Consider the following 144,179-nt stretch of genomic DNA (forward strand, 5'->3'; position numbering starts at 1 on the left):
AGCACCTTCTGAAATTTTATGTCCTTGGCACTCTGCTGGCTTCACCCTTGTCTTGGCTCTGTGTGGCACTCTGGGCTATTAGGTAATAAGCTGTGGCAAAGAGATTCACAGTTACAGGAGTTTAGTGGCAGAATATGGAAAGATTCAGCAAGTTAAAGATGAGAGCAGATGCTCAGAATTCTGACCTCTGAGGGGAGGGGATCAGAACAGGACAATCCCAAATACATCACTTTTGCATATTGATTATTTTTGAGCTGAAGGCACCAGAGAAAAGGCAGATTCAGGAAGGGCTCTCTGACCTCCCTCCTTCCTACCCAAAAGCAGATTATGAAATTTCCCTTTAGAAAGGAACTCTAGGGGCACCTGGGTGGCTTGATAGGTTAAGCCTCTGCCTTAGGCTCAGGTCATGATCTCTGGGTCCTGGGATCTAGTCCTGCATTGGGCTCCCTGCTCTGCAGGAGGCCTGTTTACCCCTCTCTCTCTGCCTACTAGTGATTTCTTGTTCTCTGTTTTCTTAAAAAAGAAAGAAAGAGAGAGAGAGAGAGAGAGAGAAAGAAAGAAAGAAAGAAAGAAAAGAACGAACTCTACTGGGAAGAGGAGTATCATCATCAGAGATAAGGATCAAGGACAAAATGGATCTGTACAAACCAGCCCACTAAAGTAACCTTTAGCTTCTATTAGTTCTTTCATATATCCTGGTCACTTCCTCACAATTTACCACTCATAAAAGCTTAAACTCTCTTTGCCTTGTCACTTCATAAATTTATCATTCTTTTATTGTTTGTTTTTAAAAATATATAAGGTCTTGGTCCTAAAACTGCTTCTTTGGGTATTTAGTTTTCCTATAAAGGCTCCAAGAGCACGTAAAAATACTTTTTTTTAAACTTTTCTCCTATTAATCTATCTTATGTCAGTTTAATTCTCAGATCCAGATAAACAGCCTAAGAGGATGAATGAAAGGATCTTCTTTCCCTAGTAGGGGCCATGAGTATGTTGAAGAGAAAAATGAAAGTTTGAGTAAACAGGAAACACAAGCTGGAAAAAAGAGAAAGGGTGAGGAGGTCAATGGGTAGTAGAGATAGAAATAGATGCATGGCATAGTCAGTGATGTCACATTGTACAGATAACTCTTGAATTTCTACTGCTGAGGATCCTAGAGCTGTTTTGGATTGTGCATGAGCACCTAGTCCCAAGAAACCCCCCCTACCATGGCTTCTGCCATTCATGAGTGAATCTTTCTATGGCAAGCTGCAGAAAAGGCTCTAATTTAGGCATAAGGGAATTTATTCAAGAGGCATTAGGGATATCACCAAACTGACAGGAGGTGGCAGATTCATGCCTGAGAAGAGGTGGGAACTCAGAAGCCTTGGAGACAACAGTGTCTCAGTGACAGGAAAGTTCTGGTTAGGATGTGTAATACCCAGTCAAATTTGATCACTGATATTTAGTCTGCTTTCCCCTGTGCTAGAGATTCAAATTCCAGGGTGGAGGAGAAAATGAAAAGCCCTAGCTTTGCTGAGGTCAAGGGCCTGCCCTCTACCCTTCTAGTTTATATCACAAGCCAAAATTGTCCTATCAAATTAGATGGAAGAGGCAATTGGGGGAAAAGGAAATTGGGGCATATAGAAGGTGAAAAGATGACTATTGGGACACCAAAACAAGAACTGTCCACTGCCCAGCAACATGGCTTTTGTCCTTTCAGGAGCTCCCATAGACCTTCCCACATGCCTGAGATTCGTGTCTTTATTCCTGTGAATACCATTCTCTCGGGCATCCCATAACTGTTACTCGACTGATCTTTAGTCCTTTGCAATCAAAACAGCTCAGACCTATTGCTGAGGAAGACGGTGCTATTCTGTTTCTTGTCTGCCTCTTACAGCAATTATATTAAAACCTCTCAAAAGACTCTAAACTTCCTTCTGGGGGTGTTTGGTTCTGCTAGACGCTTTGGTAATTTCTGTCAGCTTTCTCTTGGGGCATTGTCCACATGGGAAGGTGTGATTTGTTTTTCTAAGTTGTTACCTAGACATTCTGGAGTAGGATAACCTTACTCACATTGAGTCTGAACATTTAGATAAGGACCCGAGTTTAGGATTCCCACCATAAATTCCCATTTGGTTGTTCCCAGGGTATTCTTTAAGAGAACTGCTTGGAAAAAAATCAAATCAAATAACTACTTAGAATTCAGGTTGTGAAAAGTTAGTGACCTCTGCCCCAGCCACACTGAAGAATAGGTGCATGCTATCCTGTTCTCTGCTTCCTGATTCTTCATGACCTGGCCCAGAGGACTGCTCTTCCTCCAGCTCACTGCACACTCACTCCTCTTTCCAGGATTTGTAAATAATGCATTTTAAGACCTCGTTAACGAGAGTGTACGGAAACTGCCCCTTCAATGAAAACTTCCTAGTTTTTACTTTCTCAAACTAGAAGCTGTAATGCTTGCAGGAGGTACATGCAGGCTTAACATGGGTGGATGGTGCTCCCTCATTCAGCAGATCACTATCAACACATTCTTTATTCCATACGCCAGCTCCAGTTTCCCAACACAGCAGGGAAAAGGGTCATAATGTGACAGCTTTCTCCTTTCTCAATTAATGCTTTACCCTGGTACAACTCAGAGATCAGCCCAAACAGGGGCAATACATGCACCCTCACACTCCGTTATTCTTTTTTAAAATTGAGATACACATTCACATGTCATAAAAGTCACCCTTTGGGGCACCTGGGTGGCTTAGGCGTTAAGCATCTGCCTTCTCGTCTGCCTTTGGTTCAGGTCATGATCCCAGGGTCCTGGGATCAAGCCCCGCATTAGACTGCCTGCTCAGCTGACAGCCTGCTTCTCCCTCTCCCACTCCCCCTGCTTGTGTTTCTTCTCTAGCTGTCTCTCTGTGTCAAATAAATAAATAAAATCTTAAAAAAAAAAAAAAAGTCACCCTTTCAAGGAATATAGTTCTGTGGTTGTTTTATATTCACAAACTTGTGCAACTATCACTATTACATAATTCCAGAATATTTTCACCAGTTACTTCTCATTATCCCCTGGTCTCAACCCTTGGTATTTACTAATCTAACTTTCTATCTCTATGAATTTGCTTATTCTAGACATTTCATACAAATGGGACCATAGAATATGTGACATGGTGCGCCTGGCTTCTTTCACTTAGTATATATCTTTTTGAGGTTCATCCATGTTGTAACAGGTATCAATACCTGTTTCTTTTTATGGTTAAATAATGTATCATCATATGGATACATCACAGTTTGTCCATTCATAATTGATAGATATTTGCACTGTTTCCACTTTTTGACTTATGAATATTGCTGCTATACAAATCATGTACTGGGACACCTGTCTGGCTCAGCTGGTAGATGTGCTACTCTAGATCTCAGGGTTGTGAGTTCAAGCCCCACAATGGGTGTGGAACCTACCTAAAAGAAAAGAAAAGAAAAGGAAAGAAAAAATCATGTACAAATTTTTGCATCAGCATATTTTCAATTCCATTCTGTATCTAAGGCATATAATTACTGGGTCAAACAGTAATTCTATGGATAACATTTTGAGAAACTGACACAGTGTTTTCCAGAGTGGCTGTACCATCTGCAAAATATGAGGGTTCCATTCCACATTCTCAACAACACTTGTCCATTATTTTTATTTTAACCATTCTAGTGAGTGTGAAATGGTATCTCATTGTCATTGCTGCATTTCCCTAATGGATGATGATGTTGAAATTCTTTTCATGTGCTTACTGGCCATTTGTGTAACTTCTCAGAAGAAATGTCTGTTCAAATCATTTGCCTGCATCTAATTGGATTATCTGTTTTTTGTTCAGTTGAAAGTCTTCTTTATGTATTTTCAGCTTTTACATTTATGTCTTTGATCCATTTTGAATTAAATTTTGTATGTGGTGTGAGGTGGAGGTCAAAATTCACTCTTTTTCATGAAGATATTTAGTTGTCCCAGCAATATTGTAAAAAAGATTATTTTTTCTTCATTGCCTTGTTTTGGTAGCCTTGTTAAAAATCAAATAACACGGAGGACATGGGGAGGTGGAGAGGAGAAGGGAGTTGGGGGAAATTGGAGGAGGAGAAAAACCATGAAAGACTGTGGACTCTGAGGAACTAACTGAGAGTTTTGGAGAGGAGGGGTGTGGGAGGTTGGGTGAGCCTGGTGGATATGGTGGAGGGCACATACTGTGTAGAGCACTGGGTGTGGTGCATAAACAGTGAATTCTGGAACACTTAAATTAAAAAAATAAATAAAAATTTTAAAAATCAAATGACTAAATATAATGGTTTACTTTTGAGAAATTCAATTTCATTAACACATATTGCTACCTTTATGCCAGATTTGTAGTGTTTGTCCTCCAACTTTGGCCTTTTTCAAAGTTGATTTTGCTGTTCTGGGTCTCTTGCCATTCACGTGCTATTCCATGCGAATTATAGGTTAAGTTGTCAAGTTCTACAAAAGAAAAGCTGCTGGGATTTTGATAGGGATTGCATTGAATCTGTAGATCAATTTGAGGAGTACTGTCATCTTAACAATATTAAATTTTCCAATCTGTGAACACATCTTTGCATTTATCAAGTCTTCTCTAGGTTCTTTCAAAAATTTAATAATTAACAAATTATTTCTAAGTATTTTTGATGCTATTGTAAACAAATTTTTCCTTAATTTTATTTTATTTTCTGACTATACTGATGTATAGAGTAGATTTGATATTTGTGCATTGATCAAATATTATGTAACTTTAGTGAACTAATTCATTTATTAGTTTTAATGGATTCCTTAGGATTTTCTATATATAGGATTATGTTCCCTGAAAATATAAGTAGTATTACTTCTTCCTTTCCAATCTGGATGCCTTTTTTAATTTTTATTTTTTTGCTTAATTGCCCTGACTAGATAGACTCTCCAGCACAATGTTGAGTAGAAGTGGCAAGAGCAAACAGCTTTGTCTTGTTCCTAATCTCAGGAGAAAGCTTTAAGTCTTTCACTATTAAGTACAATCTTGGTCTTATCGAATTGAGAAAATTTCCTTCTATTCTTAGTTTGTTGAATGTGTTATCAGAAATATAGAAATGATCATATTTTCTTTAACTTTATTCTATTAATGTGTTATATCACATGGATTTTTTTTTTTTTAAGATTTTATTTATTTGTCAGAGAGAGGGAGAGAGAGTGAACACAGGCAGACGCAGAGGGAGAAGCAGACTCCCTGCCGAGCAAGGAGCCCGATGTGGGACTCGATCCCAGAACGCTGGGATCATGACCTGCGCCAAAGGCAGCTGCTCAACCAACTGAGCCACCCAGGCGTCCCTCACATGGATTTTTATATGTTAAACCAACCTTGAATTTTTGAGATAAGTCCACTTGCTCATGGTATATAATCCTCTTTATATGCTACTGGATTTGCTTGCAAATGCACAAATATGTAGTTAATATTTTACTGAGGATTTTTGTGACTATATCCATGGGCTATTAGTCTGTTCTTTTTTTTTTTTTCCCCCTTGTGATGTGTTTGGTTTTGGTATTAGAGCAATATTGGTCTCATAGAGTGAGTGGGGAAGTGTTCCTTCCTCTTCTATTTCTTCAAAGAGTTTGGAAAAACCCTAGTGATACAACGAAGGCCAAGAAAATGAAAGACTTCTTTGTGCTAAATAATTCTACCTTTCTGTGATGATAATATAAGATAATATGTACAAAGATGGACTCTAATGGATAAAGTAATAAATATTTAAAAGACAAAAATCAAGCCAACAAGTTTAGTCCCAGATGAAGTTTACCTACACATAAATTTTTTTTTTAGAAATAATTTACTCGGGCGCCTGGGTGGCTCAGTGGGTTAAGCCGCTGCCTTCGGCTCAGGTCATAATCTTGGGGTCCTGGGATCGAGTCCCGCATCGGGCTCTCTGCTCAGCGGGGAGCCTGCTTCCTCCTCTCTCTGTCTGCCTGCCTCTCTGCCTACTTGTAATCTTTCTCTGTCAAATAAATAAATAAAATCTTTAAAAAAAAAAAAAAGAAATAATTTACTCAAGCTATATCACAAATTTATTTTGGACTAGTGATTATCATGTTTCTAAAATGGAAATATAGCACATTCTTTGAAAAGCATTTAAGAAACAAAGCAACATTAATAAGGTAAAAAAATAAAATCCTATCACCTAGAAATAATCATTAGGATATTTTGTGAACACCATTTTAGATTATGTTAGATATCACAGCCATTTAATTCTGTATTTAAATATACTCATTGTTTACCTCCAGTCTCTTTATGTTACCTTTGCTAAAATTTAATGGATATATGAATTGTATTGAAAGTCATTTTGTTCTAGGATTCCTGGGTACTGTGCTTCCTAAGTTGTTTTATGCTTAAGAATATAAATGTGCTTCCTTATATGCAAACAACTTTACTGTGTAGTATTTATTTTTTATTTCAATTTTCTAGATAGGGTTCTATCATCTAGCATTGAATATTGCTGTGAAGGAATGAGAGCACAATTCAATTTTACCCTGTTACAGGTGATCTTCTTTTTCTGTGTGGAGGCCTAAAGAACATTCTCTAATCCTTGAAATTGAACTTAATTTGACAAGTTTCATCTCAGGTCAATTACTCATATCACTTTTTCAAAAACAAGATGGCCCTTTAATTTGCAGATTCATTTTCTTTAAATCTTTTTTTTTTTTTTTCCCTGCTGCATTTTTAGGCTCACTGTTTTAGGAATATAAATTAGTCTTCTGGTGGACAATATCCTATACAATGACTAACCTCGCTCTAACCGCTTTAACATTTGTTTTCTTTTCCTCTAACATTGTAGTGATTAATTAGGCATTCTTTTGTGTTATAAATCTCATTTTTGTGTGTCTGTTCGGTTTCTTGCTATTTCATATTAATTTGTTAGATGAAAGTTGGTGTTATTTCAGCCCTTGAGTTGCTTTCTTAACTCTGCAATCTTCTTTTCCATCTCCTATTGTCATTTAATCTGGTGTTCAAGCTCTTGTTTTATTAAGTTAATTTTCTTATTAAATTTTTTCTTTTCTGTCTTTTTTCTTCTTTTATTTTCTTTTTAAAGATCTTGTTCATTCATTTGACAGAGAAAGAGAGAGAGCACAAGCACGGGGAGCAGCAGGCAGAGAGAGAAGGAGAAGCAGGCTCTTCAGGTAGGGAGCCTGACATGGGGCTCGATCCCAGGACTCTGGGATCGTGACCTGGGCCTAAGGTAGACACTTAACCAGCTGAGCCACCCAGGCATCCCTCTTACTAAGTTTTCTTTAGGTGCAGAGTATCATGAACATTTTTATTGTTCCTTAGTACTGAATATGCATAGTATTTTAAATAGTCATGGATGTTTCTTCTTAAACATTCCCCCTTCCCTCTAAACTTTTTGCTGGGACCAATGAAAGCAGGTGGCCTCTCAAAACCAGAAAAGGCAAGGAAATAGATTCTCCCCCAGAGCCTTCAGAAGTATCATAGTTCTTGTGACACCCACTTTAGACTTAATCTCCAGAACTATAAAATAATAAATGTGTGTTTATTTATTATTAATGCCACTAAGTTTGTCATTATTTGTTACGGTACCAATAGAACACCCAAGTGCAGATGGACATAAAATAAGAACATCATGAGACACTGCAAAGAAAATCTACAGGTTTTAGCAAATGCAAAAACAAGAGGAATCAGAACGGGATCAAAACAAGCAATAGTAACTAAATACTAAGTAAGTGGGGCGCCTGGGTGGCTCAGTGGGTTAAAGCCTCTGCCTTTGGCTCAGGTCATGATCCCAGGGTCCTGGGATGGAGCCCCGCATTGGACTCTCTGCTCAGTGGGAAGCCTGCTTCTCCCTCTCTCTGCCTGCCTCTCTGCCTACTTGTGATCCCTGTCTGTCAAATAAATAAACAAATCTTTTAAACAAAATTACTAAATAAGAGTTTTAATCATTTCTCATAGTAAGAAGGGAACTGGACATGTCTATGGAAATTCACTGTGTATTTGTTATACACTCGACTTTAAAGAAATGGGGAGGGTAGCTTTTTTTCAAAAGATTTTATTTATTTGAGAGAGAGAGAGAAATCATAAGGGATCAGTGTAAAGGCAGAGGGAGAGGGAGAGAGAATCTCAAGCAGACTCTGCCCTGAGTGCAAGCCTGATGCAGGCTCCGTCTTACAACCTTGAGATCATGACCCTGAGATCATGACCCTGGGATCATGAACTGAGACAAAATCAAGAATCAGATGCTTAACTGATTAAGCCACCCAGATGCGGCACCTGGGTGGCTTAGTCTTTAAGTGTCTGCCTTCCTCTCAGGTCATGATCCCAGAAGCCTGGGATTGAGTCCCCCATTGGGCTCCTTGCTCAGCAGGGAGCCTACTTCTCCCTCTCCCACTCCCAGTGTTCCCTCTCTCACTTTGTCTCTGTCAAAAAAATAAGTAAAATCTTAAAAAAAAAAAAAAAAGCTACCCAGGTGTCCCTAAAATTTTACTTATTTGAGAGAGAGTGTGTGCAGGGTGGGGGCGAGGCAGTAAGAAGGAAAGGGAGAGAGTGCCTTAAGGAGACTCCATGCTAAGTGGAGAACCCATCTCAGGACTTGACCTTACAACCCCAAGATCACGACCTAAGCTGAAACCAAGAGTCGGTGCTTAATCGACTGCACTACCCAGGCATCCTGGGAATGGTAATTTTTGACTGACAGAATTTTTGTCTTATTACTACAGATGATCCTGGATTTAGAAATGGCTCACTGTGTGTATTCTTTCCCAGGATCAGGTAGAGAGTGGGAACTATCCCTTTACACTGTGGATGAGCAGTTAACCTCTCCTTGTTCTCCTCTTCTCTGGAAGCTGATCCTAGTGAGAGTTTCAAGGCCTCAACTCCTTTCCCTTTCCATTCGGTCCTCATTTCTGTGCTGTACCCATAGTAGTGAGAGAATATTGGCTTGAATTTTGTTATTTGCAAAATTCATACTCTTTGCATCCTTTCAATATAATCATATATTTCCACCCAAAGACACTCAGTAGACAAAGTTCAGGGGAGAAGATGAACCTGAATGTTTAAATTTGGGAGTTGTCAGCATACATATGACATCTGATATACACACTAAATGAAGGCGCCAGCTTCAATCCTTATACTAAATCAAAATGAGTAAAGCTCAATTTCTTTTTCATTTCTGTATAAATACATTAAAAAAATACATGTAATTAGAAGCTCGCCTAGAGTGCTCTAATTTGCTTTATAAAGCACTGTGCAGGAACACAGAAATCCAAAGGCTGAGTTCTATGAAATATATATTTTCAATTTGATTATAACTGCCAATTGCTTTTCAAAATGCAATGTACTAATTTATGAGCAGCTGATGAAAGAGTTCCTGTTTCTTCACATCCTTTCCTAAACTTTATTATTATCAGACTTCATACCTGTCACTCAGTGAGCTGGCCTCTCCCTTCAGGGATCAGATTCCTGCTCTAACTGGCTAGATGAGAAAACCCTTACTCTCACTTTAGCATAAGACTTCCGACTGTTTTAAGGTCACTGAGAATAAGATATAGTTCCAGAGAAATAAAATTCATTAGTGCGGCAATACACATATGCGAGTTTAGTAAGTTATTCTTTTCTGATCCCTAGCAAATGTTTTAAACATAATCACATTGTAAGGACCTATATAGAAACTGTCCCTGCTCCCCTTCCCCAAGGGGATTTACTTGAAGACAAGTCCCGGAAACCAGCTTCAGGTAACAAAGCCCAGATACAAAGGTGGGTCAGGACAAGTGGAGACATCAATCAGTGGGGGGATGGGGGTGGGGATGCATACTATCTCCCTAGTTACCAAGGAGTATGGGCCCCACCCTTTGGGAGCCTTTTTGGCGCCAATCCCGATCAAGGTGTAATAGGCTGGTTCAGATGTCTACTAGGGTGAATTGTAACTCAATTGGTCACCTGCAACACCTTGGAGTTTCCTGTGGATGTTATAATCTCATTGGCCACCTGTGTCTGGCCAGGCCTGGCCGCACGGCGTTTGCTCTTAAAAGCTAGTCTGTGGAAAAGGGGCCGCTTTCTCTTGTAAGAGGTGCGGCTTCTAAGGTTCGGTTAGATTCTTGATGCTTGGCGCGAAATAAAGCTTTGATTGACCTTCGCTTTGTATCAGTCTCGCTCCTTTAATCACGGACCCATTATAGGGGCATAACATATGGGGGCTCTGTCCGGGATTAAATGACGAGAACTGAGCCAGCATCTGAATTTCTGGGAAAAGCCTCAAGGTAAGATCTCCAGGTGCTCTGTGAGATCGGTTGGTCTGTCTGGGTGGAGCTCCAGGTATAGCCCACCGGGGTGAAGCCGAACGCGGCCATGCTCCCCAGGGCTGGAGAGGATGCGGGGATGCCCCTTCCCTCCACTGGTAGATGGCCAGGGGGTTCGAGTCCCCTGGACGGCCAGAAGATCAAAAAGTCCCCACCGGTGGCAGGTTCTGGGTAAGATCTGCTGGGCCTGCGGTTCTCTTTGTCTTGTCTTTTTGTTGTCTGCTGTGCTGTTTGTTGTGTTAGAAGGAATGGGGCAAACAGAGTAAGGGAACTCTTTCAAATGGCTATAACTGGAGCCAACTGGGGTTAGTCTAACTCGAGACAGAGACTTTAAAGAATGTTCCCAAGCAGCTGCTGAAACAACTTTGTTTCAGGGACATTCCTTGCCCTCTCTGGCCCGACGGAGACTGCCTAGCCCCTCCCCCTTGCTGGCGGGAAAGCATTTTGTGTGCTCCTCTCGGAGCTGATAAGCCCTAGTCTGTGAACCCTTTCTCTGCCTTCTGGTGGTACTTTGTTCTGTTCTTCACTGTCGGGGAAACAAGAGCGCCCCTGGACCTAACACCCCCACTCCGGATCTTCCCACCCGGGTCTCAGGTAAACGATCGAAGTGGAGTGGGCCCAGGTGGAATGTAAATCGGGATTTGAACTAAGTTAAGTTTGTTGAGTTAATTAGGATAAACATGTCTTTTGAGTTAACAGTAGTAAATGTGAAACTTCAGAGTTTTTACTTAAGGTCAAAAAATCTGTGTTAAAATCTGTGTTGAAATCTTATAGCAAAAAGATGACTAAACTGATGGTTGTCTGTCTCAGAGTTTCAATGGGTAATTATTAAAGTAGCTTTCAAAGTCTTTGCTAACCTGAAACTTCAACCAAATGTTATAAAATGCTAGAGCGCCGGTTGCTGGAACTAGGTTTGTGCTTTTGAAATCTGTTGGTAAGCATGTTTTGTTCTTTAACTAATTGATAAATTTGCCATTTAAAGAATTCTGTTGTAACAGTTAACAATTGGTTTATATTTAATCTTCAGTAGAGGTTAAGGTATTTCTAAGAGTACAAAATTCTGCTAAGTGTAATTAAGACTGATAAGGGAAACAACTGTAGAAAAGTAGGAAATAGGTAAAAAAGAGAGAAAAATACCAGATGCCTGAACCTATTTGAGTAAGAAAGGAAAACAGGCCTGGGGCCACCGTTTGACCTAGATCCATTCCTACAGAATGGATGGGGAGACCTGGTGGGGGGAGGTATCCAACCTGTTTCAATCTAAAGAGTGCCTGACTGTGTAAATGTGTGTGGCTCCACCACTTCGGCTACGGAGTCTGAGTGGGCTGCACCCTGAGTCTCGCGGGGCGTCATACGGCATAACGGTCATCTACTCCACGGAGTAGCCTGGTCCGGGGTTTCCACAGACAGACCTTAGCTAAGACGCTCCTAAGTTCCCGAGAGGGATGCGAGCAGGACAGCATCTGAAAAATCCCCCTCCCTTTGTCTGCAGCAACATTCATAATGGAAGAGAAACCCAGAAAACTCATATCTTAAGGATGCGCACTTAAAAAAAAAAAAAAAAAGGAAAGACACTGGCATAGAAAAGCTGGTTTTCTCTCTGCTTAAAAAGGCAAAGTTTTCTTCAGTTAATTGAAACGTAAATGGTTTTCCCTTTGCCTGCCCAGAGTTGTAAATGAGATCTCTTTGGCTCAGAAGGCTTCCTTGATATGCTAAGTTATTGTTAAACCTTGGGTTGCTTTTGGGTAAATGCTGTAATTATTCTAAAGGTTCTATACATTTCCTAAAATTTTAATGTTTTGATAAGGGTCATCACTTGATATTTAACTATATCTGTTCTGAGTTTTTTAATTTGTAATTGTTTTAGTTCTCTTGTAAGATGAGTTCCGCCTTAAAGGAAATTCATACTTGAAGACTCTCGGGACAAACACAGGTCTTTGATATGTTAAAATCCTGGGAACCGAAAGGGTTAAAGATTTACTGAAGTAAGGGCTACATTCAGACTAAACCAGAATTAGTAACATGAACTAGATAAACTGAAAGGTGGTAATGTTGTGTCTCTTCATGTTTTAGAAACCTTACTAGTTCTGTAATGTTTGCTCCTCTAGACCAGGAAAACTTTTTCTTTTTTTTTTTTTTTAAAGATTTTATTTATTTATTTGACAGAGATCACAAGTAGGCAGAGAGGCAAGCAGAAAGAGAGAGAGGAGGAAGCAGGCTCCCAGCAGGGAGCCTGATGCGGGACTCGATCCCAGGACCCTGAGATCACGACCTGGACCTGAGCCGAAGGCAGCGGCTTAACCCACTGAGCCACCCAGGCGCCCAGGAAAACTTTTTCTTAAGTTACCTGTAACTTAAAGAGATGTAAACGTGTTCATTTGTAAATGAATCAAGGCATTCAACTTTTCTCTATCTGAACCCTCTGAAAACAAAAGGGCTCAATAAGTTCCTCCTTGGCAGTCAGTCATTTGCATAAGTTCAGTAAGAATCTGTTCTAGTAACAGGACAGCTTTGGACATTGGTTATTTTACCAAGGCTTTGACTGGAACGTCATATTTGAAAAGACTCAGATATGGCCAGCTTAAAGGAACTAAGGTTAACTTTGTAAAACCTGGAGCTGTAAAGCCCTTTGGAACTGTTGGCCTGATACCTTCCTTAGAGAGTTCCCAGCAGCCTCACCAGGTGAGTAAATGTCACTCCCTGGTAGGAGCAGGGCCCTCAAGATACCTTGGGTACCTCAGGTGTTTGCTCAAGTTGACAGGTATTGCAGGCATGTCTGATGGCAAGTACGTCATGGCTTGGCTTCTGGCCCGGAGAGGCTACTAAAAGTTCAACCTAGAGATTCTTCATAAAAAGTTCCAGCAAAGCAGATTCTGAAAGATCTATGTGATTACTTGTTCTTGCTGAGCTTATGTAAACAATTAGGCCAAGTTTGTTAAAACTGGACTTGTTTTTCAAACGAGTTAGTCCTGATTTGGCTATCTCTGGAAATGGTTATTTTAGAAAGAAAAATTATATTTTAATAACATGGCTTTATGGGTGTTAAGTTCTAGATTAGATTGTTAATAAATGTTTGCTTACCCGAGCTAGACAACTTAAGGTAAACTTCAGAGAAGTTGGATGATATTCGTGTAGGCGATCTTGCCTTTGCCAGTTAGTCAGCCCCAGCTATAAGGGAGAAACTTCAGAAAATTGAGGAATTTGAAAAGAAGAATCTGACTTGAGTTAGTGGGAATAGTAGAAATAGCTGCTGAGGACTATGGGTCTTGCTTGCAGGGGATGAGAGCTCTCTTACAGATTCTGCAGGTAAAAGGTATTGGGTGTCAGCAATGAAAACACAGCTTTGTAAGAGCCACACCACTTACTTAGGCTTTGGTCTCCATGAGGGAGTTTCTTGGGACGTTGGGCTGTGGATACCGTGGTTGGTGGAGATGGCGCGACCTCTATGAACTGACTAAGGGAGGACTCACTATGGTAGATGGACTAAATTAGACTATAAAGTAGATGGGACTAAGACTAGAAGAAAATTAGTGGGGCACCTGGGTGGCTCGGTGGGTTAAAGCCTCTGCCTTCGGCTCAGGTCATGATCTCAGGGTCCTTGGATCGAGTCCCGCATCGGGCTCTCTGCTCTGCGGGGAGCCTGCTTCCTCCTCTCTCTCTCTGCCTGCCTCTCTGCCTGCTTGTGATCTGTCTCTGTCAAATAAATAAATAAAATATTTTAAAAAAAAAAGAAAATTAGTAAGCCAAATACATCAGGGCATGCATTTGGGGACACGCAAGTTTAAAGAGTTTATGGGCAAGCAGTTATAGGTTTCTAAATTAGGGCATATGGCTCAAGATCATGGTTGATAGATGTGTTCAATGTCAGGCGGTAAATGCGGAAAGAACTAGAATGGGAAGAGGGAAAAGAGAAAGAGGTTGCTATAGCAGAAATGACTGCTCAGTCTGTACTCCAGTCACTTGCAGGCATTACACTCTGTCTCAAAAGAGCCCATACAGGGATCTGGACTGCCCACACTGGGACAGAATCGGAGGTGGAGCCACATCCTCACCAACGCAGGGACTTAGTTTGGATGCGCTGCTGCCAAGCGGGAGGCTTGGAGCCTCGCTGGAAGGGACCGCTGGAAGGGACCGTTTACTGTCATCCTGACCACACCCCCATGCAATAAAAGTAGATGACGTCAGGACCTGGATTCATGTGGGTCACGTCAAACGAGAACACTGCCCAGAGGTGGATGCCGCTGCCAATGGACCCTGCCAATCATGGACTAAAACTAAGACTCAGAAAAACCAATGAGTTCATTAAATTCATTGTTGGCCCTGTTGTTAAGATATAGGCGGGAGGTATAAGCAATTATGAATAAAAAAGGGGGGCTTAACCTACTGTTTCTGATAAAAGGAGGAGGGGGGCTCTGCATAACCTTAGTAGAGAAATACTGCTTTTGGGTAAATCACACTGGAGTCATTAAAACAGTCAAGCAGCTCTTAAAAGGAGGGTATAGAACTAGCTAAAAAGTTTTGATTTGACTAGTCTCCAAAGAAAAGGGGGGAATGTAAGGACCTATTTAGAAACTGTTCTTGTTCCCCTTCCCCCAGAGGATTTACTTGGAGACAAGTCCTGGAAACCAGCTTCAGGTAACAAAGCCCAGATACAAAGGTAGGTCAGGACAAGTGGAGACATCAGTGGGGTGGCGGGGGGGGGGGGGGGGGATGCATACTGTCTCCCTGGTAACCAAGGAGTATGGGCCCCGCCCTTTGGGAGCCTTTTTGGTGCCAATCCCGATCAAGGTGTAATAGGCTGGTTCAGATGTCTACTAGGGTGAATTGTAACTCAATTGGTCACCTAGCATCACTGTGGAGTTTCCTGTGTGTGTTAACAATCTCATTGGCCACCTGTGCGTGGCCAGGCCTGACCGCATGGCCTTTGCTCTTAAAACCTAGTCTGTGAAACAGAGACGGGTCGCTCTCTTGTAAGAGGTGCAGCCCCGAACGTTTGGTTAGATTCTTGATGCTTGGGGCGAAATAAAGCTTTGTTTGACCTTTGCTTTGTATCAGTCTCTCTCCTTTAATCACGGACCCATTATTGGGGCATAACACACACAAAAGTTCAGACATTGTCACCAGGAACCCATTAAGCTCTACTACCTATTATTTGGCACATAAGTAGCATTTCAATTATTTGTTGAATGAGCAGAAGGAAATGCCATTCTATAGCCATGAACAAACACAACTGGGTGCCTCTCATGATCCCTATTTTCTTTGCTTCCCTGACGTATTAGGTCTCATCAGTTCTGAGATGGCCCTGTCCACCTTTTGCGACCCTGCTCTACTTGAAATTCCTACTACCATTGCTCAGATTATCACCACCAAAATCTATTTTTCATTTCCTATGTTCCCTATTTCAAGTGGTTTTCCTACTTTGGGCCAACTTCCATGTGGCCATGAGAGTTCTCTTTCTACGCTCAAATAAAATCCTATCAGTCGTCTTCATCAAAAATTTCAATAGTGGGGGCAACAGGGTCCTGGGATCAAGCCCTGCATCAGGCTCCCTGCTCTTCAGGGAACCTGCTTCTACCTTCCTTCTGCCTGCCACTCCTCCTGCCTGTGTGTTCTGTGTGTGTGTCAAATAAGTAAAATATTTTTAAGAAATTTCAGTAGTGTATGGCATGCAAGGCTTTTCATAATCTTTCTTTAATCTATCTTCCGACTGCATCTCCTACTACTTCTCATCAAGCACTCCTACCCTCAATCCCACACTTGAGAAAAGTCAAGCTGTTTATCATATTTCAACTTGTTGGTTACTCTGACCTGTTTATGCGACATTCTGCATGCTCATCTTCTTCCTGGAAAACACTCATCTGGCAGTAATCCTTACTCACCCTTTGGAATTCAAGCCAAATGTTACCTCCTCTGTAAAGCTGCCTTTGAATCCCTAAGCCAGGTTCTCCTCTGTGCTCTCATAGAATATTTTGTTGACTCTTCTCATAGCATTTATATTTTATCGTGTTTATCTTTTTTGTCATCTTGACCAACGCTGTTCAGTTAAAACCTAACACAAACCACATGTAATTTTAACTTTTCTAGTAGCCACATTAAAAAGCGTAAAAATAGTGATGCCTGGGCAGCTCAGTTGGTTAAGTGTCTGCCTTTGGCTTAGGTCATGATCCCAGGGTCCTGGGATGGAATCCTGTGTTGGGCTCCTTGCTCAGCAGGGAGCCTGCTTTGCTCTCTGCCTGCCGGTCCCCCTGCTTGTGCACACTCTCTGACAAATAAATGAATAAAATCTTTAAAACGTAAAGTGTGAACAAAAAAAATGACCAGAGAAGACACTTTGCATATTTTTATTATACCCAGTATATCCCAGATACTTTCATTTCAACATGTAACTGATATAAAATTTATTGAGATGTTTTAGCTTATTTTTTGGTACTAAATCTTCAAAATCCTGTATGTTTTTTTAACTTAACAGCATATTGCAATCCAGACTGGCCACATTTGAAATGCTCCATAGCCATATATATCTAGTGGCTCCCAGATGGGACAGCTAGTGTGAACTTCAAAAAGGATCTGATCTTGTTCATTTTTTTCACTCCAAGGTGCTTGATTTGTAAGAAATGCCTAATAAATACTTGTTAAAGGAATGAATGAATAGATGGACAATGGTAAAAATAGCTAAGGTCGACTGCTTACCATGTGAAAAGGCACCGCCATAAGCAATGTACATCACTCTCATCAGCAAATGTTTGGTTGGCGTTTGGTTGGCATTTGATGGCTATTTTACAGCCATTAAATAATTACAGTCTTGCGAAGGCACTTAACTTCTTAGTCTCAATTTACCTATTTGTGAAAGGACAGAGTATGGGCAAAGTGACTCAGGAGACCAGATAGGATATAAACATGTAGGGAATGGGTAAGAAGTTGTAAAGAACAATGCTGCACCATAGAAGGGCAAATGATTTGGAGTTAGACACACTGGGTTAGAATTCCCAGCTCCACTGCCCTTAATCTTTTCCTTACCTGTAAAATGGAGACAGTAACACCCACCTTGTTTTTTTTTTTTTTTTAATTTTTTTTTAAAGATTTTATTTATTTACTTGAGAGAGAGACCGTGAGAGAGAGCATGAACGAGGAGAAGGTCAGAGAGAGAAGCAGACTCCCCATGGAGCTGGGAGTCCGATGCGGGACTCGATCCCGGGACTCCAGGATCATGACCTGAGCCGAAGGCAGTCGTCCAACCAACTGAGCCACCCAGGCGTCCCTAACACCCACCTTGTTAACGAGGTTTGCAAATAGCATCTTCAAAATGTTGGACTAGAAGATAGGCATCATTATTGGTTCTAGGAGGTCTTTGACACTTTATTCCCCCCCATCCCCCCCGCCTTTTTTTTTTTTTAAGAGACTGAGCAGTTTTGGCCGGCGGGCCGCTGGGGTCTTGAGTCGCTGCATCTGTTGTGCCTCCGTCCGCGGGAGCCAGTGGCAGATCCGGGTCTCGTGGCTTAGAGCGACCGGGTCAGTGGAATCAAAACCGAGGATGGGAGGAAGCCAGCGGCCAGGAGCCACTGCGGCCGTGCGCCCGAAGCGCCAGAAGCGCCAGACGGTCTTTCTTCCGAGCCTTGCTCCCGGCCCCCATCCTCTCCGCCTGGTCTGTTGTCTGGACGGCTTCAAACAGTCCAGTTAAATCAAGCTGGGCAATCATGGCAGAAGGAGGATTCGATCCCTGGGAATGTGTTTCCTCTCATGAACATGCAGTGAGAAGGCTGATCAATCTGTTGAGACAGTCCCAGTCCTACTGCACAGACACAGAATGTCTTCAGGAATTACCAGGCCTCTCTGGTGATAATGGTATCAGTATCATCTTGATCTTCATGGCCTGGATGATTATTGCAGTGATCTCGGGTTCCTACTGAGACCTACTCACCTAAGAGGATCCAACCTAACTGGCAAGCCAACCAGTCCTCATAATGGACAAGATCCACCAGCCCCTCCTGTGGACTAACTTTGTGATATGGGAAGTGAAAATAGTTAACACCTTGCACGACCAGAGCACTCTTAACCCCATTAGACTGTTTCTCCTTTTGAATCTGCAATCTGGGATGGTATTGTTTTCATGAGCTTCTGGAAATTTCACTCGCGAGCTTATTTTTGCTTCCTGTGTTATCATCATTCCTTTTTACAGTATATTTGAGTAAATGATTATATTGAAAAAGTTACATGGGCTTTTTTGGTTGTCCTAAGCTTAAACATTCCACTCATTCTATTTGTAACTGTGATCAGAATTTTTTTGTGATGATTTCTGGCCTGATGGAAGGTAATTTGAGATCCTGCCTTTAAGTATTTTTTAAAGTTTTGATAGGTTTTTAAAATGGCCTTTTTCCCCCGTAAGGTATTTATAAAGTTACCTGGTGTTCTCCAAGATTGTATGAAAAAGAATTAGAACCACACTGTATTTACATTTACCTTAATAGTTTATTTGTGGGTGGCAGTTTTTTCTAGTTCTTGGGACTGTGGCAGCCTTTGGAATATTTTCCAGATCTGTGCCCTCCACTGCAACTGGCTTATGTGGCTAGAAAAAGAGGGGAGAAGAAATGAAATTGTTGTTTACTAAGTTTTTCATTCCTACAAAAATGTCTATCTAATATTATGAGAACTTTAAATAAGCATTATTTAATATGGTGGGTGATTTACAGTCCATTATAGCCTTATAAGACTCATGAAAGGAGGAAAAAGATTAACGCTTTCTGCCTTTGCCAGGTCTATTCTATACAGTAATAATTAAAGCTATAATTTATTTGTTAAATGGGTGCCTCTCAGGAACCTTTCCGGTTCTAACACTTCCCTGTTAATGGAACTCTCTTAAAGCTGTATTGGGGGCCTATTTGGTTACCGACATTTGAATGTTGTTTACTTATTTAGCCTATTTTTTTCTGTGAAGAAAAAATTGAGTCTTTTGTTTGCCATCTGACTTCAGAAATACTTGATGGTTTACTCCAAGGGAAAAAGAGGAAAATGAAAAATCAATCAAAGATCTTTTTCTCATCCCTTATTTCATTCTTTTTTAGTGATAAGATGGATTGGGGTGGGGAGGAACATTATTATTATAAGTAGAATTTTGAAATGTATGAAAAGTAAAAGCTTGCATTGTTTTGCTCAGTTTGAAAGAAAAAAAAGAATACAAATGGCACAAAAACAAGTCTGCATGACCTATGTGGTTATGGAATTTTTTTCTTAGCAAGTGATTACAGATGGCTTATGGGGGTTAGAAGATATTTTGCTATCGATGTAAGGACTGTATCGATCTGAGAAATTACTTGTATGAATTAATAAACTTCTATATTATTGTACTGTTTAATAGAGTCTCTGATACAATTGTGTGACGCTCCTAGGGTATTTTTCCCCCCTTTATTATGATTACATTTTAGGCCATAAACTTTTTTTTTTTTTTTAATTTATTTGACAGAGATCACAAGTAGGCAGAGAGGCAGGCAGAGAGAGAGGAAGGAAAGCAGGATGCGGGACTCGATTCCAGGACCCTGGGATCATGACCTGAGCCGAAAACAGAGGCTTTAACCCACTAAGCCACCTGGGCGCCCCTAGGCCATAAACTTTTTAAGGGCTTCATTTCATTGTATAATCCAATATTGACTGCTTGCATTCCTTCTGTGGATCTTAGCTTTGAGCTCAACTTCTTGACATAGTTTCATCTACTCTTAATTACTTGTGCTAATTGAGGGGCATCATAACAGGTTAAGTCAAATCTTGCATAAGTGAGCACCATAGATTTCAATCTTCCTCTTGCTGTGGCCTACTGGAAGCATTCCCAGCTTTACAGCTGTTAAAGTATTCATTGTAGAAAGGGCAGGGGTGGCATAGAATGGAGTTAAATCTCTATAAACATTCCTTTTTCTGCCCTTGGCCCCTGGACTTTGAAGGCTTGCACATACATCCTAGCAGTCTGTTCTCTAAGCTGCTGGAAAGCCAACCTCTGGCAGAGATGCTGATGCATTCACTCAATCTGTGGCTCACAAATAATTGAGAATTGGCTTTGGTTGAAGCCAGTTGGCCTTGATGTGGAAATAGAATGTCCAGTGTTAGTTAGCTAGAGACCTACAAATCTAGATTCTTATTCCTGGTTCTTCATTTCTGTCCCATACATTTAACTTGACAGTACATCTAGTATATTACACTTTTCTATATGGACCGTCTATTTAATTAGCAACAAAAGTTCTTAGAGAAATACTTAAGGTTTTGTTGTTGTTGTTGTTTTTTCTTGTAAAATTTCTCTGCATTCCTGAGAAGGGCCACATACCCTGCTTATACTTATAAAGTATTCCTGTTAACCTAACTAGCAATTTACATTACGCTATTTAATCTTTTTTTTTTTTTTTAAAGATTTTATTTATTTATTTGTCAGAGAGAGCGAGCGAGCACAGGCAGAGTCAGAGGGAGAAGCAGGCTCCTTGCGGAGCAAGGAGCCTGATGTGGGATTTGATCCCAGGACGCCGGGACCATGACCTGAGCAGCTGCTTAACCAACAGAGCCACCCAGGCATCCCTACTCTATTTAATCTTGAAGTTTCTACATGTGGCCTTTATATTGAGTACAATCTTACTCATTACTTGGCTTACAAACATTCACTGGAACGGTGGCTTCATTCATTTTTAAATAATCCAGAAAAAGGAAAGATAGAGGTTCATATTTTAATCACTTTTGGCTCTTAAATATTCCACAAATAACATTAAGTTTATTTTATTTTAGAGTCATGTAATGTCCCTTAAGCAAAATAATGTTTTCTTGCTTTCCCTATGGAAAATGTTAATATTGGAACTGTGTATAGTAAAAGATTTTGTCATGTATCCATCCAAGCACTATCCCTTGACCAGCAAGTCACATTTTAAATAAACTTGCAGAGATTTTCTAAGGTAACTATTAGGTTCAGTTATTCCATGGTTACTTTTAGTGTCACTGTGGTATGTGATGTGATAGTGTTTGTAGAATGACTGAATTCTTTTATTTTTCAAGGAACCTTGGAAGTGTATCACTCTGAATTAAAGCCTCTCACTCTAAATAAACCTGCTAAAATTTGACCGGCTCATCAGCTTAAGACCCAAAACAGCAACGTGAAGGAGAAACGAAGAGTTTACACATAAATTTTTGTTGTTGCAATAGTAGAGTTAGTCTTAACATAATATTTCTAAATAAAAAAGCATATGTATTTGTTACCATGTCTGATGATTACTTCGTTAAAGCAAAAGTGGTCATGTGATGTACTAAACATGAACTACTGTTTTTCAATGTTTAAATCATGCCAAAGAAATCATGTCTGTGCCATCCAGGGTTTAATGTAATCTTTTACTGAGTACTTGGACTGGGATAAAGGGCTTGTACTATACACTTTTTAATTAACAAATAAATTGAAAACAGTAAAAAAAAAAAAAGGCTTAACAATTTTAAAGATTGTACTTAATCATTTTAGAAAGAGAGAGAACTTGTGTGCAAGTGGGGGTGGGGAGGATTAGAGGGGAAGGGAGAGGGAGGGGGAAAATCTCCAGCAGACCCCACACTGAGCACATAGTCCAATGCAGGACTCGATCTCACTACCCTGAGGTCATAACCTCAGCCAAAACCAACAGGCGCTTAATGGACTGAGCCACCCAGGTGTCCCAAGTTTTAACAATTTTAAAGGTAAGCATTTAGATAAGGCTTACCATGTGTCAGAAACTGTGCTAAGTGCTTTAAAGTATTAACGCATTCAGCTTCATAACACCCCCAATGAGACAGATGCTATTATTGTCATTTCCACTTTACCCCTGGGAAACTGAGGCACAGAGGGGCAATCATTTACCCAAGGTCACTTAATAAGTGGTGACACTAGGATTCTACACCTAGAAGTTCAGTTCTGGTTTCAGGACTCTTAATCACTATGGTTTCTTATTCTCAAGCCCACCATTGCCTAATTCATGAGAGACACACACACACACACACACATACACATACACCCCTGCAATTGTCTGCTCTAACAAAGTGGTTTTGTTCATAGAGAAACTAATCTGTGCACTCTGCTCTGGAGAATAAGAGATTAGAGACTATGTCAAATGTAAGTCTTATTTTCTTAAGAGGCACACCTTTGTATTTATTGACAAATTTTTACACATAGGTGTGGTTTGCTGCATGAGGTTCTTCCCAGCTTGGAGCTTTTGTTTGCAAGTATTTCTGGGAATAGGCCCCTCCCTAGAAGCTCAAAGATGTACAAGTACTGATCTTAGAGACTTTATGCAGAGTTCTCAAAAAACACCACCCACAAAGCAGGAAATAGGTGAGTCAGAGTCTATAGCTTTCCCCTTGGACACACAGTGATGTTTGAACACAGATGATGATCTAGTGATCCCCATTTCTAGGCAGCTGTAGCAGCTCTGCTCTGGTGTACGTACAAAGGGAAGTAAATCTCCAAAAATGAAAGAAAAAGGTTAAAAGAGAGAGGGGGTAGAAAAAGTAAAGAGTAGTCTTCAGGTCTCAGAGTTCTATTGATTTACTACTGCCCCAAAATAAGGTCTAAACATTGACAATGCCACTGACCAAAAAAAGGGCAAAATGACCACCTAATCAGATGAGAGGAAAGAAACTGGCCAGCAAGATGGTTTCTTTTCTTTTTTTTCCCCCACAATGATGCTTAGAAAACAGACAAGATGATATTTAAAGAAATATTACAAATACTGTTTCTCTTCTTCCCAACACTTGTGAGCCAGGACCCTTTTAATCAATAGGGGAGATAGTGAGAATGTAGGGGAGGCAAAATATTACCTCTACTTTCTTAGGGTTTTTGAGCCAGGCCTGAGAATCAAACTGCTATAAAACAGATTAATAGGAGAAAAGTATACAAACCTTTCAGTTTTTTGTTTTTTTTTTAAAGATTTTATTTATTTATTTGACAGAGAGAAATCACAAGTAGTCGGAGAGGCAGGCAGAGAGAGAGAGGGAAGCAGGCTCCCTGCTGAGCAGAGAGCCCGATGTGGGACTCGATCCCAGGACCCTGGGATCATGACCTGAGCCGAAGGCAGCGGCCCAACCCACTGAGCCACCCAGGCGCCCTACCTTTCAGTTTTATATGACATGGGAGCTCTCACAACAAAAGAAAGATCCAAAGAAATGGTAAACCTACCAGCTTTTACATTAGGTTGGACAAAAAGGCAATTGTCGAAAAGTAAATGAGCTATATGGGGAAGCTACAGGAAGATAAGTATTATTTTAACATGGTCTATTTATACAGGATTCTCTTGGCTTTCATTCCCCATTGAAGAATGTTCTTTTCCCCCTGATACAGGGAGGGCATCATTCACAAGGGAGTGTTCATTGCCTGTTTTCAGGAAGAACAGGGAGATTAGAATGCCCTTCTATGCATCTGCTGTTTAAGTGCCTCTTGCTCAAAATAGAACTTATGTCAAAGTGGCGTATTATACATCCTTTCATTCTTCCTCTTCGAAGATTCCCCCAAAAGATCCATGGTCCAGAATCTGAGTTGGCAGATTATTCTGTTTCTCAGTGATTTACTCTCTTAGTCTTGAGAACAGGTCCATTCATTTAAATAGCTCTGTCTCAGCTCAGGATATGGTGATGGAGGTGAGGGTAGTTCTAAGTTAGGCCACCAAATGATATGAGCAATGAGGCATTTACTGACGAGTACTTTTTATAGAGGTTAAAGAGAAATGAATATTAATAGTTGGAAACTTGATTTCTGAGTTCAGAGGATAGCCAGTTGAGAAGAGGTCTAGATTTTTCAAAAAGATTTCTTTATTTTTAGAGGGAGAGAGAGAGCACACATGTGCATGTGCCTGAATAGGGGGGTGGGGAAGAAGGAGAGGGAAACAAATCCTCAAGCCGACTCCACGCTGAGCACAGGGCACACACGGGGCTTGATTCCAGAACCATGAGGTCATGACCTCAGTCAAAACCAAGAGTGTGATACTTAAGAGACTGACCCACCCAGGCGCCCCACGATTTCTAGATTTAAGAAGAAGCTTCATCATGTGGTAGAGTAAGGATGGAAGTTGTAATCTGACAAATTTCCTTGTTTGTAGTTTGAAGGTCTCTCATTGCACCGGGTGTTCCAAGTGAATTTTCTGAGTGGCCTACACAAGCAGCCATGAAGTTCATTTATCTCTGATCCGTTGTGGTGATTTTCTGGTTTATCTCAGGTCGTCCAATCATCACATATAGGACCTCAGGAAAATGAGAGTTTTGATTCTTTGTGAGTGAAGGTTGGGAGGAAAATAGGAGATGTTAGTTTGGAGAGTTGTGGCCATATACTGGAGGAAACTAGAAGAATTCAGGATCTAGACTAGTTTCTAGGTAGATAACAAAACCTCAAAGACAATGAAAAGGGCTGGAATCTTAATTATAAACCCCTGTTACAGGTTTTCACTGAAATGCAATTTTCTCTCCCCATATTTCTTAAATATAATTATAGTAAGACTATTTAAAAAAACATATCTTATTTACTTATTTGAGAAAGAGAGAAACAGAGAGATAGCAAGGGACGGTACAAGCTGGGAGCAAAGGGAGAAGCAGGCTCCTGCTGAGCGAGGAGCCAGACATGGGGCTCCATCCCAGAACCCTGGGATCATGACCTGAGCCAAAGGCAGATGCTTAACCAACTGAGCCACCCAGGTGCCCTTACAGTAAGACTATTTTGTTTGTAAAATAAGTTTAGTCTCATTAAACTTGACCTGATTATTTACATAAGTGAGCAACAATAGAGATGTAACACATGGGCTCTTTGTAAGTCTGTTTTGTTGGAACTTTTAATAAGGAATCCTAGCTTGAACCTTTTTTTTTTTTTAAGATTTTATTTATTTATCTGACAGAAAGATCACAAGTAGGCAGAGGCAGGCAGAGAGAGAGGGGTAAGCAGGCTCCCTGCCAAGCAGAGAGCCTAATGTGGGGCTAGATTCCAGGACCCTGAGATCAAGACCTGAGCCGAAGGCAGAGGCTTAACCCACTGAGCCACCCAGGCACCCCCTAGATTGAACCTTGAAAGCCATTTGAGGCTAAGAAATCAAGCCAAGAATTTGCCATCAAACTTTGCCTGTAGCATCCATATATTTGAGTGAATTCCTCTATTTTCAAGGTCAAGACTTGAGCCTGCTGGGGCGCCTGGATGGCTCAGTGGGTTAAAGCCTCTGCCTTTGGTCATGATCCCAGGGTCTTGGGATCGAGCCCCGCATCGGGCTGTCTGCTCCGCAGAAAAGCCTGCTTCCTCCTCTCTCTCTTTCTGCCTGCCTCTCTGCCTACTTGTGATCTCTGTCTGTCAAATAAATAAATAAATAAAATCTTTAAAAAAAAAAAAAAAAGACTTGAGCCTGCTAAGAAGTAATCTTGCTTAGTCACCTGTAGGGCTGGGAATCCTGTAAGCAAAATTAATTGGACTGGTATTTCAAGAAGTGTTAGAAATATTGGCTCCGTATAGTCAAACTTAGTTCCTTAAATGCATCTGGTCACATTATTTTTTAAAGATTTTATTTATTTACTTATTTATTTGAGAGAGAAAGAAAGAGAGAGAGAAAAGGAGGAGGTGCAGTGGGGGAAAGAATCCCAAGCGGACTCTGCACTGAGTGTGGAGCCCAACTCCAGCTCGATCCCATGACCCCAAGACCATGACCTGAGCAAAAACCCAGAGCTGGATGTCCAAACAACAGAGCCACCCAGGTATCCCTCCGTCTGGTCACATTTAAGTCTATGTACTGCATTGTCAAATATGACATTACAGTCAAAGTCTTGATAATATACCCAATGTTTCCAATTGTAAAGAGAACAGAGTCTTACTGAACCTATGTAAACAACTATATTATCATGAATAAGAATGTTTATTAAGAACTTCCAAATTCGGGGCGGGGTGGGGGGAACTTGGATGGTTCAGGCAGTTAAGCGCCTGCCTTCAGCTCAGGTCATGATCCCCAGGGTCCTGGAATCAAGCGCCGTGTCAGGTTCCCTCCTCAGCAGAGTAGTCTGCATCTCACCCCTCCTCTGCCCCTGTTGTGTGCTTTCTCTCTCTCTTGCTCTCTCTCTCTCTTTCAAATAAATACATAAAATCTTTAAAAAAAAAAGTTTGCAAATTCTGGAGGCATCAGGTAGGAAGAAAAAGATAAATATTTTAATTTTTTAAAAAAGATTTTATTTATTTGAGAAAGAGAGAGAGAGAAGGAGAACATAGAGGTAGAAGCAGATTCACCATTGAGCCCAGGACCCGAGATCACGACCTAAGCTGAAGGCAGCAGACATCCAACTGACTGAGACAGCACCCCGATAAATATTTTAATTTTTGCTTACAAAGTATAGTCTATCAAATCAAGATAATTTATAGATAGCTTAAGAAAAAGAGAAAAAGGGCTTTCTTTCTTTAAAAAGATTTTGTTTATTTATTTACAGAAAACCTGTGCCAGCAGGGGAGGAGCGGGGCGGGTGGGGGGTAGAATCCCAAGCAGACTGACTCCATGCTGAACATGGAGCCTGATGCGGGGCTCGATCCTACAATCCCAACATCATGACCTGAGCTGAAATCAAGAGTTGGATGCTTGACCAACTGAGCCCCCCAAGCACCCCACAAAAAGGGTTTTCTCAAATCTCAAAAATAAAACATTAAAGATCTAACAATGTTTTAAACAAAAAGCCATAAAATTATAACCATCCTTATCAATTCATTCAATCTCATGTACTTGCTTTTTCTTTGCTTGAGCTTGGGTTAGCAGTTTTATGAATCAATCAGTTTTTCCATTAGAATTCTAGGAATTCTTAAAGTTTTTTTCTTTTTTTAAGATTCTATTTATTTATTTGAAAAAGAGAGTGAGCACAGGGTGGGGGGTGGCAGGGCAGAGGGAGGAGAAACAGACTCCCTGCTGAGCACAGAGCCTAATGTGGGGCTCAATCCCAGGACACTGAGATCAAAACTTGAACCAAAGGCAGTCACTCTACCAACCGAGGTATCCAGGTGCCCCCCCCTTTTTTTTGAGAAAGAGAGAGGGAATGTGGCACACCAGAGGGGATGAGAGAAGGAATCTTAAGCAGGCTCCAGGCTTAGCATAGAGCTCAACCTGGACTCTATCTCACAACCCTGAGATCACGACCTGAGCTGAGATCAAAAGTCGGACACAGGGGCGCCTGGGTGGCTCAGTGGGTTGGGGCCTCTGCCTTCGGCTCAGGTCATGATCTCATGGTCCTGGGATTGAGCCCTACATCGGGCTCTCTGCTAAGCAGGAAGTCTGCTTCCCCCTGCCTCTCTGCCTACTTGTGATCTCTCTCTCTCTGTCAAATAAATAAATAAAATCTTAAAAAAAAAAAAAAAAAAAAAGTCGGACACAACTGACTGAGCCACCTAGGTGCCCCAGAATTCTAGAAATTCTTATCTAGCTTAATATTATGATCTGCAGTTATCAGAAACCTGTATTCTAGAGTGCTTGTCAGGGTCTTTTCAACAGATCTCCTTAGAGATGAAGCATATTTGCCTGCAGTTGATGGAAAATGCTCTCAGAGAATAATTAAGAGTAAGAAAATGGTTTATGAGTGACAAAAAAAACCCCTTAAAAATAGCCATGGTTACAGATCTGGTGAGAGGTCACTATTAAAAATATGATACAATTTATAAGAACATTTGGTTATTTTTGTAAAATGAAATGTTTTCAAGTAATAATTGGAATTCTGACTGATTATATAGGTGGTAAGGGCAGTGACAGATTTCTAGGAATTCTGTACAATTTTAAAAATTGGTAACATCTAGTCATACAAATATGACCTAAAGAAAGTTAATTATCACTTTTATTTGACAACGTTTCCCATGTAATTTCACATCTCAAACAAGCTATTAGTGTAATCTTTTTGTAAGGACAGAGAACAAATCTTTAAGATCATTTAGGGACTCTCTGAGAAATTCCAAAGTTAGCTGAAGGTCAAGAGACTCATTTTGAATTTGATTTTGGGAAATTTGTCAAAAATGTCTAAAGGTTTGGATCTCCCCTTGACATGGCACTGAGGTGGCAGCCAGCGCTCTGGGTCTGTGGCCAGTTCTTGAGCTCTGTGCTCGGCCGCCCTACTTCTTCCTGTTACTGCTTTCCAGGGATAAGAAAACTAAGACCTAAGTCAAATCTCCTTTCCAAGATTGCATTCCAAATTTATTTGTTTATTTTTATTTCTTTTTTCTTTTTTTTCTATTGTGTTATGTTAGTCACCATATAGTACACCATTACTTTTTGATGTAGTGTTCCATGATTCATTGTTCACCTATAACACCCAGTGCTCCAAGGAATCCATGCCCTTCTTAATACCCATTACCAGGCTCACCCATCCCTCAACCCCCTTCCCTCTAAAACCCTCAGTTTGTTTCCCGGAGTGCATAGTCTCTCATGGTTGGTCTCCCACTCTGATTTCCTCCCCTTCATTTTTACCTTTCTTAATGTCCTCCATGTATTTCTTTATGTTCCACAAATAAGTGAAACCATATGATAATTGTCTTTCTCTGTTTGACTTGTTTCACTCAGCATCATCTCCTCTAGTCCCACCCATGTTGATATAAAAGTTGGGTATTCATCTTTTCTGATGGCTGAGTAATATTCAATTGTGTATATGGACCACATCTTCTTTATCCAGTCTGCTGAAGGGCATTTTGGCTCTTTCCACATTTTGGCTATTGTGGACATTGGTGCTATGAACACTGGGGTGCATATGGCCCTTCTTTTCACTGTATCTGCATCTGTTTATTTTTAGAGACAAAGTGCAAGTCGGGGAGGGGTGAGGGAGAAGTAGTGGAAGAGAATCTCAAGTAGGCTCCCCGCTGAGTGCAGAGTCCAAGGTGGGACTCAATCTCTCCACACTGAGATCATGACCTGGGCTGAAATCAAGAGTCAGAGGCATAACTGACTGAGCCACCCAGATGCCCTGAAGGAAAGTCTTAGTTACCATTGTTATTTTTATAGACAATATTACAAATTTAGGGCGCCTGGGTGGCTCAGTTGGTTGAGCAACTGCCTTCAGCTCAGGTCACGGTCCTGGAGTCCCGGGATTGAGTCCCGCATCGGGCTCCCAGCTCCATGGGGAGTCTGCTTCTCCCTCTGACCTTCTCGCCTCTCATGTTCTCTTTCACTGTCTCTCTCAAATAAATAAATAAAATCTTTAAAAAAAAATATTACAAATTTATTGGCATATAATGAGGTCATCCAAAACCCTAAGATGCAGGAATAATTGTAAAGTACTAAGGAGTTAATGAAAATTTTGTTATATGTTTAGATTTTGTGATATTTATGTGGCCATCTTTTAAAATTTATAATTTTTTTGTGATTTTTATTCTCATTTTTAATAAATAGTCACTTATTACCTAAAAAAACAAAAAGCCTAAAGGTTTAATATATTTGATTAAGAACTATCCCAGTGACAAAATACTTAGTTATCCATCTAATTAAAGTGACCATTAAAAGGTTTTAAAGGTAAATATAGAAAGTCACATAACTGTAAACAAACAAACAAACAAACAAAAACTCCTCAGCTTCTTTAAGATTGAAGACTCAGTTTTCCTAAGTAATCAAAGATCTAATAAAGACAATGTGAAGCACAGGAAATTACTTTGATAAGACATAGAATCTTTATCTCCTTGGCAGATGATATAAAAGGTAAAGAAAAACCTTTTATAATCTCTTATTAAAAGCAGACCAATAATCTAAGAAATTTTCATTTTAATGGAGAGAAAATTAAACTTATTTTGTATTAGTATATTATTGAGCTCACTTTTTAAAACTCTGATAAATTATCCATTTAATTTTGGCCAGCTTTGACCTTGCAACATAAAATTTCTTTTCCACAAACCTGCAATTTTCTACACCCGTTTGATTTCGTATTATTCCTTTCCTCTTTCTTATTCTGGAACATTTAATCATTTTGCTGAAGGACAAAATTACTTCCTTTTTGCTTAACAAAAACACATCATCGTATACTCTTTATATAATAACACATCCCATTCTTCTTTTATACTTCGTACACAGTTTCTTTTTCTAGACCATTTTTAAGTTATTTTCATACATAGATTGTAAATATTATTATTATTCTAAATATTTTATTTATTTATTTGACAGACAGAGATCACGAGTAGGCAGAGAGGCAGGCAGAGAGAAGGGAAGCAGGCTCCCTACTGAGCAGAGAGCCCCATGCAGGGCTTGATGTGGGACTTGATCCTGGGACCCTGGGATCATGACCTGAGCCTGACCTGAGCCAAAGGCAGAGAGGCTTAACCCATTGAGCCACTCAGGTGTCCCTGTTATTGATTATAAATTTTAACCACTTAGTAATCTCTATTTTCTAGTGAAAATTAGGAAGCAGGCAATTGTGAACTATTATATATGTTAGCATCTTCTACTAGGTTAGTGAATTTCTGACTACATAATTATAAATGTTTATAATTTTTGAAGACTTAGACTTTTTCATAGTACAGTTTCTTCTTCCTCTTTTTTTTTTTTTTTTTTAAAGATTTTATTTATTTATTCGACAGGCAGAGATCACAAGTAGGTAGAGAGGCAGGCAGAGAGAGAGAGAGGAGGAAGCAGGCTCCCCGCCGAGCAGAGATTCGGGGCTCGATCCCAGGACCCTGGGATCATGTCCTGAGCCGAAGGCAGAGGCCCCAACCCACTGAGCCACCCAGGCGCCCCCATAGTACAGTTTCTTAATGTGGTAAAAGATATGCTTACTAACAGAACCAAATATCTTTTTTCTCTCTATAAGAATTGAAAGTCCAAAAGCAGATAAATTTATAGTTAGCAATTAATGTTTTAGTGTATTATCTTATTTAAATATTCAGTGAATATCCATCATTTAATTTAACTTAATATAACTTTAAGGTTTCAAGTTTCCTAAAAGATTTTGGAAACTATTTTTAAGTAGACATAATACTTTGTTTAATGAAACAAAGGTAGCATAATCTTAAGTTACTCTTCTTTAGATAATCACAGGGGGGAAAACATATGGCTCTCTCCAACTTTTATTTTTATATTGCTGTATTTTACATACATGAGGCAATTTATTTTTATTGTACATCTTGTTTTTAAACTGAATTTTATTTAAACTCAGTAATAGTCTTAAGCATCTAGTTGAGATAAACTCATTTAATTAGTAAACCTAAGAAGAAAAAGTTGTATCTCTTCATTATGTTTAATGTTTACAACTCTGAAGACATGATTGTTTTTATTAAACCAACAAACTTTAAGCTAGCTTTAATTTATCAAAGATTGTCCTAGATCTTGTGAACTTGAAAAACATTTAGGTTAACTTCTACACTTCTGAGAGTTTTAGGAATACTTAATTTATGTAAGTGCTTATTTTTTTAAACTGGTTAAATAGAGCTCTTTTGCAAAGTAATTATGGCAATATCATATGAAAGTAGAAAGATAACACATTACAAAATATGTATACCTAGATGTATACAGACATACAAAAAGGGAACTTAGAGTTTTCATTTTAAATCTCATTTATGAGTTAGATATAAATTCAGAAACACAAAATTTACTAACTTATGTAAGAATGATCTTTGCCTTATTATTTTTCATTATAATTTGATCTTCTTACAGGTAACGATAGGACATTTAAGATGAGAACTCTCTAAAAAAATCCTTTTAAATAGGGGTGCCTGGGTGGTTCAGTTGGTTAAGCATCCAACTCTTCATTTCAGCTTAGGTCATGATCTCAGGGTCCTGGGATCAAGCTCTGCAAGTGAGGCTCTGCTGGGCATGGAGCCTCCTTGGGATTCTGTTTCCCTCTCCCTCCAGCCACCCACCCCCACAGCTTGCACATGCAAGCACTCTCTCTCTCTCAAAAAGAAATCCTTTTAATTATAAAGTCCAAATATTCAAAAGTATACCTTCTTTTTAAAATGAAAATGAACATATAATGTTATATTAGTTACATTGATTCAACAATTCTACACATTATGCAGTACTCCCCATGATATATGTAGTTACCATCTGTCATATAATGTTATTACAAAATCCCCTATGCTGAGCAGAGAGCCCGATGCGGGACTCGATCCCAGCATCCCGAGATCATGACCTGAGCTGAAGGCAGCGGCTCAACCCACTGAGCCACCCAGGCGCCCCATAGGAGTTATTTTAACATGGTCTACTTATACAGGATTCTCTTGGTTTTGATTCCCCATTGAAGAATGTTCCTTTTCCCCTGGTACAGGAGGGGCATCTTTCACAAGGGAGTGTTTGTTTCCTGTTTTCAGTAAGATTAAGGGAGATTAGAATACCTTTTTTTTTTTTTTTTTAAGATTTTATTTATTTATTTGACAGGCAGAGAGGCAGGCAGAGGGTTGGGGGGAGCAGGTTCCCCGCCGAGCAGAGAGCTGGATGCGGGGCCCGATCCAAAGACCCTGAGATCACGACCTGAGCCGAAAGCAGAGGCTTTAACCCACTGAGCCACCCAGGCGCCCCTAAAATACCCTTTTTTTGCATCGGCGGTTTTTTAAGTGCTTTTCACTCAAAAATAGTCCTAATGACAAAGTGGCATGTTTGGGGCTGGCGTATCCTGTCGCCCTTCAAGAATCAAAAAGTCAAGAGTAGGATACGGGAATGATTTAGAAGGGCCATGAACATATCAGCTACATTTTTGTTTCACCTAGATTGAAGTTGTTGAATAACTGAGAGTAGGATGATTCACTTCCATGTAAAAACCAAACTTATCTCACAGATTTCTTAAAGACTCAGAACAAACACTTAGCATTGTTTCAACCACCTTTTATAGATGGGGAAATGAAGCTACAAGGACCTGTGTGTACTTGCTCAGACTGGCAATAGAGGAATAGTGGAAATGTTAGAAAACCTGGTAAAATTGTCCCTCCCCCCTTAATAACAGGCTTTAAAAATATGTTTAAAGTAGACGGATTCTGGATGTCATAATGGAGTACAGGCCAAGGTAGAGATGACCAAATGATTTGCAGAGAATAACTGCCCTCACTAGAAAATTTGTCTCTCTTGAGAACAGGGGCCTAAAACTCTTTCCAGGCTATGCAAGTGAGCATCTCTGATGCATTCTAGATGGCTGTGATGGGTTCTCCACCTTAAATAGAAAGGAAGTTGTGTTCAACTTTAGTTTTGTCAACATCAGTATTTTTAATGCGAAAGAGTTACTACTCTTAAATAGTTCACATTCTCCCTTGTCATGAAATCTGTAAAGATAAAGCATGGTAAAAATAATTACTAATTCTAGGAGTCCCATGAGAGATGTATGTAAGATTCCATGCTACTCATTGTGGGGGACACAAAGATGATTAAGGACAAGGTAGAATGACTTGATCTTATTTTGGAGATGGCAAATGTTGGCTTGGTAAAAAGACTATAAGGTTTGCCATCAAACAGATTTAGATTTCTATCCCACTTTTGTCACCTAACAGCTGTGTGAAATATATACTTGTCTCACAGAGCTTCAATTTTCCCATCTATGAAATTCAGATGAATAGATGAATACTTGCACAGCGTTGTTGGGAAGATGAGAGTGAAGAATGTCATCAGAACCATTTAATAATGGGATGCCTGCTTGGCTCAGTTGGTTAAGCATCTGCCTTTGGTTCAGGTCATGATCCCAGGCTCCTGGGATCGAGTACCACATCAGGCTCCTTGCTTGGCAGAAGGCTGTTTCTCCCTCTGCCTGCTGCTCCCCTGCTTATGCCCCCGACCCCATAAATAAATAAATAAAACCGTAAAAAAAAAAAAAACAACAAAAACCTGTTTATTTAGTAAGACATTGGCAGAAAAGCATGTAAGTTAAAAAATGACACGCGCCTTAATATAAACGTTTCCTCAGAGCAGGAAGAAGGAGTGTGTACATAAAAAAATTGATGCTTGACCTTGTTTTTTGTTTTTAAAATAGTTACAAAATTCCATGGGGTTCATAATAGCTATAACAACATTATGTATAGCCTATGTGTTTCTGGTATTTATTCCTATATATGTTTTCTTAGAAATATGTGGTATTTCTCTAAGTTGTCAACTATCTATGAATAGATGCAAATTATTTTTGCTTGGTGGAGTTTACCTTCATTTACAGAACTGTGTTCTATAGCAAGGATCAAAAGCACATGCAGGTATATCATATTTGATTACAATGCAGTTGATATGCAGCCCAATTTTCAGGGCTCTTGCTGCAAGATGTAGAAAGCATTTGAATGAATGCTTTCTTTGGTATTGTAACACTACTACGTATAGGTTTTTTAGACTCTGGGCAAAATCCTTCATTGCCTTTTAAGGAGACTATTATTCACTTTTTGTAGATATAGGAATTCTTTGAATTCACTTAAGAATGATGGTACACTAAGCCTGGGTGGCTCAGTGGATTAAGCCTCTGCCTTGGGCTCAGGTCATGGTCTCAGGGTCCTGCGATTGAGCCCCTGCATTGGGCTCTGCTCAGCAGGGAGCCTTCTTCCCCCTCTCTCTCTGCCTGCCTCTCTGACTACTTGTGATCTCTCTCTCTCTCTCTGTCAAATAAATAAGATCTTAAAAAAAAAAAAAAAAAAAGAATGATGGTACACTGAGGGACACTGGTCAATAAAACAACATGCCTTCCCCATGAGTTTTTACCATCTTGGAGAGTGAACCACTGTTTTAATTTTAGGTCCTCCTCCAGAAAGCCCATCTTAGTCGGAGCAGGGGGCAGGGGGTAGGGGGTGGGTTATGGAGAGGTGTCTCTGCTGGAGGTGCATGTTACATACACATTGACTTAAATCAAATGAGATGTCTTTATGCTCTCAATCCTAACGTTGTTTTAGAAAATCATAACATACTCATTAAGCAATTACTTAATTTTTTCATGTGGTTTCCTAAGAACTAAGTAATAGTATATTTTTTATGTAACTATTTGAAAAAAATAATGTTTGCACAAAAATGTAAAAATCTGCAATGGAAGTATTCTCCAGAAATAATGTCTAATTGTGCATGCTGATAAATTTCAGCAGTGGTTTACTTAGTTCTGGTCTCCTGAGAATATGCCTCTAAATTACCTAAGCATTTAGGTCATTATATAGCTGGCATTTAAATCATTATTGTTTTTATATGTATTTCCTCATCCTGAATTACATTGGAATGATCCATTTATGTTTGTCTTCCTATTACACCTTATGCTCTTTGGAAAAAATACTCTTACCTAGTTATATGCCTCGTTCAGGACAAGTACTTTAAACAAAGGCATTTATCTGAACTGAACAACTTAATGACTAAATTAACAAATATGAATCATGTAGTCTACATTTTTATGAAATTTTTTTATTTTTTAAAGATTTTATTTATTTGACAGAGAGAGCACAAGTAGGCAAATCGGCAGACAGAGGGAGAGGGAGAAGCAAGCTCTTCACTGAGCAGGAAGCCCCATGCAGGGCTGGATCCCAGGATCCTGGGATCATGACCTGAGTCAAAGGCTTAAGGGACTGAGCCACCCAGATGCCCCTGAATTATGTAATTGTCAATTCTTTTGCTGCTGGTGCTCTTTCACAGGCTAGAATTTGACGCAGAGTTCTTATGTTTGTTTTGCAAAGGTTACGACTGACCCATTAATAACAAGTGTTTCACCTGGCCTTGGCTATTTCAGAATTCTGCTTTTGGACTGGATTCCAAGCAGGAATGACTGTGCATGGTGCTGGACTGTCAGCTCCACCAGGGCAGAAGCTATGATATATCTATATATATCTCTCTATTTATCTTTATCTATATATTTATTATTTATATATTATTATTTTATGCTATTATATCACATTTATATTTTATTATATTTATATGTATTATTTATTTATTTATTATTTTTAGAAGCTATGGTATTTAAATTAAAGTTTCCTGGGTTCAGAACTTAGGAGAACTTAGGTCAGCCACGAGGTAGGCAGCTCACTAGATTTCTGTAGTTTCCAACTGGGTGCAGTGCCACTAAGAGGGCCAGGCACTGAAACAAGCTCTAAATCCTCAAAAAAAAAAAAAAAAAAAAAATCGGTCTGAATTATCTTAGCTGGTCTTTGAATATCAACCCCTGTGCGCTAATCAGTGTGCCAAGAGCTTTCACTGGGTTCAATTCTCACAATCCTTTTCTTTTTCTTCCTATGCTTTGCAGTTTTTGAATGACAGGTAGCTAAATCCTAGTGAGAGTGTTTGTACCACGGGAGTCTCACAGAGCCTAAGGTTACAGTAATGTTATTACAAAGTTATTCTTACAATCCTTTTAGTTTAAAAACTGAGATACTATTCAATATCATATATTAAAGTGCCTTGAGTGCACTAATTTTGACTGTATGCTTGATAAATTTTTACAGATGGATACCAACCAGATCAAGAGACAGAGCTTTTCCAGCTCCCAGTAGGTTCCCTCGTGCCCCTTCTTGCATCCCCGAGGTAACCATTATTCTAACTTTTGTCACCATCGGTAAGTTTTGTTCGAAATTATTGTGGCACGACTGGTCCGCGGCGGTGTACGAGGCGCACGCTCGGCTTCCTTCCTAAAAAGCATCCCGCCGCGGTCCTGGAGTACAGAGCCTGGGATCCCCTCTCACCGACCCAGCGCCGGACTCCACGTAGGCGCTGCAGGAGCACGCCACAATGGCTGCCCGCGCTCGCCAGCGCCGCCTCGCCGCATTCTCCCACCTTTCCAGTGGGTACCCCTCCCGCGCGACGAGCCAGCCGGGTGTGGCCCTGGGCGCCACCCGCCGGAACCCCAATGGCCAAGCCGGCGCTCCTGAGCCCGGGATGTGGGGCGCGCGCCCATTGGTTGAACTTGCCCCCGTGTACCGGCCGGCCGCAGAGCCCGCCTCCCAGCCCTCTCGGCGCTCCCATTGGCAGTTCGCGTTCCCCGCTCCCGCCCCCTGCGCCTGCTCCCGCCCCCAGCCAGCCGCGATGGAAACGGGGTTGTGGAGGGTGGGAGGCCGAAGCGAGGAGGAGGGGGTGAGCTTTCCTCCCGGTAAGGGGGCGCGAGAGACAAGACAGGCCAATCAGGACAGGACGTGGAAAAGAGGCGCCGCGCCAGCCAGTCACATCGCGAGGTCCGGGTCGGGAAGGCTGACGCGAGTGGCACAGCCAATGGGCGTGCCACTACCCGTCCGCTCTTCAGCAGCCGGTCGGGGGTGGTGGAGGAGCGAGTGAGGAGAGCGCGACGGCGGCGGCGGAGCCATCGCTGGACGGCCAGGGGGAAAGCGAGGCCCGAGCCTCTGCGTCTCGGTGAGAGGCGGCGACTGCCGGGCGAAGGGAGGCCGGGATGCGGGCCGCTTCTCGCCTGGTCCCGGCCGCGGCTGCTGGAGCTGGGGCGGCAGGCCGCCCGAGGCAGAGGCGACACCCGCCGCCCCGCCCCCGCCCCCACCCTGGGCCGCCCGGACCCGGGGGCGCCTGCCTCTGCCCGGGTGGTCTGTGCGCCGCTGGGCTCGGGCCGCCGCCCTCCGGAGTGCCGGGCTGGCGAGCGGGGACGCAGGGAGGGGCCTGGTTTGCAGCCGCGGAGCCTTGGGGGCTCCGCCTGGTGTGGGGAGGCCGCGGAGAGGTGGTGAAGGTGGGGCGGGGTACTTAACGGAGGAGCGGGCTCGTGTGCCCCGGGGCGGCTGTCGGAGGGGGCGTGTGATTGAAAGAATTTCTGGTCTTTCTGAGGGAGAAGAAAGTGATGGGGGAAAGGGTGATGCTCAGAAAAGGGTGCCCGGGGTGAAGGTGCGGAGCCGGGGAATGTGGCTGGCCTTTGGGAAGTAGGCACTGAGGGAGTGGAGGGGGAGATCAGCCGGGAGGGTTTTGAAGGTTAAGATCCCTGGACGAATGAGGACGAGTGGATTTGGAGTGAGAGGGACCTACTCCCGGAAGGTGACTGAGAGAAGATTTTAGATGAGGTGTGGCTGGAAGCTGGCTGACTAGAAGGCGTTAGGAGACCAGTTAGGAGAAAGTGTGCAAGTTGCTGACCGTCGGCTGCAGAAGGGTGTGGATCTTTTATGACTAAGTGAGCAAGAATAACTGTTCTTTTTGGGAGAGGCTGGAGAGCCGAGTGTTGCAGGTAGGAAGGACTCAGTCAGCCAGGTTCATAGGTTCGTACACTACTCATGAGGGCCAAGCCCTCAAAGTTAACTCTCTCTACTGAGGCTGGCTGTGTCTCCCTTCTCCACCCCGTTAGTTCATCTCATTGTTTTGCCACAGCAGCACGCACACCCTCTCAAAAAGCAGATATTGTTTGTTTTTTCATGGATGGCAATGAGGAATCCCTTAATTCTTTGTCTTAAAAAAATTAGAATCTGTTGGTTTAAAGGCAGCATCAGAAGGTAGGTTCAGAAAATCTGCGCTGTAGGGGAATGTCTCACCTATTTTGTTGGACATAGCATAAAAATGATGCAAGATCTCTGAGAGTAACACAGTGAAAATTAACGTGGAAGTACAGTTCTGTTACTGTAAGATCGAACACTTTGATGCAGTGGAATTTGATTATGTATCCTATTGTTGGGAAGTTTTTTAGCCTTGGGAAGAGCGTTATAGCTAAATAGGTTCAAGGTTCTTTTCACTTAGAGGAATCAAAGACAATGTGTGTATTATCTCTGCTGTTACTTCTCTGTTTAAATCTTTAGGAGTTCTTAGGAAGGAGGAGAGGGTCTGGACTGGGAGTGTGTGGCGTAAGGAGGAACTGTTTGTGGAGACCATTGCAAAAGATGCAAAAAAAAAAAGTTTTTATTTGTGGGGTGTGGGCAGAGGTTGAGAACAGAGAAGTAGTAGTAGAAACAAAAGTGGCCCACTATACATTTTCAGTGGATTTAAATTGGAGGTGCTGATAGGCGTCGAGATGTAATTTTTGCTTGACTGTAGTACAAAAGGCTTGTGAAGAGTTAAACACTTCTTGACAAATATAAAGTGTCAAAGACAGAAAGCAAAGAGGGCATATGTTGTATAGGATATTTCCTTACCCAGATCACAAAGCATTGTAGTTAATGGACCATTCTTTTCTAGGAGGTAGAAATAATTTCGTGGAAGTAATTTCTTGGCACTGCTATTCACTGATCACATTTTACCCTTAGTATAACAGTACCCAAGTGCTGCGGTGACTCAGAGCAGAGAACAACTAATCCAAGTGGTGTGGAGTTAATCAGGGAAGGTTTCCAGGAAGAGGTTAGTTTTGAGACATCTTTAGAACTAGGAGTTTGGGTATGTGTTATTGGAAGACATGAAGATGACATTCCAGTAGTTTGGACATGCTATCAGCAACTTTGGATAAGAATGACACATTAAAAATGGTTTTAAGGAGGATGGAATATTTGAATGAAGATATAAGAGTGTGGAGATCAATTGAGTCTGTGGTTGTAGTTTAGTTGAAAAACAATGGTTCTGTCTTGTGGCTAGGAGAGAAGAATTAGAATAGTTAATGATGGATTGGAGACAGTAAGGGAAAGAGTACAAAAATATTTTTTGATATTTGTGATAAGAAAATATGTTGACAATAAGTTGGGTTATTGAGAGGTAGATTTGGTGTTCAACCATAAAACAATCAGAAACATTTTTGAGTCCTGTACTAGATTATATTGATAACAGTAGCAAAATTTATTGGGTTTCACTTTGTGCCAGACACAGTTTTGAGCTATTCTAGCCTCATCTTTCTTTGATTATCGCTATTTTATAGATGAGGGAACTGAGATTCAGAGAGATTATTTTGCCCAACATCACACAACTAATAGGTGGCAGGTCAGGATTGACAAAGTCAGTAAATACTAATTGACCCTAAGCTTCCTACCAGGCACTGTGTTAAATGCTGGAGGTTCAAAGTGGACAAGCAAATCCAAAGGTCAGGTTGGAGCCATTTTTTTTGGAGGTTGTCAGGAATTAATAGAATAGAGCCAGTGAAGGAAGAGAAAAAGATGAGCTGGAGAGACTCTTGTAGATACTGAGGAATATATTGTTTTGGAAAACTTAGAATAGAAATAGTTTTAAGAAAGAGGAAGTAGTTAGCAACAAAATACGTAGCTGAGAGACTCGGAAGAACAGATTGAGAAGAATGAGTTAAGTCAGGAAAAAAACTTGTGTGAATTTAGTCTCAAAAACCAGAATTAAGATAATAAGGTATAGGCAGATAGTTACTCATGTTTAGTGGCAAGTGCTCTATACATAGTTAAAATATGATGGCAGTTGCGGTCAAATTCATAGGAAAGAGTTGGTATGTCCCTTTCTAAAATTTTAATCTTTGGCTGCTGAGATCGTGGGTGTTTTAAAAATGCTCATGCACTTTGTATTTTCCAAGTTCAATAAAACAAGCATTACTTTTATAGTTAGTTGGGGAGAAAATCATTCTACTGAAACGAGCTAATAGGGAATATGTGGGTGGGCTTCTCTGCATTATGTTTGGGGAAGGGGAAAAGATGGTCTTATTTCAGTGTATATTGCTACCTATGAGATACTTGGGTAGGTACATTCCTGTCTTAGAAATGACCAGACACATCCTGAAACTGTATATACTGAAAGATGGCATTTGCTTAATCTGAGGGATGAGATTACTAACTCACCTTGAAGCATGGAGATATTATGGTCTTGATTTTTCTGAACGTTGTTTTTTTAGGGTTTAATAAATGAATTTAAGGTTAAACAAATGCATACTTCTCATTCAATTGAGTCATTTTAACTGTGTCTTTTGGATTTTATACCCTTCTTTCTTCCTACACATTTGTTCTGTAGTTCCTCTCTTACTGGGTTTGTAATGGGCTTACAGTTTCAGTTCAGTAAGACAATATGAAAGTGCTGAATTTACATATAACTAATTTAACTTAAAATTTGTCATTGTTTTCAGTTCCCAATTTGAAGAAGAAAAGAGACAAATTTCAAGACAATGAAATAAGCTTCTCTAATCAAATAATTATTCAAGAGCTAACTAGTAGGATTTGCCTCAGGATCAGTACAGTTTAATTTCAGTCTCTAAAATGGAGATGGCCATCTTGTAAGTCAAGAATAGGATCTAATTTTTAGTTTAATTTGGCCCATAGGGATTGTGGGAGGAAGCTTAATGTTTCATCTAGGTACTGTACTATGTTCCTTAAATAAATTATTACATTTAGTTCTCATACAATTCTCCAAGGTGGAGAACCTCTTATAGATGAGAGAATGAGGCTCAGAGAAATTAGTAACTTTCCAAATGTTGGAGAGGTAGAACAGAGCTGAGATTGAAACCTTGCTTAAGCCAGAATTCATGCATATGAGATAAAAGGCAAGAAAGAGTTGTTTATGTTAATATTTGCAATTTAAAAAAAATGCCACATAGCCTTAGGTGTTTAGTAACTTTGTTACCTTAGAAGATGGCACTGTTGCTCTGTGTATTTGCTTTATGACACTGGCTCTTAAATGATGGTGATTATTATGTGTCTTTTAAGGGTGCATTATATTACCTTTAGAGGGGTATGTTTTCACATTTTAGTATTTTTTAAAATGAAGATGTAATTTACAGTGTCTTTTTGAAAATGCTTATGAAATGGGTACTTTGTCTTTTTTTTTTTTAATTTGAAGATCTAATTCTCTTTATTAAATGATTCATGAATTGGACAACACCCCATCTAGTAAGTAGAGAGGCACTCCCAAATGGCTACTATGTCTTAAAGTCAAATGTGTGTCTCAGAGTTGAGAAGTGTGGTATATGCATATAGTCTGCATGTACAGTGCCTTAGGAGTTTGTTGTGTGCATTTTCTTCCCAGCTCCTTTCTTTACTTAGTCTATTACATTTTGTGTGTGTGTGTGTGTGTGTGTGTGTGTGGTATAATATAGAACTGAAGCATATATTAATAATAAAATACTCATTCTCTTTAGTTAGTGAATATTACAGTGTAGAAGAAAGTACTTTGATGTGGAAAATTAACATTGCACTGTGAATCAGCAGATCTGAGTTTTAATTTTGGTTTTGCTAGTAACTTGATGTGTAGCTTGAGGCGAGTCACTTCCCCTCTCTGAGCTTTAGTTTTCTCATTTCTAAAGTGGAGTTGGGAGAGGAACTTAGAGACTTGTCCAGCTTGAACAAACTATGCTCTCTCTTTAAAAATGTAGATGCCTTAAATCCTTCTTAAAAACTGGATTTAGGGGTGCCTGGGTGGCTCAGTGGGTTAAGCCGCTGCCTTCGGCTCAGGTCATGATCCCAGGGATCGAGCCCCGCATCGGGCTCTCTGCTCAGCAGGGAGTCTGCTTCCTCCTCTCTCTCTGCCTGCCTCTCTGCCTGCTTGTCATCTCTCTCTGTCAAATAAATAAATAAAATCTTTAAAAAAAAAACCTGGATTTATTAGCTTTCTGCTATTTTTTTTTGTCTTCATGTCTTTGCCTTCTCTCCTTGCCTTTTTTCTGTGGATGCTTGAGATACTATCAGATCCAATGTATTAGAGAGGATGTTTTATTTTTGATAGCCTGCATTTACTAAGATAGGATATTTGAGAAAGTAGGTACTTAGTAAATAGTTAACAAATGAATATATGTTTTATTTGAGTTTTATAAAAGGACCATTTAAATAATATACCATACAGAAGCTGTTAAAGTATTTTTGAAAGGTAGTCCTGCCTAAATAATGAAATGTGTTTAGTGAAGTAAATTTATCTGCTCTCTATGGGGCAGGTTTCTACAGAAGAAGACTATTGGACCTGTCTTTTGAGAAATTCTCTCTGTTCTAGTAGGAGAAGGAATCTTCTTTGAACTTTGTATTATGGAAAGTTGCTGACATAAAATGACACACTAACTTTAGCAATTACAAACCTGTGGTTAATCTTGTTTCATCTCTACTTCCACCCACTTGCCCCTTTTTTATTTTGAAGCAAATCCCTAAACAGTTTTACCAGGTACTACCATACAGAATGATGAATGTGACAATAGACACTAAGCTAAGTGAAGTAGAAATCGTTCATTTAAATATTTTTGAGACATGTGTTATACTGTGCTAGGCAAGAGAAATTAGATATAATAATCTACTGTTGGATGGGTTTAATGTAATTGGATATACTTTTTTTTTTTTTTAAAGATTTTGTTTATTTATTTATTTGACAGACAGAGATCACAAGTAGGCAGAGAGGCAGGCAGAGAGAGGGGAGGAAGCAGGCTCCCTGCCGAGCAGAGAGCCCGATGTGGGGCTCGATCCCAGGACTCTGGGATCATGACCCGAGCCGAAGGCAGAGGCTTTAACCCACTGAGCCACCCAGGCGCCCCAGTAATTGGATATACTTAATATACATATATAAAACAATATAGCAACATGAGATTATATACCAAAACAATATAGCAACATGAGATTATATACCAAAGTATTTTAAATGAGAGATGACATTATTTCTGAATGAAAGGATTTAGATGGGGAAAAAGAATATTAAAGGGTGCAATGAGGTTGATCATATGGAGAAAACATATAGTTAGAAAAAATCTAACTTAAGGGGCACCTGGGTGGCTCAGTTGTTAAGCGGCTGCCTTTGGCTCAGGTAATGATCCCGGGGTCCTGGGATTGAGCCCTGCATCAGGCTCCCTGCTCATGGGAAGCCTGCTTCTCCCTTTCCCACTCCCCCTGCTTGTGTTCCCTCTCTGTCACTGTCTTTCTCTCTCTCTGTCAAATAAATAAGTAATCTTTAAAAAAAGAAAAATCTGGGGCACCTGGGTGGTTCACTGGGTTAAGCCTCTGCCTTCCACACAGGTCATGGTCTCACGGTCCTGGAATCCAGTGAGCCCTGCATCATCAGGCTCTCTGCTCAGCAGGATGCCTGCCCGCCCCCTCCCGCCCCCCCCCCCCCCCCCCCGTCTGTCTGCCTACTTGTAATCTCTTTCTGTCAAATAAATAAATCAAAATCTTAAAAAAAAAAAAAAGAGAGAGAAAGAAAAATCTAACTTTAGCTTCATAGAAAGTTTTATCTAAATCTGTTATCTCTGTCTTTTAGACCCGTACAGCATATTATTGACATACTTTGATCTTAAATCAATATTTGAAAAAAGCCAGTTTCTGTGTTACAAGTTAAGACACACTTCTTTATGACTGTCACTGTCTCTGGTGAATTATTTGGCACATTTCATTAAAAAGCCTTCTAAATATCTTAGTACCACATGTATTAATGGATCCATTTTGTCTAGAATGTTTGTGTGTGTGCCACCAGTTTTCAAATATAAATCATTTTGAGATCTTAAATGGTGGTGCGTATGTGTTAGTTTAAATGTTAACTGTTAGAAAATTAAAAAAAATTTTTTTTTGATTTTATTTATTTATTTAACAGAGAGAGAGAGAGATCACAAGTAGACAGAGAGGCAGGCAGAGAGAGAGAGGGAAGCAGGCTCCCCGCTGAGCAGAGAGCCCGATGTGGGGCTCGATCCCAGGACCATGGAATCATGACCTGAGCCGAAGGCAGAGGCCCAACCCACTGAGCCAGTCAGGCGCCCCACTGTTAGACAATTTTAAGATTACTTTGAAATACCTAGATTAGGGGTGCCTGGGTGGCTCAGTGGGTTGAGCCGCTGCCTTCAGCTCGGGTCATGATCTCAGGGTCCTGGGATCGAGCCCTGCATCGGGCTCTCTGCTCAGCAGGGAGCCTGCTTCCTCCTCTCTCTCTGTCAAATAAATAAATAAAATCTTAAAAAAAAAAAAAAAAAAAAAAGAAATACCTAGTTTACATCAATCTTGTCTTTTATGGAAATCTTGCCAGAAACGTTGGCTTGACTTAAGTTTTCTCACATGAGAAATCCTTGTTGAATTTAAGGAATTCTTAAAATTATATATTATTATTTTGGAGTATTAAATACTTTGAATTATTAATTGAGAGTAAAATCTTAATATATGTTCCATAATGCAGAGATTTTTAGTCAAGGGTCATGATCTCTTTTGAGCATCTCCCCAAAGCTTTGTGCTATCTCCTTAGAAAAATAAACAGGAATCCCTCCTTGTTTGTAGTTTTGCTTTATGTGTTTTTAGTTACCCATGGTCAGTCTGGGTCTGGAAGTAGGTGATCCTTCTTCTGACATGTTAGAAAGTTGTAGTAGACTAATAGTAAGTCACAATTCCTACATCATTTACCCTCCTTCATCTCATCTCGTAGGTATTTTATCATCTCACATCATTATCAGAAGAAGGGTGAGTACAGTATAATTAAGATACTTTGGGAGGGAGAAAGACCACATTCACATAACTTTTGTTACAGTATATTGTTATAATTGTTCTATTTTATTATTATTATTATTAATCTCTTACCATGCCAAATTTATAAATTAAACTTACCATAGGTATGTACATATAGGAAAAATCAGTATGTATAGGGTTTGGTACTATTTGCAGTCTCAGGCATCCATTGGGGGTCTAGGAATGTATCCACTGTAGGTTAGGGGGAATTATTGTACTTGCACACTTTGTTTTTCATATAATTTAAGGGGGTTAATAAGGTTGAAAGAACCCAGGGTGCCTGGGTGGCTCAGTCTGTTACGCATATGCCTTCGACTTAGGTCATGATCCCAGCGTCCTGGAATGGAGACTGCATTGGGCTCCCTGCTCAGTGGAGAATCTACTTCTCCTTTTCCCTCTGCCCCTCCCCCGCTTGTGCTCTTTCTCTCTCTCTCTCTCTCTCAAATAAATAAATAAAATATTAAAGATAAAGAGACTCTCAGAACCCATTGTGGGTCTATGGATTCTAGTTAAATAAACCAATCTTTAGTATATGGGCAGAAAACATACTGCTAAAACTAAACTCAAATTTATTTTGTTGTGTACTGCTCACCTTTTATAAACAAGTGTTTCATTATTGAGTAATTAAAAATTATAAAACTCATTATGCATATACCTTACTTAAAAAAATAAACCAATTCTTTTTAAAGATTTATTTTATTTTTATTTATTTATTTTTTAACCATCTATTTTAGAGAGAGAGAGAATAAGAGAGTATGAGCAGAGGGAGGGTGACAGGAAGAGGAAGAGACAGAATCCTCAAGCTGACTTCCTGCCAAGCGCAGAGCCCGACATGGGGCTCTATCCAGGACACTGAGATCATGACCTGAGTCAAAATCAAGAGTTGGCTGCACAACTGACTGAGTCACCCAGGCGCCCCTTACACATTTTATTTATTTATTTATAAATAAAAAGGTTTTATTTAATTATTTGTCAGAGAGCTCACATAAGCAGGGGAGAGGCAGAAGGAGAAGCAGGCTCCCTGCTGAGCAAGCCCCCCCCATGCAGGACTCGATATCAGGACCCTGGGATCATGACCTGAGCTTAAGGCAGATGCTTAACCGACTGCGCCACCCAGGGACTCATACTTATGATCCTGAGATCAAGAGTAGCATGCTCTATCAACTGAGCCAGCCAGGCACCCCCAAACAATAGAACAATTCTTAATTGGATTCTTAGGAAAAAATAAGCTATAGCTAGCTTAATAAATATATTGAATGATTTTTTTTTTTTTAAAGATTTTATTTATTTATTTGTCAGAGAGAGAGCGAGCGAGAGCGAGCATAGGCAGACAGAGTGAAAGGCAGAGTCGGAGAAGCAGGCTCCCTGCGGAGCAAGGAGCCCGATGTGGGACTCGATCCCAGGACGCTGGGATCATGACCTGAGCTGAAGGCAGCTGCTTAACCAACTGAGCCACCCAGGCGTCCCTATATTGAATGATTTTATCAAAGATTTCGGAGTGTCTGATCTTTCATATAATGACTGCTATCCATCCTGAATTAAGAGGAAGTAAATATAACTAAGAATGAGTAAAATGTATACATACCATTTTTTTTCCAAAGGTAAAGGAAAAAGCTACTTTGGCCTTAGCTGCCCTTATATAGTTGAGACCTGTGGAGAAAAGGGTCTGTTAAAGTATTTAGAGTTGTACATTTGTGTTAAAATCATTCCTGTATGTGATAACAGGGCTTAGAAATGTGTTTGGACTGAAAGGATTGATTCTCTTTAGAGCCCTGAAATTGTGTTTATCATCCATCTAGTTCGAAGGATGGTCCTAAATAAGTTTCTTAGAAATATGTGGTTTTAAAAGGTTGTGGGTTACACCTAAAATGTAATAATAATAGTAGTTTTTAGCATAAGCAGAATCTGCAGGAGATAGGAACAGTTGAATTAGCTGCTATTGAGACATTTGACTGTTTGAAGATCAGTGAATTTTAGGTGTATTGCTTTAATGTGATAACCTTCATGACCTGTTAGAGTTAATAATTCTCTGAGTAATGTTCTACTAGGAAATAGCTTATTCTAATACACAGTATTGACATATAGACTTTGAGAGCTAGGAGAAGGAGGATTTCACCATCAGTGATTTGGGCTCCTTTTCAATGAATTCTGTGAATGATGAGAGCATTTAATTGACTGGCCCAAGGTCAGGTGGTTACTGGCAGTCCCAACAGTATAGTTATTCATTACTGATTTTTAAAAAAAGTTTTTAACTTATTTAAATTCAGTTAGTTGACATATAGTGTATCATTAGTTTCAGATGTAGAGTTCAGTAATTCATCAGTTGCATATAATACCCAGTGTTCATTACCTCACATGCCCTCCTTATTGCCCATCACCCAGTTACCCCATCCGTCCACCCACCTCCCCTTCCTCAGTTTGTTTCCTATAGTTAAGAGTCTCTTGTGGTTTGTCTACTTCTTTGATTTCATCTTATTTTATTTTTCCCTCCCTTTCTCCATGATCCTCTGTTTTGTTTCTTAAATTCCACGTATGGGTGAAACTGTATAATAATTTTCTTTCTCTAATTGACTTATTACGCTCAGCCTGATACCTCCAGTTCCTTCCATGTCAATGTAAATGGTGAAATCTCATCCTTTTTGATGTAATGATGAGTAATATATGTTGTGTATATATGTATATATATCACATCTTTTTTTTTTTTTTAAAGATTTTATTTATTTATTTGACAGAGAGAGATCACAAGTAGGCAGAGAGGCAGGAAGAGAGAGAGAGAGAGGAGGAAACAGGCTCCCCGCTGAGCAGAGAGCCCAGTGCGGGACTCGATCTCAGGACCCTGAGATCATGACCTGAGCCGAAGGCAGCTGCTTAACCCACTGAGCCACCCAGGCGCCCACATCTTTTTTTTTTAAATAAAGATTTTATTTGGCAGAGAGAGTGATCACAAGTAGGCAGAGAGGCAGGCAGAGAGAGAGAGGGGGAAGCAGGCTCCCTGCTGAGCAGAGAACCCGATGTGGGGCTCTATCCCAGGACCCTGAGATCAGGCTCGATCAGGACCCTTGAGCCCAAGGCAGGGCTTAACTGACTGAGCCACCCAGGTGCCCCTATATATCACATCTTTATCCATTCATTTGTCGATGGACATTTGGGCTCTTTTTGTAGTGTATCTATTGTGGATATTGCTGCTATAAACATTGGGGTGCAGGCACCCCTTCAGATCATAGTGTTTGTATCCTTTGGGGTAAATACCTAGTAGTGCAATTGCTGGGTCATATATAGCTCTGTTTTTAACTTCCTGAGATTTCTCTTTAAGGTTCTTGAGGAGCCTCCATACTGTTTTCCAGAGTGGCTGTACCAGCCTAGGCATTCCCACCAGCAGTGTAGAGGGTTCCCCTTTCTCTGCATCCTCACCATTTATTTTTTCCTGACTTGTTAATTTTAGCGGTTCTGACTCAGGTAAGGTGGTGTCTTATTATAGTTTTTTTTTTTAAAGATTTTATTTATTTATTTGACAGAGAGAAATCACAAGCAGGCAAAGAGGCAGGCAGAGAGAGAGAGAGGAGGAAGCAGGCTCCCTGCTGAGCAGAGAGCCCGATGTGGGACTCGATCCCAGGACCCTGAGATCATGACCTGAGCCGAAGGCAGCGGCTTAACCACTGAGCCACCCAGGCGCCCTTATTATAGTTTTATGTTTATATTTTCCTGATGCTGAGTGATGTTGGGCATTTTTCCATGTGTCTCTTGGCCTTTGTACGTCTTTGGAGAAATGTTTATTCATGTCTTCTGCCCATTTCTTGACTGGATTACTCATTACTGATGTTTGATAGGTCTGTTGTGCTTACTGATTTTGGGCTATCTTCTTTCTGATCTGTTTCTGGAGAAGGAAGTATCTTTACACTAGCGTTTTTGTGGCTTTGATTCTCAGTTGATAAATTGACTAAGAATTACCTGGATTTTTATTCTCTTTACTGTTTTTACTTTGCTGTATATGTTCTTAACCCATTTTTAGCACAATAACCGGTAGTTACAATGCTTATTCAGGTAAGGTTCTTAGGAGCTTAAATACAGTTTCACATCTGGAAACAGATACTAAGAATCCATGAAGTCATTAAGCACTCCCCTTATGCTTTCTATACCTTTCTGGACTGATCCCTGCTTGACGGTATTTAATTGCAAGCTTTATCTATGAACCTGGGAAAGTTTTAAAGGTAAACCAGGAAAGGATTTCTGAGAACAGGGTTTGATATGGAATTTAGCCCTTTTTAAGGCATTTCTAGATGGTTCCCAGAACTAGATACTAGAGGGATCGTTCACATTCAAGTTCAGAGAAGTTATTATTACTTCTTAGAAGGGCCTGATTCCAAGTCCTTATGTCATTTGGTTGGTATGGACCTACTGGGCAGGGAGAAGACCTGCCCCCATTTTGGTGACCCTATATCGAGGGCAAGGACACTTTAAACAGTGACTCTCAAAGCTGTTTTAATCCCAGCCTTTAGCTGGGCCATTCTTTAGCTCAATAAATTCCTGCTTTCTGGTGGAAAAATAATTATAAATGTAAAGGTACAAGCATTTGGGGGGGTGGGGGATTTTTTTTCAGCAGTTAGAGGTATCGTTCTTTCCTAACTGAATCATGAAAAAACATACTTGTCTTTAAGTCTAGACTTGCTAGAAAACTGTAGGTCTCAAATCCAAGTGATGCATTTGTATAATACATTCTGTAGGTTTAATAAAACAACTAAAATGATATGTATGAAGCTCAACTAATGCTAATTTTTAATTAAGTAAAAATAATGATTGTTGAAAACCATGGTCAGCTTAAGACAACACAACCTCACTGACAGTGAGTGCTTGTCTTGAAAATTTCAGAATTCCAGCTTTTGAGTGCGCATGTGTGGTAGGAGCTTTGTAGCATTGGGAGTTGTAGCAGCCAGAGGTATTAACTGTATACAGATTGCAGTCTTTGGTACATTCTAATAACATGTTCATTTTTGCAGCTCTTAATTAATGGCTTAATAGCTTATTCATAAGTAGTCTTATGCATCAAAGGAAGACCATGCTTTCTAAATCATTTGTAGTCCATGGGAGGTTTGGTCCATTTTTGGATAATCATTAACCTTAGAAGGTAATCTGTGAGCTTTTCCGGGGCATTGTTTCTCTAGCTGTGTTGGGAAATTTGTGAAAGCCTAAGTTGAACTAGAGTTCAGTGGGCTTCTTCACCTCAGGACCTTGTTAGTCTTGATATGCTAATATACTTTGTTGTTCACTGGTTGTGGGTAAAGTGTACAGTTTCCTAGCCTCATTTACCATGATTTGGAAAATGCTGTCTTGGAGGACGTACCAGTTTTTAGGTTCAGCCTTGAGAACAGATTCAAAAGGTATGTAAGAAGGTGACGCAAAAGAAACAGGAAGCGCAGTGTACAACATAAAGCAGGAACTTCAAAGCACTTTTCTGCTGTTATGGGTTGGCATTTGCTGTAATAATGGGAACTGAGTCTGAACTGCTTCTAAACTGAATCTAAACTGCTTCTATAAGCAGTGAAATACCTGAATTCTACCAGCTTGTTCTGAATGATCTTAATCTTCGTGAGTAGACTTTGGTAGTTTTAAATTACACCACATAAGATACATAATTAGTAATCTGCCTGAGTCAGTTTTTGGGTAAACCTGTAGGTAGTCATCTACATGTAATGTTCATGGTAAACATGATACATTTTCCTGTTAACATCAGTTTTGGTTAACTTGAAATATTTTTACATTAACCCTTAGCTATATTACAGAGTCAGATGTACAACTTCCATGAATTCCTAAGCCAAATGGGGTATTTCCCTTTCTTTAGTTGTGTTCAAGAACCCTGATTTTTGGTAATACACTTAAAGTATTAGTATAGTGATGTATATTGGAATCTTGTATCTCACTTTCTGAGTCTAAAAGTATTAGTATGAAAATTTCATGTCTTGGGGCACCTGAGTGGCTCAGTGGGTTGAGCCTCTGCCTTTGGCTTGGGTCATGGTCTCAGGGTCCTGGGATTGAGCCCTGCATTGGGCTCTCAGCTCAGCGGGGAGCCTGCTTCCTCCTCTCTCTCTCTGCCTGCCTCTCTGCCTACTTGTGATCTCTCTATCTAATAAATAAAATATTTAAAAAATTTTCTTGTCTTAATATGAAAATAATTTTATTATATATATATATATATATTTAAAGATTTTATTTATTTATTTGTCAGAGAGAGAGCGAGTGCGAGCGAGCACAGGCAGACAGAGTGGCAGGCAGAGTCAGAGGGAGAAGCAGGCTCCGTGCGGAGCAAAGAGCCCAATGTGGGACTCGATCCCATGACGCTGGGATCATGACCTGAGCTGAAGGCAGCTGCTTAACCAACTGAGCCACCCAGGCGTCCCTGAAAATAATTTTATTAAGGTGAGGAGAGAATATAGAATAACAGAATGGAATTGGACACATGCTTTTACAAGCAATGGAACCATATATTACCAAACCGAGTTAATAGGAGCTCAACCCTTCTTTGGTAGACTTTACAGTAGAGAAGTTACCCCACTGGTACAGGCCTTGAGAGCAAAAAGAGAAACAAAGGAGAATGGATATTGATGAAAAATTGAAGTTTTCTTGTCAGCAGATAATTTTAATGCTGTAGAATTGGTATTTACTTTCTGTTGGAAGAAAACTTGACTTTTTAAAGATGCCTTTGTGTTTTTTATATCACTCAAAGGAATTTGGAGTCTGATTTTTGTTAATGTCTAATATTTTCCAGGGTAATGAAACCTAAGAGACATTTAATGCTGGCCAGAGTACCATGCTTATGGAGCAACCACAGTGTATAAAATAGTCGTATAGTGCCCCTGAGAGAACTAATGAACCTATTGGGATTCCTAACCAGCAAGAAGTATCTTAGACAGGGGCGCCTGGGTGGCTCAGTGGGTTAAGCCTCTGCCTTCAGGTCAGGTCATGATCTTGGGGTCCTGGGATTGAGTCCCGCATCAGGCTCTCTGCTCAGCAGGGAGCCTGCTTCCTCCTCTCTCTCTGCCTGCCTCTCTGCCTACTTGTGATCTATCTCTCTGTGTCAAATGAATAAATAAAATATTAAAAAAAAAAGTATCTTAGACATTGAGGAAGATAGGATTCAGAGAGTTCAGTATTCTTATGCCAGTGTCTGTGTAGGCAAACAGAGTGCCCATTATATCTACTTCAATGGGTGCTTACAACAGGGTTAGACACTAGCATCTTTTATTGAAAAAAGAAATGTTAACCAAGATGCTACAGCTATTCTTTTGTTTGTGGAAAAATGCCTTATAAGCCTTAATTTTTGAAAAAGGAAAAAGGAACCCACTATCCTTATCAGCTTGAGTACAGAAAATAGTTTGTCCATTTTGAATTTGCATTTTGGCCCTTTATTTGTTGCTTACAGCTTACTTTCAGAGATGGTTTTCTTTTATGTTGAGTCTTAAAACATTAAACAATGATTGCAGTTATTAAAATATAGTAGAAAAGACACACGATCAGTGGTTCCCAATATGCCCCCCAATGGAAGACGATCAAAAATCTTGAAGTATATATACCATGTACAAGGTGAAGCCTCTTCATAATTGAACTAAAATGAGTTGGCTTGCTTTTGGCTAGAAGTGTGTCAACTCCAAGTGGTAACTTATTGGCTAGTGTGGTTCACAATTAAGTGAATAGTAATATTTTTGGTAGGCAAAATAATTTGAAGTATGAGGCCCATGGGGCCATATTTTTATTTTTATTTATTTATTTTTAAATATTTAATTTATTTATTTGACAGAGATCACAAGCAGGCAGAGAGAGGAGGAAGCAGGCCCCCTGCTGAGCAGAGCGCCAGATGTGGGGCTGGATCCCAGGACCCTGGGATCATGACCCGAGCCAAAGGCAGAGGCTTTAATCCACTGAGCCACCCAGGCGCCCCAGGGCCATATTTTTTTTTTTTAAAGATTTTATTTATTTATTTATTTGATAGAGAGAAATCACAAGTAAGCAGAGAGGCAGGCAGAGAGAGGAGGAAGCAGGCTCCTGGATGAGCAGAGCGCCAGATGTGGGGCTGGATCCCAGGACGCTGGGATCATGACCTGAGCCAAAGGCAGAGGCATTAACCCACTGAGCCACCCAGGCGCCCCCCAGGGCCATATTTTTAAAAGCAGTTTGGGTGACTAAAAATATGTAACAAGGAACAATTCTTTATTGTTCCCTCGCCCAAGAAATAGGTCCAACATGGATTAAATAGTTGATAGTCTCAAAAGTATTAGCAGTTATCTCTCCATGCTTTTGGTGGCAGATGGTATTTCCTAAAGATGGTTTTAACGATATCTCCCATCTCACATATTCTTTAAGCATGATCTTGACTCCTCTTTTCCTGAGTTGGGGTTTATGTCCCCTCCCGTTGAATTTGGGGTTCTTGTGAATCATTTGTAAGCAACAGAGTGCAAGAGAAGTTAAACTGTGATTCCAAGGCGAAGTTAGAAAAGCTGAGAGAGCTTCTACCTAACTTACTAGAATTCTGGTCTTGAAGACCTTAATCAGCTTTATAAGCAATCTAGCCTGAGATTGCCATGCTGCAAAGAAGCCCAGACTTCTTTATGTGGAGAGATACGAAGGATTTAAGATCAGAAGCTAAAACTTTTCAGCTAGAACTGTTTAGTTTAACCCTTTCCAAATTCCTAACTTAACAGATAATTGTGAGAGAGATGAAAATGATTATTGCTGTTTTTTTCTTTAAAGATTTTATTTATTTATTTGACAGAGAGATCACAAGTAGATAGAGACAAGAGGCAGGCAGAGAGAGAGAGAGAGAGAGGGAAGCAGGCTCCCTGCTGAGCAGAGAGCCCGATGCAGGACTCGATCCCAGGACCCTGAGATCTTGACCTGAGCCGAAGGCAGCGGCTCAACCCACTGAGCCACCCGGGCGCCCCCAGTCTCTGGTTTTGTTTTCACCTGGAGTTCTCCCTCTTGTGTCTTCACAGGGCCCTCTTATAAGAACAGTGATAATTGGATTTGCAATCTACTCTCCTCCAGTGTGATATCATTTACCTTAAATAATTACATCTCCAACTGTCCCATTTCCAAATAAGGTCACATTCTGAGGTACTGAGGGTTAGGAATTCAGCATAATCTCTTTTGAAGGAACACAGCTCAAACTAAACAAGGCCTCAAGGCAGATTGGTATAATTATGTTTTAACCATTTATAAATTTTTATTCCAGAGTAGATGTGAATGAGGTTTTTCATCAGTACCCATGAAGTCTGTTCTCTGTGTATTAAGACCCCTTTCCTTCCACATGCATAGATAACACACATAGATAATAAAATTTGAGGGTAGTTTTTAACTGTTTAGGCTCATTGACCCCCCCCCCCCCCCCTTGAGAATCTGATAAAAAAGGAGTGGATTCTTTCCCTAGAAAAATGTGCAGATGTATGTGTGGGACTGTGTATGTGTACACATACATAAACATACAGCGGTATTTTGCTTGAAACTTTAACTCCTGCCACCTCCAAAGCCTGTTCATGAACTTCTGGATTAGAGTTCACTGATTTCTATTGGTGAAAGATACCTAATCCTCATATCCCTTTTAGTGGAAAAACAAGGAAAAAGGGAGGAGGCAGAGGTGTTGGGGTGGGGGGTTGTATAGGCTCCCCTCATGGTCATTGCAGCTGTGGCTGCATGTGACTTTCTGGGGGATTTTTATGTTTATGTGATATTTATCATAGGCTTAGTCTCTTTTCTTCTCGCTCCTGCTGCCCACCCCCATAACCTTTAGCTAAATAAAATTGTAAATCGTATACTTTTGAGTAGAGAAGAATAATCTAAGTCCTTTTAGATGTGCATCAGTATATATAAACAGACTTTTATTTATTTTTTTTTACCTTTTTTTTTTTATAAACGGACTTTTATGTCTTGCTACTGGATTAGCTCATGACCTTTTTTTTTTTTTAAAGATTATTTATTTATTTATTTGACAGACAGAGATCCCAAGTAGGCAGGGAGGCAGGCAGAGAGAAAGAGAGTCAGGGAAAGCAGGCTCCCTGTAGGGCTCAATTCCAGGATCCTAAGATCATGACCTGAGCTGAAGGCAGAGGCTTAACCCACTGAGCTACCCAGGTGCTCCAGCTCATGACTTTTTAAAATTCTGTTATTTAAAAAAAATTTTTTTAAAGATTTATTTATTTGAGATAGAGAGATTGAGTGTGAGAGCACAGAGTGGGGAGAGGCAGAGGGAGAGAGGAACTCATGCAGACTCTGCACTGAGCATGGAGCTTGACACTGGGTTCTGGTCTCACTACCCTGAGATCATGATCTGAGTCAAAACCAAGAGTCACCTGGGCGGAAACCAAGAGTGAGACGCCCAAGCAGCTGCAACACTCAGGTGCCCCAATTCTGTGTTATTTTTTTGACTATTTTATCAAAGTTATTTTGAAAAAGCTAGTTGTCTAGGGTTCTGAGTCTGCAACAGGAGTGTATTTTGTGCTCTTCACATGTTGCCTTTTCTCCAAAATAATATTGCCCAAATGTCACCCCAGGACATCTTATGGGCTTTCCTTTTAAAAATACAGATTTTTTTCTTTTACATGCCTTACAATAGGCTATAGGTTATGTTTCGATTTTACATTTAGCCACTGGCATATTTTTATTTCTGAAGGCTGGCATTCATGTATATCAAACAAGTATTTACTATTTTACAGTGATACACGTGGTAAGTCTAGACGTAGTGAAATCACAGGTGATGAATTTTCAGACCAGACTGGTGTCCTATTGATTTGTGTTCATTTTTCTGAATATGAAATGTTGGAAATAATTATTTAGAATAGGGGTTAGCAAACTATGGTTTTCACTCTGCCTTCCTCCTTTTGTGAATGAAGTTTTATTGGAACACATCTATACCCATTCGTTTACTTATGGCTGATTTTGTGCCCCAAATGGCAGAATTGAGTAGGTGATATAAAGATTGTATGGCCCACAGAATTGAAAATAATTACCTAACCCTTTACAGAAAACCTTTGCTAACTGTTGATATAAAATATTGTTAAGTCCCTGGATTCTTTTTTTTTTTTTCTTACTTTCTTACTTTTTAAGGGTTCTTTAATTTTTTTTTTCTTACTTTCCAGTGATGGAATCTGAAGGATATTAAAAGACCATCTGTAGAGCTCTACTTTTTATCTGGCGCCTGAATTTCTTTAGCTATTCCTTCCAGGTGGTTGTCTAGCTTAGTGGCCTAGTACTGTGAGACAAACAGCATTGAATGTGCTGTGTTAAACGCAGAAGAATGACCTCTGAATGGGAGTCAGTCATTAACTCTGAATGAAAAGATAGATGAAATATCTTAATCTTTGTCTGTTAGGCCTCCCTTCTGTCTCTTGGTAGGTTTTTTTGTTTTGTTTTGTTTTTAAAAGATTTTATTTATTTATTTGACAGAGAGAAATCACAAGTAGACGGAGAGGCAGGCAGAGAGAGAGAGGGAAGCAGGCTCCCCGCTGAGCAGAGAGCCTGATGTGGGACTCGATCCCAGGACCCCGAGATCATGACCTGAGCCGAAGGCAGCGGCTCAACCCAGTGAGCCACCCAGGTGCCCCTCTTGGTAGGTTTTGACTTTGGCTTTGTTTACATGGTAAAGGTACAGAGGAACCAGATTTTAAGAGGAAGACAACTAAGTGGGCCCTACTTCAAGGTACAGCTGTTAATTTGTAGAAGTTTATAGGAAAGTAGATTGAGTGGTTAGACATTAACTTGAGACTTTCGTATTCAGTGCTTAATTGCCCTAAATAAATTTGTAACTGCTGAAACAGAACTTAGTCCTTTTTTTTTTTTTTTAAGGATTTTATTTATTTGATAGAGAGCGCAAGTAGGGAGAGAGGCAGGCAGAGAGAGCAGCCTCCCCACCGAGCAGAGAGCCCGATGTGGGGCTTGATCCCAGTACCCCGAGATCAAGACCTGAGCCGAATTCAGAGGCTTAACCCACTGAGCCACCCAGGCGCCCCGAACTTAGTCCTTACAAATAAAGAAAGATTTGTCAGATTTTATAATTTGTGTTAAAATTGCTGATACAGAAAGAAACACGTACAGGTAGAACAAGTCTAGACTTCACTGCAGAGCTGTATTCGGTAGTTATATATACTTGATTACTTAGTGAACGTGGTGGACATAGGGGATCTCTCAGGAGATGGAAGAGAGGGGTATTTGATCTCAACATTATCTGGAGGGGGAATGAATTTCTCTCATTCCATTCTTGAAATCCAGCCTGTTAAGAGTCTTGTTCTTCAACAGTTTCATAGTTATCATCTGGTTTTTAATCTAATGGGTTTTCCCATCTAATAAAGAAGTGGATGAAAATGTAAGTAATAAAGATTAGCAGAAGAAAGATAATACCTTTTTTCCCCTTCACAACACTACCTACCCTTTTATTTTCACTTTTAAATTTATCAGGTGTGACTCACTGTTTCTCTGTCTCTGTCTCCCTGTCTCTTGCCACTCTAATATCTTGAGAGTGTACTTTTTGCTTAAATAAACCTTCCTGCTTGTGTCGCTCAAAAAAAAAATTGTCAAACTTTTTTCTAACAGATGAACATGAGTTTGTAAATAGTTAGAAGACAAAATATAGTGGAGACTGGCTAATTGAGAGGAAAATTTGTGCTTTCAAATTTTTTTTGGTACCCTCTGACTTTTCTCTTTTATAAAAAATGTTTTAAAAATATATAACCCATGTACATAGTACATAATTTAAAAATGCATAGAAGAATATGTGGTGAAAAGTAAATGCTCATCATCTCTATTCCTCACTTGTTGAGTTCTCCCTCCCAGTAACCATCATTACCAGTTTTGGGGAGGGTGGTTGCCAGAAGTAATCTGTGTATTTATAAGTATGTACATACTTTTTTCCATTCCTTTCTTCATAAAAATTGGTGTATCATATGGTGTTTTACTTCTTGACTTTTAAAATTTATCGGGAGTGCTATTGCATATCAACATATAGATGTTGAACCGTCTCATTCTTTTTTTAGATGCAGAGTATGCCATTATAGTAATATACCACTTGGTTTGCTCAATCACCTGTTGGTGAACGTTTAGGTTTTCAGCCTTTTGGAATCAGTACAGGGTTGGGAGGGGTGGGCATTGGCCCATGAACTTGGTTCTAAATTGGACTGGTAACAGTATTTGAGGTGTGAAATTTTATGCCTTAAAGGAACTGGAGTAGGTGTCTTTGGATACAGCTTTATCACTATAATGTTTCATTTCCATAGGGTCCAGAGGTCCAGAACTTATTAGGATTGAAATAGAATTTCCAAATAGAGGCTCTAGGTTTAGGGACAGATTCTGGGGAGGGGGAACTGGGAAGCGCTAGGCAGACTATGAGGAGTTCACCCAGGAGGAACAGTCAGCTTTATGGCTTAGTGGGAACACAGTGTGACTCAGGAACTGGAACAGAAACTCAGGATCTTGGTCTATGCCAGGGGTCTACAAATTTTCTGTTTAAGGGCTACACAGTAAATATTTTAGGCTTTGTGGGCTGTAAAATCTCTGTTGTAAGTACTCAGCTCCGTTGTTGAAGTATAAAAGCAAGCATGGGTAATTCACAAGGCTGGGTGTTGCTGTGTTCCAACAAAATTTTATTTAAAAAAAAACAAAATTAGGAGAGATTTGGCTCTGGGGCAATTGTTTGCCACCCTCTCATAGACTCAACTATGAGAATAGGGAATTAACTGCAGCTTTTTGAAAGGTGGGTGTCTCAGAAGCTCATGTACCAAATAATAGAAGGCCAGATTTAAGGCAGCAGATACTCTCTACATCCCACTTTGCTGGTAAAATCAGATTTCTGAAAGTTCTGCAGGGTTTTTCTCCCTAACAGTGCAGTACCTTGGATGGGGCCTTTAGGCTGAAGTTCTTTATTCCCTGAGGTGGGCAGGTATAAGGTTCTAAAGGTTAGGATTAAGAATTTTTTTAAATCCCTGCCTGTTACTACTTCCCTTTAAACTTGAAAATGGACTAGGCAGTGTTTCTCAAAGTTTGGATTCTAGTCAGCCTGCCTTAAATCAATTGTGGTTCCTGAATTTGGAAAGGGCTCTTGTGGAACTGTTTACAACTATAAAAGATGTAATTATGTGTCCAGTCTTTTGCATATTACATTTAATCTACACAAATACTGTGAAGTGAAGAGGAGGTTGGGTATGTACGCTATCTGTATTGCAGAGATGAGAAAACCAAAGAACCGAATAGGTAAGTAACTTCACCCCCAAGATAAATAGGTGTACCTGGATTTTAGCCCAGCCCTGCTAGACCCAGAGCCAAGGATTCCTGCTATATCATGGCATCAGGTTATATGAAAGGCGTGTTCCCACAAAGGGCCTACGTTATTTAGCAGGAAACAGTTTATAGCAGAGACTGATTTCAAATAGTACTGAAAATGGGTTCACTAGAGATTTAGTTTCCTGCTTATGTAGTAGAGGAAATGTTTTTCTTCTGCCCTCTTTGATTCTATGACTGTTGCCTGCTAATTAAACTGACAAAAGACAGATTAACAGGAGGAAGGGTGTGTGTGTATGTGTGTGTATATTTTATATATATGTGTGTGTGTATATATATATATATATACACACATATACTTTTTTTTAATGTGCACAAGGGTTTTCATGTCACAGAAAAGACAAGAAAACCCAAAGAGAGGTGGTAAGATTTGAAAGTTATATACCATATTAACAAAGGGTAGAAAATTATGAAGTGATGGGTGGGAGAATGGGTGAAATAGGTGATGGGAATTAAAGAGTACACTTAAAAATGAACACTCAGCAATGTATAGAATTTTTGAATCACTGTGTTGTACATGAGAAACTAGTATAACACTGTATGTCAACTATACTGGAATTAAAATAAAAACAATTAAAAAAATAAAGTTAATTAAAAATGCAAAATAATTATGGAGAAGTGGCTAGACAAAGGAAAAGGAGTTCAGGCTTCTAGAAGCAGCAAATTGTAGGAAGGTAAATATATGGGAAAAGTAATAGAAGAGGGGTTATTTTAGTAATAAGGTTTGTTGTGCACACTCAGCTCAGTGCTACATTTATTTACATCATCTTCTTGGCCATAAAACTCCCCCAGAGTCCTCATTATGGCAGTCCTCATTTCTCAAAAGTTCCTGCTTTTAGTGAGGTAGGGGGAAGCTCAGGAAAAGACTTCTTTCTGCATCTGTTAAATCTCTATTGCCTATAGCTCAAAGTAATGTATATGCCAAAGTGACATACTTTAAGGTATATATTCTGATCTGCCATGCTCCCTCACACAGCATTTCTATTTTTCACAGCTACATACCATACATGTTTTCCAAATTCAATGATGCTTAGGATAACTTTGGTATAGGTATTTGTAGAAACATGTTTGAATTTGTTACTTAGTTTAAGCAAGACCCCAGAACTTCTTGTCGCCCACCCTTAAACTACCTCTCCTGACCTGTGTTTTTTAGTGCTAATACTCCAATGAATGATTCTGTCTAAGTAAGGTCTTTCAGTAGTTTGGGTGGAGCAGAGTTGGAAATAAATCCACTAACCTTTGATAACCTGTGGATAATGTCTTTTTTATTCAGACTGATATTGACAACAATTAAGCCCAACTAAATGGTCTTTGAGACAAGTTCTGTTTGACAGTTGACCTCTTCTGCTCTCTTTGTTGACTGCCTCTGGAAATCTTGGGGAAGTACTGGTAAACTCTAATTGCCTTTACATTTTAATTAAGGGTCTACCTGAACCAGTTAATATTTACATTTCTATTCTGTGTTATTAGTTAGGCCCATTGACTCCTGTTGTGGAATAATGTGGAATTTTCAGGATTCTTCAGCCAGAATTTGCCTTATTTCATATGTTAAAATTTCTGTGAAGCATATTTATGTCTGTTATATGCCAGGAAGGCTCTGTAGTGAGGAGTGCTGTTCTGTTTTCTCCTGTCGGGAATTGTACAAACTGAAATGGACCCTCAAGAACATCTTTTCCAGCCTCTTTGCTTTCTCTGAACTTCTCTTCCAGGGCTCACACTCAGTCCTTACCCATGAGTTGATGCATTTGGCTCACCTCACAGGACAAGTAGAAACTTTATCTGCCTTGCCCCCCACTCCCACCCCTGCCCCGAAAATGTGGGATTTAGGTGGAAGATACTGGTTTAGTTTGGCTCTGCCCATAGGTGTGCTGAGCAACCTAAGGCAGGAGGATTATTAAAGACACTTGCGGGAGATTTGTGCTGAATAGTTGGTTCCTTTTCCTTTCTTCCCTTTGTTTGCATCACTGGTGAGTCTTTTTTTTTTTTTTTTTTAAGATTTTATTTATTTATTGGACAGAGAGAGAGATCACAAGTAAGCAGAGAGGGAGGCAGAGAGAGAGGAGGAAGTAGGCTCCCTGCTGAGCGGAAAGCCCAATTCGGGGCTCGGGGCTTGATCCCAGGACTCTGGGATCATGACCCGAGCCGAAGGCAGAGGCTTAACCCACTGAGCCACCCAGGCGCCCCATCACTGGTGAGTCTTCTGTAAAACTTGGCTTCAAGCCTTTGGAATTGTTGCTTATTCCTTCCTCCCACCATGCCCTCTCTCTACTTCATTGTTCACATTTGTTTTTCTGTTTAGCAAGTGTCTGAAACAACTAGTTGACAGAGTATTAAGAGTTTTAATTACACAGTTGTTTTTACCTCTAATACAGAGAAAGGAATCCCCATTTCTTGATACCGAAGAGCTGCCTTTTTCTTCTTTGCTAGATTTCTTGTGGTTTTCTGGTTATTTGAATACCCCAGTTTCTCACTTTTTAGTAGCTTTATCTTTTGAAAGATCTCTTAAAAAAAAATAAAGAAGTTGAAATGGGAGAGAGAGGACCTGGTCTTTACTCAGTTTATCTTAACTAAGTTTCTTTCTTTCTTTTTTTTTTTAATATTTTATTTATTATATGACAGAGAGACACAGTGAGAGAGGGAACACAAGCAGGGGGAGTAGGAGAGGGAGAAGCAGGCTTCCCACTGAGCAGGGATCCCAACTCAGGGCTCAATCCCAGGACCCTGGGATCATGACCTGAGCCGAAGGCAGATGCTTAATGACTGAGCCACCCAGGTGTCCCTTAACTAAGTTTCTAAAACTAATCAAGACAAGATGATTAGCCTTCCACTAATATTAGGGCATTATGAGTAAACTCTCATAATAATAGTTGTGTTACAAAGGTGCAGTTTATATTGACCGAATGAGTGCTATTTAGGAAGTTCTCTGTGGTTTCTCCCTTTGTGGCCATTTCAGGCTTTTTTGTCTTTAAGACCCATTGCATGTTCTCTATTTACAGATAAGGAAACAGGTTCAGAGTAGTAATTTTATCTTAGGATCTGTGGCCAAAGTGGCAGCATCTGGACTTGAAGTGAGTGAATGTAGGAAGTATATATATCTCCATTTTTTAAGTACTTTCATAATATGTTTTCTTAATATAAATATAAATACATAATGTATAACCACTGGGGGAACCCACTCTAGCAAGAAAACCTTGAAAGTAATAGTGATACTTGGTACCCAGCATTTTTACTGGTCTTTGAAAAGACCAGTATGGTTCTTACGTTTCTTTGGAACCATAAGAGAGGGTTTTTTTTTGGCTTTTTGTTTTTGTTTTTTTGTAATTGGAAATATAATTGACATACAATATTACATTAGTGTGAGGTGTACAACATACTAATGCAACAAGTATATGTGTTATACTATGCTTACCACAAGTATAGCCACCAATTGTCACCATACAACTCTGTTAAAATACCATTGACTGAATTCTTTATGCTGTACCTTTTATCCCTGTGACTTAATCACTCCGTGACTGGAAACCTCTACCTCTCACTCTCCTTCACCCATTTTTGCTTATTCCCCTGGCCCTCTGCTCTGACAGCCATTAGTCTTTTTCTGTATTTTTGGGTCTGTTTCTACTCTTTGTTTATTCATTTGTTTTGTTTGTTAGATTTCACATACGAGATGAAATCATATGGTATTTGTCCTTCTCTGTCAGACTCATTTCACTGAGCATAATACTCTCTAGTCCATCCTTGTTGTCCCAGTGCCAAGATCTCGTTCTTTTTTAGGTTGAGTAATGTTCCATGGTGTGTATATATATATGTGTGTACGTGTGTGTGTGTACTCACCACATCATCTTTACTGATTCATCTGTGGAGACTTAGGTTGCTTCAGTATCTTGGCTATTGTGAGTACTGCTGCAGTGAACGCAGGAGTGCAGATCTTTCTGAATTAGTGTTTTTGTTTTCTTTGGGTAAACAAACAGTAGTAGGATTATTGATTCATAGGGTAACTGTGTTCTTAATTTTTCAAGGACTCTCCAAACTCTTTTCCATAGTTGTTGTAGCAAATTACATTCTCCTCAATTGTGCAGGAGGAGGGTTCCTTTTTCTTCACATTCTCACCAACATTGTTTTTTTTTTTTTTTTTTTGTCTTTTTGATACTAATTGTTCTGACAGTTATGAGGCAATAGCTCATTGTGGCTTTGATTTGCATTTCCCTGATAATTTGTGTTATTGGGCATCTTTCTCACCTGCCTGTTGGTCATCTACATGTTTGTTGGAGAAATGTCTATTCAGGTCCTCTGCCCATTTTGAATTGGACTTTTTGTGGTTTTTAGTGTTGAGTTGTAGAAGTTCTTTATGTATTTTGGGTATATCATTTGCAAGTGTCTTCTCTCATTTAGTACGTTTCCTTTTCATTTTATTGATGGTTTCTTTGCTGTGTGAAAGCTTTTTATTTTGGCATTGTCTCAGTAGTTTATTTTTGCTTTTGTTGCTCTTGTCTGAGGGTACAGAAGAATACTGCTAAGGCTGACGTCAGAGAGATTACTGCCTGCCTTTTTTTTCTAGGAGTTTTATGGTTTCAGGTTTCACATTTAAGTCGTTAATCTGTTTTGAGTTTAGTTTTGTGTATGGATTAAGAAAGTGGTCCAGTTTCTTTCGCATTTAGGTGCCCACTTTCTCAGTACCATTTGTTGAAGAAACTTTTACCCATTGTATATTCTTGCTTTCTTTGTCATAGATTAATAGACCATATAAGCATGCGTTTATTTCTGAGCCCTCTTTTGTTGCATTAATTTATGGGTCTCTTTTTGTGCCAGTACCATACTGTTTTGATTACTACAGCTTTGTAGTGTGTCCTACAATCTATGATTGTGATACACCCAACTTTGTTCTTCTTTCTCAAGATTGCTTTGGCTTATTCAGGGTCTTTTGTGGTTCCATACAAAAGTTTTTTTCTAGTATTTGTTCTAGTTCTGTGAGGATAAGGTATTTTTTTGAAGAAAATACTCAGCTGCCACTGTTAAGTGATGTTTTCTATAAGGCAGCTCAAGAACAGTAAAAATAAATATGAATCACATTTCATAGCCCTTCCGCCCCAGCACACAGGAATGATAATATCACTGTTCTTCCTCAGGACTGAAAGCTGCAGCTACTTTTCAGCATATGACAGGAGCTTTAGAGATCTTGCTATGTAGTAGAATCACACAGTCAGAATTAAAACAGCATGCTCTAGAACGATGGGCAGCATTTTCTTTCCTGGCTTCTGCCTTTCTAGTAGCTTCTGGCTACGTTGGCAGGACTATGTGGAAGATGTGACAAGTCTGGACTTGCCTTGGAAGAATTCTCATTTGTGCTGGCTTTGCCGTTAGATTAGTATAAGGGTGAAATAAATGTATTGATAGATGGGGGAACTCAAGAATACCTAGACATAGAGTTTAAAAATACTTAGTGCCTTTAAAGTTTTTGGTAGCATTATGATAAACCGGGAGGCTTGTGGGAATTCTGTTCGTTCTTCTGTGAAGAAAATCATGTAAGTCACATGTTAAATAGCTTTGGGCTAGTTACTGAAACTGGTAAGAAGCAGTTTCATTCTTCAGCCTTCTTAGCAAACAGCCTTTATATTACTAAGCTTGAGGAGAAAGAATTAAGTTTGGTAAAAATTTTCTGCTATTTGGTGTTAACAGATTTGTTACTTAGGCTTCAGAGGAAGTTGTCTTTGTAGATGAGCGAAGAAAGTATGCAGTTTGTTAGTTTAGGCTTGAGACAATCACATATTCAGGCTGTAAATCCTAATTATAAAAGGGAAAACTGCCTGATACCTTTTTTTGTTTTAAATGCATATGTATACCTGTGGCAAACTTTCTTGTGGCTGGTGTCTTGTAGATGCTTAATAAATACTTACTGAATAAATTCTTACATGTAAAAAAAATGAAGCTTAAGAGAATCAGATGACTTGTTCTAGGTCATATTCTCAGTACACTGTGGTTAACATTTAATTAGTGTATAATTGTTACTAATCTCTACCAGATTTGTTAGGTATGTTGATGCGCAGTTTTCTTCATATCTTTCCTATGAGGTTATTAACATTTTAACTTTAATATGCTGTTGTTTTAATTAGGCTTTTGGTCACTGAAATTTTGAAACACTCTTATTTAGACCTGAAGCTGGTTATAACTGTATAATTTATTGTGCAAACTGAAACAATTCAGAGGGCTCTACTCAAAGTCAAGTTGGGACAGCGTGTGTAACCAGTTTGTTCCAGGCAAACGAGGATGTGACATATGGTTACATGCTGTTTTTATTTTTAGAGTGTGTAGCATACTTTCAGAAAGTCTTACCAGTATCTCAGAGGCCTCCCTCATACCGCCTTCTGGTCACTACTGGTCATTCTGACCTTTAACTGATGAGTTTTACCTGTTTTTGAACTTTCTGTAAATGACCCCATATAGTGTACACTTTGTGCACCTGGCTTCTTTGACTCAGTGTTCTCTTTGTGAGCCGCACGTATGCTGTATGTAGTGATTGTTACTTTATTTCATTGTTTTTTAAATATTCCATTGTATGAATTTACTATAATGTATACAGAATATTGTTGACAGACATTTGGGTTGTTTTAATTTGGGGCTATTAAGAACAGTGCTCCTATAAACATATTTGTTTATGAGTCTTTTGGTGAGCATATGTACTTATTTCTGTTTGGGTGTATAGTTAGGAGGGGAATTGCTAAGTCATATGGTATGTTAAGTGTTCAGCCCCAGTAGATAATACCACTTTTGCTAAGTGTTAAACCCTGTCTGTGCTTCCTTAGCAGTAGGTGAGAGTTCCAGTTTCTCTGTGTCCTAACCAATACTACGTATTGTCTTTTTCATTTCAACAGTGTAGTGGGATCACATTATGATTTTATCTTGAAAACGAATGAAGGGGAGCCCCTTTTCATATGCTAATAGGTTATTTGGATTTTCTTTGGTAATGCCATTTTGATGCTCTCCCTTGTGGTCCTTGAAGTGTTTCCCATTTTTCTATTGGTTTATCTCGTGTCCTTATTGAGTTGTAGTTCTTTATATATTCTGGATATGTCATTGTACAAACTACAAGTATCTTACACTAATTTGCCTTTTCTCTTTATTAATAGTATCATGGGATGAACTCAGTTTTAGTGTCTTCCAGTTTATCAATATTTTTCTTTTCTGGTTAGCAATTCTTGTGTCCGTTTAATAAGTGTTTGCCTACTCCAAGATGATGGAGATGTCCTCTGTCATCCTCTAGATATGTAATTATTTTACTTTTCACATTTAGGTGTATAGTCTATCTAGAATTTATGTTTGTGTATATGTGTGTGATATGAGATAGAAGTCAGGATTCATTTTATATAGGGATAGTGAATTGACTGCACTATTCTTTGTTCCAAAAACACATTCCTGTAGCTCTATACATCTTGTTGTTTTTATTTTATTTATTTATAACAGAGATAGTGAGAGAGAGAACACAAGCACAGGGGAGAGGGAGAGGGAGAAGCAAGCTTCCTGTTGAGCAGGGAGCCCGATGTGGGGCTCGATCCCAGGATTCTGGGATCATGCTGAATGCAGTTGCTTAATGATTGAGCCACCCAGGCGCTCCATACATCTTCGTGACATGGTAACGAATTTCTCCAGCTTTGCTCTTCTTAGTGCTTGTCTTGGCTATTCTGGTTCTTTTCTAGTTCCATAGCATTTTAGAATCTTAAGTTTCCATCCACTTGTAAAACAACTTAGAGTTTAATTGGGACTGTATTGAATCTAAGGATGGTGAACTGACATTGTATAAAGATGTCTTCTAATCCAGGAATATACATTGCATATCTATTTATTTAGGTATTTATTTAATTTCTCTGTGTTTTGTAGTTTTCAGAAGAAGAATCTCAAATATCTTTCAGATTTATTTCTAACTTTTGGTAGTTTAAAAAACAATTTATTGAGATAAAATTTATACACTATATTAATCATTTTATTTTTGAATTTTTTATTTTTTTAAAGATCTTATTTATTTGTCAGAGAGAGAGAGAGAGAGAGCAGAGGCAGAGGGAGAAGCAGGCTCCCCAATGAGCAAGGAGCTTGTTGGGGAACTCTATCCCAGGACCCTGGGATCATGACCTGAGTTGTAGGCAGACACCTAAATGACTGAGCCACCCAGGTGTCCCTATATTAACCTTTTATTTTATTTTATTTTTAAAAATTTTATTTATTTATTTGAGAGAGAGTGTGAGAGAGAGCATGCAAATGGGATGAGGGGCAAAGGGAGAAACAGACTCCTCACTGAGCAGGGAGTACGATGTGGGGCTCCATCTGATGTGGGACTCCACCCAGGGACTCCGGGATCATGACCTGAGCCCAAGGCAGAGGCTTAACCAACTGAGCCACCCAGGTGCCACTAGCCATTTTAAAGTGAAGCAGTGTTGAACAACCACCACCTCTGTCTAGGTCCAAAACATTTTCATCACTGTAGAGTAAAACTTCATTAGCAGGAGTAGTGTAGTATGTGTACATGAAATCAGTGTAGTATGTGATGTTTTGTATCTGGATTATTTCACTTAGTATGTTTTTAAAGTTCATTTCCCTAGTGGAGTGTGTGCCAGTTCGTCATTCCTTTTTATGGCTGAAGAGTATTTCATTGCAGGTGTATGCTGTTATTTGTTTATCTGTTTAGCTGTTAATGGACATTTTGAGCTATTTGTACTTTCTGGCTGTTGCAGACAGTGCTGCTATAAAAATAGGCATGTACGTGGACTTGTTTGAGTACCTGTTGTCAGTTTTTTAGGAGTGGAATTGCAAGGTCATACAATTCTGTGTTTAACTTTTTAAGGCACCACTAGCCTTTCCCACAGCAGCCGAACCATTTTACATTCCCACAAGCAGTGTACATGGGTTTTCTCTTTACTCATCAGTATTGGCTATTTTCCATAGTATTTTGGATGGTGTGATAAGTGGTATAGTTTTTTTGTTGTTGTTACTTCATTTTCTGTGTTGCCGATGTATAGAAATACCTTTGCTTTTTTTTTCATGTAAAACTTAAATTTTGTGACCTTTTAAATTAACTTAATTTAAATAGTTTATGTATTTATTGTATTTTCTCTGTTCATCTGAATTTCTGATTTTCACAGGCTTTCTTACTCTTCTGTTCCTTTTCCATAGTAGTTCGTTTATTTTATGGATGCAGTATTCTTGTGAATGGCTTGAAAAATTTCTGTTAGAATTTAAATTCTCTTTAAAATTTTCATTCCTTTAGTTTCCTTTGTGATTGATTCTGTTGCTTTTCATTTTGATCCTTAATTTTGTTAGGCATTTCTTTAAATATCTGGTGATCCTTGGTTATCTATTCATATTTATAAAGGACCAGGATGACTGGTTTTGGTGATTCATATTGGCTTCCTCTCAGTTATTTGAGGTCTCTTTTTCCAAAAGAGATTTTTCTCTAGAGATTATTGATTGAGAATTCTGTGTGAGTTTGTCTTAAAGGCTAACAGGAGTCAGGTAGGTTTAGGACCTAAAATTTATTCTGAGGTTCAAGTGCTGTGAGACTTTTTTCCTTTTGGTTGGTTTAATTTCCTCTCTCCTGATTCTCCACCTCCCTCACCAAAATTTGTGGATGTTAGGAGCGAGGCCAGGCTCAGCCCTACTTCTCTTTTGTTTTTAGAACCCATGCTGGATGTTCTTCTCAGCAGAACTGAATACTAAGCCTTGGGAGCTCAAGTTTATATAGGAAGTAAGACTGTCATGAGTGCCTCTGCTGTTGTGTGAAGCAGTCCTTCAATTACCTTGATTTCCCTATGCTTTAATACACCTGCTTGATCCCGAGCTTGGTCTTCTCTGTTCAGTGGGGTGGGATATTCCTTGGCTCCATGCAAGTCCTTTTCTATGCTTGCTTTGCTTTAGTTGGTGTTTCTTCTGCTTTGGCTTCTCTGTCAGTTTAGTCTTGGCGGTTTCTTCTAGAAATAATTTCCTTCTTTTCTTCCATCTCTCCCTCCTTTCTGCTTGTTAATGGGTCTGTTTCTTCAGATTGTTATGAATTTATTGTTTTATCATTATGAAAAATTTGGACATAACATAAATGTGTCTACTCCCTAGCATAAAGAAAATGTAAATACAGTTGATGTTGAAAGCTCTTCTCTGATTGTATTGCACTCCCTCCTATGCATCTATTAATATTATCCTGTGTGTGCATTTCTAAACAATAAAGAACATTGTTTTGAATGTGTTTGAGCTTTGAATAGTGACATACTGCATGAATCCTTCTGCATCTTGTTTTTTTCCTGTTCATCATGGTTCTTTTATTTGTTCTCTCTTAGTATACTATCTTTTCTGCTGTTTTAGTAGAATTTGAACAGGGAAGATAAGTCAGCCAATGTATTTCTTTCTGTGACTTATTTAAAAGGGAGAGTTAAGCACCTTTTGGATATTTTGTCACTACAGACATGGAAGAGAAAGGACTTGGTGTTACCTCTTCTTATTCCAACTGGTGATGATAGGTGAATATGATACTTCACCATGTTATACAAGCTAGGCTATTGAGTCTTGCTGCTGACCTCTATTTGGTGTTATAAATCCTTTTGGAAACAGAGAAATAGGATTCATTTGTGTGTAGGGTTTAGCAGAGGTTTAAATGACGATTTGGGTTCTTACTGCTGGAAGGAATTTTTAGAGGTCATTTAGTACAAACTGTACTAAAGAAGCCCAAGCCCAGAGAAGGTGAGTGATTTGTCTGGGATGATACAGGGGGGAAAACAGGGATCAGAAGCCAATTTTGCTGTTCATTATTCCTGCCACCTTACTACCGTGAACCAAAGATTAAAGTCCCCTTTTGTTAACATTCGACTTTAATTTTTGCCTGTCCTTTAAAATATTTTTAGTGGTGCCTGGGTGGCTCAGTGGGTTAAGGTCTCTGCCTTCGGCTTAGGTTGTGATCCCAGGGTCCTGGGATCGAGCCTCACATCAGGCTCTCTGCTCGGCAGGGACCCTCCTTCCTCTTCTCTCTCTGCCTGCCTCTCTGTCTACTTGTGATGTCTGTCAAATAAATAAATAAATAAATCTTCAAAAAAATTAAATAAAATATTTTGATACCAAGAGATTTTTAGTACATAAGAATTAACATAAATCTTTGAATTAATGTTTATTTGCTGTGTTTTCCTTAGGATCAGAATGGTTTCAATCCCAGAATACTATGAAGGCAAGAATGTCCTCCTCACTGGAGCTACCGGTTTCCTAGGGAAGGTACTTCTGGAAAAGTTGCTGAGGTCTTGTCCTAAGGTGAATTCAGTGTATGTTTTGGTGAGGCAGAAAGCTGGACAGACACCCAAAGAACGAGTAGAAGAAATTATTAGTGGCAAGGTAAGTGGGGGAAAATGATCATTTGGAGGAAAGAAAAGAATGTGTTTGTATGTATAATTATTGTAATCATTGTAAACAGCTCAGTTTATTTCTTTAGTATTCTGAAAAAAATTATTGAAAAAAAAATCCTACAGAATGTCAATATACTAGATACGACTTATGATCAGTAGGAGAAAAATAGCTTTCCTGTATGGGCAAAGTTGTATGACAAGTTCTAAAATACCTGTATGTTAGATATTTAATGTGTTTTTAGAATATTTAAAACCTATTACTTGTAATTACTAGGTATTTTAGATAGTATTCAGAATAATAATTAAGAGGTGGTTCTAACTAGTACCTACTATGCTGTTAAGCACTGTCCTTTTATAACACTTAAAAATTTGTAAGCACTGACTGCTCCCCACAACCATGTTAAGAAGTAGCAAAGTCACATATTCCTATTTGAGAAATAAGAACATGATGACAGAGGGGTCATTTAGGATACAAGAATAGGTCATACATTTTGAAACTTTTTAGAGAAATATATTGTTAAGAAAAAATGGAAATGAGCTGGTGTAAAATTATCTCACAGTCATAAGCTTTGAATTCTCTCCGAATGAATGAATTTATCTGACATTCATTGGCAGTAAGTTTAGTGTAGTAGCTATGTAATTTTTTAGTTAGTTGGTAGTATCTAGTATCTTTTAATCACTTGTAATTAGTATGTTTTAATCCCCCCTCCTAACAACTCCCTCCCCTAGTAAGAGGTTATTTATTGTTACTCATTTCTTATATTTCAGAAAACATTTACTGTACATACTCAGTGTTGGGCACCTGATTTATTGTAGGGGGTTGAATTCAGGGATAAATAAGATAGAATCATTGCCTAAATGGGCAAGAGAATTTTTAAGAGGGAAAAGGAAGCAAGACGGAGTATAGAAGTGTCAAGGAAGACTTGATAGGAGCAATTACTGATGTTAAAGTCTTGACTGGAATTGAGAGCCTGAGTAAAATGTCAGAGGTTTGGCCATCTCCTATGGGGTCTCTAGGGCAGTGGATCTAAAAACTTTCCTCCACAGTAAGTCTGAGTTTTAGAGGAAAAGAATACCTTATACTTAAAGCCTGAAATTTTATTGAACTTTAGTAATTTACCTAATAATAAACTATATGGAGTTTGGATGTCAGAAGCTCCTCCCTCCTGGCCTGGCCTCCCAGTTGTGACAACCAAAAATGTCTCCAGACATCACCAGATGTTCCCTTGGGGGAAACATTTCCCCAAGGTGAGAACCACTGATGAATGTCTCTGAGAAAAGAAACTCCATTAATATGGTGGTAGGTTGAACTAAAATAATTGACCACGGGATAAATTCTGGAAGGGGAACAAAGTATATTAAAGAGGCCATTAGTGAACATTAAATAAAGTAGGAACTGGTTGGGATGCCCGTGGATTAAACACACTGGAAGAGAAAGTGTTGAATAAAGAGATGGAGGCTAGAGAAGGGAAAAGTATCAGGTCTGAGATTAACTTACGAAGCAGCATGAGCCTGTCTATCTTGTTTGTTTGAGATATCTGATATGAACAGGAGTTAAAGGTCATTGGCAGTGTGGGAGAATGAAAAGTGTAAATTCAAGGTATTAAAAGTACTTTTCTGGTCATTCCTCAGGTTGCTTTTTTTTCAGCCTGCCCCTTAAGCATTGATGTTCTTCAGAGTTCTATCGTAGGCCTTGATCTCTTCTTACTAGACCCAGTTAGGTGATTACTCAGCATCCTTTATTTTACATGAGATGGATGGTTGTATTTTAATAGATTTGGAAAAAGCTTTATCTAGTCTGGACCAAGGGTGCTCATCACTGCTGCTATCTGGGTGATCTTCTCTTCCCAGGGGTCCCTGTATATGATTAGTAAAATCCATGTATAGTCTGGCTCTTCTCTTTCCTGAACTCCAGACCTGCAGACGCAGTTGCTTCTACTAGACCTGTGTTCTGGGTGTCCCACAGACCCTTTACACCCAACATTCAAAAACTGAACTTGTGTCTCCATAACTGTACTTTGTTCTCTTCCCAGGTCTTCCACTTAATTAGTTTATTCACTTAAAGTAATGTTTAAGTGAAAATTTACCATGTTTACATCTTGCCAGGCACTCAGCTAATTGGGACCTTAGTGCTGAACAAAATAGATGTGATCCCTGTCCTTGTGGAGTTCACATTTCCTTATCCCTCATATTTAGTCACTGGCTAAGTCTTATTGAATTATTTTAACTCCCCAAATGTTAATTGTCTGTCATGTCTAGGTAGTTACGTATGCTGCTTTCTCTGCCTGGAACACTGTCGTTCTATTTTATAATTTCTGGTCCTTCCCCAGCTGGGTGGGTTTTTCCTCCTGTACAGTCTCATAACACTATAATATTACCCCTATTTTATTACCTTTAACATAGTATTTTAATTGTGTTTACGTGTCTGGCTTTTCCAGTCAGATTCTAAATAGACTGCGGGAGAGATTGTTGGTTTGTTTTCTCAGTGTCTAGGAGGTGCCTGGCTCATCTGAAATGCTTTGTAGATGCTTGATAACTAATACAAGAGCACATAAATGTTGAAATCACTAAATAACAGTAGTGGAAGGGAACAGTTATATACATTAAGGGAGTGAAAGTGAGCACTATATATGCTGTATTGATTTTCTTCCCAGATTGAGAATCTCTGCTCAAACTACAAATATGAACTTTAAATGAAGTAGAGACTCAAAGTATAATAGAGCAGTGATCTGGAGGTAGCATCTGTATTTCTTTATAAAATCTGAGATGAAAAATTAAATTTGACTCACAGTTGAATATGCCTTTACCCTATAATCACCTTAGGATCTAACTGTTTCTTTAGTTGATTTATTTCTTCTAGTATTCTTAAGGAATATTGTATATATGATATTTCTCAAGTTTGTCCAGATTCTAATCTGCATATTTGCTTACCAACTTTTGTTTTCTTCAACATACTTACTTTTTTTCCCTTCTAAAAATGTTGTAGGTTTTACAGATTTAATATAGATCATGAATCATGGCATTTTACTGTAATCTACTGTAACAGAATAAAACCAAAATAAAATGAAGTGATAAATTAAGATCTGGATTTTAGAAATCTGAATGATCATTTTAAACATTGTCCTGATGTCAAAAACAAAAAAAACAAAAAAAACATTGTCCTGATGTGTATACTGCTTAAATCTATTCTGCGGGACAGTACAATATAATCTAGTCAGCAAAGGCATGGGCAATTCAAATTTAATTGCAAACTACCAGCTCTGTGTCTCTGAGTCCTCATCTGTAAAATGGGGATAATAATGTGGGTTTCATGGGGTATTTTCTTTACACAATGGAAGCAGTTAGGAATAGAAGTTTTAGGATTAACATAGTTGGAAGTTTTCAGAATAGCAATCCTTGGTGGGGTGCTGGTGGGCTTTATAGAAAGTTGAAAAATACTGCCCTAACATTTTATCCCCTTGGATAGCTCTTTGACAGATTGAGAGATGAAAATCCAGAATTTAGAGAGAAGGTTATAGCGATCAACAGTGAACTCACCCAACCAAAACTGGCTCTTAGTGAAGAAGATAAAGAGATCATCATAGATTCTATCAATATTATATTCCACTGTGCAGCTACAGTAAGGTTTAATGAAAATTTAAGGTAAGTAAACATATGTATATGACATTTGAGCTTCAGCATCGTTTAAAAAATTTGAATTCTTTTTAGTGAAATCGTTCTGAAAGTGATATAAAACTGTTTGCTGGCCCTATGTTAATTGTGACTTTCAGTGTCCTAAAGAGTGTTAAGAGAATTTTCTTCTTGTTACCAGTTTAGAAACATTGGGCAACTAGTCTCTATATTAGAAGAAGTTGCCTTGAATTTAACTGTAAGGCAGGGAAGTATGGAGTAGGAGAAAGAAATTTTCCTTTAGTAGGTATGTTGGTCTTAACAGCTAAATAGTGTTTGTTTCCTAAATAGTGTTTGTTTCCTCTTTGTTTCAGAAGCCTATATCTCAGTGGCTTTATTTTTTTATTCTGCGCATATCCATCTGAAAATTAGAAAAAAAGAACTCAGGTTTTGCAGAGTAAGGTAAAATGGCTTATAAATTTAAGTCATACCTTCTTTTTTTTTTAAACTTGGTAGCATTATTAGGGATAGGCAACAGTGGACAGAAGTTTAATTAGAAAAATAATTTAAAAAAAGAAAAATAATTTGGACTTCTGTCAGGATGCCTGTTTCAAGAAAAAATAACATTGTACATGTTGACGGTTTTAAAAAAATCTCACAGATCTGCATTTTAAATAATGGTTCTTAATTTAGAGGATTCTTTTTGATGATATGTTCAAAAATACTGTTTTTTAATGTTTATCTAATTGTATAGACTTATGCCAGTTAAAATAGGACAGACTTTTTTAGGATTTAAAATTACTTGAAGCCCTTCTTAAAATGTTTTTAAATTAAATTTTGTTTATAAAGAGTTTTTAGGGGCGCTTTGGTGGCTCAGTGGATTAAAACCTCTGCCTTCGGATCATTTCACGATCCGAGAGTCCTGGGATCGAGCCCCACCGCCCCGCATCAGTCTGTCTGCTCCGCAGGGAGCCTGCTTCTTCTCGCGCTCTCTCTCTCTCTCTCTCTCTCTGCCTGCCTCTTTGCCTACTTGTGATCTCTGCCTGTCAAATAAATAAATAAAATCTTAAAAATAAAAAAAGAGAGAGTTTTTAGATTATTTCCTGTAAAGTCTTTAATGTAGAAGTATAAATCTTAATTGACATTTTATAATGTGACAGTTCAGCACCAAAGCATTACAGTAAGTTTTGCCTATGTCCCAGGTGAGGGCACTGTGATAGTCACTTACATTTCTTTAATAGTACTTTATAGTTTTCAGGGTAAATTTTTTCATTCATTATTTTATGCCATGCTAAGGTTACCACTGTAATATTGTGGGCAAGTCCATTTTATACTTGAAGAAGTTGATACAGCACTGTGTCCTGGATAGGACATAAGTCTTGGAATTATATACCTTAGCTCTAACTTTGAGTTTATTGTTTATTATCTGGTGATAATTATTTATTTACTTTCTAGTTGTTTTAATACAGCCATTATGTATTCATGATTCAAGAGTGACAAAAGAATCTCAGTAGAGCTATAGTAATATTTCACTTTCACAAAAGGTATGTGTACATATATGTGTATTTATATACATTTTTGATACTTGCCACTTACTGTCCTTGGACAGTATGATAACAGGTAGGTTTTTAGTATTAAATCATAATCTAACATATTTCCCTCCATAGTTCTAGCTTTCATTGTTTTTCATAACCAAAAGAAAATTCACACAGCCTTATGAAACTGTTTTAAAGAAAAAAAGGTATATATTTACTGGATAATTGTGGTATAATCCCCATTAACTTAAAGGGGGAAGTTGATTTGCAAACAGAACATTAGGATGAAACTCCTCAAAGGAACCTTTACGGAGAACGAACAAAGTACAGTCCTTTCAGGGAATCTTTTCTCTTTTTTCCCCTTAGAGTAAGCAAGTCTACCATTGAGGAAAGGGTAATCTTTTCATTATTCTTTCATCTTTACTATAGATCTCATAGTGCAAGGAGGATATATAGAGGAATAATAAAATTTATTGCCTTGTTAAGGCATCTATATTTACTGACCTAATCTTAGTCATTACATTGAAATTACTGTTTTCTTTGAAGCAGTTTTAATGTATATTAATGTATAAGCGTTGATATTGCAACATTAGATTTGGGCCAGACATTTTAAAATAGTGTAGGTTGGTGTATAATAACTGCTTAAAAACACTCTTCATAGTCATTTTTAACTTTAGCACCACAAATAAAAAATGGCACAGAGATTTTATTGCCAAGGCAAAAAATAATCCAGATTTTACTCCCAACATTATAACCCAATATTTTGGAAGAAGCCAAGAAAAATTGTACACAGATTCTTTTCGCAAAGTCCTTATAGTCTAAAAAGGGAGATAGATTTGCTTAAATAATTGTAAAGTAGGATAGAAAGTAAGGGGTCACTGAAGAGCATACATTAATTTCTGTGAGAATTGAGAGGTGGTAGAGCTCATTGATTTTCAGATCTGATGGTTTATAAATCTTGAGGTGGGAAAAAGTGGGTCGATTAGGAATTGTAAAGAAATACTGACAAAAGATGAGAGAGTGATATTGAGAATAATGAAGGGAACTTCTTAGTTGATTCTGGGGTCTGGTGTTTCTAAGGTAATAAAGAAAGTAAAGGTAGGACAGTGGAGTTGAGAATAAAGGAGTGTCAAGAAACTAGAGACCATGATGAGGACAGAAAACAGGCTTACAGGGAGAAATGGAAGGGCAGATGGTATGGTCTGGGGGAAATTCTTAGTATGAGATTTCAGAGATGCAGCAATTTAAATGTGAGAACATGCGAATATGAACATATGCATATGGGAGTAGGTATTTTGAAAGGCCTGGAAGTAAAGATGGATGATGAGAAAGGAATTAAGAAGCTATTAAGTCTAAAGGGCACCAACTATCCCACTTCAGAATGCATTATATGATTCTTAGGGATTTCTGGAAAGTGTTTTAAAAATGCAGAATTTTAGACTCTATTTGCAAAATTCAGAATCTCTGGTTTGGGATAATACCCAGGAATCTTTATCTGTAATGAGACTCCTGAGTATGATTTTAAATTATAGATGTCTGGGTCCCCTACCATAAGATTGATTAATTGGTCCCTAGATGTCTGTATCTATGTCTTCATGGAATTTAAAAAAAAAAAATTTTAGCAATACTGATGAGATCTCATCTAGGAAGTATTTTCTTTGAAGTGGGGAAGGGGAAAGAGATATCAAAATGGTTTGGGGAACTTATTTAAAATATGATTTTTCAGGGGCACCTGGCTGGCTCAATCGGTAGAGCATCTGATTCTTGATCTTGGGGTCATGAGTTTGAGCTGCATACTGAGGGTAGAGGTTACATAAAAAAAAAATAAAATCTTAAATATGAATATATATGTTCATATATATAATTTAATATATAAAACTATATAAATAAATATATACGTAATATATATAGTTTTCCAGGCTTCAATTCAGATATTACAAAGTGTCTGAGGATGAGGTCCAGCAATCTACATTTTTAATAAGCTCTCAGGTGTTCATCATGCCAAGCTGAGATCTCTGGTTTAAAGTCTTACAAGTATTACCAACACAGATTTTGAACCATCCAGGATATATATCTGCACAAGGCAGATGAAGAAGATTTACTGGCAGTTCAAATAGAGTTCTTTCTTATTTATTTATTTATTTTTGAAGTGACTTCTATGTCTACATTAATGATGGATCATAATTAACAAAGATGTGTTCATTTTGCCCCTCCTCCAAAAGCTAATGTTATTTGAGATGATTTATGGCTCCATATAATCAAACGATGGGAATATTATTATTTTTTGGCTTTCTGATCTAACATGTCAGGGTCTCAGCCTAAAGTTCGTTGGAGTAGAAATTGAATGGTGGTAAAACAGAGTGAGATTATTAGCCTTGCAGAGATACTGAGAGTTACTTATGTAGGTATGTAATGTGCTTTCAGGTTTGTGCTCTCAGGTACAGGGGTAGCAGACAAGGTACAGGAATGTTCTCTCTGAAATTATTCCTTATTTTCAGTGACCCAGAAATTCTGTCACTGTCCTCAAGAACCTGTAACAGAATATCCTTTGTGTACTGCTCCCAAAACATTACTCTCCCTTGCTTCATTGTTTTACAAATGCAAAAGAAAATAGCATATTGCCTTACAGTCTAGTGGACTGTATCCTCTCTGTGACATGTCTTTTTTGCTGAATTTCCATTTGAGCAGATTTCCCCCCCTTAGTTAAGATAAAGAAGCAAAAAGATACATTTGTGATCTAAGACCTCAAACCAATTACTTCATTAAAAAAAAAAAATACCTTCCAGTATGTTTTCATGAACCCTCGGATACTATTAAATTAAAGGAAAAAATAATGCACAGGACTTTTTCTCTCTTAAATTATTTCTTGTTCTTGGTGACCCAGAACTTGTTGTCCTGTCCTCAGGAACCTGTAACAGAATATTTTCTGTATAGTTCTTCTCACAACAGTACCCTCCCCATCTCCATTGTTTTCCAAATGTGAATAGATATCAAAGGACTGCTTTATAGTCAAGTGGACCAGATTCTATCAGTGACATATCCTGGCCTTTTAAAAGAATAGTTGGATTTTTTCTTCTTAAATACTGAAAATGTAAGAACTTGGGGAAGTTCTTAAAAACTATTATAATTTTAAAAACATTCCCTCGTGGTCTGTCTTTGAACATACATTGTTTTACATAAAATGTAAAGAAAGAGCTTCTGATTTTACTTAGGGAAACAATTTCCACATTTCTAATTCTTTTCATGGTTAAAATTTTTGTGATGTGATGGTATTCCACTATGTTGATACATCATAATATGTGTATAATATTCACTAGGTATAGCAAATTTAGGAAATTTTCATTTCTTTCTTTGAAAAATTACAGTTAGACCAAGTTTTTCCTTTGAGTTAATTTCAGTAGGTTAACTAGATTAGTAATTATATCATTTCTGTACTTCCCGGTACTTTGTGTTAATCTCTTTTTTTTAAAAGATTATTTATTTATTTATTTATTTGACAGACAGAGATCACAAGTAGGCAGAGAAGCAGGCAGAGAGAGAGAGAGAGAGAGAGGGAAGCAGGCTCCCTGCTGAGCAGAGAGCCCGACGCGGGGCTAGATCCCAGGACCCTGAGATCATGACCTGAGCCGAAGGCAGCGGCTTAACCCACTGAGCCACCCAGGCGCCCCTGTTAATCTCTTTTGAATCAGTTATATCAATGTGGTCACCAACAATGTATTACTTGGCCAGTTTTATTACAGTATTATTGGGGTTGAGTATAACAACCTTTTTTTCGTTCAAATAACAAGTAAAAACTACCCACCAGCTCATTACCATTAGTTATATTTACTGAATGCCTGTTTTAGTGCCTGTTTAGGAATGAGTAATGCTAAATATTTGCAAGCTATTTATTTCATTTAATTTTATACAAATCCTAGTAGGTAGACTGTTCCCATTTATAGGTGAGGAAATTGAGGCCTGAGTGCTTGACTAACTATATAAGGTCCCTGAGTGCTAGCTCATGAGGAGCCCAAGTCAGAATTTGAACCCAGGTCTTATTCCAGAGTCTTGTTCTTAATCCTGCTTTACTTTACAATATATATATTTTTAAAATATTCATGCAGATTTCCCATGTTTTCATACTTACCATATAATTATTTTAAATGACTCTATTCTTTCGTTATGATAAAATACCTGCTATGTTAAAGTTTATTCATTTCATTCATAGTAAACATTTATGTTCTCTAGGCTTTTGCTATTACTGGATGAGGCTTCATTATTTTTCTGCATATATATTTTTGCATTTGTGAAATTATTTACTTTGGATAAATTTCAATGAGAATACTATATAGATCATTTTTGTGTCTTGCATGTGCCTCTTGTGACAAAATATACCCATTTTATTATAATACACCTTTGAAATTGTAAGCTGGTCTTTAAAAAGTATTTGGATTAATTGCTACACAGGGAAATAGACATATTATTACTTGATTATATGTTAATATGACTTAATGTTTCTGAGTTTTCTTTGACTGTTTTACCTTTATTAGTGACTCTGCCTTAGCATTTTAAAATTACTTCACCATCCTGATTACTTATTTGTAATTCCATATCATGAAACAGTGTGTTTTTAAAAACCAAGGTGCAAGAGAAGTGTAATAGGACTTCAAAATGTATGTATAAAATCCAAAGACTGAAGTTACTTGTGTTTATTTCTGGGTAATTTAAAAATTTTAATTTTTTAAAAAATCCTAGTGTGAGGCTTCTTTTATAAAATCGGAATATCTTTCTTTTTAACCTCAACTGATAGAATAGATGTACTTTATAGTGAAATAAGATACAAGACCAGACCTAAGGGATCAGTTGTAAAGAAACAAAAAAGTCTCTGTCTACTGGAAATAAAAATATTTTAGCAGGTGAAATAAATGACTTTCTAAGTTTTCACTGGGAAAGCTTCCTAATTTTTCATTGTCACTTTTTCTTTTATAGAGATGCTGTTCAGTTAAATGTGATTGCTACACGCCAGCTTATTCTCCTTGCACAACAAATGAAGAATCTGGAAGTATTCATGCATGTATCAACAGCATATGCCTACTGCAATCGAAAGCATATTGATGAAGTAGTCTACCCGCCTCCTGTGGATCCCAAGAAGCTGATTGATTCTTTAGAGTATGTTTGTTTTAAATTGATACATATTTGATTTGATCCCCAAACCTTGGACCCATGTTTATCTATTTGTGTGTATTTCTTGGTCTATTTCAGTTTCTCTCTCTTTCTCTCTCTCTCTCTCTACCTATGCATATCTTTACATTTATCTCTTCCTTATTCAACCAATTATTACATATCTACTATGTTCTTACTGTGCAGATTTATTTCTGATGAGATCGGGCGCGTTCAGGGTGGTATGGCCGTAGACCAGATTTATTTCTGAATGACTGTTGCTGAAGTCAGGGTGGATCTTTCACATTTGACCAGGTGTGAAGGTTGGAGGAAGGTCTCTGAACAACCCATCCATGATATTAGGGCCTCTGTTTTTCAGGGAGTTAATCTAGCAACTATAAGAAGTGCCTGATACCCATGGAGACTAATGACTTGGCTGTTCAATGGCAAGGTTCTAATTGATTCTTTTTTCCCCTAAGTGGAGAGTATCTGTGTAGAGGCCTTAAATTATTAGATGGTCCAGTCCCATTCCTTTAAATGACACTCCTAGTGTTGTTGTTTATTATCTTTCTAAGGATTAGGATCATATCAGCAATTATTTGAGAAATACTTGTGAATATTTGATAGATATGGCATAAGTGAAGTCAGCAGGGTCAAGATTTCATTTACTTCAGGCTGCACTTTCTCATCAAGTGAACCAAACAAATAGGATCAGAGCAAAAACAAAAAGAAAGGTCTTTTCTTCTTTAGTGGACTAGAGTTATGGAAAATTCTTGGTCCATCATATCTGAACATACTCATTAATCAACTCCAATAACAGCCCTGTGGACTTTGTCCTTTTGTTCTTTGTTTCCCTTAGGTTTCCTTTCTTCTTAGAGATACTATCTACTTTCAGCTCTGTCTACTGTCCCTGCTTTCTCAAATTATTTTTTTCCTAAGGATGCTAGAGAGTGTTCATTGTTTTCCCAAGTTTTTTCCTAGAATAAGCACATATAAGTTTTTTTCTTTAAGGCTTTCCTGCTGATCAGTCTGAGGAAGAAGACAGGTTATAAGAAAATAAGTAAGAATAGGAGTTTACCAAGACATTCTTATAGTTCCCTGTTTCTGTTTTCTGACTCCATTTCTCAGATGGTCCCAAATACTTACCTCCTCGTCCCCGCAGGTCAGTAGTCAGAAGCGTTTACTATCTCAGGGAAAAGTTGAATGCAGAAACTAAAGAATCTTTTTACTTTTTCTCTTTTTAGTGGTTGGTATATCTAAACATCTAAGTTGCTGAGAAAGCACTTGTAATTCTGTATTTCTTTTCTTTGCGCACAAAGAAATCTAGCTAATAGATCATTTTAGGGCAGCTCATAGATTGGCTCTGTAAACTCACTCCCAGTGATGAGGCTTCCTGGCTAACATCTCTCCTTGGTTTAGCCAGTTCATACTTTATGCTATTGTTCTAGTGCAGCAACTGTTCCATTTTTTAAGACTCATTTCCACTGTGGAATTTTTCCTAAGTTGAGTAGCAACCTCCCTTCAGTTTCCCTAGATTCTTTTTCTTCCACACACAAAAAGTACTTCTACACACAGAAGAAAACTTATCTTGATAATCTGTTTTATGCTTCCTCGTCAGTTAGTATGGGTAGTTTTAGAGTGTGACATTATACTGAATGTACAACTCTGTATATAACATTATAGACAAGAAGAATATCTGAAAATAGGTACATAACATAGTGGAATTGGAAATGTAGAATTGGAAAGATCATGGATATCACCTAGCATATCACCCTCCTTTTACAGATGATCAGAGTAGAGCTTTTCTTCAGAGACACTACGAGAATTAGAGGAATTTTGTGACTACATAGTAGGTTGCTAATTGAATTTTTATAGCATGGTTCAGTGCATTTTATCATTTACCTTAGTATTTGTTAGTCTTGCTGGTGAGAATGTAACAGTTTTAAGGGCTTTACATGAACTACTTAGATCCTTAGACCTTTTATATTAATTATAAATGTGTGTTCATTGCAAGAAATTAACATATGGTGCTGTTTTGGTGGTTGTATGGTGGATCTGTAATTCCTAATCTGAAACCTTTGCGGCCAGATATATTTTGGAATTTCTCTGGATGTCAGTAAGGAAATGTAATCTATGTACTCTGTAATATGAAGTAACTTCAGCTAGATCCGGGATAGCACCCCTGATCAAAAGCATATGAAGTATATGAATATTTACCCTAAGTGGTACTTTTTAAAAGGCCATAAATCAGTTCAGATCAGTTATTACCACCACCATATTATTTATGAAAGAACTCTGTTGGCTTTCAGAGCTTTTCGGATATAGAAATTACATATAAGAGCTGTGGACTTGTAGTTGATGTTTAATGAAAGTAAGATTCAATTCCCTTTTTTTTTTTTTTAAAGTAAAAGTTGTCAAATCATTTGAGTCAGCAACAGATATGTTGTATATGCAAAGTTAAGTGGTTCTGATTTTATAGTAAAACATCTGAAAATATTTTTGCATGCAATTTCTTTGCTAACCAGGTGGATGGATGATGGCCTAGTAAATGATATCACACCAAAGTTGATAGGAGACAGACCTAATACATACATATACACAAAAGCATTGGCAGAATATGTTGTACAGCAAGAAGGAGCAAAGCTAAATGTGGCGATTGTAAGGCCATCGATTGTTGGTGCCAGTTGGAAAGAACCTTTTCCAGTAAGTTGTGAGAAATTTTTGTGAATAATGGCATTGAGAATTTTAAGTCTTATCTTTGTATAAAAAGAGTTTGTTGTTTGTTGTTTAAAAAGAGCAGTTGTTTGAGCAGGTGTTATTTACTGTACCTGGCTTACTATGGCAAAATTGTTCTCATTCATAGAAAGAGACACTTATTGGTACTTTTTTGTAATATGATACTGTGTATATAGAAATACAGATAAACATTTAAAAAATCTTAACTGATAATTAAATGAAAGGCTGCCATGTTGTCTGGAGTCAAAGTAGACCTTGCATTTTATGTTTTCTCTTTAACTGGCAAGATATTGGACTCTGACACATCAGCATTTGTTTTTAAAATTATTTACTTGGGGTTTTTTTTTTTTTTTTTGCACCATAGTTTCCCTTGTGGAGATGAAAGAAATAGAGATAAGATTATTCAGGAACTGACTTTATTTTGTTTGTTTTGGGGTACCAAAAAGAGGCAAGCCTTCCAAGCCTTCCCTGTAAAGATCATAAGCTTAGAAAAGCATAAGAGATTTCTATGATAATTTGCTATAGAAAAGCAGGCTATTAATGGTATTGGTGAATCCCTGGAATAAGAGAAAATAGATAAAAACTAAGAGATAAATTGATGTACAAAACACCTAGGTCTCTGTAATGATAGTAAGTAAGAGCATCTCTTTTGTTGTTTTGACAGTGTTGTCTTTTCCTCTGTTTTATTCAGTAATTTTGAGGAGGATTTCCCATTTTCGCCTAATCTCAGGATGCTGCTTCAGTAAATAGAACAAAATCAAAGTTGAGTAGGTGTAATTTAGCTAAAATATTTGACAGATATAAACTCCTTTTTATTGAATTCTCTTTGTAGTGAGTTAATGGAAGAGTAGATAACCCTTTGAAAATGACTTAATTTCACCATTTGCAGTATCAGGAGAACACTGCTTCTGTTATAGAAGGAGAGAAATACTCTGATCTGAATGCTATCTTTTTTAGTTTTTAGAAGACAACTAAGTATATACATGGGGTTATATATTTCAAATAATAAATCTCTATAGTATTTCTAAGCTCCCCCTATTTTTAATTTTTGTATTAGGGATGGATTGATAACTTTAATGGACCAAGTGGTCTCTTTATTGCGGTAAGTAAAACTTATGACTTACTTAACATTCTGCATATTTTTCTGTTTTCTGTGTGCGTGTGTGTGTATGTATGTATGTATGTAAGGATGCTCTCTGGCTTATAAATCTTAAGGTGTTGTTTTTAATTTCAACAAAGGCAGGGAAAGGAATTCTTCGAACAATGCGTGCCTCCAACAATGCCCTTGCAGATCTTGTTCCTGTAGATGTAGTTGTCAACACGAGTCTTGCGGCAGCCTGGTATTCCGGAGTTAATAGGTATATGAGGTGACAATGTCGCTTGTTAAATACATAGTAACTGTGAAGGGAAAACGGAGTTAATGGCTAATGTTATTAGTCCCTCAGTACTGATAATTTCCATATCAATAGGTACAGGTATTATCACTTCCAGGTATTATCTGTTGCAGGAATTGATTTAATCATAGGGAGTATTATAGCAAGTAGTCCCATCAGTTGTCATTAAGAATTAACATTAATTTCCATATACTATCTTTAGGATAGACAAGTTCATTTGGGACTAAGAATGAGAAAAACCCAAAACCCTGCGAACCCCCCAGGGCTTTTACAATCCAAAGTAAAACTTGGTATAGTCATATAAAAACCTGAAATTCTCAGAGAATGGCTTACATATATCAAACATGGCATACTAGAGCAACTTTAAAGTTTATCTATTTATTTGTTTGTTTGTTTGAGAGACAGAGAGCCCACAAGCAGGGAGGAGGGGCCGGGGGGGGGGGCGGGAGGAGACCCCCCCCATTGAGCAGGGAGCCTGATATGGGGCTTGATCCCAGGACCCTGGGATCATGACCTGAGCTGAAGGTAGACACGTAGCTGACTGAGCCACCCATTTGCCCCACTAGAGCAAATTTAAGTAACTCAGGTTTCTTTTTAAAAGGGAGTAGTATCATTTACAGGTAACTCTTAAATTTTAAGCTTTTCAACATTTTTTTCTCTAGTCCATAAACTGCCCTTATTTTTTAAATCAGAATTTTATATCCTAAAAAAGGAGGGATATGATCATACGAGTATATTGTTTCTGGTAAAAGGGAACTCAGTCCGTAAGTTTTAAACTAAAACCTCTGGGAATGCGAAGGAGATAGGAAGAGCTGAGGTTGTTTGTCATTTTTGTTTTCCTTACATTTAAAAACAGATACTGCTGCTATTATAAGGAAGAAAAATATGAGAAGAGAAAAATACTGAATTATTTTATAATAATTTTTTTGGTGGGGGGAAGGGTGGTTGTAAATAGTCCTTCAGACACAAAGATTAATTGTTTAAGGATGGTTTTTGAAATAATCAGTGTAGAAAAGGTACCCATTATCCTTATTTCTTCCTATTTGAATATTGTATAAGATTCAGATTGGGTAAGTTTGGCCTCTTTTTATGTTTCATTGCTTTGATCTTTGTCTTTGCAGACCAAGAAACATCATGGTGTATAATTGCACAACAGGCAGCACTAATCCTTTCCACTGGGGTGAAGTTGGTATGATTTTACCTGTGTTTTTGAATGTTAGAGTAAATCTTTATTTAAAATATTCGCTGAGTTTTTATGTTAGAATATACCCACAAAGCATTAAAAAGCCACTGAGTTACCAATTTATTTTTATTTTAATTGCCATGTTAGAGTATCTATACCTATACTGCTTTGTGGTCCTTAGTAGTATTCCATAAATTTAAAAATATCCTGCAGTATATTCCCTCCTTGGCCCACCCTTTTCTGACTGTTACTGTTTTCTTGCTGCCATCTGTAGCATCCCTCACAGACAAATGCCCCTGGCAAGGAAACAGTGGTTTTTTCCGTCCCTCGTGGGTACTTTGAGTCCTGATGTTGTCTATCCATAGGCAGTATGACTTCCAGCTCTAAGAGTTGTTTTATCACAGGAGCCAACTAGCTCCTGGCTTCCTAGGTAGCCAACTACCCCAAGAGTATTAAATTAAGGAGTCAGCAAGTAGGATATGATTTGCCAGAGTATTCTCTATTACATTTACTAATTTATTGAAATTCACAAATTAGCAGGAATATGTGTTTGTGCTATATTGCCTGTTCTAAAGTAGGCTTAATAGAACATAAAGCCTACTGAAATTGAATAATTTTTAAGTTGTTTATGTTTTCAAACTTTAAATTAAGAGATATTGATGCCATTGATTTAGTAAGGGTCTTATTTTACCTCTCATTGGACAATTTTTGTTGCCCTTACAGAACAGTTTTGATTTTAAAGTAAATATGTCATTTGTCCTGGGGTTTTTCTGTGCCATTTTTATTTCAGTTTAAAGATTGGCCCTTATAAGAAAACCATCCAGTCTAGGGTGATTTAAATTTTTTGATAGTTATTTAAATAGTATTTTTCTAAGGATTTTGAAACACTGAAATGAGTTAGGTTTTTGTAATCTCCCATTGTGTTGTAAAGTTTAGTAAAAATCAAGTTGAGCATTATTTTTAAGTGAATTTCTCAATATATGTTTTCATTGAAGTATTAACATAGCTAATAGGTTTGATTTTGTTGATATTGTATTATCTAAATAAATTACAGCAGAAATTAATTTTGGGTTGTTTTAAGCTTGTTGATGTATGTTAATTTGAGCATTGTGCAGCTTAATTATTTATAAGCAAAGGATGATGATTTTCCTTTTCTTTTTTAAGTAAGTATACAGTAATAAGAATCTGGAAAGAGGAACAGAAAGAAAGAAGCTATCGTGAGAGGTGAACTATAGAAAGTGAAATTGTAAAATGACATCGGTAAAACATTAAAAGGATTTTTAAGAGTGAATTGTAGCAAAAATTCATTTATCTAATTAAAATTCATAGTGACAGTTCTAAAACCACTCGAGTTCAGCAGTCTAATACCCATATTCTCTTAGCTACTATCGAGAGTAGAAAAGTTTGTTTTTTAATTGAGCGAACTCTGACATCTTTGGTAAAATATTTTGCTTTGTAAAAACATGATTTTTTTTTTCAAAACTTCATTACATGGTTATTATCAAAGCTGTTACACAACTTTTCTTCCTCAGAATACCATGTAATTTCCACTTTCAAGAGGAATCCTCTCGAACAGGCCTTCAGACGGCCCAATGTAAATCTAACCTCCAATCACCTTTTATATCATTACTGGATTGCTGTAAGCCATAAGGCCCCAGCATTCCTGTATGATATCTACCTCAGGATGACTGGAAGAAGCCCAAGGTAATGGTGACTAGCTCTGTCTTATCTGTTCCTCTGACTGTTAAACAACCCATGCTTACACTAAAATGCATATTCATTAACTCTGTATTTGTTTATGCTTATGATAAGGCTTAATGGCCTTTTGTGAATGAGAAGACTCTTGAAATTAAGACTTTGTCAGAAAAGCAAAGGTAGTGTTGTCACTTACTCTGATTTATTTTGAAGTTCGGATGATAAATTATTGTCGTGTGCTGAATTCTAGGTCTGACTTTAGGTATATTTTCTGAATAACAAATAACATTCAAAATGCTCTGACGCTTATTTTTCCTACAGGATATTATCTAAATCATTCCTTCAAGATGAATCCTTTAAACCAAGTGTTCAGGCGCCCCAATATTAAGTTGTATTCCAACAACTTATTGCTTCATTATTGGAAGGGTGTCAGACATACAGTGCCTGCATTATTGCTCGATCTTGCACTCAGGTTGACAGGTCAGAAACCGTGGTAAGAAGAATAGCAGTAAATACACCTATGTATTGGTAAGGTGGTGGAAGCTTGCTGGAGAGACAAAGAAGTCCGCTAGCATGAGCTTTACCTTTAGAATTACTAACCCAATTAATCACAATCACAATCAGGATGCTAGGACATTTCTTAGAAATTGAGGATATTTGGGGAGGCTAATTGTGGATCTCATTCTTATTGGGGAATTGATCCTCCAAAATCCCATATTAGAGGAAATGTCCAGCATCGAGGTTGTCATTGTTATTATAAGCTGAAATTGAGCCCCTCTCCCCCACCTTAAAAACTTAGAGGTGAGTCTATAGGGGATTGAGGGTAAAATGTTTGCTATGAGTGGATTGTGCAGTTATATGTGGAAAAACATAGAATGCTTCTAGAAAATTAATGGTCTGAAATATCTCAGCTGCCCATTCAGCTTATAATACAGTAATTACATTTTTGACTAATTTTCCAGGTTGAGAATGTCATAGTTTAAAACAAAAGTTAACAAGTGGGAAGCTTTCCATTTTCTTATGGTTGTTATATATCCTTTCATTCTTTTTTCTTTCTTATTGAAACGCCACAAACTTAAAGTCCTCCTACTGTCTTTACCAGAATTATAGTGCAATGTACCATAAATATATTTATTTTTTTTAACTACATTGGCATTACAGTGGAACCTTTGATTGGAGAGTTCAGGATTTGAGTATTAATATATAAAGAAGATGCTGATTCCAGAACTTCCATCAATTGTTCAAAAAATAAAAGTGAGGTATCTGCCAGTTATAGTGTATCAGGATCTGAGTTTCTTACAGGGATTTTCTGTGGATTCAGTTGTCCATTATGTTCCTAACCCAATGTGTTAAATACTGAAACACGGGAGAGGTATCAAATTGAACAACTTTAGTTTAGGTAAAGAAATACTTAATGGAAAAAAGATCCAAAGTTTATCAAAATTAGTTTCAAGTTTTTTGGAGAGATCTGCAAAATGGAGTATTTATGATGGGCAGCATCTTCCATGCTAAAAAGCAAATGTAAATTTGTGAGTGATGGCATTACATGCTTTCCTGATACTAATAAGGTTGTTACATATTAGAGCTGAAAAGTCAAAACTAGGTCAAAAAAGGAAAAGAGAATAAACAGTATCACAAAGCCTTATATAGAAAGGAGGGCTTAATAAACTTAATGAACAAATAGCCAAAGTTTACTGAATAATTTATAGTAGGTGTTGCTATATAACAAATTATCTCCAACTTAGTGGCTCTTAGAAAAGCAGAAATTACTTTATTATTATTTTTTCAGTTTATTGTTTCTCTCAGGATCAGGACTTCAGGAGGAATCAACTAGGCGGTTTTGGCTTGGGGTCTTTGTTGTGATGGAGTTGAAAGGGGGGCTTGGGGTCTTTGTTGTGATGGAGTTGAAAGGGGGGCATGCAGTGGAAACACCTTGTGTCGCTGTCTCTTCATGAAGTGTCAGGATCTCCTCCTATAGTCTCTTTTCAAGGCCTAGTGGTAGCCTTAGGGGAAATGAACTGCTTACCCAGTGACTGAAGGCTTCAAGGAGAGGTCTTAGAGCAGGCAAGTGGAAGCTGTGTGCATCTCCTGACCTATCCATAGAAACCATGCAGCACTACTGCCACCTCATTCTTTGAGTCACATGCAAGTCACACAAGTCCTCCAAAATTCAAGGAAAGGGAATGTAGAGAATGTTCAAGATCATGTAAAACTTGAGCAAGTTAGTTGAAAGGTATTGTTGAAGCCATTTTGGAAAGTGCAATTGGCTCTAGTCAGCCTTCTGGCCACAACAGTTCTTACTCCTCCCCCATGGAAAATACACTTACTCTTTCCCCCAACCAGGACCTTTCTGGCACCTGCTTGAAGCCACCATTAATTAGGTCAACTGAATCTGGCGCAATTATAGTTGAGGCTTTTTAGGAGTGGTTTTGCAAGTGTAGGCAACAAGAGCCAGAAAGGTTTTTTATTTAGGCAGTTTTATTAATGTTAATTACAAAGTCTTATCATTTATATTCTTTAATTTGTTCAGATATTTACTGAACAAGGTACTGGGCTTTATATCTTATATTGGAGCCTTAATATAATGCCTCCTTCTACATTAAAGTAATGTTAATTGTGTCATTCGTGGTGTCCACTTTATACATTTACATTCTGTGTGTCAGCTAGATAAAAATCCAACTTCCTCTGTTTCTTGACATAATGATAAAAAGTGCCACTCAAACATGTGTCATAAGGAATCCTGGGTAACAGTCATTGGGGACTAGGATGTGTGCTATTATTACAAGTGGAGGCAGTGTAAATTATTGACTCTTACTCTTGGAGTACAGTAGATAGTTCATCACTCTTAAAAATGACATTAGAAAAATGGTTCCATAGTCCAGTTATTTAGCCTCATTCTTTCTAGCTTAACTTCTCTGAATCTGATATTTTTTATCTTTCTGGTTGTTAGTGGAGGACAGTTTTGGCCTCCATCAAGGAACATTTGAAAGTATTCGGGGATGTTTTTAGTTACTACAACTGGGGAAGGTTATGCTGCTAGCATCTAATGGATAGAGCCGGGGTGCTGAACATCTTACAAGTATAAGATAGCACCCACTCGCCCTGCCACCACAAAGAAGTATTTGGCTCAGAATGTCTGTAGTGTTGAGGTTGAGAATTCTGGGCCAGATCTTGCCCTACTCTAAAGGATTGTGATGATTTTTTTGCAGGTTCCCATAATAAAGAATAAATACATACTCAGAACATACATAGTCATGTGGTCTCAGGGGGGATCTGCTCATAGGGCATTTGAACGAAAGAGTGATTATGCAAAATTTGAAGTTTTTTAAATCTCCATAATATTCAATCTGATACTTTTATAGCTTGATAAATATTCTGTGAAGGTCACCTGGATGTGGCTTTTCAGATTTCCTTTTTTCCCTCCCAATTTTTTATATTTTTGAATGCCTGAATCAGTGATTGGTTGCAGGGTAATTCTGTTACTTGAGTGAATCTGAAGATAAGATTCTGAAGATGAGAATTGTCAGTGAAAAAGAAATTAGGAAGAGGAACTTGTTAAGATGTATGTTGGAAAATGATGTTAAGCGAATACATGTATGTTGTAATTCAAGTGTACTATACACTTGAAGATATTGTAATAGAAGATATTGATTTAATTACAGACCTGTTATATCTTTTTTGTTTTTGTAATAGGAAGAAAATGGTCTAATCTCTTTTCTAAAAGGAGCATGTCTTGGTTCCCCCCGCCCCCATGTGCTTTCTATGTGTCTGAACTATTCCTGTCCAAATACAGCTTCAGTGCTCCATAATTCTTCTCATGTTTGACAGAAGTTTTATTTTGAGATTATTTTCTTGCATGAACCACAGTTTTTCTTTGCATAGTCCATGTTGCCTCATTTTCTTGTAGTATTCTGGATTCAGGATTTCTTTCTAAACGTATTGAATGTGTCCTCAGAATTGTTGAGCTAATATTACTGCTTTGACTTTTCCCCATTTCTGATGTTCTAATTTTCTCCCATTTTCCTCATTTCTAAAACCCCTGATTGGGGGACTTTCTAAACTGTGTAAATGCTAATCCTTATTGTGGAAATACATAAATAGAATTCTTTTAAACTATTTTTCCACAAATTATTTTTCTGTTTATCAGAGTCCAGGAATTTTGGGTGTGTGTTTTGTTTCAGAAAGTTCTTTCTTCCCTTTTCCTACTTATCATAGGTAATTTTTATATATAGATATTACTACTCTGGTTAGTGTTATGATATCAATGACTTACAGTGAGCCATGACATTATAAAATGATAGATTTAAAAATTAAGGCCCCTTGTCCTTTTTAAAAAAGAACAAATAACAAATACCAAACTTTCTTATTTCTATAAGGATGGATGATGGGGTCTGGGGTGTTAATTGAATATCTTGAATATCTATCTCAGAAAGTTTCAAGCTGGAGTCATTGATTTCACAGCACATTCAGACAACCAAGAGTGGTACCTTTCTGTGTTAAAGAGAAAATTACTTTAAAAGATATATGTGGAGAGAGTTGATTAAATGGCAAATATTTCTGTATACTTTGCCTCCATGATGCTAAAGAGTTGAGCATATAATGTAACACCATATGTTATGAATTCACCGGAAATCTTAGTAATTGTAGCTGAACTAAAATGTGACTGAAAAACAAAGAGCAAGGGAATACCAATTGAATCCATTTATTTGCTTAGGATTATAGTAGAAAATTTGGCCTCAAAGTATTGTATTTCCTTTGAAAATTAATTTCATATATCAACAGAACTTTCCTTAGGCAGCATTAAATTCATTTGCTGCTGCTAAAAATTTTTTTCCATATTGGATTTATAAAATGTTCTTTAAAGATACAGAAATATTCTTACTCTCTGGTAATTTGGTATGCTTACTGAATTATGTATTATAATTTTACTGTTTCTATATCAGTATAGAAACTGGTACCCTGGGTGGTAGTGAGATTTTTCTAATCTATGCAAATTATGAATCTGCCCATTTTTCTTACAATGCAGGATGATGAAAACAATAACTCGTCTTCATAAAGCTATGGTGTTTCTTGAATATTTCACAAGTAATTCTTGGGTTTGGAATACTGACAATGTCAATATGTTGATGAATCAACTAAACCCTGAAGATAAAAAGGCAAGTATTTTCTGTTCCATATTAGAAAATATGTAGTATACTAATTGGAGAACCATTAGCAACCTGAGAAATAATTGGATATTTTCCACAATCAGTATGCAACAAGAAAGACATTTGACCTATTTATAGTGTCTCATTAAAGCTTCAGTTGTATTTGGTGGCGGTAAAATAAAATTGCTTGATCTTAAAATTTATAGTGTAAGTATTTGCGAGTGGCAGAGGTGCTTCCAAAGTATGATTGAAAGGTTGATTCTTTTTTGCCCTTTAGTCAAATTTATAGAAAACTTGGACTTTATGCATTTTTCCTTCACTTTGTTTTTTTCAAATTTCAAGGAAAAAAAGTCCTCTCCAAAATTGTTTACTCATATATTCTTACATTTCTTACCACTCCTTGTTTTGTCCTCTGTTAGTTTGAGACTTAAACTCTTCATGTGTGTGTTTTTTTGAGGTTACCTTAGATTTTTTAACATGAATACCTAACAAAGTCTAATTAAAGTTCTCTGGCAGTCCTTTAGCTGTGCCTGAGCCATCCCACTGAATTTTTGATTTCAGGTAATTTCATTTTTAGGGGTTTGGTGTATCTTTCAAATCTTACATTTCTTAATAATCTTTAGAATTTTTTTGACACATGGTAGATATAATTGATTTAAATTCTATTTCTGATAATCCATACTCCTAAAAGCTGTGCAGCTTAGCATTAGCCACTTCATCTGCCCTTTAAGCTAGGTCTCACTCATGGCACCTTGTTTCTTGTTTCTTACTGTTTGACTATAAATTCACATTCTTTGAGGATTTCTGTGGGAATTTTTTGGAGCCTGTGTTGAAATTGCAGTTTACCAAAAAGGATTTGCCCTTGCTTCTGCCAGAAGCCTAGGGACTGTTCGTGTTAACTAGCCAGGTGACATTAACGGGTCCGGACCCCTTTGAAATATCTGATGAAGTTTTTAGCACAACTCAGGTGAATATGGGCCTTCAGTAGGCTGGTTCATGATTGCAGTTTCTCAAAGGAGATTTTGTTTTTTACCTTCCCAGTTGCAACTTCCTTTCTCGTTCTACTTCTTTCCTTAAAAATGTTAATGTTTTATTTAATATATCCAAAATAGTATCATGCAATCTATTTATCTATCTATTTATTTATTTATTTATTAGATTTTATTTATTTATTTGACAGAGAGACATCGCAAGTAGGCAGAGAGGCAGGCAGAGAGAAGGGGAAGCAGGCTTCCTCGCTGAGCAGAGAGCCCGATGTGGGACTTGATCCCAGGACCCTGAGATCATGACCTGAACCGAAGGCAGCTAGTTAACCCACTGAGCCACCCAGGTGCCTGTATCATGTAATTTAAACAAAAACTTAAAAATTACTTAAAATTTAAAGAACTATTTAAAGGCTATTATACTTTCAAATTTTTTATATTGAGCCTTTGAAACCCAGTGTGCATTTTATACTCTCCGGCACATCTCAGTTCAGACCACTTTTAAATTCCCAGAGATGTGTGTGGCTTGTGGTGGCTACCATATTAGATAATGAAGATTTAGTCTCATTGTACTGGTTGTGCATGACAAAGGCATCAAGAGTGCAGTTTTTCTGTCCACATCTGTGTGTGGTGGGTTTACTTTTTTCTCCTGCCTTTGCTCTGAGGCTACAGCTTTGGGGTTTTTATCTTTTTGCAGAAGTGTTCCATAAGACTCCTTAACTTATTGGGCCATAGGCTTTATAAGCCAGTCTTCCTCCTTGCTTACAGCCTTCAAAGCAGAAGGTGTAAGGTATCAGGGTCCTGCAGATAATCTCAGGTGAGAAGATTTGTGGCTTCTCCTGATCCTTATTTTCTCCCTTCCCATCTTCCCTCCCCCCATCCCAGTGCACAACACATGCTGCCCAGTGGATTTTCAGAAAGTGAGCACCCAGGTGAAGAAATAGAACATTATTATCCCCAGAAGATCCCCTCGTGGCCCCTCGTAATCACTTTCTCCCAAAAGTAACAACTATCTTGAATTCTAACACTAAATGGTAGTTCTACGCATTGTTGGCTTTGGGCAAATGTTACCATACAGTATTTTTTCTTTGTTTGTGGCTATTAGGAATAATTCTTTGAACCATGTGCACATATTTGTTACAGGATATATTCTAGAAATAGAATAGTAGCTAAGTCAAAGCATATTTGTATGCTCAATGTAGCTGATAATGCTAAACAGTTTTCCAAAGTAGTTGCACCAATTTACATTTTAAGTGGCAATTTATGAGAGTTCCTGTTAATATATATCCTCTGAACAGTTGGCCTTTTCATCTTAGTTTTTAATTTTAGCCACTTTGGTGGGTGTATAGTGGTATCTTAACGTAATGTTACTATGCACTTCATATTACATAAAAAGTTTTGTGTAGGAATGGCAAAAGTTATCAATAATCCTGCTGAAAATGGGCTAGAGATGAACAGTTCACAGCAAATAAATGCAAATGATTCTTAACCATTCAAAAATATACTCATCCTCACTCATAAAAATGGAAATGTAAATTGAAACTAGACTGAGATATTTACTACTTAACAGTTTGCAAAAATGCAGGCCTTGCCAGCAATACTTCTGGAAAGTCTCTGGCCAGTGGGAGCTCTCATACGTTGTTGGTACAAAGGTATATCTTTCTCTCACCTTGTATTTTCAACTTTTCTGTATCTTTATCTTTTAGATATTTCTCTTATAAGCAGAATAGAGGTTTATTTTCAGTCTGACAATTTTGGACCCTTACTTGGAAAACTTAATCCATAATGTAATTTCTGATAATATTTGATTTAAATCTAACTCTTAGTGCTTTCTATTTGTGTTATTTTAAGTTCTTTCTTTTTTCTTTCTTTGAGGTTATTTTTTACAGTTTTCTATTTTCCCATCTGTATCAGTTACATAGAAGTATATTAGTTGTATTGGTGGATTACTCTAGAGATTACAGCAGCCTTCCTTACTTTATCAAGGACTAATATGATACTGGTACTACTGCCCTTTTATGGATAGTGCAGAGACCAATACATATTTTAATTCTGCATGTGCGTTATAGGTCTCACAATCATTATTCTTACTGCAGTCTGTGCAGTAAGTATTCTCATAGATTTATCAGCATCATTGCTCTTCATTTCTTCTTCCATCTATAGACTTCAATCTGGAATCATATGCATTCTGCATAAAGAATACCCTTTAGTGTATTTTCTCTGGTGTGAGTCATCTGCTCATGTCACATGGTCTCAGTTTTTATTCTTCTGGAAACATCTTTATTTGTCAAAGATATTTATACTGGTATAGAATTGTATGGTAACAGTTTTCTTCGAGCTCTGGAAGACATCCTCTCAGGCTTTTGCCTTCCATTGCTTCTTTTGAGAAGTCACTATCAGGTTTAATACTTGTGTCTTTGGAGATAATCCATAACACCTTTTTCTGTTGTCTTTGAAATTTTCATCTTTGATTTTCAACAGTTGCTCTCATGTGCTTAGATACATGTGTGTATGTGGTGTGTGTGTGTTTTGAGTCTTTGGCTTATGTATCGTTGTTTTGGGGAAATTTCCGACTGTTGTCTTCTTGGATAGTACTTCTGTTCCACTCTTTTTCACTTTTCCTGTGAGGATCCAATTACACATATGTAATGACTTCTCATAATATCTGAAGTCAAATCTCCATTTTAGTGCAATGTTACTTTAATAGTTTATTTATGGTAGCTTTTTTTTGGTCTACAACTTGATATTTTCAGATAAGTGATGGTAAATACTGAATAATCTGTTTATTAATCCAAAAAAAGTAATCTGATTCTGTATGGAGAAGCACTGAGTAGTACACAGCCCTCTTATTCGGTCATGAAGTAGCATTTTTGTAAAGTTTTCTTTTCTAGGTTTGTTCATCCTTTTTATTAAATGGATGTTACCTAAACTCCTAAGACAGTTTTCACAATATACTCTTTCTCTTGATGTCATCACTGTTCTATAGGAAAAGTAGTCTGAGTGGTATGCAGGGTGTTAAAGAAGAGTTACTGGTGTTAAAGAAGAGTAATCTAAGTTACTTAGATAAAAGAAACTGGAAATAAATGTATTAATACATGTGTAAAGTGGTGAGTAAAACAGATTATTTGGACAATGGAATTTTACCTTTTTTTTTTTTTTAATGGTACAGGTTTCTTTCTTCTTACACTTCATATACTTCTCTTTAAATGCTGACATGAGTTTTTAGATTATCTTCTGAAATGTTTCTGTGTTTAGTGGAAGATATAAAATAGGGATAAGAATTTCTTTGTGAATAGCAGTAAGATTTTAAAAGTTAATATAAACATTTTGTAATCTTGTCATGGTCAATTAGCTTTTGAAAAAGTATGAATTTGGAACACCTGAATGGCTCAGTTGATTATGCTTCTGACCACTGATTTCAGCCCAGATCATGGATCTCATGCGTCCTGAGATCAAGCCTTGTGTCAGGGCTCTGTGCTCAGCGGGGAATCCACTTGGGTTCTCTCTCTCGCTCGCTCTCTCTGTCCCTCTCTATATGCCTCTCTCTAAAATAAATAAGTCTTTTAAAAAATTTTTTTAAAATGTGAATTTTTGACTAGTTATGAAAAAATTATTCAAGAAATTAACCAGTAGGGGGTTTTTTTGTTTGTTTCTGTAGACCTTTAATATTGATGTACGGCAGTTACATTGGGCAGAATATATAGAGAACTACTGCATGGGAACTAAAAAATATGTACTAAATGAAGAAATGTCTGGCCTCCCTGCAGCTAGAAAACATTTGAACAAGTAAGTTTTTTACATCAGCTTGATTTCAGCTTGTCTTTCTTATGAAACATTACAAAAAAATTTTTTTGTAAGCTGGTATATTGAATGAAAGATACTGCTAGTGTAATATATTGCATTTAGGAAAAGTGCTTACCTTTCGACTGAAACTATGGGAGTTTTAATTTAGCTCATGATTATTGAAACTTACTGTCAATTTATACTGTTCCTAAGCACTAATTTCAGGTGAAATTTAGTTTTGAAAATCAGTATAATCTTTCCTTATATTGCTACTGAAGAAGTAAATATATTAGGAGAAAATAAAGATGTATTTTAAACTAGAGGTAATTTAAGAAAACAAGCTAGAGGTAATTTGTTTGAAGGGGTTTTCGTTGGTTTGGATTTTTTTTTTTCCCTAGTCAAATACATCTTTGGAAGGGAAAAAGAGATAAAATAATACATCATTCAGAATAGATTTTTCTTTATTTATAAAACCAGAGTTGTAATTATTCCTTTAGTCTCATTATAAACATAATATGTACTTATTGTTCTAAAACTTCAGACGACACAGGAAAAATCATTGCTGTCCCATAATTCAGAGATGCAGTTAATTTCAATAGTAACCTCTTTTCATTTGTAGTGTTTTTGTAATACAATTTTTATAATAGTTTTTAAGACCTTCAAATCATTCTTCCTTTACCTCCAACTTGTATGAGGCTCTGCAGGACAATTCGTTGCATGGCTGAGGAAAGTGAAGCTTAGGAAAGTAGTGTTTGCCTAGGTCATTTGTGTTAGGTGGCAGAGGAAACTGGAATGCTAATCTTTGACTCTTAATTCAAAGGTCTTGTTTTTTATATCCATGTATATTGTAGTCCTATCTTGGAATGCCTTGAAGTTAATGGAATTTATGTAGCACTGTTACATACCTGAATGTTTGTGTTCTTTTCTAACACCATTAAAATTATAAAAAAGTGTTTTGAAACATGAGCACAGTAACATTAAGATTACTCTTTGAGAATGGGAAGTTTCTCCTCTGTAGACTAGTGCCATGGTTCATTCATGGATGAGGATTTGTCCAGTTGGCTTTTGATCATGTGACTGTCACCTACCTATAACTAAAGAAGTTCACTTGTCTGACAACTTGGAAGTTGTTAAAGATGTTTAAAATGTCTATTTTATCTAGAAGCTGATGTATATAATGAGCAAATCTTTTTAGATTAGATGGAAAGCTCCAGAAGTACAGGGGCATATCTGTTTTACCTACAATATACTTAGTACTGGTCACATAGAAAGATGTCCAGATATACTTGTTGAATGAATAATTTGCATCCCAGATATACTGTTTTAAAAAACCTTTGTGTTATTCATTGTTAATAGAGGTACTGCATTTGATGGACTACATGGTCAGGTCTGACTTTCGCTAACTTTCTAACTTAAGGGCTTCTAATTAATTTTTAAATAGGTTTCAGATTAATAATGGATTTGAAAACTGAGCATCGAGTAATCTGCCATGGAACAATATTTTATTCTAGAAAACATTGTCTGATATGTCTCTTGATTTGCTTTCCAGGTTGAGAAATATACGGTATGGTTTCAATACTATCCTTGTGATCCTGATTTGGCGCATTTTTATTGCAAGATCACAAATGGCAAGAAACATCTGGTACTTTGTGGTTAGTCTGTGTTACAAGTTTCTGTCATACTTCCGAGCGTCCAGCACTATGAGATACTGAAGACAAGAATTTAGCATTAGAACATCTATGCATATGGTGGTCTGAATGCACAAAATGTAAAATGTACTTAAGTCATCTCACCTTTTGTCAAGACATTAAACCATCTTAGATCAGAGTGTGGAGTAAAGTATGGTACATTTTATGTAACATTTTAATGTTTATGCTTATAAAAATGTAGTGAACACACTGTGGTCATGCCAGCTCAAATCTACAATAGCCACCAAAACCATGACTTTAACATTTTGATCCCTGGGGACAAGGGGTAGGGTGAGGGTAGGAGTGGGGAAATAGGAACACTGACCAGTATAACTGTGCAATTCTGGAACATATTAATTAAAATATGCCTTAACATTTAGTGACTTTCTAACTCAAATACATAGTGCAGTGGAAAGCATTTATTTGGACAGGAATACTTAGGTAAGTTGGTAGATATTTCATTCTTCAGTGTTTGATTTTTTTCTTCAGTTGAAATAGGTTTTAGTTTTGTTAAAACTGTAGCCAAAACTATTTTCACATCATTCTGTAAGTTATTGAGTGGTCTCCAATATGAAAGACATGTTCTCACTTTCCTTTTTCTGATTAGTGGTCTGATGCATATCATTTTTGTATAAGCAATCAGTTGCTTCCATAATCAGAAGGCTATAATTATTCTAAAGACCCTATTGGATCTAAACAGGTTTGAGAATCCGTATCAATATATGCTATGTATTTTTTGAAGGAAAATGAGAATGGATTCATTAAGACTATTACTATAAAAAAGAATAGGAATACATTTTTCTTGTCCATATTATGACCAAATAAAAATTAGTCCTATAAGGTTTTGTTCATGTTTTGAAGTTGGAGGATTTCTCAAGACTTTGGCAAAGTGCGGTGCAGGTGGGGAGGGATTCATCGTATTTGTGCTCTCTTCCCCTTAGACATTTTATTAACAGGACTTTTAAAAGGCTAAGTACAGTCTTTCCAATGAAAACTGAAAGTGCTTTATTATGGAAGAATGTATTTGCAGGTAGTCATAATATTAAGAGAATGTTCTCACGTGTGTAAACACATACTAAACTTTTGACCTTGAGAGCGGAATTCCTTCAAGAAAAATAGTGCATAAAATAACGTGTATAAAATTAAATAAAGGACTTTATTTACATACCACATAAAGTAGCAAACTGTTGAATGAGTTTCAAGATACCATTTATTTTTTCTGCATGTAGTTTTAGCTTTAGAAAGAAATGCATTATAGAAACAAGTAATAGCAAGAAAATTAATGTATATTTTAATGATGATTATTCCCTTTAAAGCTTAATAGTAGTTAACTCTCCTTACTGTTTTAACAGACTGATCAGCATAACTGTTCTAATTTAGCTGATCAAGTTGTACTATATTTAAATCATCAACAGCATATCTTAAATGTGTTTAATGAGGTCAGTTCACAATACAAAAAGTTACATAGAACTTTACACCTTAATTTTCTCTGTCAATTTAAATGCAATGTGTAAGAAGTTTATTTTGTTATTGTGAAAAAAACTAAATGTAAAGGAAACCACCTTCTTCCATGCAGGTGGGTAATCTTGAAAAGGAAAAATGCTTCCATGTTGAAGCCAGATTTTCTGCAGTAAAACTTATAAACATTATTTTAAAAGAAATATGTATATAAATATATAAATATTCTTTGAAATGATACTAAGTCTCTGGTCCAGGACCATACCTTGCGTAAGGTGTGAGAGACCATGACAGTGTCTGAAAATGGAGTAAATGATGATGCCTTTAATTTAAAGTGGCCCACTAATTAACTCTAGATGCTCTATACATTGAGTACTCCATCACTCCAAATACATTTCCATAATATGTTGAAAACATGCTAATAACGTTTGTATGATGTGAATACTTCTGCCAAATACACTTAGAATCAGATGAATTGTCTTTGTATCTTGCAGAAGAATCAGGTACAATTTTGACAGGCATGTGAAGTACAGACGGCGGGGGTATGTCTTCTGACCTATGTCATTGTTCTTGTAATCCAACATAAAGAAATGCTAGCTGGGACGGGTGCTGAGGCCACTGCATTAATGTTATGTGTTTGTTTAGAATTCCATTGTCAGAAGAAACTAATGAATAAATTAATAAATTAATATGACATTTTAGAACTTAGTTCTAAAATTAGTATGAAGAGTATATAGGTTGTTAATCCCTACCAACTAGACTTTAAGCTTAACTCAAAGATTTTGGAAATCATTTTTGTTTGTGTCATTTGCTAGACATGGTTTTTAGTTACGTTTGATTATATTTTCTACATGAACTCGATTTTTAACACAATAACCTAATTAAATTTAATATTTAATTCATTTGATAAAGCTTTATTGTGAAACATTTGGTGTTTTCCCCACTATTCACTCTTGAGTCTCTGCATTTGTCAATTGTGGCATCATTTGTGGCTATATTGCAGTTTGACTTGGCAACATTAATATATTTTAAAATTCAACAAAGCAGCATGGCAATACGTTCTTTGACTTAAGAATGGTATAAACATGGTATAAAAATGGTAATAAAGCTTGGAAGCAGGGAGGAAAAAAATCTTATTTCTCCCCTTTTTGTGTGTGTGTCTGTAGGAGCTGGTTCAGGGTTTTTTGCTTTTTGTTGTAAATGTAAATTGGTAATCTTTTATAAGAAGTAAATAGAAGCATTATTGGGTGCCTTGTTTGTAAACCAAAAAGTAATAAATGAATCCCTATATTTCCATTATAGTATTTATTGTATTTTTACAATAATTATTCTGAAAACTATACTGAAAATATTACCTGTCAGATAATTTGGTTAGAATTACAGGAAGCAGGCCTCACGTATACTACTTACCTTTTTTTAGGTACTCTCATTATCTCTTGTATTCTAATGTTACTTAGTTGAGTCTCTTAGAAGCATTTTAGGGGAAGCAGACAGGATGAATACCTTTCATTAAAGTATTATTTTTATGTATTGTCTGGAATGAGGTGGTTTTTCTGTTTTCTGAAAACAGTACCAGGAGACTGCCAGAATCTCATTTAGGTGCCAGCTACTGTCCTCCATGTTGATTGATACCATTTTAATTTATAGGTACATTTGTAGCAGTTTATCTATTGAGTAAGGATAGGGGAATCACTCATTAGTAATAAAGATTAATTATAAAAAAGAAGGTATTGGGCTCGTTCACGTGAGTGTAAATGGCCTTCCAAGAATGCTTTCCAGGTTGCTTCTAAGCCCTAACTTGAAACAATTAGCACTAATTTGCTGTACTTTGAGAAAAACTCTCTGAAATTTTGCATGAGAAACTAGAGACTGGAAGGTATGCTGCATAACTTGATATAGAAGTAAGTAAACTTATAGTCTCTGTGATAAAAGAAATAAAACTATTTTCTTATTGAATTAATGTTTTTATCTTGAAGCATTTTCTAGTCATAGAATGAATTTATCTTTCTTTTTTTCTTTTGGTGGTACGCTCTTCCATTTCTGTTACTCTTAAAATTCCTAAGCTAATTGTCTTTGTCAATTGAGCATAGTTGTGCATAATTGTGAAATAATTTCTTTGATTTTTCTTTATTAAAGAAAAGTTTGAGTAACATTAAGTTTGACGTGCTCCTTTTGCAAGTTGATGGCTCTAAAATACATTTATGTAGAAAAACTTAAAGTGATAAGTGTGAGTTCAATATCTTTACTGTGGGCCTGAACTCAGGGGAATAAGGCTATACCTGTCTTTCTCTTTTTCTTTTTCTTCTTTTTTTGGTAGGGGGGACAGTCACAAATCATAGACACTAACTATGATTTTATACAAGAAGAGAGGCAGTGGAGTGGAGATTTTTCTAGTTATTCTCTTTGAAATGTTTACCTTAATATTCTCAACTAGGCATAACTTCATTTTCATGCTCCAGTATAATGGAGTTGAATTAGGCACAGAATTCCATTATTTTCTGCTGGTTGTACAGAAAACCTAATACACTCTCGCTCTCTATCTCTCATGCGTGAATCTATGGAGAACCTTTGAGATTCTCAAGGAATAACTAGAAAGGAATAACTAGGAAGTATTAGGTTGAGCCATATAAAAATGCTAATATTTGATCGTCTTAGACCTGTAAGGTCCAAAACTTTAATGGGACTCATTCTAGTATTAGAGCTCTTTTTTTTTTTTTTTTTTTTAAACAAACATCTGAACCTAAATAAATAGTTGAGTGTGGTCCTATTTAAAATAATCATCCTAGGAGATTGTATATTTCATCAGTAGTCAAGTTTTTAACATTAAACACCTTTCTGCTTTGTGTTGTATTTTTCACAGGTTCTTGTCATTTCTCCCAACTTGAGTCTTGATTTCTTTAAAGGAAAACCAGCTTTGCACCTTCTGTGTTGTAGAAATAACACCAGTGAACGTTTGTTGAGCACTTGCTGTGTCAGGAAATACTCATATATGCGCTCATTTATGCCTTTCAGCAATGCTTTGAGGAGGGTTTCTCTATCAACTTTTATAGGGTTTTTATAGGTGAAAAAAGCATATGATGGTAATAATTTACCCATGTTACACTGGTAGTGACTGAGCTAAGGCTTGAACTCAGGTAGTCTTGCTCCAAAGCCCCACTACACAGTGCTCACCACACTATACTTTCACTGTAGGAACACAGATGTTTCTGGACTATTCAGGTAAGTTGTCTGACATGCACTTGTACTAAGTGTCTTTATTCGCTTTCTTATTTTGGAACCCAGCAGTTATCAGAATATTTAGAACTTATTATGTGTTCATCCTGTGTTTTATATTGCAATTATCTATTTATCTGTTCATATCACTCACCACGGTGCAAGCTCCTCAGTGGTCTAGACCTGCGTATAACACACTACCTACCTTTTAGGATTTTGTGATTTAACATAGGAAAGTAAACAGAGTTTTCATATAACATATGAAGAAAGAGAAGGACGAAATCCTAAAAGCACTGCTTAGTATTTCAGGGAAGAGCTCATTTAAACATGACATTGAAGTTGTGGTTGTAAGTCTGATTGGGAGGGGGTGCATTCCAGGTATAGAAAAGAGATTTGTAAACCCTGGGAAGTGTGGAGCAGTGAGGAAATATTCTGATGCTATCGGGATAAGATGATAAAGGAATAATGAGGCAGTTGGAGGTCAACTGAGGGCCTTCAACATGGTTAGAATCAGCTATATAGGCTGTGAAATACTTCTGGTCTAAAATAAACAGTTTCCCTGGCCGAAGCATAAACAGTCCTATTAACTATCAATAGACTTTGGACTTGAACTGACCCATTATATTTCTTGGGTTTGAAATGAAATGAAATCAGTTTGAGAGAGAGAAAAAAAAAGTCTACTCATACAGTGTTACTAAGTATTTTTGAGAATACAAACCACAAGAGAATTGAAACAACTGGTCTCTGGTTTTCAGTTATTTGAGTTATCCAGGTGGGATCCCTAGACCTAGATGCAGATGCTGCATCTCCTGGGACCTCAAATAGAAATGCAGCTTTCTGAACCCATCCTAGACTCAATCAGAAATGGGTGGGACCAGCAATCTAATTGGACAAGCCCCGCCTCCCCAGGTGGTTGGTTGGTGCGACTGCTGGAGGTGGAGAAGCTCTGGGCTCTGCAGTCTGTCTTTGTGAGGAATCAACATGGTCCATGCACAGTGCTGTCTTAGGATCCAGGACAAGGCCTGGAAATTGCCACTTGGAACTGAAAATCAGTATATAAAACACCACACAGAACACATAATAGATGGAAAAGGGTCTGGCCTGGCAAGAATAATGCCGAAATTTTTGAGAAGTCGGCTTTGTGTGGTGGAGTTATGGTTGGTCTCGCTTTTTGTCCCTATTCTCTCATAGTTTTGAAGTTTTCTGCAGTGAGTCTGAGGGGTTTTTTGTCTTTTTGTTTTTTAACCAAAGTTTTTATTTTAAAGTGACTTGACAGTGCATGGAATCTGGAAACATAATAAAAATGTAAAAATAAGTCTTTTCTCCAGTAAAAGTCAAGATCCGGTTTTTCTGGATTTTAAACTCCAGATCTTGAGGTGGAATTCTGTTTTACAATTAAGTAATGGCCAGGTCTTTGTTAAATTTTTAGTACTGGTAGGTTTATTTTTTGCGCTTCTTAGTTTCTTACTCGGTCTTTCTCTGATGTCCTTGCCATCTGTGATTATATGTCGTCTTTGTACGGCCAACTACAAGCCCTCTAGCTAGTTTAGTTTCCCGGGGTAATTCTCATTAACTGGTTAGTTGTGAGTTCGCAGAGAATCAGTTCCCAGAGAGGCTGTTCAGAACTTGGTCGATTGAGAAGGTATTTCTGTTCTTAAAGCTGAGTTCTAGAACCTGTGCCATTGGAGACTCTCTTGACTACTATAGTGTGGTGCAGGCAGTTGAAAGTACTGCTAGTTTTATAGTGTCTTATTTGAGGAAATTGGAAGTAATCAGGGTTCTGTTGCCTTACGCTTTATGAAAACAGGACCTGCCCTCATGAAATTGAAAAATACATACTTTGTTTTCTGCATTTGATTGTGGGCTCTCCCGTAGAACAGGGCCTGCTTTTTACGTTACCTAGCACATAGAAATTACTCAGTAAACCTTTCAGTTTACTGATAAGGTGAAGTTTGTCTTTCCTTCTTTTAGTCACAGGATTGTAAAGCTTCCTGCTCATGTACAAGATTTTGCAATCAAAGAGACTTTCCTGAAAAGGATGTGAAAGTTGTTTACACCAATAACTGTTTGTTTATTATTTATATACATCCTAGAGATGCTAACAAAACAGTGCAAATGCCCCAAGTTAGAAACTACACAGTTGACAAATTTTACTAAGTTTTTTTTTTTTTTTTAAGATTTTATTTATTTGACAGACAGAGATCACAAGTAGGCAGAGAGGAGGCAGGCAGAGAGAGAGGAGGAAGCAGGCTCCCTGTTGAGCAGAGAGCCCAAAGCGGGGCTGGATCCCAGGACCCCGGGATCATGACCTGAGCCAAAGGCAGAGGCTTTTTAACCCACTGAGCCACCCAGGCACCCCGACTGTCTTTATTCAGCAAGACTTTTTGTCCACTACTGCAAAATCATGCTTAAACACTATCTTCTAAACCCTCAGCCAGTCATAATCAAAGTAGTAACTTTGAGGACTATATTACCTCCAGAGTCTGTCTTTATCAAGATATTTATTCAAGGAAACCTAGTTGTCTAGATAGACGGAAGGGCAAGTTGATACTTGGTGTGTGATGATTCCTAATGGTGAGCTTTAGATTAGAAAAGCTCTGGGTAAGCTTCACGAATGCTTAGCTCACTAGTGCTAAAGCCACAGGGAGGGTGGGCTGTGTGTACCATCTCCCAGCACTGTAGCATGGCTGAATAAAACATTTTGACCTGGCTATATCCTCTGCCTTCTTCCCCACTGTGCCAGAATGCATCATACAGGCCTGGGCCAACTTTTGAGTTGTCTTCCTCTGACATAAGAGGTGTGATCAATGTGCTGCAAGAACTGCCCACCCTGTTCTGATGTCTTCAGCCCTCAATTCCTTCATTGTAGAATTTCAGTTTTGTTCTAACTTATCATGTTAAGAGCACCCTCCTACCTTTCCTATATTGTCAGATGCACTTTGCCTGCAAGCACACTGGTATATCGATACTCTGTTAGCTTAACAAACCATCAAGCTGTAGGTCATTACAGAGCAAATGGACTGTTTCTTGAAGAAATATCAGTACTGAGGTCCTCTATAGGATTTAGCTTGATTTTTACCCAGGGATCCTCCCTGGTACTAGGGCAGGCATATTAGCATCATCTCAAAAAGATACAAAGCCATCTGCCTTGGAGGAAAATAAGACAAAGGCAGATAGCAGAAACATGCAAAACTGTGATTCTTTCACATTTTTCAGCAGATTCCATTGCCATTTCTGTACAAATATACTGTTTTGTTAATGAATACTCATTAACAAATGTGTCAGCATTTCTGACATACTATTCCATGGTAACTAGAATACACAGTACAAGTATACAGTTACTTCTAAAATGTAGAAAATACTGTTACTACTTTTACATAAAGACAGAGAAGCAAGGTCATATAGTGGGAAAAGCATTAGTTGAATTAATTTTGCAGTGAGACGAGGTAGGATGACTGCCACCTCCCAATTGTGTGTGGCCATGAGTGTGTCATTTAGCCTTTCAGCCCCACCTTCCAAATCTATAAAATACCGACCTGGGAGTATAGTAATATAGTGAATATAAAATATATGATTCATATGAAGTGTTCAGTAACTACTCCCTCAAAAATCACCATAAATGTCCAAAGAATAAAACTGAAATATTTATAAAATGCATTCTCTTAATGCAGCCCAACTTATATCCTTTGATTCTACACTGCAATTTTCCCATTTCTGGTTTTTCTGTCACATTTATCATTAACAAATAGATTCTGCACTTTTACAAAAATATAAGAAACCAGCTCCCTTTTCCCCTGCAACGTTAATATCACTTTCATTGAGCACCCTTCTCCACTGTGGCTCTTCTGCCACCAATAGTTCTAGCTCATGGGATGGAAGGAGGATCCTTCAAAATTTCCTCATCCAAGGACAAAATTCCCATAGTCATTTCACTGAGGGCAAAATTCTTTGAAGATGGACAGTTCCCAAAGCATCCATTTCCATAGAGTTTTTGTTAGCCACATGCCTTGAGACAACTCACTCTTTCTCTACCCCAGTGATCTGTAGGCTCCTGGTTGTCAAGCAGTTTGTCTTCCTCCTAGGGTGAGAGATTAGAGCATGTGACCTGAGCCTAATTTGTGTTCCAAGTACATTTTGGGAATTCCCCTCCTCTTGCTCGTATTTGAGAGAGAAAACCTGAAAAGCAAAACTGTCTGTTTTTTTTTTTTCTAATTATATAGCGTGCCTCCTAAAGTAACTCACATTCCATTAGCTCTGTAGAACGCACTAAAAAGTGAAAAGACAAAGGAAGATCGGTGGCCTGTAATTAGAAAAAAACCTTAAAACTATTGTGAAACAAGCTCTGGAAATCATCCCACCCTCACATATGTGCATTTATAATCTTCCTGTTTGAGCCTCCATCCTTGGGAAAATCTTTGGAAAAGTCTTGCAACTAGAAATTGCAGGATACATGTGTTTGCAAATTGTTAAATCACGGGTTCCTAGCTCTAGATGTAGGTCTGTGCTTCACCAGGCATTCCATACAGCTTTCTCACCCTTTTTCTTTTTCGAAGGAGAATGTACAGTGTTTCTACTTCTAGTGGTGGAGGATTTTGTTTTTGGCCTAATTTTTTTTTTTTCTTCCCATTGCAGTTTAAGCCAGTACATACACAAAATAAACCTAGTTACCTTCTACCCTTTTTTCCTTGGCTAGAACTTCATAGTTACTCCATTTGAGTTAAGTTTCTAATTCTCACAGTCCTCACTTTGGAGTCCCCCTCCCCCACCTTTGCTCCCAAGAGAATGTTCCTGTGCATGGTGTTTTTTCACCCCTGTAGACCTACTCTCTTGTTTTGCAGCTGCTTTTTGCCACTGATTTCAGTGCCTACAGTCTGGTTCCTTTCCAAAGTACGCTCTTACAGCATCTGAATTGTTTTCTTAAATCATAAGTCTGTTCATGTTCACCACTAAATGTAAAACCCTATGTGACTCCCCTTTTGTAAACTGCCCCCAGGATTAAGTCCATACTTCATACACAGTTTTGACAGCTCATTATGATCTGGACAACTTCACATCTCTTACTTTCTTCCTAGTCCTCATGCCCAAACCATTTGCTGTTCTACCAAAATTCTAATCTCTTTCTTTCCTTGATCATGATATATCCTTCTACCTACAAAATTTTGTCTGTTCTCACCATCTTTCATGTTTCACTTTAGGCATCAAGTCTGGATCAGGAATGCTTTCAACTGCAAATATCCAAAAACCCAGATTGCAGCTAATTTTTCTAATTTTTTGCTACCATTGATTTATTGTCACCATCATCATTGCTGCTATTATAATAGTAAGATCAGTCTTCTAACCTGTGTTCTTAATTGATCAGTAGTTCTGATAAAACTCCTTTCCACATTCTCATTTCCCTCGTTCAAACCAGGGATCACAAACATATTACCTTAGCTATTACTGCCAACTGGTTAATAACTGATTATCTGTGTTGGATTTTGAGACTCGAGATGCTCAGCAGAAGAGAATGCCTTTCATGATCATTTAGTGATGTCTCTCATGGCTGTAGAAAGCAAGTATGGCATGTGTGAAATATATTTGCCTTCTTTTTGCCAAATTTCTACATCTCTAAGTGGGTTGGTGTTAAAAGTTCCAGTTAGCTTGTCAGGATGGAAAAGCACAATTCTAGAATAGGAAAGCATTATGATTATTTTTCTTAACATTAATAAAATACATTATCCCACTTTATTTTTTTATTTTAAAGATTTTATATATTTATTTAACAGCACAAGCAGGGGTTGCAGCAGGCAAAGGGAGAGGGAGAAGAGCTCCTCGCAGAGCAGGAAGCCCGACACGGGGCTTGAACCTAGGACCCTGCAATCATGACCTGAGCTGAAAGCAGATGCTTAACCTACTGAACTACCCAGGCGCCCCAACATTATTCCACTTTAAATGATAAAACAGCCTCACTTTTTTGGGATTAAACCCAATTTAGTTGTGTATTATCTTGTTTTTATATACTATTGAATTCAGCGTTCTAGTGGCTCCACTTATCAGTCTACTTTGAATTGTTGTTACCCCACTTAGCATGTATGAACCTTACAAGAATATTTCCATTTACCTTCCTCCATTTCTTCCTGCCTTTGTCGAACTTTTTAAAAAACTTCCAAATGATACACACTGCAGTACCTTGTTAATATTTTTGTTTCAAATAGTCAATGATGTTTCTTAAAAATGAACTTAAGAAAACAAAATGTATTGAACATTCTTCATGTAGACTCATATTTCCAACCTAACATTTACCCTAGGTCTGAAAACGTGAACATTTCTGGTAGTGTAGGTCTGCTGGTGGTGAATTCTTTAGCTTTTGTTTATCTGGAAATGTCTTTAGTTCATCTTTCTTTCAAAGGATATTTTCCCTGGAAAAAGAATTCTAGTTAAACCCACCTAGTAAACCCATGTAGTTAAATTTCATTCAGATATTATAACTTTTAGTTTTTGAATATGCATTTAGTTCTTTTTTTTATAGTTTTTATAGTTTTCATTTCTGCTAAGGTTTCTTCCATCTTTTCCTTTAAATCTTCCATATATTTATAATAGCTCTTTTGAAGTCCTTGGGTATTAATTCCATTGCGTATGTCTTCTTGAGTCTGTAGGATTTTTGTTGTTGCTGCTGTTTCTGGTTGTAGGTCACATTTTCCTGCCCCTCCTCATGTCTAAAATAATTTTTACTGCTTGCTGAACCATGTGGATATGATGTCATTGAGAGTCTGGGTTTTGTTTTCTTCCTATAAAGAACATTGATTTTTGTTCTTTTAGGAAGTTAATTTATTGGCAGATTAGCTTAATCCATTTGGGTCTTGGTGTAGCCCTTATTCGAAGGCAGACCTACTCCTGTGTACAGCCCGTCTGAGCTCTTCACTCAGCTCCTGGGTGCCATTTTATTCTGGGTAGTCAGAACACACATACCATGGGTTGTACAAACTTCAGAAGCTCCATTTAGCTTACACAGACCCCGATGGATAACTCTTTTCTGACAGACCTGACATACTAGTATTAGGCCAAAAACTCAATTGGGTCCATATGCAAATTTCAGGAGCTACTCCCCTGAGGTGCTTCATCCTTTCCTTGTATTCTGAATTTCAGTTTCCAAGCACCTTAACAGCTCCAAACTCTGATCTTTGCTTCTTTCACCTAGCACCCTCAATCCTAGGCTTTCCAAGGCTCTTGAGGTCCCTCCTGAGAGAGCCAGGTGATCTTGGTACTGTTTCTGGCCCTGTAACTGATAAACAGGAAGAAACCTGCACGTCCCTTTGTCCCTTTAGACCCAGCTGAGGCAACCAGCTCCCTGTCCCCAACATGCCCCTTGCTAAGACTATCTCCATACTTGTGTCCTCCCCGACACACCCCTTGCTAACTAAGACCATCTCCATACTCGTGTCTTCCAAACAAGAGAACTCCACCAGAGGTGTCAGTGGAAAGGGTGGGATTGGAGGGGCCTTAGTTCCTCCATCATCTCCACTAACACTCCCTAGCTATTGCTTTGGTATTCTTTGATAGGGATTAATTTTTCTCAAATGTATGAAAAGCTTGAATATAAGAATGCTTAAAAATAGTACCATCTTTATAAATTTAAAAATTTAGCATGGTCAGTTGGGTTCTTGGGAGCAGGCTCTGGGTTAGGGTTTCAGGATCAGGTTGTTTACTAGGGATCAAGACCCTTGCAAAGGAGGGAGTGGCAGCAGGATTGGCAGAGGAGGAAATTGAACTGTGTTGGAGGCCTGATAAGGCTTCAGACTGAAGTTTAGTTGGGAGTTTGGGACTCACTGCTACCTGTCAGGTGTCTTGTATCAAGCCAGTGTGACTGAGCCTAGACGGCCCACCCCCCTCACTCAGTCACCAGATACGGGCTGCCCCAGTTAGGGCAGAACTTTGGACATGGCAATTCTTGAGCCAAAGCAGACCTTGCAGGAGCTGACCTCAGAGGCTGTCTGCTGACTACACTGCATTTGAGCAGCACATCCTCCCTTTTAGGGGGATGTAGTGGTACATCTCCATGTCTACCACAAAAAAAGAAAAAAAAAAGTGCTTGCGATAGACATGCAACTTTAAGACAAATACCTTTACTGATCTTCCTATCCTGATTGTTACTCCTAAGCCCCATCTAGTTAGAAATCCTGGAGCCAGCTAGACTCATCTTTTGAAATACCAGGAAGTAGTGAGGACAAGACTATCATGGAGCCTAACTAGGGAAAGTTGGGGTGGGGCCACCTGGCAGTCTCCAATATGCCTACATCCATACATCCATCCATCTGTCTGTCTCTCCATGTGTCCACCCACAAATGTTCCCTGTGCTAGGCTCTTGGTCAAGTTTTGGGAAGGTACCTGTGGCTACAACTCCTCTGTCCTCAGGTAACTCAGAGGCAGTGGGGATGACATCACAGAGAGCACAGCAGCCCTCCCTGTGACCCAAGCAGATGACTGGACCTATGGCAAGAGGGCCTCAGCTAGTCAGTCGTTCCCACTGCTTCTAGGTGCAGAAAGCAGTGTCAAGCAATTAGGAGGCATTGAGAAGTCAGCCCATTGGGAGAAGTACCAGCATGAAGCCACGGGCAGGGCTGAGCTGGCAGTAGCTGCCAAAGGAAGAGTCAGGCCTGGGTATGGGATGCATACCCATGGGCTCTAGGGGAGTCCCGGAGGCATGTGGGCATAGGATGCTGCTGAGCTTTGAGGGACCAGTGAAAGTGCAGTGAATCCAGATATGAAAACATGAGTAAACAGGCTGGGCAAATGTAGGTGTGGAGTGGGGTGAGGCACCAGTGGTGTCTGTGACCAGCAGGAGTGGCAGATTGAAGTGCAGAGAAAAGGTCCACTTCCTCTGGGGTGGGAGGGTACTGTTGCTCAATGTTCTTTCTCAGATGTGCTTACTTGGTGAGTCCTTACTCTGTCCCTTATGCTCTGTTGTCTTCCTACTGACCTAAGGCTTACCTTGGAGACTGGGTTAAGGGGCTGTCTGGGAAGCCTGCCTATTAGCATCTCCAAAGAGAAAGTCACAGTGAATGAGAATGAAAGAAAGGAAGATCAGCCTTGAATTGGGCACCTGCCAGGAAACTCTCACTTGGGGGCCAGGGCTCTTCCCTGAGGGATTGGGCCAGCAGGAGGACACAGAACAATGACTACCACCGCTTTCCCTCCCTCTCTGCCCAGTGCAGGGAGATGTCCCACATCTATCTTAGGCTGCAGTCATTTCTCATTTTCCCTTCCTGCTTCTCCTCCTCCTGTACCTCTACTCAGCTCTGGTCCTCACCACCTCTTACCCCAAAGACTTCAGTGCTCCCATGTCCTGGTAGATCCACTTCCTCCTCTCTGGCACTCCTTAGATTCATGTAGGTAACCAGAACAATCTTTCTAAAGCCCACAATTGATCAGTTCTCTCATCTGCTAGATGAGATGTCTTCCCACTGCCTTAAAGTACGATCTTTTCAATACAGTCTATAAAAGCTGGCTACTGTTGGCTCCTCTGCCTTCTTTCTCCCTGCCTTGCATTTTATACTCTGGTAACAACAAACTGCAGCCTCTGCTGCTTTGCGCCTGCTGCTCCTTCCATCTAGAATGTCATCCCTAACTTTTAACTTTCCCTAATCATTGTTTAAAGCTCAATCCAGGTGTTCTTCTTAAAGATACACTTGTCTGATCTACCTGCCCCTACTCTAGGATAGCTTTTGGCACAATTGCATTGTAGTTACTTATGCAAAAAGAGTGTTCTAGCTGAGGCTAGAATGGGAGTCAGAATTGGTGGACTGAGTACCTTTTTGGATTCTATTCACATGAGCTGATAAGCTTGAGGGTAGTTTGGGGGAAAGCACTGAGTGTGAGACTGGAAAACAGAGAAAGGTGGGAGATAGGAACATGGTGGGGCTGTTTACAAGAGGCATTTATTCTCTGCCAAACCCCTTGAAATGATGGTGAGTCTTGGTGGAGAGGTGAATCACACACTCTGGGCTCATACAATGCAAATTCGGGGTCTTCTGGTGACAAAGTCCAATGCAAATGTTAAGTGAGGCCATTTTCTCCTCCTTGACATGGAATCCAGTATCACTCTGGCAGCCTGAGGCCTGGAGGTTTAGGAGGCATCCTTGGCATCCAGCCCTACCATGTATGGGTTGCACGGGTTGTGACTTGCACATGGGCACCCAGAACAAAGGGCTGGTAGTAGGGCTCAAGTCCACCCAAAGCCAGGTGGAGCTTCCTCTGTTTTGTGTAGAAGGCTTTGTGGTCTTGTGGCAACCATATTGGAATAGCTATGGGTTTGTCATTTATTGGTGTGCGGAAGCTCCCTTTTGCAGCTGTAAGGATAGAGGATGTTGACGAGGAAGAACCTGGGTGAGTAAGTGTTGATGAAACTGATGGATTGGTCCAGGATTATATGTCAAACACTCTGGGAATTTCAAGAAATATTTGAGGGACACTGTGGGGAATTGAAGTCTCTGAGTGAGTTAGTTAAATTCATGGGCCCCCATTTATATTCACAAGCTACTAAGGATGGGGAGCATTGAGTTAATATTTTCAGTTTCCTGGATGATTCTTGTCCCTTTTTTGCTCCCTGCCCAAGTTCTGTTCCCCTTCCTGCTTCCATCCCGTAGCTCTCCTGGGCCCCATTCTGAATTGAGTGAGGACCAAGAGAGTTGTGGGTTTAGAAACCTCATCCCGTCCCTGCGGCCTTCTGCAGACGGTGTCCTGCCAGGTTGCTGAAAGAAGATGCCTGTATTCATTGCCTGTGAACCGCCTGGCTTTGGGTCCCTTTCCATTTTCTCAGGACAGAGGAAAAGGGTATACTGGGGAAAGAACAAAGTCCTTTAGAGTCAGAGAAATCTAGGTTCAAGGTCTTACTCTGTCACTTGAGCCCCTTAGGCAGCTCATTTAACTTCTCTGAGTCTGTTTTCTCCCCTGTAAAATAAGTCACTGTGAAGATGAAATGTGATCGGGTATGTAATGTAGCCAGGACCATGCCTAACTCAAAGTTAACTTGCTTAATAAGTGCAAGCTAGCTCTTAGAATCAGTAACGGGCAAGCCTGGGAGCACAAGCTCTGGTCTGCTCCTGCTCCTGGGGTGCAGACCTTCCTACGGGCTCAGAACAGAGTTTCTGACAATCTCATGGTGCCACCTTTACTTAACCCAAATATACACGAGCCACACAGAACACAGATTTTCTCTCCTGAGCTGCTACACTGGGTCTGGGACATGAAAGCAGTTGGGTGAATGATTTGAAGTGCCTGTTGGTGTCAATATTTAGTCTGGAGTTTGAAAGAGAGGATGGCATTCTGGGGCCGGGAAAGGTCTCCTGGGAATCTGACCAAGAGGCCATGGTGAGGGGTGGGTGGAAGCATCAGGAGCACAGGGAGGCACAGTCTGAGCACACCCACCGCAGCTTCTCCCTCCCAGAGCCCTGCAGGGAGGCCTATCCCTGTAGATGGGAAGACATTCAGTGGCTCTGTGTCACCTGCAAGCAGGCCCCAAACCCAAAGTCTAGCCATGAGACCCTTTTCAGCTTGGCCCTATCTTTCCACTACCTCCCTTAGCCAAGCTTCCCTTTACCAGTCCCCACGATCAATGATCATTTTCTCAATGGAGCTGCTGGTCCCATCTCAGGCAGCACAACCTCACTGGCTTCCCCTCACCGAATGCCTGTGGCCCACACCCCGTACCATTCATTGTCAAATGCCTCCCCGCTTTCCCAAGTAAACCAGGCACTGTTTGTACTTGCTTGTTCCTCTGCCTGGAACATCCTTCCTCACCACCACCTTGCCACCAATCCCCTCAGGAACACCAACCTCAAAGGTCACATCTCTGGAAGCTTCTCCTAATTCCCCAGAGGCTCAGTCACAGCTGTGGTTCCTCCCTGTGAGCCAGCAGTGATCACCACTATTGCATGGCTGTTTCAAGGTCGATTTCCTTCTTTACACTGCAGCTCCTGAACGGCTGGACCATACCTTAGAAGCTTTTGTGTACTTCTCCCAGTCCCTAGCATTGCGCTTGAGATGCAAGAGGGGCTTCACATTGGGGTCCTCAGGGAAAGCCTGCATCTTCTTCGGCAGGGGGCAGGGCCTGCCTCAGAGCTATGGAAAGAACCACTGGGCGGGCGGCCAGAGCCCTGGGCTCCTGAGGCCTCCCGACAGTGCTCCGGCAGGAGCCTGGGCCGCACAGCAGCTGTCATGATCACCATCACTGTGACAACCACTGTTAAGCAGCTATTTACAGTTTAAGGAGCTTGCATTTCACACATACTGTCTCACCCAGACCACACAGCAACCTTGTGAAGTCGGTGGAGCAAAAGATCTTAGTCGTATTTTACGGATGGATAAAGGAAGGTGAATAATATCAATAACAACATTAGCTGCTACTACAAAAACAACATCCCTTCTCCCACGGCCTGTCTTTTCCCAAGCCTAAAGACTGAGTAGCTCACAGGTGCCAGGCAAAGTCCTGAGGGATTTACCGGCTTCGCATCACAGACCCCGAATGGGGCTTTTCCTGTCCCTGTGTGCAGGCAAGGCCCTAAAGGCAGGGGCCCGCACATTTCAAAGCAGCGCTGTCAATAGAAATGTAATGTGGGTTACATATGTAATTTAAATTTTCTAGTAGCCACATTAAAAAAAAAAGGGGAAAGAAATGAAACAAATTTTAATGGGATATTTCACTCCCCCATATATCAAAAATATTATTCCAATGTCTAATTGCTATAGAAAACATGAGATTTTAAAAAAAGATTTTATTTATTTATTTTAACAGATCACAAGTAGGCAGAGAGGCAGGCAGAAAGAGAGAGGGAAGCAGGCTTCCTGCTGAGCAGAGAGCCTGATGTAGGACTCGATCCCAGGACCCTGAGATCACGACCTAAGCAGAAGGCAGAGGCTTAACCCACTGAGCCACCCAGGCGCCCCTATAATGAGATATTTGATATTCCTTTATTTGTACTGAGTTCTTAAAAGCTTGGGTGTGGGTTATATTTCCAGTTTGGACCAGCCATACTTCCAAGTTCTCATACTTCCAAGTTCTCAGTCGTCATATGTGGCCAGTGGCTGCCATATTGGATACTGTGGTTCTAAAGAAAAGAATTTGGCTATCTAGGAAAGCCTTTGCTGACTGGAAGTCTCTAACCAGCTTGTGATCCTTTTAATCCTTAGCCTACCATCAATGTCTGGACCATTTATAAGAGGAGGCACGGGATTGGAGGGTAGGTAGAACTGGGGAGTGGGACTTTCTTTGAGAATTGTTGGCATGCTCTGTGACTCCCTTCCTGTAGCCTTGGAGGAGAGGCGGTTGGACCCCTTCCTCCAATCTGAGCCACGTCGTGGAAGTTTCTGAACAGCACACAAGCTGAAGCTGAAGAGTGAGCCTCCCTGGCATTGATGCTGGCGTCAGAGCAAGGAGTGAGAGCTGCAGAGTGAATAAGGTGGGTTGTGTGTATGGCAAGACAAAGGGCATGCTCTCCATGGGACGTTTGTCAGCTTAAGGGAGCCACTGCATTGTACTCATGCTGGTACAGAGATGCTGCATGGAATGTACCAAAGGAGCAGGGACTGAGGGGCCAGTTGTGAGTGGCCAGCCAGAGCTTGCAGCACTCACAGCACAGCGTGGTGCAACAAGAAGTGTAATAGAAGTACTCCATGAGAGTAAGAGCCCGTAACCTGGCACCTGCCACCCAGGGGTTCCTAAGGCTACGTTACAACATTATCTATGGAAGCTCTTGCCCTTTTCCTCAAATCTTCTCATCCCTGCATATGATCTGGGAGATGCCTCCAAACGGCAGCTTCATATAGTGGAAAACAGTGGAGTAAAGGAGAGGGAAGAAACTGACCTTGAGCTTCTTTTCCTTCTGTGGCTTCTCCAGTAGTTCAGATGCTATGGGGGCTATGGCAGGCAGGAACTGAAATTCCGAGAGGACACAAGATTAGGTGGCCTCAGCTGGGCCCTCATGCCCTGCTTTTTGACAAGGCTTTTACTTACTTCAGTGACAGTCATTCATGCATGAATATTTACTGCACACTCAACAATGGTAGTTGCTAAGGGCACTTGGGTGGCTCAGTGGGTTAAGCATCTGCCTTCTGCTCAGGTCATGATCCCAGGGTCCTGGGATCAAGTCCCATGTTGGCCTCCCTGCTCAATGGGGGCTCTGCTTCTCCTTCTGCCTCCTCCCTTCTGTGCTCATGCTCTCTTTCTCTCTCTCTCAAAAAAAGCCCCAAAAATCTTAAATAAAAAAATAGTAGGTGATATTATCAGTATGCTAGACTTTGTTATTTGGATTAACAATTATTCTAATAAATAACTGGTGGTAACACTATCAACCATGGTTAACTATGAGGTTGATGTTGAAGGCCCTATAATACAGGTAATGAGAGATCTCTGTGATGTGCAAAATAAATCCAGCTCAAAGCAGCAAAAATGAAAAAAATAGTAGACTGGATCGTGTAAGTTAGAAATTTAGAAGTTACTGACCTCACAAACTCTTTAATCCAGAAACTGAGACAATATTTTTTCATCTTTTAGATTTTTTACCCCCTGCTTTTCTTTATGAGAAATCATAAACTCTCTTGCTAGAAATAGCTTCTTCTGCCAAGCTAGGGAAGATAGCTGTTCAGGGATACAAACTTGTGTCTTTCCAGCAGTATAACCAAAGGCAAGAGAACATTGTTCTAACTAGTTTTGGCAGTCATGTTACTAGGACTCTGGTCTGACTAACTCAGGTGTCCATCCTTCAGAGTTGGGGATTAGGGAAAGAGAAGGTATGGCAATTGACTATATCTAAAACACAAGGATTGGTGGCAACTTCCTTTGAGAATATTGGCAGAAATGACATGGAGTGGCATGCCAAGAAGATGAAACCACAGTTACCACTGTCCGCTCACAGAAGAGGGTGTGATTAGTATTTCTTCCCTAAGGAATTCTTTTTTTTTTTTTTTTTTTTAAAGATTTATTTATTTATTTATTTGACAGAGAGAGATCACAGTAGGAGAGAGGAAGGGAAGAGATCACAGAGAGAGAGGAAGGGAAGCAGGCCCCCTGCTGAGCAGAGAGCCCGATGTGGGACTCGATCCCAGGACCCTGAGATCATGACCTGAGCCGAAGGCAGCGGCTTAACCCACTGAGCCACCCAGGCGCCCTTCCCTAAGGAATTCTTAACCTTTGTTGAATACCTCACTTGAGTCCAGATACATTATGTATATTTAATTTTCCTAATACTCTTGGCTGGTTGTCTCTTATTTGCCCCTCCAGATCTGTTCTCCAACCTTCCCATCCACCCTGCGCTCCACCTGCTCTGTTCTCCAGGAGGCTGACTTATCTGGACTATATCAACACTTCCTTTGCTCTCTAGCTGGATTTGTAGTTGAGGTTGGCCAACAGAATCAGGAAGTTGGAGGGAAAGAGAAAGATGAGTTGGGATATTTATTTTCCAAATTCCATTAATGCAAGATTACTTCCTGCTGCCCAGATCTCTCCACTAAAGGCGGTGTGGCTCTGAATACAGTAGCTCTGTCTTCGGGTTTCCACTCACCTTTGGGGTCAGGAATGATGACATCCCCACTGTTCTAGCCTAGGGTACTGCACTCTTCCTTTGGTCTTCCTGCGCATCTTTGTACACAGCGTCTTTATAAAATTCTCTTTTAAAGCCATTGTAATTTGAGTACACTTCTCTGTTGACATAAAACCTCTCTGCAAGGTAGACGAAATTATTGGTTGTGATTGCCTTTAAGCCACATTGACTCCATATGGTCTCTGCTTTCTTTTCTAAGCATTCACAGGCCATTCTCTTTACCTACTCCTTCTAGGCTCTAGTAGGGAGTCAATGTCAGGTCTGGCAGGCTGTAGTTTTGGAAACACTCTTGAAAAAATATCATTGCACTTGCTGATGTCAGTTCTTTAATACCCTCCCCTATGCTTGAAGGTGCTCTAGAGATTTGGCTGCTTCACCCTTTTAGTTTTTCAGTCAGAATAACCCGTGTCATGGGGCAGCTGGGTGGCTTAGTCGGTTAAGCATCGGACTCTTGATTTGGGCTCCGTCATGATCTCAGGGTTGAGAGATTGAGCCCCACATCCGGCCCCGCACACTGGGTATGGAGCCTGCTTAAATTTCTCTCCCTCCCTCTTCATCTGCTCTTCCAGTCCAGCTCATACTCTGGTGCTCTCTCTCTCTCTCTCTCTTTCTCTCTCTCTCTCTCTCTTTTTTTTTTTTTTTTTTTTTGTTTAAGATTTTATTTATTTATTTGACAGAGACAGAGCAATAGAGGGAACACAAGCGTGGGAGTGGGAGAGGGAGAAGCAGGCTTCCTGCTGAGCAGGGAAGCCCAGTGCAGGGCTCAATTCCAGGACCCTGGGATCATGACCTGAGTCAAAGGCAGACACTAACTGACTGAGCCATCCAGGTCCTCTCTACTTTTTTTTCTCTAAAAAAAAATAAATAAGGTGGCTCAGTTGGTTAAGCAGCCTTCAGCCCAGGTCATAATCCCAGCGTCCTGGGATCGAGTCCCACATCGGGCTCCTTGCTTGGCAGGGAGCCTGCTTCTCCCTCTGCCTCTACCTGCCACTCTGTCTGCCTGTGCTCACTCTCGCTCCTCTCTCTCTGACAAATAAATAAATAAATGAAATCTTTAAAAAAAAAAAAAAAAGAATAACTCAGGTCATGCTGTGGTAACAAACACCTCCAGCACTGAATAACTTAAGATAAAAACAGGTTGATTTCTCATTCCTGCTAAGTGTCCATCAAGAGTTGGCAAAGGGCTCTGCTCATAGTGAACACTCAGGGACCCAAAATGACACCGGCAGATGGTGTTTGTCATTGTGCCAGAGGGAGAGAGAGTTCTGGAGTATCTTGCATGGACAATTAAATGTTTGGCTTGAAACTGACACCAAACTTGTCACAAGGCCCCATACCTCCATATGCCTCCAAACGGACCAGAACGGCGGTCCTACTGATTGCCTAGGAGGTTCCTGATTTCAGGGCTATGTCTTATCTATCCAACTGGGGTATAAAACCTCTTGGGACAGAGTTGTTTTTTTGCACAGCTTCTTTCTAGCCTATGTCTGGACCAAGATCATAATACCCACCTGAAAGGTGACTTGTCCAACTATGATTTTAAGAGTGAATGACATTTGAAAACAAAAGATATGCTAGATGTTGTGATATTTCACCAGCGGCTGCTAAGGGGTGTGTGTGTGTGTGTGTGTGTGTGTGTGTGTGTGTTTTAATGTCAGTGGTAAATACCAGTTCTTCCAAGAGTAAAATCTCATATGAAAAGTAAAAAAAAAAAAAAAAAAAAAACCACAAAAAACATGCAGAAGGGAAAGTGTATCTTCTAGATGTGCCCATTCTGCCATTAGGCTTATTTCAAAGTAAATACACAATTTGGATGGGAACCAACAGGATGCATAGCACATATTAGGCTAATTTTTGTGGAACGAATGAGTATCATCTCCACATATTCAGCTAGCCTCCTATATCAGCTTTTTCTCATGTTGCCGGGCGACAGAGAACATATGTTCTCTTTAAGCATAGTGTAACATGGAGGAACTGAGCTATGCACAATGCCAATAAAGTAAAATACTGTGGCTACCTACTTTAGCACGAAAACAGTAGAATCTGGGCTAGACAGCCTTTTATTCTAAGAGGACAAAGGCGTGGGTGGAGACAGGCCATATCCACTATTTGCTGGCCACCTCAGCCCTATAAGCTCAAATCTCCCTGGCTTCGCCAACCTGAGAGGGTAAGATATGGTTGAATTAACAATGAATCTCATATCTTTATTGCTATGAGTACCATCTGCTTGCAAAAGAGCTCCAGGTGGTCCCAAAGTCACCTGTAGGTATTTCTGCTTGCCTGGACGCAGGCCGAGTCCATTCATGCTTTCCCACTCCTTGATGCAGATTGGTGTCTCTGCTAATGGTGCCCTTGATTTGTTCATGACACAGTTCAGTCAGGCACAGCTGTCCTCTGTTGGTGGTGGTACCCTAAGCCTTCAGTGGGGAGTCAGGGGTGGTGTGACCACCCCCTCCAACTCGCAGTCGCACTGGATCATCTGGCTTCTGAAATAGCACACAGGTCCTTCAAGAACAGTGTCCTAGCCACATGCAGAAAAATGAAATTGGGCTATTTCCTTACACCACACACGAAAATAGACTCAAAATGGATGAAGGACCTCAATGTGAGAAAGGAATCCATCAAAATCCTTGAGATCACAGGCAGCAACCTCTTTGACCTCAACCACAGCAACTTCTTCCTAGGAACATTGCCAAAAACAACAGAAGCAAGGGCAAAAATGAACTATTGGGATTTCATCAAGATCAAAAGCTTTTGCACAGCAAAGGAAACAGTTAATAAAACCAAAAGACAATTGACAGAATGGGAGAAGATATTTGCAAATGACATGTCAGATAAAGAGCTAGTATCCAAAATCTTTAAAGAGCTTAGCAAACTCAACACCCAAAGAACAAATAATCCAATCAAGAAATGGGCAGAGGACATGAACAGACATTTCTGCAAAGAAGACATCCAGATGGCCAACAGACACATGAAAAAGTGCTCCACATCACTCGGCATCAGGGAAATACAAATCAAAACCACAATGAGATACCACTTCACACCAGTCAGAATGGCTAAAATTAACAAGTCAAGAAATGACAGATGCTGGTGAGGATGCGGGGAGAGGGGAACCCTCCTACACTGTTGGTGGGAGTGTTGCAACTGCAAGCTGGTGCAACCGTTCTGGAAAACAGTGTGGAGTTTCCTCAAAAAACTGTAAATAGAGCTATCCTATGACCCAGCGATTGCACTACTGGGTATATATCCTAAAGATACAAACGTGGTGCTCTGAAGGGGCACGTGCACCCAAATGTTTATAGCAGCAATGTCCACAATAGCCAAACTATGGAAAGAACCTAGATGTCCATCAACAGATGAATGGATAAAGGCGTGGTGTATAAATATACAATGGAATACTATGCAGCCATCAAGAGAAATGAAATTTTGCTATTTGCGATGACATGGATGGAACTAGAGCGTTTCATGCTTAGTGAAATAAGTCAATCGGAGAAAGACAACTATCCTATGATCTCCCTGATATGAGGAAGTGGAGATGCAATGTGGGGGGGTTGGGGGATAGGAAAAGAAAGAAATGAAAGAAGGTGGGATTGGGAGGGAGACAAACCATAAAAGACTCAATCTCAAAAAACAGACTGAGGGTTGCTGGGGGGAGGGGGGACGGGAAAGGGTGGTGGGGATATGAACATTGGGGAGGGTATGGGCTAAGATGAGTGCTGTGAAATATGTAAACCTGGGGAGTCACAGACCTGTACCCCTGGGGATAAAACTACAGTATCTGTTTATTTTTTTTAAAAAATTAATAAAAAACAAACAAACAAAAACAGTGTCCTCAGCTTCTGTCCTCCCCCTGTCTTCTTCCCTTTCCACCTTCATCCTACTCACCACCCTAAGCTGACTATTTCCCCCTTCCCCACTCCTACCATTTCCTGTCCTCCAGTCTCCACCCCTGGTGGGGAATGGCTCAAAATTTGTCCTTCAAACTGGGCCAGGGATCTGTCAGCATTTCCTTCCCTTCACCTTGGTCCTTGTCACAGTCAAATAAGTAGTGGGTGGTGAAGCCAGGTTTTAAATCCTAACCCACCTTTCCACTCACTTTCCCCTAAAAGATACACTGAGACCCTGAGATAAAAATGAAATACAGGAATTATCTGTTTCAAGTCAAAACTCTTTAGTTCTTCTCCTTTCCCCAAATCTGTCCCTCTCCATGCATTCCTTGTCTTAGTAAATGGATTACAACCTATCCAGCTTGCTCACATTCCATCCCGCCCAGAAGTCCTACCAACACTACCTACAACATGGAGCTCAGACCCATCCTGTAACCACATTACCACTGTCCTCACCCTGATCCAAATCATTGTTATCCCTCTCCTGGTCGACCTGTCAAAGTCCTCCTACCTGGTCCCATCGCCCCCAGGCTTAGCCCACTTCATTCTCCAGAAAACAACTCCACTCAATTCTCCACAAAACAGATCCCTCATCATTGGGTCTCCTATACCATGCTAGCCTCCCTCCTGTTTGTTGGTCACATTTCAAAGTACTTAAGTGCCTGTTTCACCGCACTCCGTATTATGCTCACTGACTTCCTTGACTTCCCCGAAAGCAGATAGAAGTCCCCTACTGTGGCGCTGGGGACGAAACCTGCAGATATTTAACCATAAGCAAAGAAGAAAATGTGGCTTTTCTAAGCAGAAGACTGAATATCCCAGTGCAAACTTGCAGGGTGAATGTTTGTTTTCTTCCTGGGGAGACGATGAGGGGCAGGAATAGATTAAGAAAACTGTCATCCCCTGTGGGCATGGCCCCTTTCTATGGCTCAGCACCCTCGATAATGCCTAGAATGGAAGGTGGGGGGTGTTGGTGCCTGGAGGGTTGCGGGAGGCATGGAGGGAACCCTTTCCCTGTCCATGGGAGAGCTGGATGGAACCAATTTGTAATGGCCACTGAGCTGCTCTTTGGCTCGGAGATGCTTCAAAGCAGTGTTTTTCCAGGGTTGGGGGAAGCATATGTCCTCCCTGCCCCCAACCCTCTGGTTCAAAACCTTTTGGGGGAAGTGTGTATGATCTAAAAGTATCATTGCTTCGATTTGATTTTTCATCAAAGTATTTCGTTTATAATTTCAAAGTATCCTAGAATAAGAAGCTATGGGATTTTTACATGTAGCAAAAGAGGACAGAGGTTAAAAATGCTAGAAAATTCCTGTTTTAAAGCAAAGAAACCAGCGTGTGCCACAGTGAAGGACTTGTCATATGTCATATTTTGTTTCTTTTAAAATTTTTGACTGGAGATTAGATAGCGTTGGCTAGGGGGCCAATTCTTACTAACATAAATGAAGGCACTTTTTGAAGGGATGTAAGTATTTCCTTTGTGCGGATTAGGGTTAGATTGTAATTAACCAGAGCTGCGTGGTACACAGCTTTAATGCTGGCTGTGGCCAGTGAGATGTGACGCCTGGTGAAGAAGGGGCCCAGGATAAGGTTGACTTAGAGCAGACAAAAGAAGGAAGAGGAGGTAGGGTGGAATACAGTTGTGGTCACTCAGAAACTGCAGGAAAGAGACAGATGAGAGACAAAGTTTTAAGATAAAAATGAATCTTCTGTGCTTATTTGAGTGTTAGAAACCTCATAGTCCAAAACAAACAAATTTGGCTTACTTAGTCCTTTATCTGCCAGAATTAATAGGAAAGGCAAAGTTTATCATTGTATGTGCCTCTTTGTGTGTGTGTGTGTGTGTGTGTGTGTGCGTGCATGTGCATGTGTGTGCATGCCTAATGCACACATTTCCTGCCTAGTAATTGTGCAAGAGCCCTGGGGGCTTATGGGTAACCCCCAATGAAAGCTCTTTGCAGGTGGATGCAGCTCTTGGTTTTCCTTGCCCGTGTTCTGTTGGATCCATTCAGAAGCAGTGACCCCCTTGCAACACAGAGATCTTTGCTAAGATTCCGAAACCCTGGTGCTTGGTGGCCAGTGTTCTTAGCCATTTCTGCCTGGAGTCTCTAGTAGTTTTTTACTACTCAGCATCAATCCCCTGCTTCCACTAGTTATAGTACCCAATTTTCTAAGTTCCAGGGAGGAAACATGTGACTGGCCAGTTAGAGTGCTATGTGTCATGATTTAGGGATTGGCTCAGTAATTGACATATATTCTATTGAAAAGCCAATACAATTTTTTTTTTTTTTTTTTTTTTTTTTTTTTTTTTTTTGGAGACAGCTGCTGGGGAACATAATATAGATCCTGCCAATGAAGGCAACAGAGAGCGGGAAATGCAATATTGGGAGATGGATAGAAACAGTCCTCATACTCTTAATCTCACAAAGCAAACTGAGGGTTGCTGGGGGGGGGGTGTGGATTGGGAGAGGGTGGTGGCGTTATGGACATTGTGGGGGTTGTGTGCTGTAGTGAGGCTGTGAAGTGTGTAAACCTGGTGATTCACAGACTTGTACCCCTCTAAAGATACATTGTATGTTTATAAAAAACATTAATTAAAAATAAAATAAAATGAGAAATGAAAAAAAAAAGAAACAGTCCTCATCATATTTTAGATTCCTGGATCAAGCCATACCTGAAGTTAGTTACCCATGTACTATTTAGTAACCAACCCATAAATCACCCAGCTTCCTTTATCTTTCTCCCCACTTAAGCCTGGTTTGCCTCTGATTCCTATCATTTGCAATAGAAGGTATCCTAACAGATACTGAGTCCTCCTCCTCCTGGAAACTTTAAGTGGGGCAAAGGTCATGGCTGTTTATGAATCCAGCATCTCCCTCTATCCTCCAAGTCTCCAAGAATATCATTCCTTTGTGGTTTGGGTGTTTTCCCCATTTTCAGCCCTTGGAAGACATTCCACTCTGGAACAATCCAGCTTGAGGTTCTATTTATAACTAGGCCTTTGAAAATGAACAGAAAAAAGCCCGTTAGTTCTCCCATGAGGCAAGGGTACTTAGATCTCTTGGACACAAATGCTTGGCTGGTTTTCCAGAAATGGGGAGGGGATTTACCTTTTCATTTGCCTGTAGGTGGGGGAAAAACTAGATACCTCAGTAAATTATCTGCTAGTTGACTTTAAAGCTGTAATACTAAGGTAGGAAAGTCCTAGTAATAGAGCACCTAACCACTGAGTGACTTTCAGGCAGGTTTGAAATATCAAAAGAACAAGACTGCAGAGCAAGCCAGGAGGCACCTGACCCAGGGCTTCCTGACCAACTGCCATTGGAGAGGCTCCTGGCCAGATCTACACTCACACAGCTGATTGCAAATTCGATGCCTCCCAGGGCCAGGTGTGTAACAGAACTGTGACCTGGGAAGGATGGAGCCACACAGGCAGCAGAGGGGACCCTCTGGAACAGGAGAAGATGGTGCAATAAACAGGCCACAGATACTCAGCTCAGCCTATTGTCACCATGTGGGGAAACAGGCACAGTGTGGTTCGAGTTTAAGGGAAGCCCTAAATTTTGCAAGTTCTAAATGTTTGCAGCTAATTACATTAAAAAAAAAAAAAAAAAGGCAAATAGGACTGTCCAGCCAAACAAAATACACAAGCTGGCAAGATGCATCTTCTTCTGTTCCTTTGTTTAGATCCAAGATAAATATTGTCTCCCAGATAGTGTGTTCATCAGAAACCAGATTCTCCAAACGTCACAAGCTACCAGATGGGTGCCTGGCTTTGACTGCCATGGGAGATGGGTGTCTGGGTTGACCTGTTTTCCCTTTCCAGGTACTGGGCCTGCCTCTCCTTTGGGGATTTCTCACCCTCGATTACATGTGGTTTGGGTGAGGCTGACTCAGGCCCTGAATGTGAAGGTCAGCCCACAGGCCCAACCCAGCCAGGGTCCTCATCCTCTTACCACAGTGGACTAGGGCAATAAGGCGATTCCTAGATTTCTTTTCCAAAAACTACTGGGAAAGAGAAGCTCTATTTCTCCTGACATTGCCAGCTAGCTACAGGATTATGGATCTGGAGGGTTCCTGTGCCATCAGTGGGAGAGGCTTGGAAGAGAACGGCACTATCACCAGGGAAAGCAGCATATGGAGGGGCAAAGATGGGAAAGAGAGATAGACAGGGACCAAATGTAAGCCCCTGGTTCCAGCTGTACCTGAAGCCATATCTACATCTGGACTTTGAGGAGGTTAGCAAAATTTTCTCCTTCACATAGTTTTGGTTTGCATTCTCTCACTAGTCACCAAAATAAGCTTGTCAAATATATAGTGTGTTACTGACTACCTGATAGTGCCTCGACTATAACTGAATCCTGAGAGCCCAGAGACTCAGTGGGGGCCCTGTGGCTGGAAGATGGCGATATCTTTGAATCCAGCATCGAGACAGTAGGGAGAAGGCCAGAAGAAGAAACAGGGTTGACAGATCTACCCTTCCTGCAGGGGTTAGTGTCAAATGTGTGGTAGGGAAGGAGTCCATGTTCAGCCTGGTTTGCTATCACACTTGTATGCTGTGAGTGATTTCAAAATAAATTAGCTGAAATGGGGTTGATAAGTGAGGGGATGATGTCAGGGGCATGTGGAAGCTTCTCTGGTTCCTGTGGGGTGCTCCCAGCCTGTTGAGAGCTGAAGCCCAAGTGCAGGAACACAGCTAATAACAGCGAGGTCCTCCCTTGCTTCCTGTCACCTTAGTTGAGCCACAGTCTCCATCTTCCCCAATCCTGGGCATGTTTCCTCATCTTCATGACTCAGAAGACTATAGCTTCTCTTACATTGCCTTCCGTCAAATGACCCTTTTTTCCTTTTTCTCCCTGTCAAGTCGCAGTCCTTTGTTTTCTGCAGAATTTTTTTTTTAATGTATTAAGAACTGAGCATTCTTTTTTAGACTTTGCTGGTATTTTTTTTTTTTTTAAATCAAGATTGTTACTGCTTTGGTTAGTGCTCTGGTTGCAAACTTGTGTATATGTTGAATTGTCTGCCTCAATCCTATTTTCCCAGAAGTCTTATTATTTTTAGTGTACAATTTTACAGAAAATATTTCCTACCTCCCTCAGGTACACACAGATCTTGTTATTGCAGAACCACTTGCACTTTTTAAAATAAAAGGGCAGAATGATACATAGCCATAGCTGTGCTGACCTTGGACTATGTTGTTTCAGTTCTCCTTCATTTGCTTGTTTTTATACGGTTTTATCAAAGTTCAACCTGTCTTTTAATCATTTTGTTTGTTTCGTATTGAACTATGAAAAGGCTTAAACCTGAATCTCGGGTCCTAACAGCATGAGCCTGGAAGGTCTTCTGGATCCCCAAATTTAATTTTCAAACCTGGAAGTCCTCTCTGTGCCCCTCAGCATCCGGGAAGGGCCTTTAAGCAAAACCATGTGCACCAGCAACACAGCATAAGCAGATGCTACACGCTGTAAAGGACGTGAGATGCAGGCAGCTGGAAAATTGTGCTACAAAAATAAACACCCACTTTCTGCAAATTGGGCAACTCTCATTAGCCCCGGGAAGCTCATTTTCATGGTTAAGTAGTTAAGCTGCTGATTAAAGGCACAGACCATTTAGGCACCTGCTTCTTCTTTCATTTTCCTTCTGTTTTAAACTTTGGCCAGGAGATGGCGCTCTTGAATGTAATTTGGCAGAGGATCCCCCTGCGTTAGTACTATAAGACCAACTTAGCACCTGCCAACACTTCCTCCTTAAACTGAGAAAAAGACTTGTATTTTCCGCCCGGGAGAGGAATGCCTGAGTGGCTAAGAGCACAATAACACCAGCTGACCCGTTTTCATGTGGATCTAAAAAATTAAATTAATGCTGATTAAGTGTGTGTGTGGGGCAGTTGTTGCCCCAGTGTTGTGATGTTAAACGAGGAAGTAATAATACTTTGTACAAAAAAACAAGGCCCTTGAGAAAGGACTAGTATTTGACTTCCCACATTAGAACAAAGACAGCTTGGTACACCAGGGTGTGGTAGACCTGGCTTTTATATCTTGTACACAAGTGCCACATAGAATGCATATACCTTCCACACTTGCCTTTGCATGTTACTAGAGGCCTTCAAAGCCATTATTCCCAGGGCTGAGTAAAACAGGAGGTTTCCGAGACAAAGAATTTATGTATCTTCAAACATTGCTTTTTAGGCAGCGTGTGTATATATACAATACACACACACACACACACACATACACACACACACATATATGTATATGTGTATATATATATTTTTTAAAATAAAGATTTTATTTATTTAAAAAAAAGAGAGTTTTTGTGAACAGGAGGGAGGGACAGGGTAGAGGGAGAGAATCCTCAAACAGACTCCACACTGGGCATGGAGCCAGACACCGGGCTCGATCTCACAACCCTGAGATCATGACCTGAGCCAAAAACAGGAGTCAGATGCTTAACTGACTGAACCACCCAGGTATCCCAGCTTCCATCTATATCTGAAGAGCAAGTTCTAGAATGTGGCAGCTGGAGGTCTAACTGAATCTTACATTGAGATGTGGGTTCAAGAGTACCCTCCTGAAAGAGAATCATAATGTGGCTTGCCAGTACAGGGTGCCCTCTCTGAGGGGCTCTGAAGGCAGTATCTCTTTTAATTCTTACCATATCAAGAGGTGGTGACTTTTTCTTTTTTTAAGAGTTCATTTATTTATTTGACAGAGTGCACAAGCAGGGGGAGCAGCAGAGGCAGAGAGAGGAGCAGACTCTCTGCCAAGCAAGGAGCCCAATGCAGGGCTCGATCCCAGGACCCTGAAATCATGACCTGAGCCAAAGGCAGCCCTTTAACCAACTGAGCCACCCAGGCACCCCAAGAGGTGACTCTTATTATCCTCCCTTACAGATGAGGAAACAGGGGCTTACATAAGCTAAATAACTTGCCCAAGTTTAAACAGATAGCAAGGATTACAACTAGGAAATTATTCAAATGGTTCGAGTCCACACTTGTTACTGTGCTGTTAACACCCACCCCCACAACTTCTACTGTCTCTTTTCTACTTCAGACTTTCTAAGAGCTTTCATGGGGCACAAGACGGATGCTGGATCCTCTAGCCTGGCACTCATGGTCTTTCTTAAATCACATTCAAGCGAGAGCAGGTTAGAGAAATGGTAGTGATATTATCCAAGGCCATATCTAAAGCAGTAACCACTGTTCTGAAGCACACACTCAGGCTCCATGAATAGTTATTCATAAGTCACTTGCAGATTTTCTTGCCAATATATGCATTAACTATTATTAGACTTTTATTTCTAATTTTAAAGAAATTAAAATTAAGTAATGTCTCATAGTTCCTTCCCATAGTCCTATGGAAGCCCGCGTTCATCCCTTGTTGTGCGCACCCCCTATACACTCAGGAAACCACCAGCCTAAAGCGAGGCCAGCCAGGGCCTCAGAATTTCTGTCCTGTTTGTGTTTGAGAGAGCTCAGGCCCTCAGAGGTGCTAGGTCTGGCGTACTGTGCTGGACAGTCAGCCCACCCTTTCTCAGCCCGCCCTTTCCCTGCGCTGGGGAGGGGGAATGGGTATCGGAATTATCTCTAACTTGGTGAGGCTGGAAACAGAACCGAGGCAAATACAGGGACTGAATGATGCTTATGGTTGCAGGGGTGGAGGTGTCCAGGATGTACAAAGCACCTTTGCCATGGTATTGTCTCCCCTAACGAGAGCTTGGATGGTGTATCCATTTGCCAGAGCTGCCACAACAGAGGACCACAGGTTGGGTGACTTAGACATGAGAAATGTGTTCTCTCACAGTTCTGGAAGCTAGACATCTAATCATGGTGTTGCCGGCATTGGTTCTTTTTGAGGGTGTGAGAGGGATCTTGTTCCAGGCCTCTTCTCTAGCTCCTGCCCATCTAGCTTCTCTAGCTAGTTTCTCTAGCTTTCCTGCCCATCTGTGGTGTACCTTGGTTTGTAGAGACTTCCCTGGGAGCTGCCTTCATCTTCACAGGGCAGTGGGTTTTCGGTGCACGCCTCTTCCAACGGGGTTCTTTGTATAAGGACGCCAGCCATGTTGGGTTGGGGCCCGTCCTAACTCCAGTGTGACTTTGTCTGAACTCGTTACATCTGCAACCACTCTATTACCACATAAGATCACATTCTGAGCTATTGGGGGTTCAGATCTCAACCTATCTTCTTGCGGAGGGTGGACACAATTCAACCATAGCAGACGATCTCTGCTGAAGGCAGCTTCTGTAATTCCCCTTCTCTAAGCTTAGGTATGGCGGACCATTCCCTGCTCATCAATGTGTACGTGACTTACACCAGGGCTTCGGAACTTCCGGGCACTATTGACATTTTGGACCAGATCATTGTTGTTTTGGAGGCTGTCTTGTGCACTGTCATGATGCCGGGAGCACTCCACCTCGCTGAGTGGTTGCAGTCAAACGCGTCTCCAGAACCCCAGACATTGCCAAGTGTCCCCCGGGGGGCAGATTCATCCCCGTAGAGAACCACTGCTTTGGATGTGGCAACAGGTTGCCATGAGCTGCTGCTGCGCCTGTCCCCAGGTCCCGTGGTGCTGCTGCTGTTCCTGCCTCTGAGGGAAAGCTAGCTTCCCCTCCCCCTTACAATGGTGGCTCAGGGGCCCATTCTCCCTCCTCAGTTCTCCCCATTTCGGCGAAGTGTGGTGGTGATCCCACAGGTCAGAGCGTAGGACTCCAGGGAGCAGAGGAGAAATCAGCTGCTCGTGTAAATTTACTCAGGAAGTGTGAAGTGGTGACCTCCAATGCTAGTGTGGGGAAAGTCACAAGAGGCCGGAGGGCCTGTGGCCTTTTTCAGCAACAGGTGAGGCCTGCGGGGAAAGTCTGAGAGGCCTGCGGGGTGTCCGCGGTGTCACTGTGCTGGTTTTAAGGTTATGCAACAGCACTCGCTGGGTCCCATACTCAGTGCCATGCAATTTCACTGACAGAATCTCCTGTCATCCTCATACTAACTATAAGCTGTCACTACAATTAAGATCCTCCTCCTAGAGACAAGAAAACTGACTCAGAGAGGTGTAGTAACTTGTCCCAAGTCACACAGCTAGTGAGTAGCACAGTCAGGATTTGGGCCCCAGCTGGCCTGTTCTCCATTCCATGTCTTCTCAAAGGCCCGCTTGAAGCCCACCAAGTGCAAGTTCCAAGAGGCATGTGGCAGAGCTAGGCTGCCTGAAGGGGACCCTCGGGTGGGGACAGTTTCCCTGCCTGGATTGACAAAATACATTGAGAGAGACAAGGCAAGATCTTTGATCTACTTCCGAGTGCCAAGTGTTTCCGAGCAGCCTCCCTCATTCTCAGGACACCCCTGACATACAGGGGTTCCCTGTTCATCACAAACCTGATCTCTTCCTTGGAGCAGAGATCCTGACCCGTGCTGACGGTTCAGATTATGTTGAGTTGGCGGCCGTGTTTGCTCGAAAGTATACTCTTTTCTTAATTTTACCTGAACCGTGTGCATGTGTATGTGTGTGTGTGTGTGCGTGTGTGTGTGTGGCACTGGACTCGGCAAGGACCAGCATACAGGTGAGCAGCAGTCGGAGGAGGCTCAAGGCCTCTCACCTGTGGCTAGTGTTCAGCCCTCCAGGTGTGTAGGAGGGAACTCCCTGCAGCAATCCACATTACACATCTCCATCCTTCCCTCACAGGCCTGCTTCCCACAGTCACCCATTCCTCCACTCTCGAGTCGACCTCTGTGTCAGAGACAGACAACATGACATCACAGAGGAGCAAGGGGCTAGGAGTCAGAAGGCGTGGGTGTGAATCCCAGCTCTGCCGCAGAGTGATTTCGAAGAAGCGACTTAACCCCCCTGAGTCTCAGAGCTCTGAACTAGGTCCTGAAAGGACATTGTTTGGCATAGAGTAGGCCCTTAATAAGTGGGGGAGATATCAAATGCAACTGTGTACAAGCTGTTTATTGCAGGCACTAACATTTACAGCATATCCTTGCCACATTCATCTGCATATCGAACTGGGCTGGGCTGAGGGACCTCTAGTGAGTAGAAAATGTGGGGGCTTAGGCTTTACGAAGCTTCCGAGAGAAGCCAAAGGTGGGCTCTGCAAGGCAGGGATGCCTGGAGTCAGGTATTGTTCTAGAAATACAATTAATGGGCCACACACCAGCGGGTCATTTCTTGGTCCAGACCTCGTTAGGCCCCAGGAGATGCGGAAGTGAGTGAAGTCAGCTTTCTCTGTCAAAGGGCTCACAGTCCAATGTGGGAGGGGAGGACAAGAGAGCATCAACCTGGAGTGTGATTAGAGCTCTAACAGGCCATTAGCAAAGAGTAGCGGAGAGCTTCATTGATTCTTCTGGAATCTCCTTCTCAGAGATGACATGCAAGTTGGGTGGCTGTGTATTTTCCAGACAGGTAAGTGTCATTAAAAAACAATCCATGGGCTCCTGGGTGGCTCAGTCGGTTGAGTGTCTGCCTTCTGCTCAGGTTATGATCTTGGGGTCCTGGGATGGAGCCCCGCATCTGGCTCCCTGCTCAGCAGGGAGTCTGCTTCTCTTTCTGCCCTTCCTTGTGCTCTCTGTCTCAAATACATAAATAAAATCTTTAAGAAAAAACAAACAAAAAATAGCAAAACTGCTCCAGACAAGAAACATTTACAAAGGGACAGAAGCATATGTAGGAAATGTCCCTCGATTTCGTGTGGCTGGAATACCGAGTGGAAAGATCACGGTGGAGGGCTGGAAATAGCTAACGTTTATTGAGCACTTACCTTGGGCTAGGATTGTGCAAAGGGCACTTTGCATGCATTGTCTAGTTGGATTTCCTTGGGGCTGTTATTGTTCCATTTTACAGAGGTGGACGTGGGAAGCTTAGAAGGGGTAAGTGATGTGCCTGCAACCACAGTGCTAGATGATGGGAGAAACAGGGGCCATTGCTGGGTCAACCCGACTTCAATGCCAGACCTCAAAAAACTAGGCTCAGCCTCCCCCGTGAAGAGCCTTGAACATGGCACTAAGATGTTTGAACGCTGTCAGGCAGACATACCAACCTCCATTGTCCTATGGGTGTGATCCACGGTTCCCAGGAGGCATAGCTCAGGGAGTTGACTGAGGTGAGGACAACAGCCCCAAGTCAAGTTTACCTGCGTGCAGCGGCCCAGGGAGTCCCCTAGTGGTTTGCCAGACTGTCAGGGCTGGCCCCTTGCTCCTCAGTGTGCCGCGGGAGCAATGGCCAGAGGGAAGGAGGGACATTTCAGCTTTCATTGCCCTTGTATGGTAGCACGTTGGCCTTAGGATTCCGGATGAGTCCCTGGAACAAGGGACCATCCAGGGAACAGACCCCATGCTGGGCTTCCATGTCTGCTCCCTTTTCTGCCTGGTTCACTGTCTCTGACTCCAGCTTTCCCTCAAGGGTGAATTCCTTCTCAGAAGATTCCTGGGCTTCTTATGCAAATAGGTTCTCAGTGACAGACCCAGCTGTACCTAGCTCCTAGGTTTGACCCCTAGAGCTCCTAGACTGACCACAGCTTGGCTTCAAGCCAGGATCTTCTGGCGATGTTTATCTTCGTCTGGGTATGCCCTCTGAGAAATGGGTTCCTGTCTCACATGGAGTGCATTTTTTCAACTTCATTGTGGATACTGACTCAATTTTACTGCAGGAATCATCTTTATTTACTTATTGTGTGAAACATCTTGAGGCTGTGCATTCCCAACGTGGGCAATATCAGGTAAAAATTGGTTCTTTGCTACGTAGAAATCACAGACATACCCATAAACAGATATACAGCATGTATGTGGCAATAACATTTCACTGGACGGTATTAAAGGGAAAAAATGTCAATAAGGCAACTTGGGGGCAATAGGGAAGAAAGGTAGAGAAACACTCTTAGGATGCTAAGATAGGAGTTCTAAAGATAAAAGGAATATTTATATCAATTACAAATATACTTTCTATGTGATTATCTTTCTGTCCATGCTTATTGATACATTTCATGTAACAAACATTAGTAAAACAAAATGAATGTTGAAGACTCTGGTAAAGACAGTTTCAGAAGGTGTCTACAGATGTGTCTATAGAATGTGTCTACCAACATTTCAAGGAAGCCTCTTATGTAGGCTATGCTAGATTTGGGGTATTTCCTATATTTGGAACTCTGTGTCCTTTTTTAGTGAAAACATAGAAATTCCCCAAACGGTTTTATTGGCGCTGGTTACCATCACAGAATTTGGGCCGAAAGCCCTTTAGACATCTGCGATCAATTAGCTTTTGATTATTGGCTAATTAAATGCACTTAAAATATATCCAAGAGGCAGATATTACAGTTAAGTATAATAATTAAACTAATATTATGATTGAACATATTTTAATCTCTCGTCAGTCCAGGGCATTCATGGAAGGAATAGTTATTATTTAATTTTATATGTACAATTTACAAAATTTTCACGTAAGCTCCATGTCCTGGTTGCGTACCTTATCTGACACTCCCAAGAGCCTTGTGAAGTAGGGATTATTATTTTATCATTTTGTTTTAGAGATAAGGAAACCGAAGCCTAGTCAGCTTCAATAATTTCTTCAAGAGATTTAGCTGCCGATGATTTGTACGAGCCAACTCTGGCCACCATAATAAAATCCAATAGACTGTGTGGTATAGGGAGAGAGGATTCTTTTTCCTACTACCCTATTCAGTTCTTTCGTTGGAGCCTTGTAAATTGGGCTGACAAAAGGCAGATCCACAAGCGAAAAACAGATTTATTAGCAAGTGCCTCACCCTTACACATGGGAGTACTCAGAGATGAGTGACTCAAAGGGTTCATTAGAAATTGGGCTTCTAATCAATGAAACAAGATGGGATTGGGAGGGAGACAAACCATAAGTGACTCTTAATCTCACAAAACAAACTGAGGATTGCTGGGGGGAGGGGGTTGGGAGAAGGGGGGTGGGGTTATGGACATTGGGGAGGGTATGTGCTATGGTGAGTGCTGTGAAGTGTGTAACCTTGGCGATTCACAGACCTGTACCTCTGGGGATAAAAATATATGTTTATAAAAAATAAAAAATTTTTAAAAAATGGAAAAAAAAAGAAATTGGGCTTCTGTAGCATTTTAGTGGGAGAACAATACATTATTAGTGTTTCAAGACAAAGGAAAAGGACCTTGAGTCTTCAGGGGCAGCAAACTAGTGGTAGATAAAGGCTGGTTAGTGAAGTTCGTTAAGTGATTCCTCTCCATTGTCGGGCGGATAAAGGCAGAAAATTGTCTCCAGCGACTAACTTCTGTTTTTACTGGTAGAGAGGAGAAGGAGATTTATAACCACTTTTTAGGCAACGAAAGCTTTTCTTGTATCTACTTCCTCTCAATTGCCTTCAGCTCAAAACAATCCTATGCCTAAGTGGCATATTTTGGGATGGCATATTCTGTCCCCCTTTAGTAGCTTAAACAACAGGAATTTATTTTCTCAGTTCTGGAGGCCATAAGTCAAGGAACAAGGTGCTAGGAGGGTTGGTGTCTGGTAAGGCCTCTTGACCTGGTTTACAGATAGCCGCCTTCTTGCTGGGTCCTCACTGGGACTTTCTTTTGTGCGTGTGAAGGGAGAGAAAAACATCTCTCGTGTCTCCTCCTCTCCTTATAAGCTCAACAACCTCTCAGTTAGAGTCCCATCCTTATGATCTCTTGTAAGCTTAATTACCACATTAAAGGTCCTTTCTCCAAATACAGTCACATTGGACATTAGGTGTCAACACACAATTTGGTGGGGTAGGTGGGGGACACAATTTGGTCCATAACATGGTGGCATTGGGGTAGGGTTCCTCTCCTCTGACTCCCAAACCTGTCTCCTGGCACCATCACATAATCCCTCCACATGCTAGAACCTGTGTCCTGAGCCAGACCACGGCAGCAAACATTGTGCCAACAGGCAGCTGCTGATGCTGTTGAGTGCTAGAGGTAGGAGGAAGACCTGCATCCTTGGCATCAGGGAGAGGAATCACAGGCAGAAATGCAAGGTTTCCCTCTCTGTGGTCATTGCCCATCATTCAGATGTTCCTTATCTCTTGCCTTGACTATTGGAAGAGTCCCCTGCTTACCTTTTCTGCCTCCAGGCTTGGCCCACTCTATTCCACCCCACCCCCAAACAGACAAGAGTCCTTTCCTAAAATGCACCTCCTTACTGTGCTTAAAACTGTTCAGTGCTGGGGTACTTGGCTGGCTCAGATGGTAGAACATGTGACTCTTGATCTCAGGGTTGTGAGTTTGAACTCCACCATCGAGTAGAGATTACTTAAAAATAAAATCCTAAAAAAAGAAAAAAAAGTTCAGTGTTTCTCCATGTCTAGATAAAGTCCAATTTCTTAACTTTGTATTTAAGAGCCATCTTGACCTTGGGCAGAACCACAGCTCTGACATCATCTGCCACAGCTCTCCTCAAATTGAATATTTTAGCTACACAGAACTTCCTTTTGTTCTCTCCAACACACTGTTCGAGAAAATGTCTACTCTTATTTCAAAACCCAGCTCACGGAGCATCTCTTCTAGGAATCTTCCCCAGGTTTCCTTTCTAAAGAAACCTGGCCATGGTTTCTTCCTGAAGTATGAGAATTTGGTTATAAGAAGCAATTATCGTCTATGGAAATCATCTCCATTTTGATCCCCCCCCTAATGGAATGTGGGCCTCATGGTAGAACAGGGTTCAGCGAGTACTTGCAGAGCAAACAAATATTTCTGGTGGCAGGTCCCTCACCCAAGTGGGTCTCTTCGTTTTCATCATTTCCTCAGCAGCCAAGAAAGCCAGCTTGTTCTCATGTGGACCTGCAGCCCTGGCTATTCTCTGATGGACAATCCCAAGGAACACATTGACCCTTAAGGATTTTCTGCAGTAATAGAAAACATCACCAGAAAAAAAATGGGATTTCTCTTAACTCTCAGTAACCAGCACTTCATACTCTCCTCTATCTGGAAAAATTCCTTCTATGCCCAATATGGCAGCCCAACTCCACGTCGCTGCAAGAACTCTGGGGGTCTCTGAGGCTCACAAGAAATCAGTTCTCTAAGCTTTCCTACAGCAAGCCAAGGCACTTAGAAGGTCAAACACTGAGCCCTGGCAAAATCCCTTCAGTTGGAGTCCAGACTTGGCTCTTGACTTACCACCTGCAGCCAATTGTCTCTTGAACTAATTGGTTGGCTAACTGTTCGGGCTTTTTTTCACTGACCAGCTGTTTAACTCAGTGGTCTATCATTTCCTTCCCTACTTGAGATATATGGAATCTTCCACAGAAGACTTCGCTATCTCAGATTTCTACCCTTCATTCTCTCTCCTTCCCCTTCTCCTGGAGCACAACCACCTTCAGTGCCAACCCAAGGAGAGAAAGAACTCAGGGTATCCTTAAAACTCTGCTGCTTATTCTGGAAGGGGAGAATTATAGTAACAAAACTGTCTTATCTTTAGCCAAACACACATATAATCCTGAAGACGATTAGGATGGCTCTTCATTTTAGGATCAAGAGATCTATTTCAGCCTTTACAGAGTCCAGAGGGGCAAAGGTTCATGCATGGCTTCTCAGTCCTGTCTAACTCACTCCGATCATTTTTCATTGGCATGATGCCTTTATAAGACTCACAGAATTCTCCATAGGCACATCCCTGTGGTAACAAAGAGTAACATTGCTGAACCTTTTTTTCTTGTTCTCGTTTCTGCACTTGTCTCTACATTTTACATGCTGATTTTATTCCTCTTATTATCACACCACATTTTTCATGTTTGTTTTACACGATTGTTGCAACTGTTACAACTTAGTATTTCACCAAGTGCATATAAATACATTTTAAATTATTCTCATTTTGGGGTGCCTGGGTGGCTCAGTGGGTTAAGCCGCTGCCTTCGGCTCAGGTCATGATCTCAGCGTCCTGGGATCGAGTCCCGCATCGGGCTCTCTGCTCGTCAGGGAGCCTGCTTCCCTCTCTCTCTCTCTGCCTGCCTCTCCATCTACTTGTGATTTCTCTCTGTCAAATAAATAAATAAAATCTTTAAAAAAAAATTATTCTCATTTTATTTACTAATTATAATGTTATATATAATTATACAATATACTTAATTATATTACATATAATTTAATTCATATTTATATTATATAATTTATATAAATATATAATATACATTATATAATTTTATATAATATAATTTATATAATATAATTTATATAAATATATAAATTGATATAATATAATGTATATTATATATACATTATATAATTATATATGATAATAATTATTATAAATATATTTAATATAATTATAATAATGTTATTTTTCACTCTTGTAGGTAACACTTTGATGGATATCTTCACAAAAAAACATTTAAAAAATTCTTTCAACTTCCTTAGGGTTAACTTTCAGTAATGGAATGATTGGGTTAAACTGGATAAATATCACTATGACTCTTTCAAGCTGTTATTCTCTCACTTTATATACACCGTGACAACTTTGTGGAGGTGTCTACTTTCGAGCAAGATCACACACACTGAGGGCTATGATTTTCAGTTTATCTTTACTAATTGAATAAGTATAAAATATTACTTTCAGTTCCATTCCAATTTCCATTTAAGTCACGGCCAGTGCCTTAAAATACAAGTTCTTAGTAAGGCATGGTCCATGCGGACTTTCTAAGCACCACTACCTAACCTATTTCCAGGTTTTTTTTAAATCCTATTCATTTCAACTTGGGCTCAAGACTTCATTGACGTCTGGAAATGTGACTTCCTATGCCTGCTTCAGGGGTGCCCTTCCCTGTTCCCCTTCTTCTTCTTCCCATCCTGGCCTACTCTGCTGTCTATGCAGGTCGCCATCTCTCTAAATTATGCTTCTGTTCTGCCATGTGAGTTATGTCTAACTGCATTTCTTTCTCTAGAAACATGTTTTGACTCTTTGTTCCAAATGCTCAGGATTACTGTTCTATTCCAACAGTGCTGTCAGAGCCCAAAATAGTTTGGAAAATTTTCCTTGGAAATTGTTCTCAAAGCCATTGGCATGTTCTTTTGAATACCCTTATTAGTGGGAAAACTTGGTATTTAGAAGGTAGATTTTTAAAATTTGTTTTGGAAAAAAACTAGTGTCTATTACATAACTTTCATATCGGACGGATCCCGTCAGAAGCCAAAACCACACCATTATTTCAGCAGAGAGATAAAATATAAAGAAACTCTTTCCCAGAAAGAAGAGAGCGGGGCAGACAAAAAGGGGACACTGGTGTATCACAAAGGTGGTAGTTGTAGGAAGCAGCTGTCTCCCTTAGAGATGGGGGAACAGAGGGGAAATGTTGGGATTACTAAAGCTGAGAAATTTCTAGAAGGAGCCTGCAGAGCTGCAGAGCTGGGATGCAGCCCTCTATGGAAGAGGCAGGCTCAAAATGGAACTCAGAGCTTGGAGCTTGGAGTCTGCAGGAGAGGCTCCTTGGAGCTGGGATTCTGACCCCATAGGAGGTGGCATCAGCGGCGGGCACTGGATTTCACAGGGGGCTCAATGAGTTTGGTTCTGGGTGTGGAACCACCACAATCTAGAGTCACCTGTGCTGCTGGGACTGGCAGCCACCGCAGTGGAGAGAAGAAATGTTGCTGGGGCAATGCTGATAGGAACGGGAAGCAAACAAAGGAGAAATCCTCCATCTCCCTCCAACCCTCATATTCCCTGTGGCATCCCTGCCAGGCTGAGCCTAACCAGGAGCCAGCTGGAAAAGGAGAACCTCCTTCGCAGAGGCTTGGCCCCAGCATGAGAAGCAGACTGCGGAGGAGGGGAAGAACGGGTTGAGATCAGTGGTTCCATCACCAGCGAGCCGTCGGGACCAGTCTCTGTAAGTAGTGTTGGCCCAAGTCCTCCTTTAGTTCTTGTGGCACTCCAGTTTCCGAGGACTTCCTGCCCACGTGTGCATGAGGGCTTGGAGCCCCGGACAGAGGAGGTAATGACGGCAGTAGCAGGAGAACGCAGCCTCCTCATTGGGGTTCTCTGCTTGGTCTGCTGCCTCTGCTGAAGGGAAGCTTTCTTGGGAATGACAAGGGACTGTGGTAGGGGAGATGGGAGTAAAGAAAGGAAGGAGCCAGGGGCATGGCATAAGGCTGTGCCACATGTCCTAGGATTCTTCCCTGCGACCCACGCTCTACATCTCTAGAAATTTCTGCCCAACTCATGAAACGTTTGGAGTAGGTGGGTTTCTTATGGAAACAGTAAACTTTGCCCTGCGCGAAAGACATCGTCTGCAGATACAGCACAGGACTTAGCAGAAATCTTACTGGCGGCAGACATCTTGGGAGGCTTTATGACTTCACTAGGCTGTGTAATCTGTCAGTATTTTAAGACCTAGGAGGCTCTAACTGACATTTAAGTTATCCCCATTTTATAGGCAGAGAATTGGAGGCCAAGACAGGCTTGGTAACATGACCAAGATCATGTTAATAGCTATTAAATTGTAAAGTCTAGATTTGAACTCAGTACTGATTCCTAAGACACTTCTCTCTGAAATGGGATGGACAGAAGAAGCCTCATGGTATTATTAACTGCCATTTTTTCAACATAGAGTACATACCCGAAAACATGCTCAGTGCTTATTTTGTTTAATCCTCATAATTTCATGAGGTAGATACTATTAGGCCTATTTCACAGATAGAAAAACCGAGGCTGACAGGCTAAATAATATGCCCTATTCACAGCAAGCAGTAAGTGGAGCTGGAATGCCCAAGCCCACTGGACTCCGAGTTTTGGGCTCCCAACCAGTGCTCATTAGACTCTAAAGTGCCTGAGAATCACTGGGGGATGGGGTGGTCATGTTAAATGTAGATTCCTAGTCAGGGCTCCTGAGTGGGGCCTGAAATGCTGCATTTCTAATAAATTTTCCAGTGATGTTGATGCGACTGGTTCATGAAATTCACCTTAATTGATTAGCAAGGCTCCTAGCAATGACATCATACTGCTTCCCTATCCTGCCAAAACCATCTCACTGTCTTCAGTGTTGGCCTGCCACCAAGACCCCAGGAGGCCTCTTGGTCAAGCTCAGTTGTGATATGGCACACACAGCCTGTCCTTCTTTCTTTTTCCTTCCTCTGAAATTTTTCATAGTAAAGTAAGTAACCAAACAAATCCATCATCTGGCAGGTCATTAAGGAAAACATGATTTTTGCCCCCATGTGATTCCATTCAATTAATGAAGCTGTCATTAAAGTCCATGAATGTGTCAAGAAAATTAGTTTCAGGTGTTAGATTGTTTTGGTTCTAGAATAATGTCTATAGTTTTAATGAGGGATGTTTGAAACATCATCACCCTTTTCCCCATCAGGGGCTTAAAGCTCAGGAAACCTCAGAAGTCTGCCATATTGGGGGTCAGCGGGATCCTTACAGGAAGTGATTCACAACAGCTCATTGTTGTCTCCTTCTATTATCCTGAGATCTGCTCCTTGAGCATTGAGAATGTTTTCAGAGCCTTAGCATTTCTTTAGGGATGGAGAAGCAAATGTAGCTTGGGAAAAGTGCTGACAACTTTGTAAAGGGACCTAAAGAAGGCTAGCCAGAGATCTCCCACTAACTGTTTTCTGCCCAGAAAATGGAAAGCCTTCAAGAAGATTCATTTCCCCTAACACAGAATATTTATATCATAAACTCTGGTTTTAAAGAAACAAACACTTCTATTCCAAGAGGTATGTGAGGTGGGTTAATATTTAAAAATAATGGACACGTTTTCCCCTTGCAGTCCCACATTTCCTAACATATTTTTAAGTTAAACCTCAACATTTTCAGCAATTAGTGTTGGGTTGTAGCCAAAGGAAAGATAATGAAAAATATATAAATACATACAATAGACACATATATGTTTTTGGCTTTGGAGCTTTAAAGCTGAGTCTGGACTGTAGCAAAAATAGGTAAGTTTGCTTCCCCTTCACACCAGGGAGTTAAGCTAGGAATGTGTGAGCTGGAGCACTGAGGAAGCAATCAGGAAGGAGATAGTTAATTCCTGGTGGGGGTGTCTGAGAAGGAGCCTTGTTTCGTTCCTCAGCCTTGTTTCGTTCCTCAGCCATGTCCTATCCTAGGATAGGACAGGGAAATAATAGAAAGTAAGATAATGGTCCTGCTTGGCATTCAGTGT

The 144,179-nt window shown here is 39.7% G+C and overlaps 1 protein-coding gene and 1 pseudogene across 6 annotated transcripts; both read left to right on the forward strand.

Moving 5' to 3' along the window:
* Positions 1 to 10,756: 10,756 nt before the first annotated feature.
* On the forward strand, positions 10,757 to 102,708 carry FAR1 (fatty acyl-CoA reductase 1). Of its 6 annotated transcripts, none has more exons than XM_059136729.1 (13): positions 10,763 to 10,885; positions 36,600 to 36,678; positions 70,856 to 71,051; positions 74,529 to 74,704; positions 81,175 to 81,354; positions 83,871 to 84,048; positions 85,139 to 85,183; positions 85,321 to 85,439; positions 86,597 to 86,664; positions 88,191 to 88,362; positions 93,380 to 93,509; positions 98,142 to 98,269; positions 99,816 to 102,708. In XM_059136729.1, the coding sequence occupies exons 3-13, from the start codon at positions 70,863 to 70,865 to the stop codon at positions 99,976 to 99,978; spliced, it is 1,548 nt and encodes a 515-aa protein (XP_058992712.1). In that variant the 5' UTR covers positions 10,763 to 10,885; positions 36,600 to 36,678; positions 70,856 to 70,862; the 3' UTR covers positions 99,979 to 102,708. The 6 variants fall into 6 exon arrangements, with proteins under 6 accessions (XP_058992735.1, XP_058992712.1, XP_058992704.1 ...); XM_059136744.1 differs by lacking the exons at positions 10,763 to 10,885; positions 36,600 to 36,678 and adding exons at positions 37,208 to 37,497; positions 45,313 to 45,347; XM_059136737.1 differs by lacking the exons at positions 10,763 to 10,885; positions 36,600 to 36,678 and adding exons at positions 37,208 to 37,497; positions 69,361 to 69,429.
* Positions 10,770 to 19,640, forward strand: LOC131809563 (small integral membrane protein 14-like; annotated as a pseudogene).
* Positions 102,709 to 144,179: the final 41,471 nt, after the last annotated feature.

Source organism: Mustela lutreola, chromosome 1 (genome assembly GCF_030435805.1).
Source record: "Mustela lutreola isolate mMusLut2 chromosome 1, mMusLut2.pri, whole genome shotgun sequence".
NCBI classification, from domain to species: domain Eukaryota; kingdom Metazoa; phylum Chordata; class Mammalia; order Carnivora; family Mustelidae; genus Mustela; species Mustela lutreola.

What these genes read in the sequence shown, in the direction of transcription:
- FAR1 (XM_059136752.1), top strand. Translation starts at nt 70,863, where the DNA reads ATGGTTTCAATCCCAGAATACTATGAAGGCAAGAATGTCCTCCTCACT. An exon ending in AGGTTTAATGAAAATTTAAG is followed by an intron (nt 74,705 to 81,174) that starts GTAAGTAAACAT and finishes TTTCTTTTATAG; the next exon opens with AGATGCTGTTCAGTTAAATG. An exon ending in AAGCTGATTGATTCTTTAGA is followed by an intron (nt 81,355 to 83,870) that starts GTATGTTTGTTT and finishes TTTGCTAACCAG; the next exon opens with GTGGATGGATGATGGCCTAG.